Genomic DNA, 144179 nt, shown 5'->3' on the forward strand with positions numbered 1-144179 from the left:
AGCATAGCTAGGAGTCTCCTAGTGAGAAGCCACTGAGCAAACTAATCAGGACCATGATAAAGAAAGTGACTGCGAAAACAAAATAAAATTAAAACCAAAACATGGAAGAACTAAGAGATGAATCTCATCCAGAAAGTAACATTATCAAAAATGCGTAGTGATGGCCCAGGAACTCAGATAGTTATGACCCTTCATTCTTCACCGTGTCTTATCTCAAACATATTTCAAGAATAAGTTTGTCAATGACGTGGATAAACCTAGAATGACCATGCTGAGTGTAAGAAACCAAACAAAAGAGAACACGTGTCCAAAATGATGCAAACCAATCTAATGTGACAGAAAACAACTCACTGGTTGACTGTGGGTGGGGCCAGAGGTGGTAGAACAAGGAGAGCTGTGAAAGGGCAAAGCATCGTTTTTATGACAAGGTCTCTCTGTGTAGCCCTGGCTGTCCTGGAACTCACTCTGTAGAACAGGCTTGCCTCGAATTCACGCGAGACCTGCCTGCCTCTGAGCAGTGGGCATGTTGATCTTCTCGATTGTAGGAATGATTTCACCATATGCAAATATCAAATTTTATCATATTGTACTGCTTATTATTACATAGCCAGTATGTCTTTATACCTCATAAAGCTTTTTAAATGGCAAAAAAGTATATTGTTCATTGAGCCTGAGCAGATAGTAGAAGTTCTCAGCCTCAATGCTATTGACATTTCGGCATTGGAGGCTGGGGATGGTGCACTGTAAGGTATCTGTCCTCTACCTGCTATTGCCAATAACATCACCAGTGACAACCAAAGATGATGCCAGACACTATGAAAAATCCCAGCTGAGAACTGTCTCTGTACGGAGAGGGACATAGCCTGTGCTCTAGGAGGGGGGAGTTAAGCAAGATGCATGGAGAAAGGCAAGAAATGTTCATTTATCTACTGATTTCCTAGAGGATATTCATCATATTATCTCAACAGCAGGACTTTCCCAAGCCTATGTGAGGTGAGGTGGCTCCTTGCTGTTCAGGTGTAGAAACCAAGACCTAAGAGAGTATTTTGTTACTGCAGACTTAGGCCTTTGCACACATGACTTGAGCTGTGAGTCCCACAGTGATGTTCCCCTGCCCAGCCACAACTTCCATGGAAAAGCTCTGGAGGCCCAGAAGGGAATGTTCTTCATTTCTAGTAGCAATCTAACAAGAAAGGGGCTGTAACCTGTGAGGACCTGACAGCGTTTGGCTTGAGGAGTCATTCTGGGACGAGTCTAAACAGACAAAGAATGCATGAGATGAGGAAGAGGTGTTGAAGACTATTCTTTTCTGCCACTTAAAAACGGGAGGACTTTTCCTCTCTGAAATGACTTGATGTCACTTATACTGGGCAGGAAGATAAACCAGAGGCCCAAGTCTAGCCCTGGGACTCCTTTCAGTATGAAAGAGAGAGGCTTCAGAGAGCTGGGCGACCATCTGAACCTCAGCCTATTAAAGAAGCAAGGTTCCCGTGAAACAGCCTCCCTTCTCTCCACCTCTCTCCTCCTAGAGACCAAAGCCCTTCTTTAGAAAGGCATTGCTGTTGACATAGTGTGAAGGTCACAAGCCTGGACTTGAACAATGGGGAGAGAGAAACTTGGCAAAAGGGCCTTTATGACCCACATATATGATGGCACATGGTCTAGCCCCCTCCCAGCCCTAAGAAATCTAGATTAGTCCTCCATGAAGGCTGACTGCCCAAAAGCATTTTCATGAGAGACTTGAATCACAGCATTCTGATTGGAACCTTAGTTATCAGAATGTTATGGCCATCTGTGTGTGTGTGTGTGAGAGAGAGAGAGAGAGGGTCTGTGTGTGTGTGTGTGTGTGTGTGTGTGTGTGTGTGTGTGTGTGTGTGAGAGAGAGAGAGAGAGAGAGAGAGAGAGAGAGAGAGAGAGAGGGTCTGTGTGTGTGTGTGTGAGAGAGAGAGAGAGAGAGAGAGAGAGAGAGAGAGAGAGGGTCTGTGTGTGTGTGTGTGTCTGTGTGTGTGTGTGTGTGTGTGAGAGAGAGAGAGAGAGAGAGAGAGAGAGAGAGAGAGAGAGAGAGGGTCTGTGTGTGTGTGTGTGTGTGTGTGTGTGTGAGAGAGAGAGAGAGAGAGAGAGAGAGAGGGTCTCTGTGTGTGTGTGTCTGTGTGTGTGTGTGTGTGTGTGTGAGAGAGAGAGAGAGAGAGAGAGAGAGAGAGAGAGAGAGAGAGAGGGTCTGTGTGTGTGTGTCTGTGTGTGTGTGTGTGTGTGTGTGAGAGAGAGAGAGAGAGAGAGAGAGAGAGAGAGAGAGGGTCTGTGTGTGTGTGTGTGTGTGTGTGTGTGTGAGAGAGAGAGGGAGAGAGAGAGAGAGAGAGAGAGAGAGAGAGAGAGAGAGGGTCTGTGTGTGTGTGTGTGTGTGTGTGTGTGTGAGAGAGAGAGAGAGAGAGAGAGAGAGGGTCTCTGTGTGTGTGTGTCTGTGTGTGTGTGTGTGTGTGAGAGAGAGAGAGAGAGAGAGAGAGGGTCTGTGTGTGTGTGTCTGTGTGTGTGTGTGTGTGTGAGAGAGAGAGAGAGAGAGAGAGAGAGAGAGGGTCTGTGTGTGTGTGTGTGTGTGTGTGTGAGAGAGAGAGAGAGAGAGAGAGAGGGTCTCTGTGTGTGTGTGTCTGTGTGTGTGTGTGTGTGTGAGAGAGAGAGAGAGAGAGAGAGAGAGAGAGAGAGAGGGTCTGTGTGTGTGTGTCTGTGTGTGTGTGTGTGTGTGTGTGAGAGAGAGAGAGAGAGAGAGAGAGAGAGAGAGAGAGAGAGAGAGAGAGAGGGTCTGTGTGTGTGTGTGTGTGTGTGTGAGAGAGAGAGAGAGAGAGAGAGAGAGAGAGAGAGAGAGAGAGGGTCTGTGTGTGTGTGAGAGAGAGAGAGAGAGAGAGAGGGTCTCTGTGTGTGTGTGTCTGTGTGTGTGTGTGTGTGTGTGAGAGAGAGAGAGGGAGAGAGAGAGAGAGAGAGAGAGAGAGAGAGAGAGAGAGAGAGAGAGAGAGAGAGAGTGAATATGTCTGCATGGCTTACGGCTTACATGGCAATAATAATATTTTAATGACCAAGGCTTGAATTTTTGAAATACCTTTCTCCTTTAGATCTCAAGAAATGTTCTTTCTGTATTGGTCTTTAAACTTGTGATTCTGTATTTTCATAAATTTATAATGAACAATAAACAGAATCAACAAAAGGGGGGAAAAAAGTCCCTTCCCATAAAACCTAAACCAGTGTCAGGACACCATGTTCTCTCCTTTCTTTTATATCATGCACATAGAAATTTTTCATAACTGCTATTAATATCCCCACACTACCTTAAAGTTTTATTTTACTTAACATTACACAACCTACATGTGAGTCATATCCTAGCTCATTTGCATATCTTAAGGTGATAGGATATTCAAATTGTTAACAGATCAGATTATTCAACGAAAAAAACTGCCACGGGGTTTGGGCATTCTCAATACCCATTACAGGAAAATCAGTTACCTTCTAACATGCTGTTGGCTTGTTTGCTTGCTTGTTTGCTTTTGAGACAAGGTCTCACCATGTCATTCTGTGGGCCTGTAACTCACTATGCAAACCAGGGGGGATTTGAACTCACAGTGGTCCACCTGGTCCTTGCTCTAGAGTGCAGGAATTAAAGGTGTGTGCCACCACACAGGGCTCTGCTTCATTTATTTGTTTACTCACTACTCAAGGTGGATCAAGAGGATGGCAGCATCCAGAATACCATTGCTATCACACTGGACATGAATTGCCTGCCTCCTGGACGCTGTGTATGTAAGCCAAAACAGTGAAAGTCCTGCCACCACACTCCTGGACCACCTTGTGTCTCTGAGGGAGTGAACCCCTGCTTACTGCACCAGGTCTCTTAGGGGATTCAGTCCCTGCTTCTGAACTCGCATCTCCCTGATCTGCACCCTCAGTCTCTCTCAGTGCCCCTTTCCACCTGCTAATGGCATTCTTAGATCTGAGGACAGCATGTGGAAAAGCAGACAGGCCAGCTTTCAGGGGGCACATAATTCCTCCAGGCTAGGTTTGCTCAAGGACTCCTGCCAGCCTGTTGAACTTTCTTCAGACTGCACCGTGGCCTAGGAGATTTCCCCCAGTATTCCTGCCATCTGTCCTTCACTCTCAATCTGAAGGCACCACTTCTGGCTCCCTTTCCATCTTTCCCTAACAAAGTCCTGTATCTATTTGATACCCTTTTGGCACATGTTCCCTGAAGGACCTGGAGTAATACACCCTGCAGGCGAAATAGTCCTAACAATGTGGCAGTTGCTACCATAGAAATACAACCTGAATAGCCCTAGAAAGGGGGAAAAGATAAGATCTACTGGGTAAACTGGGATGGGGGAGAGAATGGGGGATGAGAACATGGCAGAACAGGATGGTTGAGTTAGGGAAGAGACGAAGGAGAGCAATGAAAGAGACATCTTGATAGAGGAGCCATTATGGAGTTAGGAAGAAGCCTGGTGATAGCGAAATTCCCAGAAAACCACAAGGATGACCCCAGCTAAGACTCCTAGCAATGGTGAAGAGGATGCCTGAATCTGCCTTCTACTGTAATCAGGTTGGTGATATCCTAATTGTCATCATAGAACCTTTATCCAGTAACTGATGGAAGTAGATGCAGAGATCCAGAGCCAACCACCAGGCTGAGTTCCAGGAGTCCAGGTGAAGAGAGGGAGGAGGGAGTATATGAGCAAGCGGGGTCAGGATCATGACAGGGAAACCCATGTGGGAGCTCATAGACTCTGGACTTATTGACAGCTGGGGACCTGCATGGGACTGAAGTGGTTCTCTGAACATGGGCAACAGTTGTGTGGCTTGGTCTATTTGTGGGACCACTGGCAGTGGGATTTATCCCTGGTGCAAGAACTGGCTTTTTGGAGCCTATTCCCTATGGTGGGATACCTTGCTCAGCCTTGAGGCAGTGGGGGAGGGACTTGGTCCTCTGTCAACTCAATATGCCAGACTTAGTTGACTCCCCATGCGGGAGGCCTTACCCTCTCTGAGGAGTGGATGGGGGTTGGGAACAGAAGTGGGGGGAGCAGGAGGAGGGAAGGGAGGGGGACCTGTGGTTGGTACGTAAAATGAATAAAAAAGAAATAAAGGAATACAATCTGAAAGGCCAACAGAAAAGAATGCTAATAAGCATTGAGCTAATTTGACTAGAGGGCTAAAAAGTCTTAGTACTTTACTAAAGGTGGAGAAAGCACTAGTCTCTACTAGTTGAAGTCTGTATAGATCAAATATTTTCTCTAGAAAACCTCCAACTCTGGAATCCCTTGGCTGAAGGATGAATGCATTGCTCCTAACTCTCAGTGGAAATTACTGCGCTGCTGCTTTCCAAAAGACTTCGGGTCATTTTACACGCACTGGTAAATGGCTTTGCAATTATTTCCCCGCCCTTGGGTTTCCCTCCCATGACTCTTCTCCTGCCTAGCTTAGGAGTAAAGTCATATGTAAAGTGTTCTTTAACTTTCACGTCTTTCATTCATAATGGAATGAACTTGCCCTTGGGTTTTGTCTACTGTTGTTCCTGAAGTGGTTGCTCTCCTTCTAGCTCTCTGGCTGCTGTCTTCAGTCTGTTTCCCTTCTCCGTGGCCTCCTCATGCCACGCTAATGAAGTATTTTGTAGAAGATGACATCTTCCCACCCCCTCCAAAAGTCACCTGAGACATTTAGGGTGTACATTTCCTAAATGGATGCCAAATGTACAGGCACAGATTCCCCACAGTGGGTACACCCAACTCAAGAATACAAGGAACTTCTCCCCAGTAATTGTTAAAAGGCTTGTGAAGACCACAGAGGAAGTCTCGGGTTCCTTGCTGATGAGGACCACGGATGAAGTCGCAGGCTCCTTGCTGATGAGGACCATGGATGGAGTCTCAGGTTCCTTGCTGATAAGGACCACGGATGAAGTCGCAGGCTCCTTGCTGATGAGGACCACGGATGAAGTCGCAGGCTCCTTGCTGATGAGGACCACGGATAAAGTCGCAGGCTCCTTGCTGATGAGGACCACGGATGAAGTCGCAGGCTCCTTGCTGATGAGGACCACGGATGAAGTCGCAGGCTCCTTGCTGATGAGGACCACGGATGAAGTCTCAGGCTCCTTACTGATGAGGACCACGGATGGATTCTCAAGTTTCTTCCCCTCATTTCAGTCTTTCTTCTGCTTTAATCAGTGCAGTGCATATGCTGCCTCCTGTTCTCTTCCCAGGCACAAGACACCGTAGCTCTGCATACCCACACAGCATCCCTGTTCAATTCTGTTCTTTAGGATCCTCTCAGCCCTGCTGCCACTGGAGTCCCTTTGGCTGAATCAGTCATCCATAGCACAGTACCATGTACTATTCTCAAGTCACTGAAGGGTCTCCCTTTTGATAAAAAGCCTTGCAAACCCTGGGAAACAGGCGGCTTCTTTGTCTACACCACAAGATGCCCAGAAAATATAACTCAAAGTGATCAGTTTTAGCAACAGCAGGCAGAGAGCTGGTACATCTCTGATAGCGCTAGCATGGAGCAAGATCCCCTAAGAGGATAAGAAGAGGGTGGGAGAAAAGGAGTGCCACATCCTGCTAAACAGCTGGAAGAAACAGAGTTTTTATCCATTCCCCTAAGATTTGTTCTGAATGCTGCTGAGCATGCTATAAGTAGAACCTTCTGATGCTTTGGTAATGACATGATGCCTGTACTAAAGATAGCTCATTTGCCCCAGGACCAGCTCCAGTGGCCTCCTCCAAAAGTAGATCGTTCACATGAAAATGTTATTGGCTCCAATTGCTTCCGCTCTAAGGTGTATTTTCCTTTTTCAAAAAGGAGCTTGGAAAGGGTGAGCTGAAATGTTCCATAATGAAAGGATGTGTCCACCTTGAGGAATGGGGGACTCGAGTGTGACTCTTCGGTGCTTTGTCAGCCAAGTGCCAAGCCAGTAGAGCATTGTTTGCCCTATACAAGGGGTTTGAAAAAAACATTGTCTCAGTGTGTCCTCAAGTCATTTCTTCTAGGCCCTCACAGTACCATCATCCCCTGTGCATATGCTCAAGTGGTTTTAGATTTCCAAAACCAAGAAATCTCACAGTACCTTATTTAACTTTTTAAACTAAAATTTCTCAAGTTTCTCGAGTTTGGGTAACTTTTCCCTAAATACTGCAATTAGCAAGCAAAAAAAAATATATCCTGGGGTCCACACTTTGATTCTATATCAATTTTCTAAAAATCAAATCCTCGATTCTCTGTTGCCTTCAATTGGCATTTCGAGTTTTCTTCTTTCCTTTTGAGTTTATCTAATATTTGGCTCAAAGCTTCTAAATCAAGGTCACTGTTTTGCTAGAAAGCCTTATCTGAAAATAAAAAAAATGTTTAGTGAATTGTTTAAAAAAAAATCAGCCTCCCTAAAACGGATGACACAGGCCTCGCACTCCCTGTTCATTCACTTACTCATTTACCCATTCATTCATTCACCCGCTCGGCTTCCCAGAGGCTTCACTAGAAATACTGCCAACACAATGAGGACAGTTCACTGGGGTTGAGTCCTATCAGCCTTGCTGTGGGCATTTGAGGTAGCAGGTGACAGGGAGTCAACCCCAACTAGCAAAATACACAAAACAGTGAATGTATTAGCTTATTACCTGGGAAAGCCAAGAAAGAAGACAGAGTGTGGTGTGACCGGATTAATAAAGAATGTTCGCCTCCTCTGTTGTTCTCTACAGAATATAATCTTTTTCCCCCCTTGGTGTCCAATCCATTCACATGCCGGTCATACGACCAAAAGGAAGTCTCCCTTCCCAGCCTCCTGTCCATCAATTTCAGAGAAGGCTTCTCATGTCCTTGACAAGACTTCACATCCCAATATTGAACCCACCCAAGGACCAGGGCCCAGGCACCTGTGGAATGCAGCTACTGGCTCTCTCCTGTCCACAAGAACTGCAGGTGGGCCCTGCAGGTGGAACAACTGGTCACATCTCTGGTTGCACAGAGTGACATCAAGATGAAAGTTCCAACTTTTAGGGGTCACCTTTCTATTCTGCCTGGTTTGATCGGATTTTTCTCCAGCTCGGGGGTAACTGTCACTGTCACTCCTTGACTTCCCTCTCTTGTTTCTGACCCACACTTTCCTTTTCTCCCAAGGGAAAAGTAAAGCCATTGCTCTTAATACAGAAGAGATATTAGTCTCAGTGCTAACTGAGTATGTTCTCAAGAATCAGAACATTTTTCCTGTGCTGGTTTCTGTTTCTTTAAGTTACTATAGCTTTGTAAGTGTCTCTAATTCTAAAGTCTATCACCAAAAGCTACCATTTTGATTGAGGAGGCATAAAGAAAACAGATTCTGTGACCCTATGACATTCAAAAAAAAAAAAAACTAAAGAAACAACCTCACCAATACAACATGCTACATAAATTTAAACATTTAAGCACATACACTACTGTCTGTATGTGTTCATTATACATACCAGGTTCACCAACATATCAAGTCCTTAGGTTTCATTCAACATCCTTAATAATGCTTTATTTTACTGTATCCCAGACTGACTTTGAATTCTCAGTGGTCCTCCTGCCTCAGTTTTCCAGGTATAATATCACAGACATACATCAGCCATGCTATCCAGCTATTAATAGGATTTTTGAGCTTCCCATGACAAATTCAGTTCCAGATCTTTAATTTTAGTGTTTTCCAAATTTTGAGAATTCTCCCGCAATATGTATCAAGTTGTGTGGGCAGCTTGTCAAAGTGTAGATTTCCGGCCTTTGTTTTACTTCTGTTGAATTGGAATCTCTTGGGGGGAAATCTTGGAAATCTTTTGTTTTTAAGCTTCATAAATGACAGTTCCACAACCTAAAATGTGAGACTTTCTGTTCAGAAACTTTGGGGAGTTTTACTGGAATTTTTTTAACCACATTATTTTGTCAGTAAAATGTAACTAGCCATCCTATGCACCATGCTGTTTTAACTTTTTGTGATAAAAGTCTCTACACAGCTAGTTATAGAAGGCAGAAGCCCCTCACATCTAAAACTACCCACTCCAAAGAGGTCACATATTAATGAATAGGAAAGGCAAATTTCACTGTAGCAAATTTTTGTGACTGTAACCCACAACTCAATGTAATTTCATTATCATGGATACAACTATAACAAGAATATACAAATACAGCAAGAATCAACTGTGATAAGATCCAACTAAAATCAATCATGGACAGAAAATATATTGTGAAACTTTCTTGCATGTAAACAGCATCATAAAAGCAGTATTTGCCAAAAAAATCGGGGTACAGACCTAAACAGAGAACTCTCAACAGAGGAATTTAAAATGGCTGAAAGATACTAAAGGAAATGTTCAACATCCTCAGCCATCAGAGAAATGCAAATCAAAACAACTCTGAGATTCCATCTTGCACCAGTAAGAATGGCCAAGACCAAAAACACGGATGACAACTTATGCTGGAGAGATGTGATGTAACAAGAATACTCTTTCACTGCTGGTGGGAGTGTTACAGCCACTTTGGATATCAGATTTCTTAGAAAATTATGAAACAACCTGCCTCAAGACCTAACAATACAACTTTGGGGTATATACCCAAAGGATACTCAATCATATCACAAGGACATGTGCTCAACTATGTTTCTAGCAGCATTGTTTGTTATAGCCAGAACCTGGAAACAACCTAAATGCCCCATGCCTAAAGAACGGATAAAGAAAATGTGGTACATTTACACAATGAAGTATACACAGCAGAAAAAAAAATAATGACATCTTGAAATTTGCAGGAAAATGAATGGATCTAGAAAGCATCATTTTGAGTGAGGTAACCCAGAGCCAGAAAGACAAATACCATGTGTACTCACTCATAAGTGGCTTTCAGACATAAAGCAAAAAAAAAAAAAAAAGCCTATAGTTCACAATCCCAGAGAACCCAGACAACAATGAGGACCCTAAGAGAGACATACATGGATCTAATGTACATGGGAAGTAGAAAAAGACAAGATCTCCTGAGTAAATTGGGAGACAATGGGAGAGGGTAGAAGGGGAGGGGAGAGGAAGGGATGAGAGTGGAGAAAAATATATAGCTCAATAAAAACAATAAAAAAACAGAATTTGATTTCCTCAACCAACTATCAGGTTATATATACAGCAACTCTATGGGAACCCCTCTCAAAGTCCATGCATTTTGGGAAAGGAAGACCCTTTGAACAAAAATAGCTCTTTCTCCTACAGAGGAAGAAACTAATGAGCAAGTGAGAGAGCAGAAGAACCTCACGATGTCTTCATCTCCCAGTACTTCTGCTGCTGGAGCACACGGTGACATAGCTCTTCCTGGAATAGCCACTGCTCTCAGTCAGCGGTTGGTTGCAAACAATATACATCAAGGACTGGAAACAGATATGTGCTCTAGGAACACACACACACATACACACTCACATGTCCCAAGATATAGATATACTATAAAATAAAAATAAAGGCCACACATAAAACATGAGTCTTGCAATTAACGCCACTCAGTCATATATAGCTCAACTGTGCTCTCTTACCACCAAGGCTACGTGGTAGAAATGTTGGGAAGCCCAGTGCTATTTCACCAGCGCTACTAAAATCTGACAAAGCTAAAGATGGAGTCCAGCATGATCCCAAGATAAATACGGGGACACTGAGAATAGATGCAGTTCCGCTGTGAGGCTCTTGTCGCAGGACCCACCGAGTATCAGCTACAGGCCTGAGCTTGGGTTTAATGTCCATTTTCTTGTTCAGCAGTATGTACGGAGCACCAGCTTCAAACGAGAATGCAGTACTAACTAAGATCTACTGACAGGAGAAAGCAAAATCACATCCTTAACTGCAGTTTTAACTACAGGTGCTAGTAAGCTACGCTGAGTCACGTAAGGCTCGCAGGAACCGGGCAGGAGTCTGTCTTGAAACACAACCAGGAGTTTAGCTAACGGAAAAACAGAAAAGGAAGAGGGGATCATGCAAGCTTTGGGAAGCGTGCACAAAACCATGAAAACGTAAGTGAGAGATCACAGGTGGGCAAATCCAGGAGATTTAAGAATCCTAGTGATAGAGACTATAACCTGGTGACTGAGGAAACGGCCCTTGAGAAGTGTCCTCAAGAGAGATCTGTCCTTCTGGTTCCCACCCTGCACGCTTTAGAGGTCTGCTCAGCTCTCACAGCCTACCTCTTCCAGAAAAACATTTCTAGAGTTCAGAATTAATCCTTGGAAGGAACATAGCAGAGGGAAAGTGGTTTATTCCCAGGGTTGCTGTAAGATCTGTTCTCGTTTCCATTGGGATTTAGAATCACAGAGCTCATAGCAGGGGTTTTACAAGGCTGAGAGACTGGTAGACATGGGTCCAAACAGGATTCGTCCATCTGTAAATAGGCTGACCAAAGAAATTGTATATCTCGTGTGGCATTGAGTTCTTGCAGTAAGTGCCCTGAGAGTTTGACGTGACACTTAGATGTGACATGAGGCAAGACATCTATAACAAAAGTTAAAGGACATTGGACACCCATGGAGTTAGGTGCTTGCACCATGCAGTCATTTCCTTCATTCACGAAACAAATCTTTATTAACTGCAGAAAGAATACACAGTGAATCCGAATTGGATTTTTCTCTCAAAGACTTCACAATACAGTGGGGAGACAGAGGACAGACCCAAATTGCTATGCTAAAAACAGTTACATTCATGAGAAGTAGAACGAGTCACCTGGGAAGGGGGAGAGAGAAAAGATACTTAGGATTAAGTATGAGGAGCTGAGTGAAACACAGCCCAGCAGGCGCTTCCGCTCTTCTGATGGATAGAAGCAAGACACGTTTCAGAAGTGCCACAAATCACCCCCACTTCACGCCCGTGGCAGGGAGGGGTTCAGAACCCCTACTTCTCACTCGAAGCACTTACCACATGCCACTCTACTTTCTAACCTTTGGCTCATTTGCTGGTTTAGTGTAGGGGACGGGTCGTTGGGAAGCAGCGATGGGGTAGCTGGCCACTGTCCCAGGTCAAGGAGAGCAGGGACTCGCCAGAGGCAGGGTGAGAGGGGAGGGCTGGAGCAGGCGTGGGCCGGCAGCTGGGAAGGCAGGCCGAGGGGCGGGCAGAGGTGATGGTCAGCCCCCGGGCGGTCCAGGATATTGGCCCAGTCAGGAGCTCACACTCGGCTGGCGGGCCATGGGGCAATGCGCCCCAGCGCTGAGACTGCTGCAGGCACTGGCGATTCTGATGCTAAAGCCTTCACCGCTGCAGCCCCGGCAGCTGCCAGGGTCGCGCTGCCCCGAGCCTTGCGACTGCGCCCCTGACGGTGCCCTGCGCTGCCCCGGCCCTCGCGACGGCCTCACCAGATTGTGAGTACATGGTGCCCCAGGTCCCTGCCTTTTGCTACTTAATGTTGAGCCCCTTTGCTGGGAAGCAGGATATAGCATTTCTCACCCTTGCCAGTGATAAGGACCAGTGACAGAGTTTTTCTGTCTTTGTCTGTGCAGCCCAGACCTCTACTTTCATCATGGGGAAACTGAGGCAGGTAACTTAAAACTGCTGTGAACCCACGGGAGGTCTCTCTTTGTCGCTGCCTGAAGGCCTGATGAATCCAGTGGCCCACCTTCGCCAGTGTTCTCTGCCTGAGCAGTCTGAGTGGTTCCGACCCTTGGGCAGCCGGGTTTAGGTAGGCTGCTGTGGGCTCCGCACCTGCCATGGGTAGTCTAGAAGCAAAGGGCTCAGACCCTAGGGCCAAGGGTAACCTGATCTTTCAGCAGCGACGATGACTGCCTGGCCTCCAGTCGCCAGGTCGCCAATAAGTGTCTGTGGCACTGTGCTTGCCACTCAGCCGGGTTAGCTATGCCTGTGCTGGAAGAAAAGCCTGTTTTCTGACTTCTGGTGTGCCACCCACAGACGCGAGTGAGGGACTGCAAACGCCAGCAAGTAGAGGAAGGCCACCCTTCCTGGAGCCTTGGGTTAAAGACAGGAGGGTGCCATTAGCGCTAAGATGCCAAATGTCCTTCCATTTAGGAAAGGGTTCCTCACATTGCATGATCCTCTTAATGTGGAAATGAACAGACGGACTGGTAGGTTAGTAGTTCCCAGGGTCTGGGGATGGGTGTCTGCTAATGGCTGTAAGGTTAGGGGTGATGAGATTTTTCTAAGCTTAGTTTGTGGTAATGGCTTCCCATAAAAATACTAAAGCCATCATTTGAAATGGGTGGATTTTACATTACATGACTTTCATCCCAATAAAAGCGCCAAATAAAGTAGGAGGTAGCACAAATGAACGGGGGGGTGGTCTTCCCCGTGCTCCTTAGCCACATGCTCTGATGGGGGAGGGATGAAACCCTAGCATGCACCCTGCGGAGGCATCCTTGCCAGCTTCTTGGAGGAACTGACACATCCTGAGCATGGTCTGCTCCCTGTGGACAAGTTAATGTCCTTCTAGGGATAGTCATGGCTGTGAGAACAGTTACAGGCTGAGGGGTTCTCTTAACTACTTTCCATTAACTATCTTGTCAGTCTATTCCCTGAAGGTGATGGCCATGCTAATAGAATTTGTTTCAATCAATCGACAAATCCATGGAATCTGCCTCCCAAGTTCTGGCCTCGTCCTTCTGTGACAAGCCTCCTGTATTGCTCTTACAAGTGGGACTGTCACTAACAGCCCTTCCTGCACACCTGGCTTGTACACGTTAGCCGGCTCTGAGATCTAACAAGAAGGAATCCCTTGTTCCAGGTCCCTCGGTGGCAAAGAAAGACCTTATTAATTACCTTTCTGCAGTTGTTTGTCTTTCTAAGAAAATTGCTTTTCCTTTAATTAAAAAACTGCTTCCAGCTTCTCCAGCTTTGGTACTGGGTGGAAACTGCCTCTAGCTAAAGATGGAGAAGAGACAGATAAGTCAAGTCCTAAGCTCTTTGATGCTAAGCTGTTCACTTGTTGCCTCCAGAGGGGACCACTGATAAAGCCGCAGTGACACTCCTTCACTGCCCTGCAGCACTGTTTAAACAAGCCTTCAGAGTAGTTGCCCTGCCTACTATGGCTAAGTGGCAGGAACAATAAAATTACAGTGAGCAACTCTGATTCTCTAGAAGGAGTTGGTTCTGGAAGCTTAGGAGAGATCCTAGAGAATTCTCAGCATCCTCCATAGGCCCTCCCTTAACATCCACCATCCAGAGCATCCTCCTGTAGACATTTAGAAAACCCTGCACCAAGCATGGCAACTCCTACAAAGGTCGTGCTTCCTGAAAACCAGGTGAATGAGAAATAACCTTGTCCTTTGCGGGCGAGAGCTCTGTGAAGGTAGTGCCATTGTAGGAATAACACTGAGAACCCAACATCCATGTAAAAACAAATGTTTACTTAAAAAAAAAAAGAAAGGTTGCCACTTCAAAGCAATGTTTCTCCAAGTGTGAACTTGAGGCCTCAAAGGAACATCTCAAGGATAGACGTGGATTTCAGGCCTATCGTACTGAATCAGAAACTCTGGGAACTCCCCAGAGAACACTCTGAAGCCTTGCTCTTCATAGTGGTATAAACTTCCTCCAGCTATAAGTGTCCTCGCTCCATCACCCCCTCTGTGCATATGCCTATTCAATGGAAGAAGAAAGCATAAATTTAAAAGCTCAAAGTCAGAGACAGATGGAAACCAACCAGAACAATGGAAGGTTTAGTTTGGTTTTCTTCAAAGAAGAATACAAGAAAAATTCCATATGAAAGGGAAGGCAGAGGACACCAGACATGAGGAAAGGATGCATTTGTTAGAGTGAACTACTCAGTTGGAGTAGGAGGGAAGCAACAGTCTAAGAACTTAAGGGAAAGGTTACTCTTAGGACAAGGGTCATCTGTGTGCTGAAGAAAGGTGTGTGGACAAAGGTATAACTCAATGTTGAAGTAAAGAAGAGGGCCACAGACTGTTGAGCCCATCGTAAATATATCATTTATGTTGAGAAATGAATGAAGCCACAAAAAATCATCACAAGACAGAAACATACTCTGGATAATGAATTATCTGAAGTGAACACACAAGAAAGAACTGAGGTTTTGAACCAAGGCTTCCAGAAGAGAGCTGTGCCATGGCTAGCCTTTGCAGAGGGGAAGGGGGCACCCAAGCTGTGGAAGGGAAAGGAGGGTAAATACCTCACAGTGCCTCAGAATGCAACCGTGTCCCTCAGTAGATACATCTGTGCTTCAATCGGTCCAGATGCTGAAGACTCTGCCTCCTAAGATCTTTGAGGTTTGCTCTTTGGTTTGAAAAGAAGAACAAAGGGTGCATGAGTGATAATTGCTAATCACTGACAACATGCTGCTGGCAATTTTTCAAAATGCCATTGTTCAAACTATTCATAGTTTCCGCCCCTTGCATTTCTCACTAGAGACATAAGCATTTAAAACCTGAGCTATGACACAAGAAGCAACCTCCTACGTTTTCATTTTTCTAATAGGGGGAGGGAGTAAATGGAAAAAATAATTTAAAAATTTCCCTTTCCTTTCTTCTTATTAGCTCTAGGCAACTGGTGGGAGGGAGGGGGGAACTCTCACCTTGCACATAGTTATATAAAGATTTTTGTCTCTATGACAACAGAAAGGTTGATCTTCTTGCTATTGAAACAGTTTCTGAAAACTTGTAAGTAAATGCTAATAATAATCGTGGCAATTTATTGTTTGCATTCTATGCCTTCTAAACATAAATCAAGTTTCTAGCTGTTTGCGTGTGGCACAACCCAGAGACTGTTGCTAAGGAGAAACATGAGTTTCTCCAGTCCAGTGTGCCGGGACGATGAGCATCGTGACACTTGCCTGAGTACCTTTCTACCCTCCAGGGGGATCGGGGTCTAATCAGCTCTCAGTGCAGTGAAACGGGCACACTGGGAAGTGTGACTCTGTTCCATGAGGGGAACTCACCCAGGAGACCAGGGTAGGAGGAGAAAGAGGACATAGGCTCTGAGAAACGCAGGGAGCCACTGAATCACGAGGGGCCGAGTACTCCAGAGGAAGACCTGGGGACCCAGGAGAAGAAAGGGGACCTTGGAACAGAGAAGGAGGAAACAAAACATGTGCAAGAAGCACAGGTTCCACCAGAAGGCATGGCTAGAAAGAAAAGAACACAGCCGAGTGACTTCTTCCTCTTCCTCTCCACCAGAAGGCATAGCTAGAAAGAAAAGAACACAGCCGAGTGACTTCTTCCTCTTCCTCTCCCAGATCTTTTGGAGAAAAAGAAATGCAAATTTTAAAGGAAGATGAAAAGTCATCAGAAATCTTTGATTCATCCAAAAAGAGAGAAAATAGCCTGTTGACTAATGCAAGTCATTGTTTGATGCTTGCATGCAAAGAGATCGAGCACAAACTCTGAGTAGGAATCTCTTCCCCACAAGTCTTCATCATACTTGCTACACACAGCACACACACATGCACACCTCCACTCACAGACATCTTTCTTCCCTATTTTATCAAGACAGGTGTCTGAACCTCAGAACCTAAACATTTGAGGGCAGAGGTAGTTTATTGTGGAGGACTGGTGGGCCAGCGTCCCTGATCCCTGACCACTAGATACCAGTAGTACTGTTCTTCCAAGTTACAACAAGCCAAACTGAGACACTTCATGGGGGCAAATCTTCCCTCAGCTGTTAATTTTCAATCAATGTGCCAGACTGAGAGCCCTTTGAAGAAGTCAGATTTAACTCAGGATTCCCAGAATTCCAGAGGCATTATGATTAAACTGTTTATCAGGCCTCATGAGATTGGATTGAGGGGACAGGTTGGGTGTGGCAGTGCGTGACTGTAATCCCAGCACTCAGGAGGCTAAGGCAAGAAGGTTGTTCTATTTCCAGGAATTTAAGGTCAGCCCTGTTTACATTGGGAGCGCAAAGTCAGCCTCGAAAACCTGAGGACATACATAGCTGAACAGAACAAACCAATGCAAGAAGTTGAATGTGTGTGCTAACATGCGCCACATCTAAACATCACAGACCTCTCTATTCTAAACCGGTAGTGGGGAGGGTTCTATGGGTAGTCAAGGGAGTTCTTTGTATCTTCGTGCTATGTCAGCATCCAGACCCTGCAATCTACTGGCACTCTGTCTGTCCTTTAAAAGGCAAATAGCAGCTGCAGCTCCAGAGAACCAAGACCTGGCTGGCAATGTAAGTCAGTAATAGCACTTGCCTGGTAGACATGAGAACCCAGGTTCATCCCCAGTACTGCATCTGCAACCTGTCAATCAACTAGTCAATAAGACAAGAGGTGGGGACTACAACTTATTCACATAACTATACTTATATAGACTGGTTTAATCATGGGTCCACATCCAGGGAGCCATTAAAACAACAACAGTAATAACAACCAAGGCAAGTGCATTAGAACATACAGGTTCCCAGAGCAGGGAACACCAGCTAACAAATCACATGAAAGTGTCTACAAAACAGAAGAGAAAGCCTTCCAAACTCCTGCAAGTACTTGGGACTTCCTGGAGAAGTCTGAACTTCCATTTAGACACAGTTTTTTCAGTCATGCTTGGAAGGCAATTCTTACATTGGTTTAGCTGATAAAGAGTCTCCTTGTACAAAGCTATAGGAAGACCAGATTTTGGTTTTGAAAATCATCCTTTAGGAGAAAATAAATAATGCCCATAGCAGAACACTAAACACAAACGGCCCCTAAAATCTCAATGCAAAGGCATAGAAACCAATTGGATAACACACGGATCTCTTTGGCTTTGGAAGTAGATCCTCATTTTGAAAACAAGTTCCTTGGGCTGTCTGGGGTTGTGATTGTTTAACTCAAAAATCTGTGAATTTAAGGCTCATTTCTGTTTGTTTACCAACCATTCTCTGCCTATCAAGCCCATTCATTTCTTTTTCATTTGTTATATTGATTTAGTTGGGGCTGAAGAGAAGACTCAGTAGTTACAAACACATACGCTCTTGCAGAGGGCCCAAGTTTGGTTCCCAGTATCCATACCAGGCAGTTCACAACTGCCTGTAACACCAGTTTCAGGAATTCTGACCCCCTCCAGCCTCTGTTGGCATTTGCAAGCACATGGTGTACAAAAACTGAGGCAGATGCAACACCTACATACATGCACACACGTACACACACACACAATGTTTTGAAAAGAAAACTTAATTTTTATGCTGTATGTATGGGTATTTTCCTGCATGTATGTGTATGCACTACCTGGAACTCTGGTGCCCAGTGAAGTCAGAAGAAAGTATCAGATCCTTGAAACAACAAATGTTTGGTTGTCAGCATCATGAGAGTGCTAGAAATAAAACTAGGTCCCCTGCAAGAGCAGTAAGTGATCTCAACCAACGCTCTTTCCAGCTTCAGCCTCCATTTCTCGAAGTAAGGTAACAAAAAACTCTTGCCAAAATACTATCTCTCAGAGCAGCCCTAACCATGTGCAACCCCGGCTGTTCAGAAGGCTTAGCAGTTGAGTCAGGACCATAGAGAGAAGCCTTGCTGTTCACTTCAAACCAAAGAGAGCTGGCTCCTTAGAACAGATGTTCTCTGTGCCTGCACCTCCTCTTGGTTAAAGAAAAATATAGGTTTTAATGAAAATTTCCTGCCAGATCTTTTGTTTTGGTTTGGTTATTGAGAAGAGAATTAAAAGAACACCACTCACCTGGCTCTGGCTTGTGGGCTGTCTCTGGGAGCTTCTCCACTGAGTCTTCCTTTATTTCCAGCTTCCTTGCTTTGGAAGATGAAACCCTACCAGGCAGCAAAGTCCTCACAGCTGCTCTGCACTTGGCCTTGAACTATAACCCTCTAATAATACCTGAACCAAATTCAGAAAAGCCTAGTTTGAAAGCCAAACTCGACTTGCTGAAGGAAGGCTTTGTCCTTTGCTGCTCCGAAAGCTGCCCTTGACTCTGATGCCTGGAAGTTACTCCTGGGTCCCTACCTCTTCATGGCCACCATCATGGGGTAGAGATGCTCTGGTGTGACAAGCATGGGCCCTAAGTGGTTTGAATTGATCAGGAGGACAATCCTAGGTAGTCTAGATTCTAACATAGGCATCTTCCCTAATTTTCTCTGCAGAGTTGTCCTAACAGTAAATCCTGTGCCTTTTACAGCAAGGGTGTGACTGCTCTAGTGTGACAACGGCTCTAGTGTGACAACGGCTCTAGTGTGAAGGCTCTAGTGTGAAGGCTCTAGTGTGACAATGGCTCTAGTGTGACAACGGCTCTAGTGTGACAACGGCTCTAGTGTGACAACGGCTCTAGTGTGAAGACTCTAGTGTGACAACGGCTCTAGTGTGAAGGCTCTAGTGTGACAACGGCTCTAGTGTGACAACGGCTCTAGTGTGACAAGGGCTCTAGTGTGACAATGGCTCTAGTGTGACAATGGCTCTAGTGTGACAACGGCTCTAGTGTGACAACGGCTCTAGTGTGACAACGGCTCTAGTGTGAAGGCTCTAGTGTGACAACGGCTCTAGTGTGACAACGGCTCTAGTGTGACAATGGCTCTAGTGTGACAACGGCTCTAGTGTGACAACGGCTCTAGTGTGACAACGGCTCTAGTGTGAAGGCTCTAGTGTGACAATGGCTCTAGTGTGACAACGGCTCTAGTGTGACAACGGCTCTAGTGTGACAATGGCTCTAGTGTGACAATGGCTCTAGTGTGACAACGGCTCTAGTGTGACAACGGCTCTAGTGTGACAACGGCTCTAGTGTGAAGGCTCTAGTGTGACAACGGCTCTAGTGTGACAACGGCTCTAGTGTGACAACGGCTCTAGTGTGACAACGGCTCTAGTGTGACAACGGCTCTAGTGTGACAACGGCTCTAGTGTGAAGGCTCTAGTGTGACAATGGCTCTAGTGTGACAACGGCTCTAGTGTGAAGGCTCTAGTGTGACAACGGCTCTAGTGTGACAATGGCTCTAGTGTGACAATGGCTCTAGTGTGACAACGGCTCTAGTGTGACAATGGCTCTAGTGTGACAACGGCTCTAGTGTGACAATGGCTCTAGTGTGACAATGGCTCTAGTGTGACAATGGCTCTAGTGTGACAACGGCTCTAGTGTGACAACGGCTCTAGTGTGAAGGCTCTAGTGTGACAACGGCTCTAGTGTGACAACGGCTCTAGTGTGAAGGCTCTAGTGTGACAACGGCTCTAGTGTGACAATGGCTCTAGTGTGACAATGGCTCTAGTGTGACAACGGCTCTAGTGTGACAATGGCTCTAGTGTGACAACGGCTCTAGTGTGACAACGGCTCTAGTGTGATCCCTCTAGTGTGACAACGGCTCTAGTGTGACAATGGCTCTAGTGTGACAATGGCTCTAGTGTGACAACGGCTCTAGTGTGAAGGCTCTAGTGTGACAACGGCTCTAGTGTGACAATGGCTCTAGTGTGACAACGGCTCTAGTGTGACAACGGCTCTAGTGTGACAACGGCTCTAGTGTGACAACGGCTCTAGTGTGATCCCTCTAGTGTGACAACGGCTCTAGTGTGACAACGGCTCTAGTGTGACAATGGCTCTAGTGTGATCCCTCTAGTGTGACAACGGCTCTAGTGTGACAACGGCTCTAGTGTGACAATGGCTCTAGTGTGATCCCTCTAGTGTGACAATGGCTCTAGTGTGACAATGGCTCTAGTGTGACAACGGCTCTAGTGTGACAATGGCTCTAGTGTGACAATGGCTCTAGTGTGACAATGGCTCTAGTGTGACAACGGCTCTAGTGTGACAATGGCTCTAGTGTGATCCCTCTAGTGTGACAATGGCTCTAGTGTGACAATGGCTCTAGTGTGACAACGGCTCTAGTGTGACAATGGCTCTAGTGTGACAACGGCTCTAGTGTGACAACGGCTCTAGTGTGACAATGGCTCTAGTGTGACAATGGCTCTAGTGTGACAATGGCTCTAGTGTGACAACGGCTCTAGTGTGACAACGGCTCTAGTGTGACAACGGCTCTAGTGTGAAGGCTCTAGTGTGACAACGGCTCTAGTGTGACAACGGCTCTAGTGTGAAGGCTCTAGTGTGACAACGGCTCTAGTGTGACAATGGCTCTAGTGTGACAATGGCTCTAGTGTGACAACGGCTCTAGTGTGACAATGGCTCTAGTGTGACAACGGCTCTAGTGTGACAATGGCTCTAGTGTGACAATGGCTCTAGTGTGACAATGGCTCTAGTGTGACAACGGCTCTAGTGTGACAATGGCTCTAGTGTGACAATGGCTCTAGTGTGACAACGGCTCTAGTGTGACAACGGCTCTAGTGTGAAGGCTCTAGTGTGACAACGGCTCTAGTGTGACAATGGCTCTAGTGTGACAATGGCTCTAGTGTGACAATGGCTCTAGTGTGATCCCTCTAGTGTGACAATGGCTCTAGTGTGACAACGGCTCTAGTGTGACAACGGCTCTAGTGTGACAATGGCTCTAGTGTGATCCCTCTAGTGTGACAATGGCTCTAGTGTGACAATGGCTCTAGTGTGATCCCTCTAGTGTGACAACGGCTCTAGTGTGATCCCTCTAGTGTGACAACGGCTCTAGTGTGACAACGGCTCTAGTGTGATCCCTCTAGTGTGACAATGGCTCTAGTGTGACAACGGCTCTAGTGTGACAATGGCTCTAGTGTGATCCCTCTAGTGTGACAATGGCTCTAGTGTGACAACGGCTCTAGTGTGCCAATGGCTCTAGTGTGACAACGGCTCTAGTGTGACAACGGCTCTAGTGTGACAACGGCTCTAGTGTGACAACGGCTCTAGTGTGACAATGGCTCTAGTGTGACAACGGCTCTAGTGTGACAACGGCTCTAGTGTGACAACGGCTCTAGTGTGACAACGGCTCTAGTGTGACAACGGCTCTAGTGTGACAATGGCTACAATGGCTCTAGTGTGACAATGGCTCTAGTGTGACAACGGCTCTAGTGTGACAACGGCTCTAGTGTGACAACGGCTCTAGTGTGACAATGGCTACAATGGCTCTAGTGTGACAATGGCTCTAGTGTGACAACGGCTCTAGTGTGACAATGGCTCTAGTGTGACAATGGCTCTAGTGTGACAACGGCTCTAGTGTGACAATGGCTCTAGTGTGACAACGGCTCTAGTGTGACAATGGCTACAATGGCTCTAGTGTGACAATGGCTCTAGTGTGACAACGGCTCTAGTGTGATGGCTCTTGCCTCAGAGTGGGGCTCTGTTTGAAGAGCATAAGCATGGCAACAGAGCCAAAGTACTAGAAAATTGAGTTTCTGCGTAATTACAAAGTATTATCGTGAACTGGCAATGCAGGAAGACTGAAAACTCCACAGCCCAGATACACCACCACACAGCAAGTGTCTGTCACCCACAGCCCAGATCTACCACCACACAACAGCATCTGCCATCCAAGGGTCTTAGAGAAAATAATCCACTGGTTCTACTCAACCTGGGAGGCAAATAAGTTAAAATCTAAAAATAATAGAGCTCATTATTGCCTGGAGTCTAATATTTTGACAACCTGTGTGAACCGCCTCTGAAATATCCCTCTCCACGACCAAGATGATTTTAGATGCAGATGCCCCATCATAGGACTGCCAGGCTCCTTTCAAGTCCTTTTCTTTCCTCATTTCCCATCCCCAGGCTTCAGGTTAGACCCTGGAAATGGTCAGGTCTGACTTGATGACCATTTAAGGTCTAGACTCTGAAATACAGCTCCAAAACCCCAAGCCTTGATGTCCAGGAACCATATAAGAGAAAAAGGGCCAGTGTTCAGGTGACTGAAGGAAATGCAGGTGTTACAAACCAGATGACGATCACAAACATGGTGGAGATCAGTGGTAGGAACCACCTATTTTAGCCAAAATAGCAAAGAAGCCTTGGTAAAGGACTAGTTGACCAAGGTGAGTTGTGTGATTGCAGGTTCCTCAGTTCCATCCTCAGATTGATTAGCAGTATTTGGTATATCAGCTGCAGCCAGTATTTACATGTTCAGTTCCAAAAAAAAAAAAGGAGAAAGTTATTTTAAAGTGTTGAGCATGAGAAACTTACAATGAATAAAGGAGCTTCCTAAAGCATATCTGTTGGGTTGCTGCCCTGACAATGTAATATTCTCTACCTCTGAGAAATATTTTTGAGAAATCATTACGGATGACACAGTCATTCCCTGGGGAGAATTCAACATGGAGTTTCATTTACCAGAGTTATTCTTGTCGTGTTATATTATTGCTGGAAGAATTCTAGTTTAGAGGGCACATTGAGTTATTTTGCTCTGTGTCTTTAGAAAACTTTAAATGGATTTTGAGTAAGAGCTTAGATATGTTTACCATTTTCCTCAGAGGCTTTATATTTTTAATTTAGTTGTTGCACAAATGACTTGGAAAAGCCATTATCCACAGGATCTTCTTAGCATCTTCGTTCACAGGGCATTTCATGGAGTCCTTGCAGGAACTTCCTGGGTGCTCTGGAAATGGTCAGAGGAGAGTCACTCAAACTGCACTTCCCACTGGGGAAGTTCCAACTGGCTGGAATGGTTTAAATCAAGGAGCAAATGTGAACTCTCAAAGTGGCTCCCTAGAGTCAAAACATTTCACGAAAAGTTATTCTCTGTCATCTCCCTAAAAGGTTACCAAGTGGGGCTTGTAAAAAGCTGAGTCTAAGAGAAAAGTACCAAGTAGGGATGGCCACCCTTGCTCACTGTCATCCTATCCCTGACCAGTGGAGAGGCAAAGTGAAGAACAAGAAACGTTTACTTTATAGACCTAAGAGTGACCCAGGACAAATAGAATTTGGAGTCCAACTCCAAATTACTGAACCTGTCGTTGCTGGTCCCTGCTGAGGAACTGGAGTTGTAAGGCACAGTCCAGACAGCCTCAGCCGTTCACAGCCAAAAGCTATGAATAGAGGCGCAGCCTGAGTGCCTGTCCTGTGCTAAGGGTTGGGTTAATACTGCGTAAGAATTTTAAGTGTGATATTTTATTAGTTATTTGAGAACTGAATACAATGTATTGATAATATTCACTCTTACTCCTCCCCCGCCTAACTCCTCTTAGATCCATCTCTTTGTACCTCTGGCCAGCGTTACAATCTCACTTAAAAATAAAGTAACCTACCAAGTCCAATTTGAACTGCCCACACACTCATAGACTGGAGAGTGATAAGCCTACTAGGGACCACACCCTTAAAACTGACTCTACATCTTGCAGAAGCCATCAACTGGCAACAGCTCTTCAGGAGTTGGGGATGATGAGCCTCCCTTGCAGCCATCACAGCTGGTTCCAGTTGATGAGTATAGCAATCTTGTCATGTTCAGAAGACACTATTTCACTCTGCTCCCCCGACCTTTGGCGCTCACAGTCTTTCTGCCCACTCTTCTGCAGTGGACTCTTAGCCTTGATGGGGGGGGGGGGTGCATATGCAGATGTCCCATTTCTGGCTGAGCACTCCACGACACTCTCACTCCTGTGGTCAGGGATGAGTTTCTGCATTAGTTACTGTCTATTAGACAAGGAAACCTCACTGTGAAGAGCTGAGAGCTATGCTAATCCATGGGCATAGAAATGGGAATTTGGAGGGCAGTTTGATACAGTGGGTTCTCAGCCAAATTCTTTTTACTGGTAAAGCATTTACTCCTGTGGAACAAGCCTTAAATACAACCAGAAAATAGTAACCAACCTAACATTTATGCCACTATTACAGTCAGGTCATATCTTGTCACACTGTCATTATTGCAAATGATCAAGTTTAGAGCTGAGTAAGACTGTTGATGACATTTTTACTATCAGCTGCCTACACAGCCCCTTCCAGACCTGTGGAACTAGCCAGTAAGGAGGAAATCAACTTGATTAGTTCCAACTTGATTTCTCCAGGTTCTGGAACCAAAATGTGTGGCCCCTTCAGAAATAGGGTCTTATCCTTGAGTTCTTGTGGACAGTGAGAATAGCCCTTAATACTTTGGGGGGTCTTCCTGAAACCCTGACCAACAACTTGAGGGAAGTGTTCCACACCTGGCACTGGATTTTGCATTTGACAACCTATAGCTTCTGGGAAAATGTTGTCTTAGTCACTGTTCTATTGCTGTAAAGAGACCCCAGACAAAGTCAACTCATAAAAAAACACATTTAATTGGGGGTTTACTTACAGTTTCGAAGGATGAGTCCTTTATCATCATTGTAGAGAGCAGGGTGGCAGGCAGGCAGGTACTGGAGCAGTAGCTGAGAGCATTACATTCTGATCTGCACGAAGAGAAACAGAGAAAAAGACTGACATGGGCTTTTGAAACCTCAAAGCCCACCCGCCAGTGACATACTTCCTCCAAAACGCCATGCTTACTCCAACATGGCTATACCTCCTAATCCTTCTAATCCTCCCAAACAGTTCCACTCCCTGGTGCCTACACCGTGGGAACCATTCTTATTCACACCACCACAGATGTTATCTCTGTAGTTATATCTATAGGATAACTCCAGCTGAACTCTTATATGGATACATATATATTTAGGAGGCTTATAAAATAGTAGGTCTGCAGAAGGCATTTCCAAACATTCCTAGTGGTAGTTATCTCTTCCCCTACCCTCTCTCTGTCTTGGTGTCTTCAAGTTTAGCATCAAAACTCTAGCTTTTACAGATGACCTGCAGTCTACTGATCTGAAATGAAGCCATGATGTGAAGCTGAGTGCTGTGGTTTCAGCATGCATGTTCTGTGCTCCTCACACTGCTCCAGAGAGAAAGCACACACGGTTACATATGGGAGCTACACTCCTTCCAGGGCATGGTCTGAGAGGGACCTGTAAGTAAGGGGAGAATCTGGTCAGTGGAGCAGGGTGAAGATGTGCAGATGGCAGAAACAATGGGAATGATATCATGGACGTGTGAGGCTAGTTCAAGAAGCCCAAGTAATTAGATCTGTCTAGAAAGATGCTATCCAGAGGTAAGATGTGAGCCGTGAGCATAATTTAAAATTTTCTAATAGCCACATTTAAGAAGTTTTCTAAAGTTGAAATGAATTTTAATAAACTATTTAGTCTAGTATATATAAAATATCACCTCAATTAGCAAGCAATACAAAACGTATTGTGCCATACGACATTTTTCTTACCAAGGTTTCAAAGCGTAGTATGTTTTTGAGACTTGCAAGTCATCGCAATTCAGACACATTTGCTGTTGATTGGGAACCAACCACATGTGGGCTAGTGGCTGTCTAGTGTAGGAAACAGGGGTAGAAAGGACAAAGATTAAGATGTGAGTACACTCTAAGTCTTTTGTTGCCTGTGAATGAGGCTAAGGGACAACAGAGAAGGTCATGAGCACCAGAGTGGCGTAGGGGAATTGTCAGTAACAGTAATAGACAGGGTTGAAGAAGTCCAGGCGGAATGGAGAAAAATCTTTTAGGAGACCCCAAAATGTTCAAGGTAGAGTAGAGAATGACCAAGAATGAGGGCTAGTGACAAACAAAGGGACCAGAAGAAGAAACTGCGTGGAAACAGAAGCCCCAGAAACCAGATAATCAATGGCAGAAGAGGGGACATGGTCGCATAAACACCTGGAAATCCCCAAACCGCAGGCAGTGCTAAAAGTAGTGAGGTCATTAGGCCCAGAATTGGACAGAGGAAGGAGAGAAAATCCACTTTGGGGGCCTTTAAAGCCTCAACGAAAATAGGACTGTAGCGGCATCTTCAAGTTAAAGACTGAGAGTGTGCCCTCCAAACACCAAGGGCTCCATTGAGAAGGTGAGACTTTTCACAGGAAAGCACAAGATTGTAGGGTTGGGCCCCTTGACACTTGGCAAAGACAACAGTGGACCACAATGTGGTGACCAAGACAGGGATCTGTTCCTGAATTATCCCATGCTTCAGGAAGTCAATGCGCTTCTCCTAGCCTGAGTCTGCCTCTGTGCAGCGAGGAACTGAGACAGAGAACCTGTAGGTGCCTCCTGCTCCAGTTCCAGCTCATGGGTTTAACACAGGAAGTGTGTCCGGCAAATCATGGTGCTATTCACCTGACTGTCATTTCCAGGGGCACCCCAAGATTTCTTGATGTAAGTAGTTATCTGCTCCACATACCTCAGGTTGAGTTAGCATGGAAGCCTTAGATCTCTCAAGGCAAATCTGAAGCATAGAGGCCAGGATAAAGCTATCCCCAGCGAGAAGTAAAACCATTTCCATTTCATTCTAAATGAAAGCAAACTTTATTGCAATTGCTGAGAAGGTCAAAAAGATCAGGAAAATCTTGTGTCTGTTAAATGTAGAACAGACTGTATGTAATAAACACAAAAGCATTAGCATTCTCTGAAATTAAAGAGACAGCCCACTTTTCAATAATTTTATGTACAAAAAGGTTTTGTTTTGCTTTTTTAAATCAAACGCCTTGACCTCTGAGTTCTCTTTTTCCCCCTCTATTTTAAAATTCAGGGTGTAGCTCTAGCAATGAGCTAATGGATTGTGAAAAATGTATGTATGTTTGTACCTTTCTTGAATGGATAATGGGGAGGACTCTCTTAAAGAGTTAGAAGTTAATAAAATTACTTCACTCCTGTCCCAAAGTAGGCAGAAAGAAAAAGAAGAGCTTCCACAAAATGACCAAAGACTTTACCCAGGTTTGGGGAACTCAGATGAATGCCGGATTTCTCCTCTGGCCCTCCACTCCCTTGGGCAGAGCTCTGCCTCCGTGTCTCAGGTGGGGCTGCTCGGGAAGTAATTGCACTCTGAGAAATCTCAGAGGTGAAAGCCCCGCAGCTGTCATTTGCTTTGTGCAGTCAGAACCTATCTTTTTAAAAAAGTGTCACTTGGAGTCTATTTTTTTCATTCACCTAGAGAGTTTGCTATTTCAAGGAACCCTGCAGTGAATCCTTCTGTAGAACAAAGACCTTTTGATAATTCAAATGTATCTCAATTGATAGGTTTTCTTAACCAAGGACTTCTGAATCCATCTGCTTCCTTAGGGGTGGGGCCCCTGGAGCCCTCCTGCAGAACAAGGCCTGTCCAAACTAACCTTACTTTGAGAGCTGGTTGACCAGCCAGTGAACTGGACAAACTGGCTCCTTCCAGAGTTCTCTGTGCTACTAAACTCAAGCCCCATCCCTAAGGACCTAGGAGACATTAGAAATGACTAAGAAACGCATAATAAACTGACCTTTTTTTTTCTTCATGGAAATTGGATTTATCTAAATTACATGAATTTTCAGCTGCTTAATTCTGGCACGAATTAAGCTTGGCCATTGCGGCTGGGCAGAAACGGGATACAGTTAATGGCTCAGGCTTTAAAATGTTTTTGGAAGATAGGGTGGTCCTTCCTGGGATGAACACCCTGAGAAGGAGTGGTGCCTCCTCCACAGCTCCTGGGAGAAGAATGGGGCAGAGTCTTAAGATGAGGGTAACGCATCTGCAAGCACCAGTCCATGGAGGTGACGTAGAGGACGCACCTATGAACTGAAGCTCACCAGAGAGTTTACTGAAACACAGCCCAGTACAGAGTCCCTATCTGTGCCTGAAGGCTTAGTTTGACGGGCCGCCAGAATTCAGCAGCATGAGCTACTGAGTTAATCCTACACAGATAGCCAGGAACTGTGCTCAGGCAGTGTTTCCCCCTCAGGTATGGGGATCTGGTGCTGGGGATGACAGGGAGGTAGGACTAGACAGCATCTGGGGTTACCTACTAGATAAGGAAATTGGGTAAAACAAGCACCAAAATGGCTTGGAAGTGGGCACTAGGGGCATCCCTGCTCCCCAAAGAGGATTCCGTCCCATTTAAAATATGCCCACGACTTTAGAAGAACCACAATGTTCTAGTTTCATTCTGGCAAAAAGAAACTAGAAGGGGTAAGTTTTCTTTCAGCTTACACTTGCAGGTAACATTCCCTCACTGAAGGAAGTAAGGGCAGAACATGGAGCAGAAAGCATGGAGGACAGCTAACTGCCACCTCCCTGTCTGGCTCTCTTAGACCTTCCAAGGCATGGTGTAGGCCACAGTAGACTGGCCTCTCCTGCATCAATCATTCATCAAGATAGTCTCACAGACATGACCATAGGCCCGCTGACACAGGAAGTTCTTCAGCTGAGGCTTCCTCTTCCTGGAAGACTCAGTTGACAGTAAAACTAACCAGGACATGTAGCCATTTGCAGGATCATTGGATTATTAGTGGCTTTGTTCCAACTCTAAGGAATAGAGACCAGTTCTGAAGTTTTAGCCACATGTGGCTTGGAACCCACAAACTCAATGAGTAGAGACCATCCCAAAACTGGTAAAGCAGAGGCAGCCTTTGTTATCCCAGCTAACTACTTGTCATAACCTCAATGTCACAGGCAAGTTGGGTTTGCCATAATCCAGGTGTCACCTGTACTGCACCATTGATATGTCAAAGTCTCAAATGGTGAGACTAAAAGGTGAAATCGGCACAGCGTCCATGGTGCCATGGCTGTCCACTCAGAGAGCAGCCCATGCTGCAAGTTGGACTCTGCTGGGCCCTGGTTCTTCCCACTCATCCTAGACTCCTTGCTTCTCTATCCTGGCAACTGCCTGGTGGCTCCAGAGGCCGACTAAGAATGAGGCCCCTTCTGTTGCCTCTTTTTCTTGTTTTCAATCACCAGGTTGTTGTGAAATATTACTTTTAGGTGTGTTACACTCATTTATGTTGTAGAATATTTGTTTAATGATGCAAAGATGTGTTGCGTTCTTTTATGTTGCATTTGTTTAACTCTGTCTAAAGCACCTGATTTGTCTAATAAAGAGCTGAATGGCCAATAGCAAGGCAGCAGAGAGAAAGTGGTGGGGCTAGCGGGCAGAGAAAATAAATAGGAGGAAAAATATATGGAAGAGGGAGGAATGAGAAAGGGAGGAGAGGAGGAGGCTAAGGGCCAGCCACCCAGTCACACAGTCACACAGCCAGTCACAGAGTAAGAAGGAAAGATATATAGAATAAAGACAAAAGGCACAGAGGCAAAGTGTGGTTAGAGAAACGGCATAATTTAAGTTAGAAAAGTTGGCTAGAAGCAAGTCAAGCTAAGGCCAGGCATTCATAAGTAAAACTGCGTTTCCACGTATTTATTTGGAAATTTGGAAGCTGGGGTGGTAGGCCCCCACAGAGAAAACAACTACACCAGGTCCCCTAGGGAGAGATGTATAGTTAGTTAGAAGTGTCACCCACCTGCTTTAGTTGGAACAGGGAGAGGCCTTCCTTTGCCTTCTCTGCTCTGCGCACAGCACCTGTTCTTTTCTGGGGACTAGCCTGAAGAGCTGCTGTCATGGCCTCCCTCTCTCCTCTGCCCTCTGTAACCCTTCTCCCGACTTCTGCTCTATAACAACTTTTCCACAGGGGTTTCTGACAGTCACATTTTTTTTTTAATGAAAATATGTCTAACTTCAGAAGTAAATGAAAAGGAAAAGACGGTCAGTCAAAATACAAAATCTTCTTCTCCTTTTGCTTCTCGGATACAGGGACTTAACTGAGCATATGTCTTTATTTGGGGTAATGTAACATGAGGGGGCCTGCATGTTGGGGTTTCATTGGCCACTTGAGTCTCTGATTTTAGTTAATTTTTGAATCCCCTTTCTGACTTCTGCTCTTCTTTCCTCAGCATTGGTAACATTCTGAAACTATGAAAACACTCATGTGTTTTATTTGTCGGTGTCTAGTGTTCATGGGAATAGGATTGTGGGCTTATCTAGGTCATTGTTCCTGCCACCATGGAAAGAATAATTGAGGCATCCATCAGGAAGGGAGCACCCTGGACAGCAGGGCAGCCAAACGGGTCTTTACAAACCACAGCTGGGAAGGAGGCTGAACTCCGTCATCCTACAGCATAGTAAGTTAACTGTGGCAACAATTAAATGACTATGTCAATGTTTTGACAAGCAGAGAGGATTTTGAAGGTTTTCCAGTTTCCAGCACACACACACACACACACAAATGCAGCAGGTCTGAGCTGGTGGACGTACCAATTACTCATCTGCCCAACATGTGTCATATACCTGAGTGAAAATGTCAGTGCCCCGCATAACTATGTGTGAATATTTAATATAAAAAATGTGGGCCACATCATGAATGAATGAATGCTTTCAAAGATGAAAAACAGGCACTTGACTGCACAGAAACTGTTGTCAATTGAAAGCAAATCAGAGATGAATACATGATATCGTGGAATAAAAATATGAGCTAATGGTAAACCAGTTGGGATCTGTCTTGGAACCATGGGACCATGATCTCCAGCTGCTTTGTGGGAAGAGGTCAGTGACTTACCAGGCACCTCCTCACTCTGCTTCTCTCCTTCTGGCCTTTCTCTAGACCTAGCTACACTCACAAAGCCGCCCTCCTTCTGAGTGGTCCTGTTGATGGTGGGGACTTTATTCTCATCTCAGCTCCCTCTCTGCTCAGCAGAGTCCACATCAACTGCAGAATTCCATCTTGTACTGGGGACAGCCACTCTCTCTTCTGTCCAACCTTTGCTCCTCATCCCTCAGTCCTACATCAGTCAACAGCTCAAGCAGCCTCCCTGGTCAAATCTAAAGCAAACTGCTCCTGTGGGAACCACAGCATACACCCATTTGGAAGGGGAGGCTGTCTGCCCAGAGGCTTCAGCTGTGAGCGCCATTTGCATGAATAAACAGCTCTGAAGGGTTCAGCTGAAGCTTTTATGTAAACACTCTCCAAAATATGTTCTGTGCTGCATTATCCCCAGCAATAAAGTTTCTGGCACCGGAATTTGGCTGTCAGTTTTATTGATGTTGCATGGTGTACAGTAGAATACAGCTTTCTCTTTCCGACATTTATTGGCATGGCAGTGTGGAGAGCAATAAAACTGTGTTTTTAATCAGTAAGCCAAGCGGACAGAATTCCAGGAGAAATATAGGAAACAAAGATGCCATGGCAAAGAGGTTTCTCCCTCCACTGCCCCTGCTGCTCTGAAAGCTCTGGTTAAAGAATATTGGGGGATTCCACAGGACAGGGACCCTGAATGCTCTTTGGACTGGAGAGGGAGAGGGAGAGGAGTGGGGGGAGAGGGAGAAGGGTGGGAGGAGGGGGAGGGAAATGGGAGGCTGGGAGGAGGGGGAAACTTTTTTTTTTCCTTTTTCTCAATAAAAAAAAGTCAAAAAAAAAGAATATTGGGGGAGGGGTGTCCTCAAGAACAGAACCAGAGAACCTTGTTTGCATTATTCCTCTGTCTCTAAGAAACTGTTGAGTGAAAGCATTTTCCAGAAATGAAGTTTCTGAAATTCCTCTGCATTATCCAAGGGAGGAATTGCTGGTGACTGGATTTGTGAGAAAAACAGAGAGGGTAGAACACTCTAGAACAGTCTTCCATGAGAAACAAGGTATATTGCTTTGCTTCCCAACAGAGAAAAGATTAGGACTCAAATGTGCAATATTCAGTGCAAAAAAGGAAAGGCATTCTGAGGCGGTCTGCTTGGTTGTTCCTTGGTCCATTGACTCAATCTCTTCACGACCGAATTTCTCCTGTTAAAGGAAGTACCTGTTTCACCCCACTGTCCTACTGTCCTGTGGATTAAATGAAGTTATAGGTGGGTGGACAACACTCACACGGAAGCTTCTGAAGGCAGCAAGTCCTCTCTGTCACCCGTTGACACCGTTGAAGCTTGCTATCAGAGAAGAAGTGAGCTTTCCTAGTGGCTAAGTGAGCTCCTGGGCGACCATGAGCGACCAGGCTGTTCTCACACGTGTACTGTCACCGGATATGTCCTGATCTACTTCCTTCATAGCCTTGGGCCCAAATGTCTTGAGCCACTGCAAACACTCAACCAATAGTTGAATAATTGTCCTTGCCTTGGAACTGCATCTCCTAAATTCTCCTTCTGTCAGGGTCCTTAGACATTCCCAGGTCCCTCAGCACTGGCTTTGCTGTAGTTAACCGTCATGCTTTTCTCGGTACTTACATCCTGTGCAGCTTTGGGGACAACTGTAAGAATTCTTAGGTGGTCCCTGTGGCTTTGAGTGTCCGAAGGAAACCCTCCCTCAGATGCCACGAGATGCCCAGGATCTAACGAGAGGCAGAAAGTGAACCGATTCAGAGACTGGAAAAAGGGTCCTGCAATAGGTCATGAGGTTGAGACAGAAACATATCCCAGTGGATCTTTCCTGTTCCCACTCACAGGGCTTCTGATTGTCATTTCTCCGCTTGTTTCCTCAGACCCCAAATAGCTTCTTGTCCACCCTTCAAAACCAAGCAGAACGCTTCAGAACTGGCGACTATTTACTCAGTGTAGCTCTGTTTGGGGCTATCCTGATGAAACCTCTCAAAATTTCTTCAAGACAGGAATTGTTACTGAAGCAGAATGCTTACATGGCCTGCTCAGGGCTGTCTGACGGGTAGAGGGAGTGTGAGGATTCATGGCCTTCTCGGGGCTCTATGACCAGGAAGAGGAAGTGTAGAGATTCGATTCCAACATTCGTCATCTTCACCAGCCAGTGACGCATTCTGATAAGGACCAGGAATGACTCCTTAGATGATTCAACCGGAATCCAGTTAAATCCAGTTGTTAACCTTACAGTGGCAAGTTCACACACATGTACACATGTGCGCGCTTGCACACACACATACACACCCCACACACACAACACACTGTTCATGAACTTGAAGTCCCAACCCTTAAGCTTTTACCTTTTCTTTTTTCTTTTCCAGATCACTTACCTATCTCCCTGTCAAAGTGATCCCATCTCAGGCTTTCAAGGGACTTAATGAGGTTGTAAAAATGTAAGTAAGATACTACACATCAAAAGACAATTATAATTAAAATAAAGAATTTTTTTTCTAAGAGAAAAACACAGTTGAAAGGGGATAATTTTTTCTAGGAGAGAAACTGTGTTTAGGAAACCCAACTATTTTTATCTTTATAATACAAATAATATCTAGCAGCCTTTGAAGAAATGGTATGATTTTTGAGAGTCATTAAAATCCAGATAATTAACCTTGCTTCAAAGAACTGAATACATTTTGATAAGCGATAATATTCTTTTTAAGTGGAAAAGAGATAGATTCCAATCATAAAAGTTCCCCTTCTGCCTCAACAGCTATTCCCTAATGTCACCTTTTTTTTGATAACTCCCACATTGATGAAAATATGTTAGAAGTTTATTGTGCATCATAAGATAATCATTGTATCTAAAATATAACAAGTGCCTGACAAAAGCCCAGGATTTATAACTGTGCTGATGAAAAGCGTGCAGGGAAAGCACGAAGCAGCCCAGGATGCCGTATGATCTCGTGTTCCTCGGGGAGACTTCAGGCTCTTGGTCCTGAGTTTCAGCTTCAAGAGCCGAAGACCTCATCCACAGGACAAAAACTCTCTAGGAAAGAGAGCTTTGTGTGTCCTCAATAACACCAGCCTGAGCCAAGCTAGCTCAGTGGTCATTTCCTCCCTCACAGGCCACCTCTAAAAATTCAGGTGACTGCCCAAGTAAATTTGCGTAAGCACACAAGACAGCACTGACCAACTTAGCCCCACAGGGAACCTCTGCGATTCTTTGTTATTAGCAAGCAATGATAACATTAAAAATACGATCATATGAAGAGGACTTCCTGCTCTTGCTAAGGACTGGAGCTTGGTTCCTAGCATCCATGTTGTGTGACTCGTAATTGCCTGTAACTCCAGTTCCGGGAGGATCAATGCTGTCTTCTGGCCTCTGAGGGTGACTTCACGTGCATTTAGATACACACAGAGAGGCAAACACACAACACATAAAACAATGATGATACATTCACATGCATTTACATGCACACAGAGAGACATACACACAATACATAAAACAATGATGATACATTCACATGCATTTAGATACACACAGAGAGGCAGACACACAACACATAAAACAATGATGATACATTCACATGCATTTAGATACACACAGAGAGACATACACACAACACATAAAACAATGATGATACATTCACATGCATTTAGATACACACAGAGAGGCAGACACACAACACATAAAACAATGATGATACATTCACATGCATTTACATGCACACAGAGAGACATGCACACAGAGAGACATACACACAACACATAAAACAAATGTTAAAAACTCTAAGTCCTCAATATCAGTGTGCATTACGGGAGACTCTGCAAGCTGCATATGTGGGTTTGCCAGCCTGGCCAGGCTCTTCTGCTTGTTTAGATGTTGAGTTTCTGTAACTTTCAAGGCATTGAGACTTCCTACTGAGAAAAGTGGACACAGTTAAGTAAATAAACCATCAGACAGGGATGAGATGAAAGAGCCCAGGGGCCATCCATTACAATGTTGTTGCCTTAGGCTCTGCCTCTCCATGAGCCAAGCTCTCCTGGAGTCTGAAGCCTTTAGTGAGCATTAACCTTAGAAACGCACAAACCCATCTGTAAGCAACTTTCCTAAGATGACACAGGTCCAGGATTTGACTAAATTGTCTATATTACTGACTCTAAGCTGGTCCTTTGCTCTTATGATCCTTCAAAGTATAATTGCTCCATAGATGAACAAATACACAAACTCTACTTGTAAATGGAGACTTTTTTTCTCAGCTGGTAGCAAGGGTAAGCTTTTGTGGGGGTTGTGACATTACCACCATGCTGGGAATTGATGGATGACAAACCTGATGCATTTACTTTGTATCTTTCTAAAGAAATACATTAAGTCAGTGGTCCATTTGCTCCCATACTCCTTCAATCTCTAGCCATGTACCAGGCAAAATGAAGCCACCAGGGACTCAGAAAGAAAGTATTCCTTGTCTTGATTTGCTCACAGAGAGAGACACTGAAGGAAGAGAATAATTAGAATCATGAGTGATCTAATGACGTCATGTGTAGGAGGTAAACCTTGAAGGAATCTCAGAAAAGGCTTTTTGAAAAACCCAGAGTTAAAAGTCATGAAACAACTAATTCAATACAAATTCAAGCCTGACTGGAGTGGTGGAACCAGTACCTCAGAGATCTCAGAAGCCCTGAATCGTCAAGTAAACTCTGTCCAGAGCTGTCCAGCGAGGAACCCAGACCAGAGTTGTTTTCAGGGCCTGTGCCCTTCCAACGTGTATGACGACTCAGAGTGGGAAAACACGAGAAAGACTTCTGTATAAATGGGATGACTGAAACTCACAGTTCAGTTGGGCTCGAGTTGTAGACACCTATTGGTGCCCCTAAGGGAAATGTTAGCCCTTAGTGATACAGGGACAACTTGTACACTCATGTTCCTTCTCAGAGGGCACAGTGGAGCAACTAGGTCATTATCACAAAGGCATGGTTATTTCTCTCATGTTTCTTCTTTCTTTTTTTTTCTCCCCTAGTGAAATCTCTCAAAGTGATTCCCTGGAAAGGATAGAAGCTAACGCCTTTGAAAACCTCCCCAATTTGTCTGAAATGTAAGCATCAGCTAACAGATAGTTTATTGCTGTCCACTATTACCCTGGCTGGTGGGAGCTCACTTGGTATTTGTGCTCAAGCATCCAATGCGAGGAATCCGAGAGGAAAAGACTGCAACAATTACTAGGTCTGGGCAGGCACTAATTTCTCTCGCTGCAGTGGCCTGAAGGTTGCCATGGCAACAACTGCTTCTCCCTAGGAACTGTGTAAACTCTGAAACATCACAACACAATGTTGGAAATTAAAATTGACATTGTGAAGTCCTGCCAAGTAGCTCTTTCCTCATGGGGGTTGAGGCTGGGTTATGGGACACTTGGAGTGGGTGGGAAGTCGGAGAGGAGTTTACGGATCATGAGTTGGTTCATCAGGGGCTGTTGAGATGCATTCATTCTTTCAAGTTTAAGTGCTTCCTTAATAACAACAAGGCAAGCCTTGTGTTAAGCCTGTGAATGTTGAAGTCATTGGGTTGTACTGGTGTTGTTATTGCTAGATTTATCCTTAAAATTAAGTGTTTCTGTAAAGGATACCCATGCTACAATCCATAGCCCCGGAGAGGCTAGGTAGCAAGGAGGACCCAAGAGGGGACACATGGATCACCCTGGGAAGGGGAAACAGAAGAGAGCTCCTGGGCAGACTGCAAATAGGAGGGACTTAAAGGACCAGGTTGGGGAGTGGGTAGAAGGGGAAAGAACTGAAAGAGATGACTAGAAAGGGGGGCACATTTTGGGGGGTCAAGAAGAAACTTGATACAAGGGATACTCTTAGGAATCTACAAGGATGACCCCAGCTAAGACTCCTAGTGACAGTGGAGATAGGGGATATGTAGCCTGAACAGGTCATCTCCTGTGATCAGAGTGGTGACTACCCCAGTTACTGTTAGAGAGCCTTCATCCAGTAACTGATGGAAACAGATGCAGAGACCCATAGTCAAACATTCGGCCAAGCTTGATGAATCCTGCTAAAGAGAGGGAGGAAGGATTATAGGAGCCAGAGGGGTCAAGGAAATCACAAGAAAACTCACAGAAACAACTAACCTGGCTCAGAGAGTCTACACCAACAACCAGGGAGCCTACAGGGGACTGATCTAGGCCCTCCACATATACGTGACAGTTGTGTAGCTTGGTCTACTTGCCAGACTCCTAGCGATGGGAGCAGACACTTTCCCTAGAGTTTGGCTGGCTCTTGGGAACCTACTCCTCATACTAGGTTGCTTTGCCCAGCCTTAATACACGGGGAGTGGATTAGTCTTCCTGCAATGTGATTTGCCATGTTTTGTTGATATCCACAGGAGGCCTGCTCTTTTCTGAACAGAAACAGAGAAGTGGAGTGAAGGGAAAGACAAAGGGTAGATAGGAGAAGGGAACAGGAGAAGGGGAGGGAGGGGAAACTACAGTCAGAATTGAAAATAAATTAAATGTTTTTAAAAAGTAATTGCTTCCCAATGACCATAAGGCCCGAGTCAAATGGATGGGATATGAGTGATGAGCCTGTGGCTGGTCCACAAACCATTAACTCACTGGCCTGACATCTGACAGCAGGTTAGTACCAAACTGAACTAGGCACCAGGACACATGACTTACAAACCAGGCTTTTATTTTTCTTTCATTTCCAGAAAATGTTATTTTTAATTTATTCTTTTGTACTTTCATACATACATAGATATTCATCTCCATTATCCTCTCTTAACTTGGGAGACCTTCCTCTTCCCAGCAGGTCAAACCAGACTTTTTGTGTCACCACTGGGGGCTCTGCTCCCTCCTGGGCTTCTTGCAGCACCCTCCAATTCCCCTGCAAGCAGGTCAAAAGGAAGGGGTGTGCTTTAAGTACTTGTGAGTTACTATGCTTGACATTTCCTCTAGGTTGTATCATTGCTCTTATAGCTACCAGCATAGTCAGACACTTGCCATTCTGTTCAGAGAACGAAATGGAAGCTGGGAGAGTGGGTGGACTTCAGACACTAGCTGGTCTGGGACTGAACTTCAACCCATCTTTCTCCAAAGCTCATGTATTTTTCATTATAGCAGAAAGTCTTCATCAGTGGTCCAGTGAGTACCTATCTATGTAGATTAATTAATTGATAAGTATCTGAGTACCTGCTGCTGTGTGCTTGTCTTGGTCCAGGAGCTTCTGGGACACAGAGGAGTCAAAATACAGTTATCTACTAGGACATGATAGTTACAGCCAGAGAAGTGAGAGTAATTTGCTGAACAATTACAGGAAAAGCCAAACAATAGGTGTTTAAATTCCAAAGTTATAATATGGACTTATTGTGAATGGTACCTAGGGTTCATTACTTTGTAGATGACTGTGCAGTCCCAGATCTGAAACTCTGCAGCAGTCACAGGCTTCAGGGAATGCTGAAGCACCTTCAGGACAGCAAGTGATACACAAAGCAAGACATCAACTGAAAAAAAAGTAAAGCACTCTGCAGGGGATGTCTGCGGATTCCTAAAGAAGGGCCTGAGACCTGCATGCTCTGTGCTCTGCCCACGGTGGTACCTTGCGTAGCTAGGGCAGCGCTCAATCACACAGACACTCAAAGATGTTGATAGAATGAGTGACTGTGTGAGTAGATATTCTATGGTTAGACCTCAAAGGGTCTTTATGAGGAAACAGTCCCCACCTCACCCATGTCTGACTGATGGTTGTTTGATTCAGTGTTAGAATAGCTACCACAGAATACCACTCACAACTACAGAATCCAAACCTTATACCCATCTTCCAAGTAGCAATAGTTACAGTATAATAGAATGGGCATCAGAGTGGGAATCAGAAAACTAGATCCCATTCAAGTCCTGTTACTCTTCAAATATAAATCATTCAGCTTTCACCATCAACACTGGCAGAGACTTTAGCGTAAAACAGACGGTCACATTTACTTCCCAGAACCCATGCAAATGATGATTACATGGAAAAGAAAAACAGAAAGGGGGCACTAACTGGGGCAAAGAACCAGATGGGGGGAGGGATAAGAACAATGGGGGAGGGTATTATCATTATTATTTATATAAAGAACTCCAGCTCAGGAAACTAGGAGGATGGGAATCCTACATAGCAAATTTCTATAGAATGGGCAGAAGAGTCTAGAAATCTGAATCTCAAGGCTTCTGTCCTGTGCTATTCTGAACGAATGCCCATCTGGATAAATTTTCAGGGCACTTACCAACTCAATAAGAACAGAAACTAGTTTGCCTCCGAGGAGCAATGTTTATTTGTTCCTTCTCCTGAGAGCAGTACCTCCCATCGCTCCCACTGTGCAGGTTCCAAGCTCTACTTGGCCAGGACCTCGAACACTCTGGACCTTGGTGTTATGTGGTAGGAAGGGGCAGGAGTAGAGATACGCATAGATAAACTCCCAGCTAAGCTGCTACACCTGCCTCTTCGGTAGGGTGGGGAAAGTTCCTTGGGAATAGCTGGCAGGGCCCTCAGGACACCCAGAGCTCCGGAAGCTTGTCTTAGGCATATAACAGTAGTTGATCTCATCGGTGGGATTTTACTCAGGAATGCCTGGGGATGAGTGCCATGCATTCCACCATCTATTAAACCACTGCCCATTCCCCTTCTCTCTCTACAGACTGATCCAGAACACCAAAAACCTCGTATACATTGAACCCGGTGCTTTTACAAATCTCCCTCGGTTAAAATACCTGTGAGAAATTTTCCTTTCTAAGCCTTTGTAGAGGGGAAGATGGGTGTCTGGTAAAATGGAAAGTAATCAAAATGCTGAAGGTTTTTAATTTTGTTTCATTTTTTTTGAGTGTATGGGAGGAGGTCTGAGTGTGGGTTTGCACATGAGTGAAATGTCCACAGAGGCTCGAAGAGAACATTGAATCCCCTGGAGCCTGAGTTACAGGAGGTTGTGCACTGCCTGACTTGGGTGCTGGGAACTGAACTCTGGTCCTCTGGGAGAGCAGCAAGCACTCTTAATCACGGAGCCATCTCTGCAGTCATTTGACGAAGCATTGTGTTTGTATGCCCCTCCTTGTTAGCCTTCTGTTTTAAGTTTAATCAGTATGTCTTGTCTGTTACTATGCTGGGAGTTTTCACACATGGAAGTGGCTCCCCATGTTCCCTGTGCCCAGCACACTGAGGAGAACATCACACCTTTGCTGGGATGCTCAAAGCTGGACAGGGGAATGGGGACTCACAACACTTTGTAGAGCACAAATCTGAGTTTCTAAGGTGACTGACCACAAATAAAACTTGGAGGAGTTGCTCCAGTTTGGTTTCTCCCGATTCATGGTGAGAATTTCCTCTCTCGTTTCCTCATTTGTTCATTCAGTCATCAAAGGAAAACTGGCTAAGTATTTCCTGAGGCAGGCACTGTACCACATCAGTTCAACCATTTCTATTTCCCACTAAATCCAAGCACGTCTGAGGGTTAGCATGACAAACTGAGTCCCACTATAGCCCAAACAGCAACTGGCCCTACCAGCAATGTGAGATTCCTAAAACTTCCCAAAGTCGATGAATCTCCTCACACAGCATGTCATCCCTACCACACAGAAACGTTACCACCACCACTCAAATAAAAATGAAAAAAAGAAAGCAGAGGATATGGGAAGGGACCTCTCTGCCCTACACCATTAGCCTTATTCCCGAGTGCAGTGCAGAAGCTGTAACCGGCCGAGTGTAGTCCCTTTGTCCCCGTGGATTACTGGAAACCCAAGTGCTGTGTGTTTCCCAACCTCCAGAGTAGCTTGGGCACATAAGTGTCAAGCACTTTAGAAGGCCTTAAGGATATCGAGGCCCAACTATGACCAGCATAACCTCTGATTAGCTCATTGTCTTTATTAGTTTTTCATACCAAAATGTGGAGTTCCCCAATCCAAGTCTACACTGTAGTCTGAGCCTCCTGCTAACCTCAGTGCAGACAAGGAATGGGTTCACTGTGAACACTTTTATCCCGTTTGTACATCCATTCAAAAGAACTAACAGTTACATGGAGACGAAGAGCGTAAAGAGGACCAGCTGTGCTGTATTGCCAACCGAGTGCCAGGCAGCCCTGTCAGTGTCCAGAGCCCGTGTCTGCTTGATGAGTTTACAACTCCACTGGGGAAGTCTAGTTCCTGCATGCCTCTGAAGGAGCCTTTTAATAAATGGAAGTGAAGAAAAAAAGATAAACATAATACGCATAAAGTGTGGTACGCTATGCAATTCCAGGCTTCTATGTAGGGTCTCGGGATACACCCAGTGCGTAATGGCGATTACTCCACTGGTTTTCCTTAGCTGGCACTCGCTCTCATGCACAGACTTGCCACTATTCCTCCAGCTTGTATCTCATCACCAGCCTTTTGCTCTACTCACATTGTCTAGGTTCATCCAAGAGGAGCTTAATTTTTATAATGAAATATTCATCCATTTCAAGTAATTCCTCTCTTCTTTAGAGGTTAAATAGAAGGCAGGAGCCTTAACTGTCTCAAACACAAAAGCAACGTTCAGTGGTTTCAAGGAAGAACCTCCTGAACCACAAAGTAGCTAAAAACAGTTTCTAATAATGAAAGGTACAGGTTTCTAGTAAGATGAATCTTCCTGCACCAGGCAGTGATGGTGCACGCCTTTTATCCCAGCACTCAGCAGGCAGAGGCAGGCAGACCTCTGAGTTCAAGACCAGCCTGGTCTCAGAGTGAGTTCCAGGACAGCCAGGGCTACACAGAGAAACCCTGTCTTGAAAAACAAAACAAAAAATTTAACTTCCTGCAAGTTTTGAGTTTAAAACAAGGTTTAAAACCCCACTCCAAAGAAGGCTCCTTTCTGAAACCAGCAACAGCTCGGACTAAAGCAGTTATCAGGAGGAAACAACATGTAATCCACCAGGAAAATGCCATGACTTAAAAGGAAACACAAAGGCAAAACACCTGCAAGTTTGGTATCAGCCCCTAAACCTCAAAACAGGAACCATGATGGCAACTTCACCTGGCAATGAAACCTTTGAAATTCTGACCATCTTCATCAGCTAAAGTGTAACCCAAAATTTTAAGATTTAACATGAAAATAGTGCTTGCAAAGCGCTTTCTATTTATGACCTAATGCTATCACTTGTCCTCTCCGCCCACGTCACCACCATGCCGGACCACAGGAGCATCTGTAACACCGGCATCCGAACCCTCCCGGATGTTACGAAGATCTCCTCCTCCGAATTTAATTTCATTCTGTAAGTATCAGGCTGATTGCTTTGCACAACTTTCCTATTCACAGCTAAGATTGGTAGAGTAAATATTTGTCATTTCTTTCCTCAAGGGAGATCTGCGATAACTTACACATAACCACCATACCGGGGAACGCTTTCCAAGGGATGAGTAATGAGTCCATCACACTGTGAGTAACGTTCTGAACTCTGCCGCACAGCCTGCTCTGTGACTTTCGCGTCTAGTTTGAGGTTAGCGATCTGCTCTGTTTCTCCACTTTCTTCACTCTCTGGTGACAAAGTCTTCTTAGCCTAGACTGCCAACAGTGGCATGGGTTGTATAGGGTAGTCGCAGGGTCATGTGCTCATACAACAATGAAACCAGGAGTTCAGTTTATCTTTGAGCAGATGGGTCCTGAGGATTGGTGGTATTGACTTCCAGTTGGTGAAGTCCTTCCCTGCACAAGGGACAATTCTTTGAGGCTTGGCCTTTATTCCAAGATCAAAATATAAAACTGTCACTGATTTTGACCTAAACTGAAGCAGGAACCAAGAGTTACTCCTCATAGGTATATGCTTATGATGGGAATAGCGCCAAACAGGAGCGAAAAGTAGAGCCCTTCAGCATGTGCTGGGACAATCCCTGGGGAACTGAGTTCCCATCGAGCTTTTCCCATGCAGCATGATTCTGCATGAATGCAAAAGAGCTGCATGGTATCACGGAGCTATTAACTCAGGTTGCTTGTGGTTGGAAGAGGAACAGTGTACAGCAGTAGGGTGTGATTGTCACACCTCTGAGGTTAATGGGGACCTCGGGACTTACTCCTCCCCCAGTGCCTATGGTGGACCCCTTGTGCTCCACCCCCTTCCCTTTCTTGACCCTTCATCCCCAAGGGCTGTGATTAGTCATCTGCTTGGCTCTTGTTCTCCACTGAATGGGCCCTTGTGTGAGTAAAGGGTCCTGTGGAGCCCTGCCGGATAAAGGCTATCATGCTTGCTGAGCAAAGTCTCATTTTCCCAGCTGTAAAGTCCAACTCCTTAATTAGAAAATAAAGAAAGCAAGCCTTCTCTTTTCATTACTAGCAGGATTTGTGATTTTGTTCTTGGTGGAACTGGTCTGGCCCTTCCCCTACCCCAAATCTTTACCAACTGTGAGCTCATTTGATGAAAACAAAACACTCCATGTAGTACAGGAAAAGCTCTGGGAAGCAAAGTCTAAAACTATGCACTGTACTTGGAAGTTCCTTTATAGCCACTGAGGCCTTTCATGACTCTCCTCTAGAGGCCACCTTGACATATTCCACCACCTCACCCACACTCAGCTGGACCGGCAGCAGAATATTCTGGATGGTGATGGGCCCAGCCAGTCTCACAAAACAAACAATGTTGATTTCCACTTGAACTCTACAAGTTAGGGGAAAGTCATGGCAGTTCCTTTCCCTAATACCCTTCAGAGCCGAAGGATCTTGCAAAGGGAGCCAGGATATTTTGGCTGCACCTATGACAAGCCACAATACAAAGGCAAGTGGGTGTGGAGCCTCAATGTTAGCCCCAGCTCCAAGTGTAGGCAGCTAAGCAGCCTCAGTCAGTTTGGGCCTGGGAAGCCAGGCTGATCTCTATTCAGTGGGATTATTAATGCCTCCTTGTGCAGATCCAATCACACTGTGTCCACTATACAGTCACCGCAAGTGCCACAATTAACCAGAGTTAGCAGCTAGAAACTAACAACCCAGAGCACGTCGGTCATTAGTGGCCGTCTCCAATAGTCCACCGTGTTTGAAAGGTTTGGATTTTGTTGATGTTGCGCTAGTTTCGTCCTCTGTTGCTGTGATAAAATGCTCTGGCCAAAGGCTATTTGGAGGGGTAAGGGTTTATTTTGTCTTACACTTCCAGGACTCAGTCCATTATTAAGGGAGTCAGAGCAGGAACCTGGAAGAGGAACCATGGAGGAGTACTGCTTGCCAGCTTCTCCAGCTCATTCCCATGCCTATGCTCCACTGGTTTCACACATAGCCCAGGCCAACCCGTCTAGGGATGGTCCGGCCCAAGGGGGCTTACTCTGTTATCAGTTAAGACCACAAACATGCCCACAGACTGATCTCATCTAGGCAGTTTCTCGGTTGAGCTTTTCCCTTCCCAGGTTCTCTCCTTTGCTTTCTATTGCTGTGATAAACACCTTAAGTAACTTGGGAAGAAAGGAGCTCATTTGGCTTGCACATCGCAATCACAGTCAATCTACGAGGGAAGTTGAGGCAAGAACTGAAGCAGGAGCAGAGGCAGGAAGCAGGTAGGCAGAGCTTAGAATCTAGTTTCTGTCCTCACCTGTTATGCCTCCTCTGCTCCCTGAGCTATTCCTGGGCTGTCTTCTCTTCTGTTAGGTTCTGGATCTTTCAAGGAAATCGGGTCTGACAGCATTGCTGTGACCAAATCCAGCCCAAACATTGCCACTGCAGCACCGCAGAGGCCGCGCTGTGTCTCCTTGCCACATCAAACCAGAAAGCATTTCATGTCACACTGTCTTACCACTTGGCCACTAGCTTAAGGTGTGATCTACCAAATATACTTGCCCTTTGTTCCTTCCAAGTCACCTGTGCTGGGACTCTGAGTTGTGACACGCCATTGGCCAAACCTTTCGGTAACTGCCGCTTCTTTAGAATTACAAAGAGAATTACCCGAGGATTATTGGTACATTCTAGCACTCTTCTGCGTTTATACCCCGCATTTCTACCCTTCGCTGTTATTTCTCCTGCATGCTCTCTCGTGCTCTCTGTCTGCCCGTTTTTAAGTATTACTTGGAATGTGGATTTCTCAAAACTGTAGCTGCCTCATTAGAATCCATTACAGTCATCTTCCTTTCTGAAACCGTCCATCCTCTTTAATGCAGCATATGGTGAAGTCATGGAAACTGACAAGTGCTTGACTGAGGTGGTGGGGAGCATGAAAACAGTTCAGCGCAGTTGAAAGGCAGGAGACTCAGGCAGCTCAGAGACCAGGAGATCCACAGAAATGGAGGACCCTGGACATTCAGCCCAGGTTCATAGCAGCACATACGTGTCAGAGAGCAGCAGCCATCACACAGCCCTGGCAGGACACACACTGGGATACGGGCTTTGTCCACGACTTACTTCGATGATAAAAAAGAAACAAACAAAAACCCTCTAGTTACACAGGGGACAAAGCATGAATGTGGGGGTCCCTCTTCTTTAAGATGTGCTTCCCATGGTCATTGGTTTAATAGGAAGAAAAATAGCAGGGAGGGAAGAAGGGAGGGAGGGAAGAAAAAGAAAAAAGTTGCTTACATGCATTCCCACCAACAGGCAGAGTCCTCAACTGCCATGCATTGTCTTTCCACAGTGGGGCCGTTCTTTGAGATCCTCAGGATCTGCAAACATAATCTCTCTCCTTTGAAATCAACCAAAAGCTAGGCGGCCACATGATCAAGAGAATGTCTAGCATTTTTAATATGAACCCACAAGCACTGTGTGGCACCCTGGGATTATTCAAAGGGGAAGGCAGCATTCAGAAGTACAGTATTGTCTGTGATTAATTTCTAACTCCCGAATCTTTCTTAGATTAAAAAACACCATTCTTTCTGTTTGATTCACAATTACTGATATCTGAATAGAGAACCCAGACAATGCCTGCCAGGGTGGGGCTGCTACTGCCACAGAGAAGCAAGGGGGACCTTCGTTTCATCTCTGTGCCAAGGATGCCCCCCTTTCATTCTGACACCATGAGATTTGGGAAAAAGCAAGTGACTCTCCAGATGTTTTCGAAGGCGTTGAAGGCGGCGTGCGAGCCCGACAGCACGAGGCCTCTCCCACTCACATTCTCAAATTCTCCAAACCAAGGCAGCTGCTCTTTAATTAACTCAAACCTGCATCCTCCATTGTGCACTGCTGGTGGGAACAGAGAGGGATTGCCACTGAAAGGGAAGCAGGGAGCCACAGTCCAGGAAATTGCAACAAGCAAACCCAGACTATTCAAAACTAAGAACAAGACATGAAAAAGTTCATGGCAGTAACCCAGACAGAGGGAGTATGGGGGACAGCCTAGGCCAGTGACCCAGCCTGCTCTGCAGAAGCAGAAAGGAGGGAAGTAGCAATGTATGCAAACATGGACCTACAGCTCAGAGAAATCCTGTCCAAATCTTGTACTGGAAGAACTCTTTACTCCAATTGCAATCTGAGGGTTTGAAGCCACAGCTTTGGTTGTGTTCCAGAACCTACTTATAAGTGACTGACACATGTTTAGATACAACAGTTTTGCAGGGTTGATACTACTGTTATCATCCCAATTTTTGGATGAAGAAATTGAGGCATGAGTTGTTAAGTAAGTTACCCAAAGTAATTCAGCTTGTAAAAAGCAGAGTACAAATGAAGCCCAGACAGTTGGGTCCAATACCTACAGACTTAACCACAAAGCCACATATATAGCACTGGCCTGTGAGCCCAGCAAAAGTGACAAGATCCTAACAAATATCAAAATTGAAATTGCAGGATGCAGAGATGGCTCGGCAGTTAAGGCTGTTCTTCCAGAAGACCAGGGTTCATTTCCCAGCACTCACAAGGTGGCTCACAACTCTGTAACTCCCATTTCAGAGGATCTGATCCCCTCTCTGGACTCTGTGGGCACCAGGCATACAACATGGTGCTCAGACATACATGCAGATAAAATAACAATATACACAAAATAATAGTATAAAAAATTTTAAGCTAAAATAAAGGTAGCAAACCACAGCAAAGGGGAAGAGGCTTCTAGGCAACTACAAGTAGCTTTGCTTTACTAAAATCCCGGAAAGGAATGCTTTGTCTGGGCCCATCAGAGACACAACTCTATCACTCTGAGTAGAGCAAATGGTAGCCTGTGGACTCAGTGCTGAGCAAAAGCCTGCAGGATTGGCACCGTGGAAAAGACCCATCATACTGTGATCTACCCTAGGGCAGTGGTTTTCCAGTCTGAAGCAGTGGGACTGGGCTGCACATGCAGGGATACCGAGTCTCCATGTAAACAGTGGCATATGCTTCGACAAATACTGGTTTTGATTCTGAAAACTTAGATTTCAGAGTTACTCAGAGGAAACAGAGGTGTGACCCTTTCATTGAACAGAATTATCTACAAAAGAACCCCTTCCATAACAAGAGATGGACAAAGAACAATATTCTAAGTCTTACACTCTTTTAAAGGTCCTGTGAGATTCAGCTGCCAAGAAGGCGAGAAAGCTGTATGTAATTACCCAAAATGACGGGTCTGAAAGAACCTATCCCCTTATATTTTACACTAGAAAATGGTAGGAAAAACTATTGGAAAACGGCATCCAGCAATCTAATATAGGTCACAGGAGCTCCTGTGTGCATCTGTATGCAGAAGAGAAACCCAGAAGTTAGGGAGGGCTTTTTTTTTTTTTTTACCATGGATGCCAAAGTTGGTGGCATCTGTTAGGACCTTGGAGCAGTCAAGGCTCCAAGTTTGGCGCATGGGGGCTAACTACTGTATACGTATTGTACAGGTTATGGACCATGATGCAATGTTTCAATAATGCACACAACATATACCAACCAGACCAGGATGGTTGGCATTTTTATTTCTTCATTGTTTCTCTGTGTTTGGAGTCTCTGCGCTCCTTCGTCCTGGTTCTTCATGAAACGTGTAGCAGGGATTTTGATAGAGTGATCCTCTGAGCTCTCTGAACTCAATCTAATGAGGGGGCCACAGCGTTATTTTGTGATCACTACATTTCCTGAATTTCATAGTTGAAATATCATACTTCAGCATGAACGGCACCTGTGTTTATCTGATGTGTTATCAAAGGTTTGCTGTGGTTGTTGGAAAGAAATGACACATCCACACACTACATATATGAACATACAGCAGGAGGTGGCTGTCCATGTTGGCCTGAATTTGCTAAGCTTAGAGGAACCTTAAAGATATCAGCTCTCTGTGGCGGAAGCAAGTGTCTGTACTTTTCCAAGTCATCCTCTCATATATCCGCCAGCACTAGAAAGGAAGCCAAAGTCTTGCAGACAAGACAAGCTCAATCACATCACAGCATGGTCCCTTCTCACTCAGGTGTCATTTCATGGCCTACAAAGAGCTTATACCGATATTGATACACCGATGTAGGATGGAGGCTCTCAAATGTGTCGGTTGTGACTCAGAGCAAGACATCCTCCATAGACCCATTCAAATGTTCATCACACTTCCTGTGATGCTCTGAATCGCAACAATTGCTCAGGATACAGGAGAGTCTACAGTGAATGGGATGGTTTGAAATCCTTGTTGTCATGGCATTATGCGCTGCAAATGAGTAAAGCATTTTGGGTTACATGGTGATAAAAATATATATCAGGGTGGAATAGAAATTGGCTGGGAATGAGGAGTTGGAATTGTAAACAGGAAGACCACATTGAGGCTTATGTGGCATTGAACCCAGGTGTTAGGAGAAAAGCAAGTAAGTCTTAAGGATATGGAAACTGGGGGGGGGGGGTCAACAAAACTGATGTTCTGAAAGTAGCCTCAAGCAGAGTGTGCTCTGGTGCCGTCCTTGTCGCCTGCCTATGAGCCCTTTTCCTTCCTTGTAGGGAGCCTTTTTAGACTCATTTCTGTCTCTGGCACTTCCTAGCATGGCTGGAAACTAGAGCCTCTTTATTTCTCAATCTGGGCGTGTGTGTGTGTGTGTGTGTGTGTGTGTGTGTGTGTGTGTGTGTGTGTCTGTGTGTGTGTGTGGTGTGTGCATCCATGCATGCGTGTTGCACATATGGGGTGGTTGTTTTATAGATACCATATATAATGGTGGAACAGAATTTGGTAAGCATTCGTACCCTAACTGCTGGCAATATACTCCAACATTTTCCCTTGCTCAACTCCATTTCCCTCTTTTTAATACTGGTTGCACTCAATTACATTGCTTTCACTACCCACCAATGAGGCTTAAAGAACTGCAGACATTTAGATCTTTGAGGGTTATGGGACCTGTTTTGGCAAAAAAAAAAAAAAAAAAAAAAAAAAAAAGAGCACACACACAAAGAAATAAAGAGCAGTTGAATCAGTACTGGAGATTTTCTTGGCAGCCCACAAAGCCCACAACACCCAGGGAACCAGAGAGGCTTTCTGAGCCAGCCTGGTATCTGAGCCTTGAATCCCAGCTCTGTCCCTGCTCCCAGTAACTACAAGCCCAATCACACCAATGTCTTTCTTATCACTATAATGGAAGCAAGAGTCATGAGAAGTAAATCAGAAGATGGGCATGCCAGGGCTAGTCAAGTACCAGGCACCTAGCAAATGTATGATAAATTGGTGGTGGTGATGGAGGAAGTAGAAGAAAACCTGAGCAGAGAGAACAGCTTTGCCCCATGTGCCTCCAGAGCCCAGAATGTTGGAGAGACAGCTAGCTGTTCTGAATGCCAGTGGTTATCTTCGCAGTAAATGTCACAGAGGCAGAGCGTCTGCTTCCAAACTGTGCTTCTGTCAGCTCCTTCCCATCCCTAAGCCCTCTCTCCTCCCTCCTCCAGCAAACTGTATGGAAATGGATTTGAAGAAGTACAAAGCCATGCATTCAATGGGACGACGCTAATCTCGCTGTAAGTATATGCTTATTTCCCTAGCTCATGAATAAAAATGAAGTATTACTCTGGCTACCAGATCACATTCAATCTTCAGGAACTAACTCAGGGCAAAAATAAACTTTCAAGTGGCTAGTCCTCCGAGTTGCAGGAGTGTTACTAGGCAACCAGCTAGCTGGAAACCCCAGAGCACCCTGGTTTCAAAGACAGAAGCAGCTGCCATGCATTGAAGTTGACAGCTGGCTGAAACGTTCCACACCCTACTTTGTGCCTCCTCGATCTCGCAGCTCCCCTCTTTAGCCCCGTTGTATAGGCTGATGGTGTGTTAAAGGAAAACTATCTCAGAAGGAGACTCTTCCAGGGCCCCCACTGCTGGGAAATGAGGTGACATCATCTGTCAGCCTAGTCACCCACAGCAGCTTCACTTGCCCGCCTCCCTCCTGCTCTCCAGGGGAGAGGGAGCTCTGGTTCTTCCCCACTTCGATCCAGCCCCCACCCGCCCCTTTGACTGGGGACTCATCCTAAGGATGGCTCCCTTCATTGCTCTCCACCTCCTCTCTGCATGGCCATCCTCAGGAAAAGTGGTAAATTGACATGCTTATGGGAATGTGTGACCCCTCACAATAAACAGTGAGGCTCTGCCCACTCAGCAGTCGTGAATAGCAAACCATAAGAGCACCTGAAATGCTACACTGAAGATAAATGAAATCAGAGAGCCAGGCTTTTAAAATAAATGATGAGTTAGTAGCCAGTGAGGTGAAGAGTGTAAAGAGGCTGGCCTACCTGATAGAGGGAGAGAACTGACTCCCAAAAGCTGACCTCTGATCACACACACACCAGGGCATGGACATATTTTCTCCCACGCATAAATGATAGATAGGTAGGTAGGTAGGTACGTATGTACGTACATACATACATACACACAGATACATAGCTACATACATATGTGATAGAAATATACATACACAGATACACAGATATAGATAGATACACACATACACAGATACATTGAAATACAGATAAATGAATCAATAAATATAGCAAAAAATTTAATAAAATTGTGTGAAGCATGAACCGCACCAATAATTCACAAACATTAAGGCATGTAAGAATCACCTTGGGATTGTTAGGGCAGACACCTGGAGCCCCACCTGAACGGGCTTTATGGGGGAACCTCAAAAGCACTGAGAATTTGCACTTTTAACAGTTCCCCAAAACCCTGACCTGTCAAGGTCTGGGGCTAAGTAGCTCGGGTCTATATAATATGCTAATCGTTTTTGAATACGAATCTGAAACCAAGGAGCCTGCTACGCTGATATCACGCTGGATAGTGTCACAATTTAGGCAAGGCCCAAGTCACTCTAGCTGGAACTCCAACCCACTATTTATCAACTTGCATCACCTTGACCAAGCCAATCTGCCTCAGCCACAGTGTCCTCATTCGTAAAGCAAAGCTGCCAGCAGACTGAGTTTAAGGATTGGCCCAACAAAATGAAGAGGTCTACTCTGTCTCTTTAGTGCTTGGTACAATGCCTCATTCTCAGTAAGTGTTTATTGATTAAGTTTATTCCACAATTCATGTCAATGAGCAAATAAAGATTTGGACGCACTCAGCCTAGCGTCTAGATCCTACCCAGGGCTGAAAAAACGGGAGTTGTACAAGCATTGTCCTCAAGGAAGGGACTTGCACATTGCCTTGTTGACAGTTTCATAGAGAGTTCATTAATAAGAACCCCAAGATTCAGGTAGAAGATCACAGCCTCTCTGGTCCACCCTCAGATGCCTCATTCCCTTATTTCCTCAACAAAGCACAGCTCTACTGAAGGGGATGCTCTACCTTCCAGAGGAGATGCAAACTAGTAAGCTGGGAACTGAAGGGTTTACCCTCAGGCAGTCACAGCACAGGAAAAGGCAGCTCTGAAAGGTATGTCCCTCAAACAGAAAGACAGTGTTGTATGCCTGCCCCCAGTACAAGCAAGTCCTCCAGGACCTCGGAGGCGGGGGAAGGTGTTACAGAGCATGGGCAGTGTGGGGTGCAGGCTCTGAGCCAGGCTCAGGTGAACAGGCAAAAGCAGGAGGACAATGTGTCCCAGGCAGAAGCCAGCAAGATGAATGGTGTACAGCCACGCTGAGTTCAGAGCAGCAAACGTCAGAACTCTTGGATTGTGAGGTCAAAGCAAGAAGGTTCCTCTGTTAGCAGAAAGGACCAAGGCTGGAGGAGCAGTACGGCCTCAGGTAGAGATACTGGGATTTTCCCAAGGAAAATGGGGCTGGAAGTCCTTTGTGACTTTGGTCACCTAGATATGGGCTGTGATGACTCCTGGGACACACCCACTGATAACGTACATCTCAATGGAACCAGAGGACATTAGGAAAAGAAATCTTGGAAGCAGCTTTACTCTTGTTTGGTATGTGGCTTTTGACAAATTCTGAGGCCTCCAAGGCCACAGCAATTCAGAGAATGATAAGGCACAGGCCGCACTTTAACCCAGTAGCCTTGGACTTGCTGAGGAGGAGCGTTTTAAAATCTTCCCCAGCTGCCTGGCAGGAAGTTCTTACAAATCCAACAAGAGGGGCTGAATCCATTAAGTCACAGGACAAAGGATTCCACCAAGTGAGAGCAAAGGACAAACAATAGGTGAAGCCAGACACATAAAGTAGCAATGACACAGTTTCACCAAGGTTGCTCATCTTTCTTTCAGTTTGTCTACCCCTCCCTTTTCCCCTCTGCCCCAGCACGGTGCACACAGCCTACTGTGAGCATGTGTATACATACACGGCTATGGAGGTGGATATGAAACTGTCTTTCCACGCAGGGAACTGAAAGAAAACATACATCTGGAGAAGATGCACAGCGGAGCCTTCCAGGGAGCCACAGGGCCCAGCATCCTGTGAGTACCCGGGTGCAGCCTCCTCTCCCACACAGTGCAGGCTAACAGCCCTGCCTAGTGGCCAGTCACATTGCCGCAGGCTGCCAGCGTCTATAGCTGAAAGGGACCAGAGATGTCAGTGTTGTACTGACACGACAAATGTCCTGTGCCTATGACAAAGCCCCACATTGATGGGGTACCAGCAGGCTTGCTGCCCCCGAGGGAAGACTGCTCTCAACCTTCTCATCTGCTTAGGGTCCCTCTGGATGGGCAGCATAAGCCCAGTCTCCGTGTGTTATTGCTATTGTTGCATGTGTTTGAGTGTCTATCTTCTCTATTAATTTCATTTCCCCCATTTTATTAGAACATAGACATGCTGGATTATGGTTTACCATCATGGCCTTCTTTGTCTTGGAAAAAAAAATGCCTGTGTCCACATAAGATATTCTGAGCTCCTAGCAGAAAAAGACTTCCACATGTAAATTCACATGAGGGCCCATAACTCAATCAGTAATGCCAAACAGGGTGTGGCCTCCTGTGTTAGTGAAGGGTGGTTCACCGCCTGGAACCCACCAAGAGAATCCATTCTGACCCAGTCCACCCTCAGCCCTTGGCTAGCTATGGTTGAGATGCTACAGACTAGTCTTCCTACAATAGTTCAAGGACATGTTCTATGTCCTTTAACCGTACATGAACGGGAGTTCCCTGCAAGGGCTTGTTCAAAGAAAAGCTTCTCCAAGCAAAGCTGAGAGACCCTCAGGATTAAAAGCAGTTTAATAATGTGGCCATTTAGAAAAATCACAATTGTAGGTTCCATTCTAAGGCTGATGGCTTCCACAGCCATGCAACCACCGTGTCTGAGAAGAGGCTGGACCTGATCACTAACTCTCCACATAAGACTCTACAGCAGGACAGAGCCTGATTTCCTAAACCAGCAAGGATGCAGAAGCAGGAGGGAGACTCCTGCCTCCCCCATTCCTCCAGGAACCTGTACCCTTGTACCTGTCGCGCTCACACCCACCTTTTCCACTATTGGTCCCTCCTTGTGCTGGGCCCTGAGCCTCACATGGGGCAGACTGTGGAAGAGGATGTGTTCCTTGGAAAGGTTTAGGCATAAGCCACTTAAAATACGAGCAGGATTTTAACACAAAAACTGCCACCAACTCCCTATTCCTGACATTTGGAGATTTTCTTAGATTTCTTTGCCTCGAGTCTACTAAAGTCAAGCAGCATTGTTTAAAGGTCCTTCTGCACAGCTGTGCTAGCTTGACATGATGTTTGCTTGCTGCAGATGGACACATCCAACTGGTTATGAGAGCGCATGTGCTCTGTTTCCTGGGTAGATGATGGCTAATGCCACACGCAGCTCTGAAGAGGGTGGTCCACCTGCAGTTGATGAAAACCTCCCCTGCAGAGCTTCATCAATCCAAGATTGAAGCATCAAAGCTCTGATATTCCCCCCAGGGCAGAACACAAAAGTTGACGTCACCTGTGTGTCTGCTATCTTAGAAAGCAAGCAGTTGGCTTTTATAAAATACAGAGAGGACAGGAGGGATGTGAGGTGGAGGATAGGCAGAAGGAGGGAGGGATCGAGGGTAAGCAGAAGGAGGGAGAGGTAGAGGGTGGGCAGAAGAAGGGAGGGGTAAAGGGCAGACAGAAGGAGAGAGGGGTGGGGAAGGGCATCAGAGATAGAGAGAGATCAGGAGAGAGCAGAGAAAAATACTAGTGGCCATTCAGAAGGTATAGGAGTCACCCCAACCTTGAATACAATAGGGGGTGCCCACAAGAGGGAAATCCCAGAGCAGCTCTTTGGAAAGCAGATCATGGGGAGAGCAGCTGAAATGAAGAATTAAAGGAAAAACTAAATGGAGGACAGATTTCTCAGCCCCTCAAGGAGGACTGCTGAAGAAAATGTGTAAAATCAGTCAATAAAAGGCCTTTCTCCCCTTCGTGGTTCAGGGATATTTCTTCCACCAAATTACAGGCCCTGCCTAGCGACGGGCTGGAATCCATTCAGACCCTCATCGCCAAGACATCCTACTCCCTGAGAACTCTGCCCCCCAGAGAGAAGTTCACCAGCCTGCTGGTGGCCACTCTGACTTACCCCAGCCACTGCTGCGCTTTCAGGAACTGGCCAAAGAAAGAGTAAGTGAGAAGCAAAGGCATACAAGCTGCTGTGGAGAAACTGGGATCTGGACCTAGCCCGTGGTGTACAGTGCCCTGTCCTTTCCTGGCTACTTTCCCGGCCAACTCTGCAGTCGTGGAGTTGCTTTCAGATAGAAAAAAAAATGAGCTTCTCCTCATCCTGAGGAACTGCCAAATAGCTGGAGCATCTCTCTAGACATTGCAAAACCAGTGTCAAAAAAAATCCACAAAACCAACTTGTTCTAATTCTTAGCAGAAACATGATTTACCCAATTCATCCAGGATTTGAAATTGTCAGAGTAACATGGTTTTGTTTGGGGTTTGGTTTTGTTTCTTAACTATTTGTCTCCCGAGGAAAACAACGTCCATTTCTGAAGGGAAACCTAGCTCCTACAGATTGGCTAGGGAGCAGTCAGAAAGGGCAGGAACTGCGGGCTGCTCTGTGTCCAGCAGAGGGCGTCTGACTGCGGGCTGTTGGTGGGGATGGGGTAGGGGTGAGAGGGGTAAAGGGCCAGAATTTCATTTCTTACAACATCATTTTTCCCAGAGTTCTCTAGCCAAGAGACACCATTCCACATCATGACCCAGTAAGTGTCACATGTATAAATGGAAGAGAAAACAAGGACAAATTTCAAATGTGTGTTGTGGGCATGTGGCACTTCCTGCTCCCTCACTCTGTCCCAGGCTTGTCTGTTTTCACAGTAAGCCTTGTTGTCGTCTATTGTTTTCATAACCCTCTCCTGGGTCATAACTCCCCGTGGGAAAAAGCAGGGCTTCAAAGAGTCATTACTGCAGCCTGCAGAGATGCGCTCAATCAATTAATTAGGTATGGCACTATAGAAGCGACACCAGGCTGCTTCGGGCTTTGTTTGGAATTAACCTATTATAGCTGATCAACTAGCCTGTATTTTTTGTGCCTGGAGTGAGTAGATTCAGTTCTACCTAAAGATTTGAAGCAGCTGAGAAGATGGAAATACTTGTTGTGTTTAAAGATCTACACCATTTGGGGAGGGGTGTGTGGTGGTGATGATCTCACTATGTAGTTCTAGCTGTCTTGGAATTCACTATATAGACCAGATGGGCCTTGAACTCACAAAGATCTGCTTGCCTCCTCCTCCTGTGTGCTGGGATTAAAGGCATGAGCCACCGTGCAGGGCTCAAGCTCTACCCCCTTAACTGGGCTTCAAAGAACTTAAATTGAGCACTAGCCATGTTCCAGTGTATCAGATTTGGAGATAAAAAGATAAGGCATCATCTCAGCCCTCACAGATGACAGGCAGCATCAAAGAGCGAGAACACCTTTGTCAGAGAATGTCAGGACAGAACAGAGAATGGGGCAAAATGTTCCGGGGCCGAAGAGTAGTGTCTAGGGCTCGTGGGCGACTTCCTAAGGGAGGTGACTTTTGCAGAGAAACCTTGGGGAAAGCATGCCAAGATGAGGTGACTCGTGTGAGGCGTGGGGCAAGAGACACCAGAAGATGAATGCTATTCAAGATCAAGCACAGCAAGATGTGGGCACAGAGGAAGATGAGTCAGGAGAAGCACCCCAGGAGTATCAGCCCTAGGTAGCAGGTGGTTGAGATGCTTCTAAGTGAGAATATGCAAATCTGCTTTCATGAAATCTCAGTAGGGCAGCAGGATGAAGCAGGCTGAGGTGGCAAAGCTGACAAAGAGTCACTAGAAAGGGATGCTGTTGGGATAAGGCTGGTTCTGGTCACCTACTTACACTTCTATGGCAAAGAGGTCACACTCCTCAAATTACTGACATGTGAATATTCAGTTCAAGACCTTTTGCTCCCGAAAACGTAAAAGCCTACCTCTAGGTAGAAAGGGGTTATGGAATTAGGACTCTTTGAGCTTGGTATGAATGTCATCACTCACAGGCTGTCCTGGGGGATCTTGGGAACTTCCACTAACTCACAGGTACTTCTGTGACTATAAAGCCCTAAGTCTCAGAGGCCAATGAAGCTGGAGAGCTGAACTTGGCTCTGTGGGAGTTTGGTGCAAACTGAGGCTCCCCGCAGACAATGCACTCGGCTGCCTGGGCAGAACTCTCTATGCAATCTTGGCTAACTGTGAAGATAGAACGGTTAGCATGCGGTATTATCATTTGAAGACCAAGTTCCTGTTAACTGTGGACTTTTCTGCATTCCTAATACAGTATCTCTGTAAAATACCAAGCCAGAACAACTCCCACTACACACTTTCACGGGGCTAGAGGGACTCAGTCCAAGTTTATAAACGTATATTAATACCTAGATGACAAAATGATTCATTTTTGAGATGCCATTGGGTCAAATCATTCTGACACGATGCCCCATTTTTCTACATTTGTACAAAATCATTCCTTGTTTTCTTGATGCTGAATAATAATAGCCCAGAGAAATGTCCATATTGGGCCACTTCACCTCTCCACCCTCCTCAAGGAAGACTGGAGCTGTTCACAACAGCTCCCATTCCTCCTTTGTGAACCTCCCTTAGGCTCTGTCCCTATGCACCAGCTTTCTTCTATCCTCTTTTCCTAAGCCAGACTTCCCAGAGGGAAGACAGAAGAGAAGGGAACATCAAGACAGGTCTTGCACAAAAGCTGAAGACCCAAGATACACACCCAGCCCCACAGAATCCTCACAGAAAGACTTCCAATCACACTTCAAAGTCATGAATGCCAACTAGTTAATCAAGGTCAACAGAAAGGAGAAGAGTTGACGAGGAGCAAACTTGAATATACCACAAAAGGGAGCTTTTAATAAGCACTGAAAACCCCATGATCAATACCACAAATTTACCTGGGTTTTCTCCCCCCTCTCCCAAACCCACACAAAGCACTCGGCATTCAAAAGCATTTTCTCTAAGCTGGAGACAGGCTAAGGACAATGCAGGGGGCTTTGCTCTCTCCTCAGGAAGTGTTTCAGTCAGGACAATGGTGCGGAACACACTGAGGGAGTGATAGGCTAAGAATGTGGATGAGTAAGGCATAAATAGAAATGATCAGGTTAAAGAATCAAAAGCTCAATGGTTTGTTTTTCTTTTCTTTTTCCTACCTCGTCTCTTCCAGACAGAATTTTTCATTTTCCATTTTTGAAAACTTTTCCAAACAATGTGAAAGCGCAGCGAGGAAACCAAATAATGAAACGCTGTAAGTATTCTCATGCAGGCGCTTGTCTTCTTCCGCGGGCACCTCATTGTTATTTGCTGTGACGATTTGCTTTTGATAAAAGTCTTGGTGAGTGGATGTTTGCAAGGTGTTTTTCTATAGTTTAAAATGGGAACCTTTTTTCTTTGTAAGTGGCAGCGAGTTGTACATGTTATCTTAGCTGTTTTTTTTTTTAAAAATCAAAAGAAAATGAAAAGGTTTCTTTTAAGAATATAACACAGTTGTTACTATATGTATTAATGTATATAAAACTGCCGTTTCATTTTCAGACATTTGGGTAACACTAAGGGCAACACTAAATGAGGGCTTCATCTGAAGGAACCATCTCTAGGCACATTCCATAAAGACAAGCTGATTGTAGACACAGCTTCTAAAGGCAGGTTCTTCCCTTCAAAGACTTTGTGGTTAGCTCAACCACTGAGCTCCTGATTATGGGATCATTCTTCCATGTGTGTTCCTGTATGTGTGGATGCACACACATGTGCTTACATGGGAGGCCAGACTGCACCTTGGGTATCATTTCTCAGAAGCTGCCCATTCTATGTTTTTGAGACCGGGTCTCTCCCTGAGACCTAGAGCTCACCAGTTAGGCTAAGCTGACAGGCCCATGAGCTGGAGGAACCCTCTCGTCTCCAGTTTCCCAATACTGGGGTTTTCACGAGAGTTCTAGGGACCCAACTCAGGTCCTCATGCTTGCACAGTGAACATTTCCCAATGGCGCCATCTCCCCGGCCCCTTCACATTAATCTTAATGTCATCATTACCATACACTAGATGGCAGCCACATGTCTATTCTACTGACTGATTCTAACATTTTTCCTGCTTTAAACGCTCTCTGCTCTGGCATTTCCCTTACCTTCAACTGTAAAAGAGCATGCCTTGGAAGACAAGCCCCCATGTCCCTAAGCCACGTTTATTACCATTCCTCCCATGCACCCTGGAGGACTACAAAACCAGACATCCTTCTCAGACACTCTGCAAATCTCTTCTATTTCCTCTTATCCTCTTCCTACCAATCTCAGAGTGTGGTGGAGGCAATGTGTGCTGTGATGCAGAGACCTTGGACCACAGGTTATCTCAAAGTTGGATGTGACCCTTGATGGCAATGTTCCTGCAGCTCAGAGTTTAACATGTACCTTTTGGGGGGACAGTAGTTCTGGACCACATTTATGCTTTCTGAGACATCTTTTTCTCTCAATAGGGAGCAATAGAAATGAGACTTGACTTTCAGAACCAGAGTGAAGGATGCTATCACAGCGTCACCCAGGACGGATGCCAGACTGTCTCCTCTCCCTTTTTTCCTTAGAGTCACCACTGTCCAGCCTATAATATTCCTTTTCTCATACCTCCCTCTTTGTGTCTCAGTCTCTGTTCATAGGACTCATTTGAAGCCATGAGCTTTATACTTAGAAACAGAAAATTGTAGTCACAGACCACTTGTTTGTTTCCCAGCTGCTCAGACTCCAAATAACCACACAGAAACTGTATTAATTAAATCATTGCTTGGTCTATTAACTCTAGTTTCTTATTTGTTGACAGAGGTTTTTGTCCTGCCTGGTCCATAGCAGTTCAGTCCCAAAGAACCATACAGAAGACTACATTAATTATAAACTGGCTGGCCTATTAGCTCAGGCTTCTTATTAATTAAATTTTACATCTTAACCCATAATTCTTGTCTGTGTTAGCCACATGGCTTGGTACCTTTTTTATCAGTGAGGCATTCTCACCTTGCTTCCTCTGCAACTGGGTAACGACTGCAGACTGAGCCTTTCCTCTTCCCAGAATTCTCCTGTTCTGGTTTCCCTGCCTATACTTCCTGCCTGGTTACTAGCCAATCAGCATTTTACTAAACCACTACAAGTGACAAACCTGTACAGTATACAAGAGCATTGTCCCACAGTACTCCCTTCTTTTATTCTTTTCAAAACAAGAACTCTGAACCTAATCTCCTTTGTTTAGCTTTTCCCCTGATCATTATCCATTGCAACTTGTAGCCAAAACTCTAAACAAAGACAAATATCTATAATCCATTTGGGGGGGGGTAATATGGGCTTTCTAGGCTACTTCCTGCTGATTGGGGGCACTGATAATCTTATGGGACCTAAAGAAAATTTGGAATTATGATCAAGTCCTGACTGGAATATTCTGTGAGGCTTGACTATCTTAGCCAACAGTCTTGAGGCTGTTTTGAATGTAGAACTCAGAGGAAACTCCAACAGCGTCCTCTGAAATGTTGGATCATCTGGGTCATCCACTCCTATTGGAGATTTTTTTCAGGGGGTCTTCCTTGATCAAAACTGATTTTTTTTTAACCAAAAAGAACCTGCAACCTCTCATTTCCTGTAGAAACAAAAGCGAAACCTCTTCTTCAAAGTAACATATATTTTACTTAAATTTTGAAGTCAAAGCATTTTCAAAATATATATGTTGTATTAATCCAGCAGCATTTATAATCAGATGTCTTTTAGCAGCTGCTGCTCCTTCTTTGGCTGTCAAACAATTCAAAGTCAGCACAATAGCATACAGTATCCAGACTCTCTGTGTATTTTCCACCTTTATGTGACTTTATTTTAAACTCTATTTCTTTTATTTTTAACTTTTAATTTTTTGAGACAGGGTTTCTCTGGGTATCTTTAGCTATCCTAGAATTCACTCTATAGACCAGACTGTCCTTGAACTCAGGGAGACCCACCTGCCTCTGCCTCCCAAGTGCTGGGATTGAACGTATGTGCCACCACACCCAACTACTCTCTTTCTTTTTCTTTTTTTTTTAAGGACTTTATCTCTTTTCTTTTCTCTCCCACATTTTTAAGCACACTGTAAACTGTTTAGAGTTTTTTTTCTCTGAATGTATCTTTACTTTATATTTCTCTTTTTCTTACCACATGAGTCTTTAAATTGCTAAACATTGTGGCTAGGATTAAAGCTGTGTGTAGGGATAAGTCCCGACCCTAAGGGGGGGTGTTCACCTCGGGCTAATGTTTGCCTATAAATTTGGCGAGCGTGCTCCCAGCCGCTGCTTCTGCTTTCCTGGTCTCCGTGGGAACGGTGGTTCTGTAAGTCTATTTCTACATTAAAGATATATATAGATATATATAGATATATATATATATAGATACATTACAATCTGTCTGCATTCGTTTACGCTGTTACATTTTGGCGCCCAACGTGGGGCTCGAACCCACGACCCTGGGATTAAGAGCCCACGCAAACTCTGACTCTTTTACGCAGGCGGTTCGTGCGGTTTGCAAGCACAGGCTGCTGAAGCTCACTTGCTGGCAGGGACCTTGAAATGCCATAGAGTTGTGGCAGTAAACATGGCTACAGCCAGTACCTCAGCCATGAGGCTGGAAAGCTAAGGAATGGGCTGGATCCAGCCATCAAAGCCACGGCTTTAGTCCTACTGAGATTGCTTGGTAAATTAAAGACTCATGTGGTCAGAAAAACAGAGAGAGATACAGTAAAGAGAGTGTCAAAGACAAAGAAAATTTTTAAATGATTTACAGCGTGTTAAAAATATATGCAGACTAAAAGTTAAAATTCTTAAAGTAAAAAAAACAAAAAAAAGGAATAAAGTTGTTGTGTGTGGTAGTACACACCTTTAATCCCAACACTTGAAAGGCAGAGGGAGATAGACCTCTGTGACTTCAAGGTGTGGTAGCACACACCTTTAATCCCAGTGCCTAGAAGGCAGAGACAAACAGTTCTCTGTGAGTTCAAGGTGTCGTAGTGTACACCTTTAATCCCAATGCCTGGGAAGCAGAGACAGGCAGATCTCTGAGAGTTTAAGGACAGCCTGGTCTACACAGTTACTTCAGGTCAAAGATACAGAGAACCTGTCTCAAAAAGCAAAGAGTTAAAAGTAAAAATAAACAAAATAGAGGTTAAAACAAAGCTGCACAAAGATGGAAAATACACAGAGAATTTTGATACTGTATGCTATTATGCTGTCTTTAAATTATTTAAATGCTGAGGAAGGAGCAATAGATGCTAAAAGATATTTATTTATAAATGCTGCTGAACTAATCCAACATAGATATTTTGATGCCTTGACTTTGAAATTTGGATCTAAGGACATGATGCTTTGGAAAGGAGTTTCTTATTTTGTGTTCACAGAGGATGAGACCCTGTTCATTTCTTCTATTCCGATTTGGTATGATGGACCACGCCCTCCTGAAGGGTTGTTGTGAACATCTTCGGAAAATTGCTTCGCTCAACTGCCAACTGAGATGAAACTAGCACACAAGTTATACCATGAAAGACCTAATTAACGACGCCCCCATTCAGCAGGAAGCAGTTTGGAGAGAAATAACTGTGCCCATGTTCCCAAAAAATGTTTATAAATGTTCTTTTACATTTAAAGGGGGATATGATATAGGTATGAATAATTTGCATTAGTATAGATTTTGCTTTATTGATAGAGATTTACGGTCAATTTTGTTATATGTATATGTATTTCTGATATTGATTAAGGTATTGTGATTGTGTAGTTCATTATTAAAATGTAATGTATAATTAGGAAATATAGGTTGTTGATGGATAATCATAAATAATAGTCAAGTTTGTAGTCATGTTAGTTAATATTTTCTAGATGTGCGTAGATATATTTTAGATAGGCATTCTTCATATTTTTCAAAGATTATAGAATATGGCATTTTAAATGTTTTAATAACTTAGGACTTTTCATGACAATGAGACACTCTGCTCCTGGCAGCACCAATCTACTTCAAGAGGAAGATGGTCATTGAAGAGGCTCCTTATGGAGTTTGATAGCCATTTGGGCAAGAAACTGCTCTTGCCTGGACTATTGCATAAACTGGACACAGAGAACCCACAGAGAGAGGACTACTGAACTTGCCTAAGATGAGATGATCTTTCGGGGTTCCTGATTCATGAAAGAGTCTGCGAGACATTCTGCAGGACACAACAGATAGTGACTGAACTGACTTTGAATTTTCCTGCTTTATGGAAATGTCTGCTGGATACCATGGGCCTGTAGGCTGAAGATGGATGCCCCAACGGTACAGAGGAACTTTGGCTGACTGTCCAGGCAGCGAGATGTCTCTGTCATTTCTAGAGTTTTAAAAGTTGCTTTTTTCTTGTTTGCTTAGGTAGTATTGTATCTTTCTGGAGTCTTTGATGGAGTTAAGAATAGTTAGTTATAGTTATAGTTTTCCTTAGTTATGATAAAGATTATTGTAACTTTTACTTGATAGCTGTTTTGTTATATGTAATTTTGCTATGTTAAAGTTAAAGCCTTTTTGTTGTTGTTGTTTAAACCGAAAAAGGGGAAATGATGGAGGAAGGTCATTGGTTAAATAAAAAGAAACTGCTTGGCCCTCATTGGTTAGAAGATAGGTGGGAGGAGTAAACAGAACAGAACACTGGGAGGAAGAGGAAGTGAGCTCAGATTCCACAGCTCTCCTCTCGGGAGCAGACGCCTCAGGGAGACGCCATGCTCCCAGCTCCCAGGCAGACGCACGCAATGAAGCTCCAACCCAGGATGGACATAGGCTAGAATCTTCCCGGTAAGCGCACCTAGGGGCGCTACACAGATGATTAGAAATTAATATGTGAGAATTAGCCTAGAAGAGGCTAGATAGAAATGGGCCAAGCAGTGATTAAATGAATACAGTTTGTGTGTTGTTATTTCGAGAATAAGCTAGCCAGGCAGCCAGGGTGCTGGGAACGCAGCCCCGCCGCTCTTATTACTACAGCTGTGACTTTGATGACTGGATCCACCCCATTTCTTAGCTTTCTGTGAATCTAACTTCATAGTGGAGGTATCCATGTTTATTGTCACAACTCTATGGCATTCCAAGGTCCCTGCCACCACCATGAATTATGCTGTTGGCGATTCATAAGCACCATTTAAGTGAATTGTGGCTGGGCCTCTTAAGAGAGCTGCAAGGTTTTTCAGCTAAAGCTGAGTCAGGAAGCCTCTCTTAAATAAGACATGCTTGCCTTTAGCAAACAGAGCCACTGAGAAAATGATGCTACCAAGAAACCATGCTTAACTCTGTTCTTTTGTGTTTAGAATTACTTCCCAAGCTCTTTCAGGTTTTATGTTGATATTGTTGTCCACTTTATATCTTACATTAACACATAATTCTTGTCATGTGGCTTGGTACTTTTATCAGTGAGGCATTGTCATCTTGCTTCCTCTGTGTTTGGGTGACAACTGCAGACTGAGCCTTTCCTCTTCCCAGAGTTCTCCTATTCTGGCCAACTATACTTTCTGTCTGGCTACTGGCCAATCAGTGTATTATTAAACCAATACAAGTAACAAATATTTACAGGATTCAAAACCATTGTCTCACAGCACGTACTGGCTAGCTTTTACATCTTAAATTAACCCATTTCCATTATTTTATATTTTACCACAAGGATCATGGTTTACCGGCAAGGTTCCAGCACATCTGTCTCCTGTGGTGGCTACATAGTGGCTCACTGACTCCACCTACTCTCTCCCAGCATTCAGTTAATTTTCCTGCCTAGTTATATTCTACCCTATCACATGCCAAAGCAGCTTCTTTATTCATTAACCAATAAAAGTGACACATGTACAAAAAAACTTCCAATACTAAAAAAAAAAAAACATTTCCAAGTACATTCAGTTGTGGTGCCAAGGGTGGTCATGCAGAGAGACTTAATCCACCCTCAGCAACTGCCATCGGCCCTGCCCAGTCTTTCCAAATGAGCATCACCTTTGGGTTTCCTACGGTAATGCTGCTTTAAGACAAGGCTCCAATGTGTAGCTCACACCCTCCAAATTACCTTAAATTAATACACAATCTAAGTTGCATTGCTCCCCATGGAAACATTTATTTTTTAAACATAGCCTATGTTGGCCTCAAACTATGTAGTCAAAATTACCTTGAACCCTCTGATTTCCTAGGTCCTCTGGGATTCTAGGCATGCACTCTTATATCTAGTCTATTTGGTGCTAAGTAGTAAATCCAGGGCCCCATGCATACTAGGTAAGCACTTACCAGTTGAGCTATGTTGCTTGCCCCTGAAAACACATTTTTAAAATAAAGGTAAAGCTCCACCAGATACTCATTCTGAAGCCATCCCCGGAGCCTTAGCTGTTCCTCCCAAGAAAATCTAGTATTCTCATCACTGTGACTGACACCACCAACCTCCTAAAAAAAAAAGAAACCATATTTCCTCTTTCCCTCTCAGTTGTCACTGGAGCAGTCACTGCCTCTGCCTCCTAAGCCAGTATTCCTAAACCCCTGAGTCTATTCACACTCCCTAACATAGCCAGCAGAACCTGCCTTTGTCAGTATGCATGACACTGTCCTTGCAGGCTAGCCCAGGAGAAAAATCTGCCTGACATATGCCTGGTAGGACTAAAACATCAAGGAGGGGGATGAGGAGGCAGAACATGTGGGACCCCTTACTTATATGTGTTCAGAAATCATGGCAGAATTCCTAGAAGTTTAAATCAGTACCTCAAACAGTTGTGATGATTTGATGAGGGGAAGAGTAAAAGAAATAAAGACAACAATGGTTGGTATATTTTTATCCAGTTTTGTGCTACTGTTTTGTATGAGGCATCTACAAAACCTGCTTGAAGTGTAGATTCCTGGGCTCCATGCCTTTAGATTTTGATCTGCACTTTAAACAAGCACCCTGATGGTTCAGACAGACATTGATCCACCCAACCACACTTTGGAAACCACTGACTGAAAAATGATAAAGATCTCTGAGCTCAGGATGTAGAGGCCAAATCCTGACACTGTCCCCACAAAGGATCATAGGCCTATCCCCATCTTCTTTAATTATGGTTTCCTTTCTAACAATATGAGGAACTCAATAAAATGATCTCTAAGCACCAGTATTAAGAAGGATTCGTTTCCTTAATAATTCTTTATAACCGTCTTCTCTTGGAAAACTAATAGTATGTAATTATATTGATATCTATGATATAAAAAGTAAGTGTATTGTTTAAGTTATTTAATAATAACACAGATAAGGTTCCTATACTGTGCCTTGTGTGGCCACAGTCCTTTCCCTTATTGGGCATTTTCGCATCTTTTTTTAAAAACAAAAACAAAAAAAAACCTACGTATTCCCTTCGGTACTGAATGCCTTAGATATATTCTCATCAGTTTAGTGAATTAGGTAGAACTTCCAAGTACATATGAAAGGTTTTAAGAGTAGGGAAAAATACTTTAAAAAATATTTTTAATTAATTGTTTGGGAATTTCATATAATGTGTTTTGATCATATCCACACCTACTCCTTCCCCCAAATCTCCCTATGTCTGTCTCCCATCTCCTCTAATTTTATGCCTTTTTAAAATAACTTACTGAATCTAGTGTGTGTTGGCTACACATTCATAGATGTGGGGCTATTCACTGGAGGCATGACTGATGTACCAGGATCCAGATTCTTACAGAAAAGTGGTGTTCCCTTTCCCAGAAGCCATTAACTGTCCAAAGATCCCCAGGAGTCTGGGCTTATGAGCCACTCACCACTCCATACAGTGCTGGACCTTGTAAAGATATTATGCAGCTCTCCGTACAGGACTGTTAACTTCTGCAGATCTTAAGCAAGAAGCCACAGCTGCTGTGAGTTCATGAGGTCAGTTGTCCTGCAATATCCAGAAGATACTGCCCATTCTGTTCCTCTCCAAACTCTGGCTACTAAAATCTTTCCATCCACTCTTCCATGATGGTTTCTGAGTCTTCGGTGTGGGCATGGTGTCTCTTTTATGGCTAAACACCCTACTGACACTTACTCTCTGACTTTTGACCATTGTAAGTTTCTGCATTAATTGACATTCGTGGCACAAAGCAACTTCTTTGATAAAGTCTGAGATCTGAATCAATATATGGGTGTAAAGATTGATTTAAAGAGCAGTTTGATGCTGTGTCCACTTAGAAAAATAACAATAATAAATAAAAATAATAGTGGTAGGTTCATCCCCATGGCCTCTAAACTCCACATCCATAAATTCCTAGCCAGATTTACAGTACCTGGCATGCATTTCCTCTTGTAGAGTACACCTTAAATTCAAACAGAGGTTGATTACCCCTCTAACTGTTGAACCACTATTGCACTCATGAAATTATTATTCTTCACAGGGGTCACAGATGAGTCACACTATTGATGACTTCTTTTTCCCTACAAAGCACCTTCTAGAACTATAAAAGCTGGCCAGTTTGGAGGAAACTAGCCCCATCCTCCTGGTGAACAAAAAAATACTTTTAATGACAAAAACTCTAAGGTAAAAATTACAGAAAATTATACTCATTTCTCCAACTCCCAAAACTAGCAGATTATGAACAAAGTCAAAACTCACTGAGCCCACAATCATCAAATACATGCTCAAGGTTCTCATGCCTTATTAATTCCTTCCAGAACCATGGTTTCTTTTTTAAAAAAAATATTTATTTATTTGTTATGTATACAATAGTCTATCTGTATGTATGCCTGCAGGCCAGAAGAGGGCACCAGACCCCATTACAGATGGTTGTGAGCCACCATGTGGTTGCTGGAAATTGAACTCAGGACCTTTGGAAGAGCAGGCAATGCTCTTAACCACTGAGCCATCTCTCCAGCCCCCAGAACCATGGTTTCTTAGTGTAGAGTTGTTCAATCCAAAAAAAAAAATGTATTTAACATAACCAAAACTCTGCTAAAGACTGTGACTTCAGAAGTAAGATATTGATCCTGGTAAAGTTTTTGTCTTGCAAGCATGAATACCTGAGCTTGATTCCCAGAAGCCACATTTTAAAATAGAAAGAATGTGGTCCCATAAGCTTGCAGTCCCATTGCTGAAGAGTGAGACAGGCCAGCCAGCCTGTCTTACTTGGTAAGTTCTAGACCAATGAAAGTCCCCATCTCAAAAAACAAAGGTGGATGGTTGCATCCATGATTCTCCTCTATTACACACACACACACACACACACACACACACACACACACACACACACCAAAATTAAGAGATAGCCAAGAATGATAATGCATACCTATAATCCAACACTTGAGAGTTAAGATCAAGAGTTTAAGGCCAACCTTAGCTATGTAGCAAGTTTAAGACTAGCCTGGGCTAAATAAGATCCTGTCTAAAATACTAAAAGAATATTAAATGAGATAAACATACATCATTACTTATTGGCAGTATGTTTTGATAACTAAATGCAACTCTAGCAGAAAAAAAGAATAATGAACTCTTTGGAGAATGAGAGCAAGAATGGTTGTTTTGAGGATTTGTCTTTCAGGATGAGGGAGAATTTTCTCCTTAGGATTAGAACGAAAAGAAAGAACATTTCCAGAAGTAGGTGAAACCCAGGCCAAGCAAAGCCTTGAGGCTCATCAAAAGGAAAAAGTGTGACTTTTATCCCACAAATGATAGGACATGGAGAAGGGCTGAACTGCCAAAGTAAAGTTGAGATTTCTGTTTTATTTTTTTAATTTATTTATTTATTAAGGATTTCTGCCTCCTCCCTGCCACCGCCTCCCATTTCCCTCCCCCTCCCCCGATCAAGTCCCCCTCCCTCATCTGCTCGAAGAGCAATCAGGGTTCCCTGACCTGTGGGAAGCCCAAGGACCGCCCACCTCTATCCAGGTCTAGTAAGGTGAGCATCCAAACTGCCTAGGCTCCCCCAAAGCCAGTACGTGCAGTAGGATCAAAAACCCACTGCGATTGTTCTTGAGTTCTCAGTAGTCCTCATTGTCCGCTATGTTCAGCTAGTCCGGATTTATCCCATGCTTTTTCAGACCCAGCGAGGGGTGCACCCACACACTGAGACAATGGGGATGTTCTATCGAGATTTCTGTTTTAAAAAGGCCATTCCAGGAGACTGTATTGGAGAGAACTAAAACCAGATAAGGGCTGTCAAGAAAAGAAATCAGTAACAGTGCCCCAAGAGAGAGTGTGGATGTAAGCCCAGGAATCTCAGTGGGTTGGGATGCTCCACCAGCCACAGACTCATACCCTAAGGAGTGATGGATTTCATCCTTCTTACTGTTGTCCTTGCTTTTCTTCCTCTACTCCTAAATTTGTAGTAACCTGCCATTGTTTTCTGGTTCCCATTTGGAATACTACAGTGAGCAGGGACTTCATTGGAAACCCCAATAGCTGATGGATGGTTTTTAATGCTGCCAGCCTTGCAGCCCCACTGTGTGCTGCTACAAACAGCTTGGTAGCAATTTGCATAGCAACTAAATGAGATGAATAGATAAGAAAATGCTAAGAAAGGATTCTTTTAAATTTAGCATGTATATTTTATGTCTCTAAACTTGTTTTCCAAAGAAAATCATCCCTCGTAAACAGCTTCATTAAGTCTTTGCATCAGCATGCTAAATAGATATATATTATACCATCTAGAGGCTTTTAATTTTCTTTTGAAAGAATTCCACCAAATGAGGTAATTTAACAAGTAAATTTAAGTCTAGGCCATGATGACTGTTTTCTTTTGTTTCTTAGGCTCTAAAAGCCCACTAAGGATGATTCTTGAATTTATTTTAATACTCAGAAATATAGGACACCTCTTACATTTCCCTCAAGTCAATGTTTGTCTTGCAGCTATTACGCCATTTTTGAGGAGAGTGAATTGAATGGCTGGGATTACGATTATGGCTTCTGCTCACCCAAGACGCTCCAATGTGCTCCAGAACCAGATGCTTTTAATCCCTGTGAAGATATCATGGGCTATGCCTTCCTTCGGGTCCTGATTTGGCTGATTAATATCCTAGCCATCGTTGGCAACTTGACAGTCCTCTTTGTTCTCCTGACCAGCCGCTACAAACTGACGGTGCCCCGTTTTCTCATGTGTAATCTCTCCTTTGCAGACTTCTGCATGGGGCTCTATCTGCTGCTCATTGCTTCAGTGGACTCCCAGACCAAAGGCCAGTACTATAACCACGCCATAGACTGGCAGACCGGCAGCGGCTGCAGTGCAGCTGGCTTCTTCACTGTGTTTGCCAGCGAGCTCTCGGTCTACACACTCACAGTCATCACTCTAGAGCGGTGGCACACCATCACCTATGCTGTGCAGCTGGACCAAAAGCTGCGGCTGAGACATGCCATCCCAATCATGCTGGGAGGCTGGCTCTTTTCTAGTCTGATTGCCATGTTGCCCCTTGTGGGTGTCAGCAATTACATGAAGGTCAGCATCTGCCTCCCCATGGATGTGGAATCCACTCTCTCACAAGTCTACATATTATCCATCTTGATCCTCAATGTGGTGGCCTTCCTCATTATCTGTGCTTGCTACATTCAGATTTACTTTGCAGTTCAAAATCCAGAGCTGGTGGCTACTAACAAGGATACTAAGATTGCTAAGAAGATGGCCATTCTCATCTTCACAGACTTCACGTGTGTGGCACCAATCTCTTTCTTTGCCATCTCAGCAGCCTTCAAAGTGCCTCTTATCACTGTCACCAACTCCAAAGTTTTACTGGTCCTTTTTTATCCTGTCAATTCTTGTGCCAATCCATTTCTTTATGCAATTTTCACAAAGGCATTTCAAAGAGATTTCTTTCTGCTGCTGAGCAAATTTGGCTGCTGTAGACACCGGGCTGAACTTTACAGAAGAAAGGAATTCTCTGCCTATACCTCCAACTGCAAAAACGGCTTCCCAGGATCAAGTAAGCCTTTCGAGGCTGCTCTGAAGTTGTCCAGAGTGCACTGTCAACATCCTGCTGTCCTAGACAAGACTTGCCACCAAGAATGCTAATGTGGTAACTTCATTACTGAATTGTACTTAGATATGGGGAAGAGAAAAGTCTACCTGAGCTAGTCACTTTCATATAATGCATTTTAGAAAAATATTTATTCTTAAGCACTTTAGGAGAATTGTACTTGGTTCAGAAAGTGGCCCGTGACAGGTGGTCAATGGAACTGGGCAGTCAGAACTGCCCTCTGGAACTCGATGACATTAATTTCAGGAGTGTTTAGGAACTTTTGTAAAAATTTAGAGAAGAGTAATTTTGTTTGTTGAATCTAATATTAAGAAAAACTAAGGTGTCATTTTTGCATGTCTCTGGTCTTTTTCACTTCAGTCTTGTTATTTTTGCTGTAGTCTCCAAAAGTATTAGTTCATAACAGATTGAAAATTTTACGTGGTCTTTGTCATGAAACAGTTTGATAAACGCATTCAAGAGACGCACTGTGCAGTGTGGTAGCCATTAGCCTTACATGGCAAATAGAAGTTTCTTAGCCGTATTCCAAGTGCTTCCCATATCTGACTAGTAATGGACGGTACAAATGCCAACCGTTTTGTCTGTCGTGTGGGGAGTTCTGTTAGGCAGCTCTGTTCTAGAGACTTCTGTCTCCTGTCTACTTTCCACTTTCCATCTGAAGGCGTGTTTCTGCATACTTGTCTAGCTTGCAGATCATGGAAACCTAGTAGGTAGGAGCGCACCTCAGCCCATTTTGCTTCCTCATCTCCTGCCTCAGGATCTTGGAAATGATGCACAATAAACATGCCCAGTTGAATTGATTAAATCGACAAGGAAAAGTTTTTATTTCTTGAACTTTGCAATTTTAAGCCAAACAAACTACTTAAATATTGAAAATGATTAACTTACATTATTTCCATCCCTTGCAGTATATTGAAAAAATATATCTAATATTTATTAGAAGCATTTTTACTTCTATAGTTGAGTTTTAAAGAACAACCAAACTATATGTCTAATTGCAGCACTTCTGACTTTTTTCAAAGGTTCCTTATACACCCAACATCTTGGTTTTTATTTTTTTCTATTTTTTTATTATGTAATTTCACCAACTGAATCTTTATAAAAACCCTATGGAGCAGATGCCATTAATCTTTTATGAGAGAAAAACTGATTATCATTTTTGAAAGTGCTGAAAACTAGTAAAAGATTCATAAAATGATTCAATCTCAAAACTCTCCCAAATCCTAGTCTCTTAATGATTGGTAATCAATCATTAAATATTTTTTGTATTGGTAATCATGGTTTTCCAAGAGTTACTTTGCTTGAAATATACCAAAAAACAAGATACATTCATGTATAGACAAATAAAAAATTGGATAGATAGGTTTTGTTACCTATGAGTTTATACACATTCAAAGTTCTTTAAATTTTCCCCATTATTATAGTATGAACATTTTCAAATGTATGGAAATGTTAAAGGAGCTATGTAGTGAACACCCATATGTCACCACCATTTAGAGTCAACACTATTTACTCCAATAACTTTCATACATTACTATGCAATTACCTGTTATGTAACTGTACATTGGTGTGTCTTATATTTTGATATTTTAAAGTAATTTGTAGGCATCAGCCTTACACAAAAGGCTATATCATACAATCCCATGCATATGAACTTTAGCGCTCTTATACACCAAAGTGTAATTTCATGTTTATTTACATCTCAGGTATAGTTTATGTGCAGAGAAATGGACATACCTTCAGTGTGCCACTTGAATTTTGGGAATTTCATGCACCTGTGCAACTCAAGCTTCTGTCAAGATTCAGTACACTGTTACCATTAGAGGGTTGCTCAGCCCTGTCACAGAGGTGCTGATCGCCAGATCAAACAATAACGGATTAGTATTTCCTGTCCTATATGGCATATAATTGTAGGTATATAACACATACACTTTGTCACAACATCTCTGGGACAGTATAATGGTTTTACTATTTATCCATTTAATTGCTTGAATACGTTCATTCCTTTTCATTGCTGGCTAAAATTCTACCATAGCAATCTTAAACAATCCATTCATTCCTTTTCATTGCTGGCTAAAATTCCACCATAGCAATCTTAAACAATCCATTCATTCCTTTTCATTGCTGGCTAAAATTCTACCACAGCAATCTTAAACAATCCATTCATTCCTTTTCATTGCTGGCTAATATTCTACCATAGCAATCTTAAACAATCCATTCATTCCTTTTCATTGCTGGCTAAAATTCCACCATAGCAATCTTAAACAATCCATTCATTCCTTTTCATTGCTGGCTAAAATTCTACCATAGCAATCTTAAACATCGCTTCTCCTGCTGGTGGATATCTTAGCTATTGTCAGTTTTCAACTCCCTGTGAGCGTTTATTAAATACATGTCTAGCCACAACTAGATCCCACACATTCAGTTTGCCCTCAGTTCTTAAGTCATTATGGTAAATGATTCAGAGAAGATTGTAAGCTTTTTAAAAAATATATCCTGTATTTTTTACACGTATGACTTTTCTGCTCCATGAAAAATGACTTGGTTCAGGTGGAACTCTCCTGATCATTCTGGAGCCTGTTTCAACAGTACAACATTATACAAACTCATCATGCTACTGTGTAACTACTTGATGTTCTTTCTGATTTGTAAATCCCAGGAACAAAACAACTTAGTAAGAAAAAACCAGTAAAACAAGATTCAAACTTATCCTTGTAAATAAGCTTTTAAGCCAGCACACACTCAAATAGTTTGAGCTTAAAGAACTCATAGTATGTCTGAAAGCAATTCATGACCTCTCACACAGATAATGATCTTTATTTTCCACATTGTAATTTTAGGTTTAATAAATGAAGTCACAGTTTTCTGTCTTCCTCCTTCTCATATCCTCCCACCCATAAGATCTATGTTTGAATTATCCTCCAACCTGGTCTTTAATTTCTATCCCCAGTGCCTTGCATATATCTCAGGACCTCCCCTGTCCTTCCTCCTGGACTATGCCACAGTTACCCATTTGTACTCATACCCAGTCTCTCCCAAGTCTTCACGTCATACATACCAGCGATGAGCCTTACCAAAATCCTATTTCCTCTCATCGCATACCTGCACAGAATTCCCAAGCAACTCATCAACACCTGGAAAATTGAAGCACACACTACTAGGCCAACACTCGGAGAATATAAACCATGTCCTCAGACCTGCACATCCTTTATTCTGCTATTTTCTTCATAAAATGACCTGAACCAGTTACTCTTCCCTAAGCCTTTCCCTTCCATCTTCATGTTAGAGCCTATGTCATTCTTACATCAGAGTAATATATCTCTTGTCCTTGTTTCTACTTCCTTTGGAGTCCAAACTGCAGGGTTTTGCTCTTTGATCTGTTCCTTCCCTAGTGAATTATAGTTAAGACACTGTCTCTGTGTAAAATAAAGGACATACTAAGTATGTAACGCACAGTAGTCTCTCTCTACAGACTTCTTTGGTCTGCATGCCACATGTGCACTACATGCATATCTGGATCCTCTGGAACTGCGCCATGTAGGTGCTGGGAATCAAACCTAATCCTCTGAAACAACAGCCAGTCCTCTCAACCTCTGAGTCATTTCTCCATCACCTATAGACGTCTTGAGCATTCTTCTATATCACCTTTTTCCTTTCCCCCACACTGGAGTGTTAATCCCCTACACAAGTCCATCTTTACCTCACCTGGACTAGAAAGACAAATTACTTTCTCGTAACATCCCCAATTTTCAAACTGGTTCATTTTCATAACTAAAATATAAAACTGCCTTTGTTACTTATTTCATGTATGACATGTATAAAATGTGTGCTACAATCTGTATAATCTCTCATGGCAAAATCATAAACAGTCATTCACTCTATGATTTTATATCTCTCATACTTTTTTTACTGTTAGATATTGTTATAAGCGGACTGCAAAATGACTTAAAAGGATTAATCAATCTGGAATAAATCATCTATACTTATAAAAATAACTTTAGAAGACATTGGTATTTTGTTCGCAACTTGTTACACTTGTTATAAAGGACATCACTGAATTTTTCTTAACATATTAATTCTAAATATAAATTCAGAACATCCCTCACAAAGTATTTCAATAAATAAGTTCATATAGAAAATAATAATTTCTGGGCTAAGCAGACAGCTCTGTTGATAAAATACTTGCTGCAGAATGTGTCAAATGTGGAGAACACAAGTCAAATAATTCCAAGATAACTTCGAATCGAGTATACTAAGGTTTTCCTTTATTAAAAAAGGAAACTCACAGAACAGGAATGGGGGTCTATCTTCCATGTGGAGTGCAGCAAGTGGGTAAGACCACAGCTTTTTGGTATCCAAAAGACACGCCTCAACTTGGTCCAGCCTCTCAAAGGCTATTGGCTGAAGGAGGTTTATCATCACCTACCCCTTTTGTTTAAATAAGAGAGTTCCAAATCAAATACAAAACTATATACAACAAGAACAGATATCAAGTATAAAAATTAGAATTAGAACCAGCATAAAGTAAGGAACATATGCTAAATGTTTCAATAATCAATCTATCCTAAGGAGTCTAAGCCTTGTATTAGAAAGGGCTTGGTTAAAGCATAAGAGAAAAGTAACTGCGTCTACCTAATCTTCAACCCAATTGAAAGCCCGAGAAGGGAGATAATATTACTTGAGTAGGCAGGAAGTACAATCTAGCAGCTTCCAAAATGTGCAGAAGATGACAGAGAAAACTGGCTACTTGGGCAAAGTCTCTTTTGTAATGTTGAAGCAACCAACTTTGGCTAAGGCCTAGAGTGGCTTACAGACCATTTTCAGTGGCAGGAAAATTTTTCAAAACTGTTTTACCCTGTCTTTGCAAGGTTTGGTAGTCTTTTTTCTTGTATACTTCTTGTCCAGTCTGAATGCCATGCATTTTATCAGTGGTGGAGGCATGGACAGTTCCTTGCCCAAAGGCCAGTTTTGCCAAGAAGAAAACAAGCTCCAAGCAGAGTGTCTTCAGTGCTCAATATTCTCTTGGGAATAGATTGGTGCTGCCAGGAGCAGTCATGTCTCATCTCAACAGAACCCTAACTTATTTAAATGCCATGTTTTACAGTTCCACTGGTATCTCCTAGTAGGCTGAGAGTTATTATAAGTAGGCACTATGAAGGCAAATTTTTCTGTTCTTTTCTTGTAAAGGTATAGTAAAGAAACAAACTTTTAAATCAATAACTATAAGAGGCCATCGTTTTGTTAATAGAGAAGGCAGAGAAATTACAGATTGTAGAGGGAACATGGGTTGAAAAACCTTGCTGGTGGCTCTTAGAGACCTGTCACTAATCTCATTTTCCAGATTTTTTCTTTATTTTTCTTTCTTTCTTTCTTTCTCTTTTTTTTTTTTTTGATTTTTTTTGATTTTCGAGACAGGGTTTCTCCTTAGCTTTTGGTTCCTGTCCTGGAACTAGCTCTTGTAGAGCAGGCTGGCCTCGAACTCACCAAAATCCACCTGCCTCTGCCTCCCGAGTGCTGGGATTAAAGGCGTGCACCACCACTGCCTGGCTCCAGATTTCTTCTTAACAAGAAATACAGGAGGATTTCAAGGGCTGGTTGATTCTTCAATATGGTGAACATCTAGTTGCTCCTGTATCAGCTGTTCTAAAGCCTGTAGTTTGTCTTCTGTTAATGGTCATTGTTTAACCCATATTGGTTTCTCAGTTAACCATTTTAAAGGCAGGAATATTAGTACCTCTGAAGGTTTTCCATTTGCTTTATGTTCTTGTACAGCCTGAATGGCCGATGACCTTTGTGTATAATACCTTATAATGTCCTTTCCAGAAACCTGAGTTTTGGGGACTATAGGAATGTTAATCTGGGTATTCCATTGCTTCAACAGGCCACCACCCATAAACTCACTGCAATATTAGCTACATATGGCCTCAGTCTTCCTCTCTTCTTCTGGCCCTATGCATTCAACCCATCTTGTGCTTTGTTTCACTTGAGATTGGGTTCCAATTCCTAGGAATTTAACATCTGCCTCGTGAAGAGGCCAATTTGGATGCCAAGATTCTGGAGTAACAATACTCATGTCTGCATCTGTGTCTAGTAATCCCTCAGTTACAATGTTATTTATACACACTCTTAGCTTTGGTCAGCTTTGGTCTTTGATAATTTATAAAAGTCTTCCAAGATATACATTTCCTATTGGAGTTTTGATTCACCCTCCATGTCTATTCCATCATCCAGAATAGTATGGTCTTTTACAGTAGGCACCAGATTTTTTAATTTTCTTGGTAAGACATGTCCTCCATAGTGACTGGGAATAACTAGACCACGTTTGACATGGGGCCTGCAAAAGGTTCCCCATGGAGTGTCCCAATGGTATTGGGTGGCCTTGTCTGCCCTTTTTCAATCTACATTCATTGGTCCAATGCTGGCCTTTGCCACATCTCCTACATATTCCAGAAGGCTGAGACCACCCATTCTTGCCATTCCCAGAGGAGACATTATTCATGGGAATTCCTTGTCTACAATCTCTTTTCAGATGTCTTATTCTACTGCAATTAAAACATTTGGCGTTTTGGTTTCTCCTCATACCATTGGAAATCGCTTCTCCTACCCAAGTCTCAGTGTTTTAACATTCATTTTATGCAAGATCCATTCATCTATTGGTGCTGATCTGACCTTTAATGGCCCAAGGATGTCTTTTCATTCTAAGTTGGCAATTTCAAAATCCAGAGATTCAATAAATTTACATCTAGGTCCGGGTCTGTAACTACTACTTGTACAGCTTTAGTCAATCTTCATAAAAAATTGACTAAAGGGTTCTCTCTGGCCCTTTTTAATCATAATATATGATTCAATTCTCTTTCCTAGTTCCTGAATCCTGACCCAAGTATTTAAAACTGATGTGCTACATAGAACAAGGTGTGTTCATCATAGAGAGCCTGATCCTGGGAATCTGAGTAATGACACTCACCAAGAATTTGATCTTGGGGTGACTCAAATCCTTTTGCTTTTCCCTGTTGTTCTAAAATTGTTGCCTCTTCTTGCCAATAGCATTTCCATAGCAGTTGGGGTCCATTTTCTAGAACTGTTGAGATTAATTGAAGACAATTGTGTGGGGTAGCCTTATTGCTGGAAGCCCACGTTTTCACCATTTCCCTAACACATGGTGAATGCAGATCATAAGATACTATTGCTTGCTTAATTTCCTTTAGATTGCTCATACCTATAGGTTGCCATATATATTCTTTGACTACTTTAGAGTATTTTGTGCCAGATGACTTCTCAGAGGATATTACCAGATAGGCAGCTAAAAATCTGGGTATGTCATTCCAGACTCTGTCATATACTGGCCATGTACAAGCGAAATCCAGTCTTTGTCCCTTATCTCCTTGCTCATCAATTTTGATAATTTCCTCAATCTTTTCAAATATTTTTACCACTGCCTTTTGTAAAGTCCAAATCTCCTTTCCAGTGTTGCATTTCAATGCCCTCATTGATGATTCCAAGGCACGAAATTTGTCGAGAAAAGATAACGTCTTATCCTTGGACATAATTTTGATGGTGTGCATAGTGCCTTCATGGAGAGATACCTCATCCAATTAACTTATCATAACTTTTCAACAGATTCTGATTGTTAAATTCAACAGCATGAATTCTTTCAAACAATGTCTCAGCCCCTTTGACAGTGATTGGATTTTGTCAGTCAAATTAATTTTTTCAACTCCCTGTTCATTATTTGTCTGTAAATACTGTATCATTTCTAAAAGTGCCTCATTCTTTGGTCTGTTATCAAACCATTTTCTTAATGATATAATATGAAAAAAAACTAATTCCCAAAATCAAATAAATGGATATATATGGGAAATCACATAAGCCTTGCAGGATACCATCCATAGCATAAGAAATTAATTCCTGAATGGTAATATTGTCAGTAATCATGTAATTTTTAAATCTTACCTGTCGTAGGCAATTACAGTGAATTGGAGTAGGTGTAATAACCTTTATTGGCCAGCAGGTGTTGTGGTTGCAGCCATGTAGCAGAGGGACATGGAGGAGAAGCTCCCCCTCGCTTTTCTGGGATCATTCACTTTGGTTCCACACATCGTCATCAACTTAGATGCTGATAAATACGCTTTGTTTAACAAATTAAGAACAGTCATTAAGGACAATCAAAGCAATTCCTAGAGTTTGTGGTCAGAATAAGAAGGAAGCTTTCCTTCAGTCATGAGCCACAAACAATGCATGGTGTGAAAGAAACACTGCAGGGATCACCAGCTGGAGAGGCAGCAGGCAGGAAATGTCAGGTTCCTAAGCAATGTCAGATGGGCCACAAGCAGGAGAGAAAATTGCCCATGCTGGTGAACCAGGAGGTTCCCGGTAAGCATGGACTTGGCCCAATGTTGGGTGCCAGATGGAACGGGGCACATGAAATGAGGATAATGTGAGTCAAAGAATCCCAAGATAACTCTGAATAGAGTATACTAATGGTTTTTTTTTTATTTTAAAAAAAGGAAACTCATGGAACAGGAATGGGGGTCTAACATCCAGGTGTGAAGCGTGGGAAGAGAGGGGTGAATGGTTGGGACGGTGACTTTCTGGTACCCCAAAGACATGTCTCAACCTGGTCCAGCCTCTCAAAGGCCATTGGATGAAGGGGGTTCCCTATCAAATACTTGCCATACAAGCATGAGGACCTGAGTTAAGAACCCCAGCACCCACATTAAAATAGGGAGCAGTCATGTATATCTATAATCCAGCATTGTTTGGTGGACACAGAATTCTGGAACTCATCTGTTAGCCAGACTAGCAGAATTGGTGAGCTCAAGGTTCAGTGAAAGACCTTGTCTCAAAATTTAAGATGAGAGTGAACAACAAAAATACCCTATGCTGACCTCTGACATCTGTACATGCATACCCACACATATTCTTATATACAAAAATAATTTTCCCTTCAAAGATAGGTGATCAATTAGTCACAATCAACCAGCCTGAAAATATTAGATGGAAAACTCCAGAAATAAGCATTTGACACATTTCTGATTGGTTACTTCATTGCATGGTACTATAAATCTCATACCATCACACTCAATCACACGAGGACTGGATCATGATTTTGTCTAGCATATTCACACTGTGCTGTGAGTCATTTAGCAGCCACTTTGGTTAACAATTTCTCTGTCACAATATCACATTTAAATAACCTTTGTTTTACTTAATGACAGGACAACCTGTGACAATGGTGCTGCAAAGAAGGCTCTAATACATAACAACAAATTAACTCTCATGCTATGCAGCATGAAGCACATATAGACAAAGGCATGGTACATGTAGGGTTTGGTACTGAGATTTCAAGCTTGCCCTGGAGTCTTGAGATAAAGTCCCCTGCTTTTTTTACCATAACTAGCTGTTGCTATTTGCTCCAAACTTAATAGTTCCCCCATAGAATGTAAATAACACCAAGATGTCAGTTAATATTTAAAAAAACAAACATTGCTCTGTGAAGTCTGTGCTGTGCTAGAGATTGTTTGCACATATCCAGCACCTGTTGGGGTGCCCTGTACATTGAATAAAGCAAGCAAAAGAAGAGGACCAGGAAAGGTCAGACACTTGGTCCCTAAGATACTAATTCTGTGCAATTTCAATAAGATCTTGGCTTGCAGGAAATAGGAAGAACAATTAAAAGCACTATCAGAATTGAGTAGGAAGAAGGTTTGTGAAGTCCTCAAAGGATTCTGGCACAGAATTGGGACACATACTCTCACAGATAGCTAACACAGTGAATTCTAGCCCCACAAGAGACATTTTCTCCATCAATAAAATGGCACATGACATTTATTAAGAGATTGTCTACAGACTTAAAAAATTATACCATGGTGCCTTGCTACAACAGGCAGTAAGAAATACTTACCTTGGATATGAGATATAAAGAGTTAAAGGGAAATAGTGGAATGGAGAGGATTAAAGTTGAGAATGGAGGGCAGGAAAAATGGGGGAATACCTGAAGGGATAAACAACACTACCTACCTTTTGAAAAAGTCATATGGAAGGTTACTACAATAAAAGCTTCCTAAAATATATACATACACATATATACAGTCTAAATGCAGCTATTCTATAATAGGGTAACATTTGCTTCTACTGGAAATCACTCACAAATAAATAAAAAGCCCAGTGTCAGGAACGGATTACCTCCTTTGGAGTCATTGGCCTGTAAGTGTCCTTAGACCCCCAAGCTCTACAGACTATTGTCAAAATCCTCGGTTACCCTCAAGAACATGAAACTAATACCCTATTACTAAAGACACTTGAGAAATAGAACATTCTTATCAAGCTGATACTCACCTGGAAGTTTCAACTACTGCCTAGCTTTTGGTGATGGAAGGTGTTATTCTCGCTATTAGAGGAGAAAGTAATCATCACTCTTACCCAGATGTGAAACCTGAGAACTACAACAACACTCAACCTGGCAAAACATGCTCACTGGCACTACAGCAGCATAAGCATCATGGGAGGAACAAACTATTTTCAAACTATTAGATTGAAACCCGTGGCTGGAACCATTACTAGGGCCAAGAACCAATAAGTAGACAGGTGATAGTTTGAGGGAAGAATTTACTACTATTATTTTTGCTAAATGAACATAGTACTAAATGATCTAACTTATCATTGTGCTCCCAGATTAACCCATTTCTCAACCCTCATAAGAGAAGCTTCTTCTTGCAATAGGCAGCAACTAACACAGAGACTCGGAGACTGCAGAGTGCTTAGCCATAAACGGGACACCTAGATGAGGCAGGAGTGATGCTGGCACGGCACAGCAGAGCACGTGTGAACACACACGGCGGATGTGAAAGCATGCACAAGACCTTTGCAGGCCTGAGCCAGACGACATTCCAGCATGGCGAGGGAAGGTGAGCTTGAAGCCCTACACAGTCAAGGAACCAGAGGCAACTGACAGCATTTGAGGCAGGGAGAGTCGGTTTTCTCAGAGTTTGACCCCTAGTTAGGTCACCATGCCCCAGTGGGAGGCTATTTATATCCAAGAATATACAAGAAGTACAAAGTGGACTCAGTAGGCCTAGAAATAAAAAGAGGACACAAAGTCGGGTGGTCAGGGAAGAGGGGTAGGAGGATTGGAGGAGGGGTGAATATGATCAAACATACTCAAAGAATAAAAATAAGAAGTAAATAGCAAGTGTGGTAGTTTGAATTATTTGGCCCCCATAATCTCATAGGGAGTGGCACAAAATCAGGTATAGGTTCCATCTTATGGAGTATGCCTTAAATCCATTCTTAGAAGTGGTTGGTTACTATCCTAACATTTGTGCCACTATTGCACCAGTGGCCATACCCTGTAGGCAGGTTGTTATTACAGCTAACAGGTTTGGTAGCTGGGTGAGACTTGTCCACTCTTGGGAACATACCCAAAGGGCTCCACATCTGTAGGCCCATATTTCTACTTGGTGTGACAGCCAAGTTCTCAGGCCATAGTTGGTATCCAGAGCAGTCACAGTACCCTGCCAGACAGGCTGTCACCACCCTAACAAAAGCTCAGGATATGTTGCTCCTTTTCTTTTGTAATTATGTAGATCGCCTGAAAAGAGGTGTAAATTCCAAGCTAGTGACTGAGCTGCAGATGTGACTGTAGTCCTGCTGCCCTGGAAGCACAATGTTAATGAACTTCCACCTTAGTTTGCCTTGGGGGATAAAAGGTGTTGGATAATAAATGCGGGTGATCTTCAGGATTTGAATGAAGCTTGAGACTCCCTTCCCATATTGCTGAGTGAACTGTGTCTCAGTTACTCTTGCACCTCCACGACAATCCAGAGAGGGACAAGTAGTTTATGTTAGGGCATGGGACCCTGACACACATAACAAAAGTTACTTGCTCATCTGTATTCATTCATACTAGTCAGATGTGAAATAAATGAGATGTTTATCAACTGATGAGAGGATAATGAAAACTGTGGTACATTTACCCAATGGGATATTATCCAACTGTTAAGAATATAATGTGTGTATACATATATACATGGTATAAAACTTTTTAATAACCACATATAAGAGAAAACATATAATGTTTGTTTTTCTGGGTCTGGGTTACCTCACTCAGGACAACTGTTTCAGTTCCACCCATTTACCTGCAAATTTCGTAATTTAATTCTTACAATAAAGTTTTAATAATTTATTAAAAAGTTGACTTGAATCTAGAATAGTGGTAACCAAAGATTGGGTAGGGCATTGGGGAAGGGTAGAAAAAGGAAGGTTGTATTTTACTGATGCATGCTAGAAATGTGTATAAAAATATCCCACCAAACCCTGTTAGCATTATTAATGAATGGAATGTTAGTTAAAAATGATATGGCAAAGAAAAATCACGAATAATCTTGCTGAGAAATGGATCCTCATAGGATACCACGTCCATATTAAATTAAACAATAAAGTTGTGGATATCATTGTGCTAACTAGCTTTCGTGTCAACTTGATACATTACAGAGTCATATGAGAGGAGGCCACCTCAACTGAGAAAATACCTCCGTAAGATTGGGCTATAGGCATGCAAGTCTATAGAGTCGTTTCTTAGTAACTGATGGGGGAGGGCCCAGCCCATTATAGGTGGGAAACCCCTTGGGCTTATGGTTCTGGGTTCTATAAGAAGGCAGGCTGAGCCAGCCAAGAGGAACAACCCAGTAAGCATCACTCCTCCATCTTCATTAGCTCTTGACTCCAGTTTCCTGTCCTGCCTTCATAACTAACTGTGATGTGAAAATATATGCAAAATAAACTCTTTCCTACACAGCTGCTTTTGATCATAATATTTTAACACAGCAATAGAAACCCTAACTAAGACAATCAGCATAATTTTTTTTTTAAAAAAATGTTAATCCAAGCTGAAAAGATAGCCCAGCAGTTAAACGTACTGCCTGTTCTTTGGGAGGACCCAGAATCAATTCCCAGCACCCAGATAACAGATAATAACTGTGCATAACTCCAGATTCAGAGGATCTAAGGCTGTCTTCTGGCCTCCATGGGTTCTACATGAGTTTGATACACAGACATACATTCAGGCAAAACATCCATATACATAAAATTAAAAATAAATAAACCTTAATTTTTTTAAAAAAAAGTATAAACTATTACAAATGAAATCAAGTTTGTGAGCCAAAACTATCTAGGTTGTTATTTTTGTTATTTATTTCAACAGCACAGAGTCAATCAGATAATGCAGAAGGCCTCCATGCCAAAGGGAGGTGTAACTTCTGACATCTTTACTGCACTTCTGTCATGCGTGTCCATGTGCACTCAAATAGAGGCTTCACATTCTAAGTGTGTTCTATCGTGTGGATCCTGGCCAAAACCTTGGGAATCACTGACTCAGATAACTCCACAAGACCTGGGTTTCTAAACAGCATCAGCTGAGGCTGGCGAGTGAGTACCTGACTTCTCTATGTGGCTACCTCCAACTTACCAAAAGTTAGATCAGTGCATGAAGAGAATGGTTATTTCCCTTCATCTTATAGCTTACTTTTGGATAGATTTTGTCTGCATTTTTAAAAGACAGGGGTATGAGGGAACGTAGGTGGGCTATGGTGACTTTTCTAATCACTAAATGTGACATCTCATGTGCTGTAACAACCAGTGCAATTATGCTTGACAATGATAGAGACCATAAGGGGAGACCAGCCAAGCCTGAAAACAAAGGAAATGTAAGGTTGTAGATTTGCATCTGCATTTGAACTATAATTTTATTTTATTCAATATGGTGAACAAAAAAGTTAATCAACTCTTTGATGGACTACATATAAAATTGTGGTTCACAACATACAATATATTAGTCCCTCAGGTTAGCAGAGCTGATGCACCAAGCTTCTAGTGTTTACCACTCGGCCTCACCAATGGCTTTTGCAAACACATAGTCTCTCCCTCCAAAGCACATGACACCATCTTTCAAGTAGAATTTCCATCTGTTCTTGCTTCGGTGAATCTGGAGAGAGAAAAGTAATTCAGACTACGTTTGTAAACTAAGGGATCACTTGCTATTCTTTAAAATAGCAAGTGGGATTATTCTGGCCCTAAATATAAGACCTTCTCAAGATACTTTATTCATTCTTTAGCAAACATTTGAGTTCCTATAAGCAAAATACTAGCTCAAGTACTGGAGATATATTAAGTCATTCATACATAATGAGAACCATCACTCCTTATCAAAATAACAATAATTGACTCCATAGACCCAAGTCTGTGGATTGCTCAGATCCCTTATATAAATGACCTTATATATTTCATACAAGCAATACACATCCTCCTGGAAGATTTATATACAATCTCTAGGCTATTTGTAGCACCTAATGTAGCACTTTTAAATGACAGTAATACTGAATTGTTCAGGAAATAGTGACCAAAAATAAGTCTGTAAATGTTCAGTAAACATGTAATTTTGCAAAGGGTTTTGATCCCCTTGGTTGACTCTGCAGAGGAAACTTCAGGTATAGAGGGATGAGTATAGACCTTAAGATTTATAAGTAGAAAAAATCCTGTCTTTGAAGAGTTTGCATTTTAATGGAGAGGGAGACCAAACCTGATAAATTACCAGTTTCTATACAAAATAGTAGAAGTAATAAGGAGTTTTTGTAGAGTAAGAGTTAACTTTTATAGCAATTAAAAGCATTATCCTCTGTCTCCTTTAAGTATATAAAATTATGACTTAAAATACTACATTAATATCCACTTCATATTCACCAGGAAGGCACAGATCTAAATATCACATGATGAGTAGTAGCAAGGATGTGGGCATCCCAAACAAAGCTGCTAAGATTGTCCTATGCACATTATCTATCTGCTTCATATCATGCTATGCTGCATGCCTGCCTTCCAGCACATACATCTCCAAGGGACAAGTCAGGCAAGCCCCATTTCAAAGGGGGGCTTTGAAATCGCCCATGAGGGTTTGCAGAGAATTCCAACAATAAAGGGTTCTTGTATTTCCTTGCTCTCTACCACATAGCTTAAGGTTTGGTTCATGTGTCACCAGCTCTGTCATCTTATCGTGTGTGATTTGTTTTTAATCCTGTAGGAAATGCTGTGTTTGAATAAGATCGTCACATCCTTAAGACAGAGATTATCATTTAGGGCAGGGATGCAGCCTAATGGCTTAGTGCAGAGCCCTTGCCTCACAAGTGGTACGTTCTAGGCTCAGTTCACCAGGAGGAAAACAATGATTATCACTTTCGGGTGCTACTATCCCACACAGCACAATAGTAGACCCAAAACACACCCTCACCTTTACAGAAGTGGGCTGCAGAGATCACTCAAAAGGTGACCGGACAAACATAAGGACCTGAGCTTGAGACCCAGCTCCACATGAAAAGGAGCTGGGCATAGCAGTGCACACTTGGAATCCCAGCGCTGGAGAGGCAAGTGGGCAGATCAATGGGACTTGTTGAGCAGCCAGTCTAGCCTACGTGGTTAGCACCAGGCTAATGAAAAGCCCTGTCTCTAAAAACAAGGTAGAAAGCACCTAAGGAACAACAGCAGAAGTTATCCTCTGGCCTCCGTGCACATACACATCCATACATACATGGCACCCACACAAATGTGCACGCAATGAACATGCACACACATACAGAATTAAACAGCTGCTCTATGAGTCACTTGCCTGAGAACTGGAACTCGTCATCATATATCGCACTATTTTATATGCTTCCCAATATAAGTTCAATTAATAAGCTCCACGTACAAAGGTGAGCACAGTACCTTATCATACTGACAGACAATTACATTTTCTGTGTCAAACAGGTCTGGCACGTCCTGCTCACTGACGTCATCTCCGGAATTTAGAGGATCCTAAAGATGAAAGATGATCACATTAAGCGATTTCACGTTACTTCAAATTTTTTTAAAGATCGAAGAACATAGACATAAAGGGGCCTGAAGAGACAGAATAGTGCTTTTTGCTTTAAAGTCAAATCACCTAGATTTGAATTCCAGTTTGACCACTTAATAATTACATCGACCTTGGGCAAATTATCAAAATTCCCTGTATCTAAGTTTTCTCATCCATGAAATGACAAGTTCAATGAGACCCAGATGATAGCAGGACTGTTGAAGATAGGAACTCAGATAAGACAACACCATAGGCAGATATATGAAGGCAGCCACAGTGAGAGTCAAAAGTCCTTACCAACTGAACTACCACATCCTACTCAAACTTCATCACATGTATTAGAAAAGTACAAAAACTCTATCTCCGAAGCCTCCTACTATGTCTGATTAAAAGCAGCGAATAAAAAACCAATTTCTAACCATGTAGTGGCAGTTAAATTACAGCTAAAGTGGGAACGCTAAGGCCCTACATACAGATGATTCTGATTTTAAGACTAAAGGTGAGGTTGATCTTAACTAGAACTGCATTTGGTTCTGAAGCACACAAAAGCATGACTCTCGTTAGTTAGGGAAACAAGTCTCGGCTCAGGTGAGCTCGTCACCTCTTCTATGGTGTCTATTTGATGGTCCTCGTTGTCACTGCTGTTTGCAGTTGAATCTTCATTTGATACACTGTCAGCTTCTTCCTCAAGCACTGTGAGGTCACCTGCATCCGTGATCCCTGGGAATTCATTCTCATCTACGTCTCTTATACTTCCTACATCTTCAGTAGATGAGTTATCGCCAGTTCCATCTATTTGAATGATTTCATTGATGTCATCATCGATTACCTGAATATTCAGGTCCCTTTCAGATGTAGCATTCTGCAAAAAGAAGAGGCACTGTTGAGTTCTCCAGGTCACGTGGGGTATTAGAACACTGAATATGAATGTTAAATGACTGGCAAATACTACATAAGTAGCCATTTAAACATATATCTGTCTTCTAAGATCAGTCTTTAAACTTGGAATTCTGGGATGTCTTTAGCATTTCTAACAAGAAAGGTTGTTCAGTTACAAGTGAAGTAAACACACAATCATACACTAGCACCTAATGAGCTCCCTGCTTTCCCATACTATTTGCTAGCTTTTATATACATTTCTACTGAATTTTAACATGATTAAAATGGCAACTGAATGATGTAGGAAAGACAGTGACTTTAGGAATGAACGCAACTGCCAAAGGATGACATAGGTCAAAGCAGTCAATACAGAACAGCAATGTTATTTCACTTAGCCCGAGGAGCCTATTGTAGAAATGTTTTTGGGGACAGAAGTAAAGCGAAGACTACCAAGATGTGGGAGGAAGAAAGGCATGAGGGGCAGATACTATTTCAGTTAGGGTTTCTATTGCTGTGAAGAGACACCATGACCACAACAAGCTTTATAAGAAAACATTTAATTAAAACTGGCTTATAGTTCAGAGATTTAACCATTATCATCATGGTGCGAAGCATGGCAGCTCACAGGCAGACATGGGCTGGAGAGGCACTTTGAGAGTTCTCTATCTACAGGCAGCAGGAAGAGAGTGAGTCACTGGGCCTGGCTTGAGAATCTGAGACCTCAAAGCCCATCCCCAGTGGCACACTTCCTCCAACAATGCTGTACCTACTCCAACGAGGCCACAGCTCCTAATAGTACCACTCCCTATAGGCCTATGGGAGCCGTTTTCATTCAAACCATTGCAGGTACCATTCTTTAAGATGATGGAAACCTGGAAATGGATAGTGATGGTGGAAGTAAATTTAATTATTAAACTGGCTATATAGATAACCATTACTTTTATCATGCTCTCTCTCAAAAAGAGTTTACAAATATTTTATATGCATTTTCTAATTTAAATCTAAGTACAACATACCGAGATGAGGCACTATGGCTTACAAGACCACAAAGGCAGCAAAGAGTGAAATGGAATTAAAGCCCAAGCTTGTTTACAGAGGGTGCCCCTCCAGTGCACCCTATTAACTCTCACTAATCTGTCACAGGTAGGCTAGTGCTCCCCCAAACTTCAAGTCTGTCACAGGTGGGCTAGTGCTCCCCCAAACTTCAAGTCTGTCACAGGTGGGCTAGTGCTCCCCCAAACTTCAAGTCTGTCACAGGTGGGCTAGTGCTCCCCCAAACTTCAAGTCTGTCACAGGTAGGCTAGCGCTCCCCCAAACTTTAAGTCTGTCACAGGTGGGCTAGAGCTCCCCCAAAGCTCCAAGCTTCTTAACAAAAAGAGGTACTTTATGTAACCATAAATACTACAGAACTTACAGCAAAATGCTTATCTTTTTAAACAAAATCATCCCTTTAAGAAACCAAAATATAAACATATATATGTAATAAAAGGGAATATGCACTATAAGCATGGTTTGAAAGGTATTTCAAAAACCTGTATTTGTACTGGAGAGATTAAGCAAAACTTCAGATTAATGCACTGCCCAAGGTATTTAAATGTATGACATGTTTCTAAGAGACTTATGCCCAATATGAACATAGTTGTACATGAGAAGTGATTTTCAAAACTCCTCTCTTTTGTAAAGATGATTAACAGAAACATTTATTTTTTTCTCATTAAAATGACTTTATGTGGTTTTAATCATTTATTTTAATGACTAAAAGGAAATGAGAATAATTTGAACACTAATGGAAGTCCAGATCTGGCCCTGCATGCCTCTATTACCGGCACTCTGGAGGCTAAGGCAAGAGGATTACGTGAGTTCAAGGCCACTGTCTCAGAAACAAAGACTTAGTGATGAGCTCCAGGTGCCATCAGGCAGCACAAGGGCATGGCAGCTGCTTGGGAAGCATGTGGGCATGGGGACACATGGTATCTAATAGTAGATCACATTGGCTCTCAGGACAAGGCAAACAAGTACAGACCAAGGGCACAGAAAGGTTAGCTATCAGACCTCATAGAAGCCTAAGGAACTATTGGATTCTTCAAGGTCATTGAAGCTAGCAAGACTTCCAAGCAGGCTCAAGAAGCTTTATTGTACTTTGAACAAATAGACTCTCTTTGCACTCCTGTACTGTGATGATACAGGCAACACAATTATACACCTTAATGCATCACCTCAAGGTACTGCTTTAACATAGGAAATACTCAGCTTTTTTATGAGTGGATGGCTAAGCTTCTGGGATGCATATCCATATAAATATTCTCTACAATGAATCCTCATAAAGCACTCTTAAAAATAACCTTACAGATATTTAACATTAATACACAGATAAGTAATTAGTTTACATGCAATTAACTTTTATAACATTGGAAACAATGCATTCACAGACAAATGAAGGTGCATCATTTATGCAGAAGTGAATGGCTATGGTGTGACTGAAATATAAATAAGTCTAAATTATAGAAACAAAGCCGGGCAGTGGTGGCGCACGCCTTTAATCCCAGCACTTGGGAGGCAGAGGCAGGCGGATCTTTGTGAGTTCGAGACCAGCCTAGTCTACAAGAGCTTGTTCCAGGACAGGCTCTAAAACCACAGAGAAACCCTGTCTCGAAAAACCAAAAAAAAAAATATAGAAACAAGATAACGTTTATTCATGTACAAAAAATGGCCACTGTCACGATAAAAATGCTAAAAAGAATACCACTGCCACACTACCAAAGAGCAGAAGCCAAACAAACGGTCACATCACAACTTTGCTTGACTTTATTTTTAAAAAAATCTCTCTGGGGTACTGGACACTGAAGGACAAAAAGCCCGTGGTTGTGTGGAACATATAAGTACATCTCTCCATGAGAATGATGGCTATCTCCAAGTGTATCTACTATAAACCAGAGTCTCTCCTTTTCTATACAAGATGTCTGACCATCAATCAAAATAAAAAATAACAAGGAACTAAAAAAGCAAGAAAGGCCAGCTACAGGCAGGAAAGCCAACCAAAAGGATCAGACTCCGATGTCAGAATCAGACTATGATGTCAGAATCAGACTGTGATGTCAGAATCCGACTGTGATGTCAAAATCAGACTCTAATGTCAGAATCAGACTGTGATTGATGGTAGGCAAGCCAGTGAGAAACATGGGCAGCATGAATAAGCATGGCCCTAGCATGGGAATTTCCTTGGGCATAGGGAAAGTATAAGTCAAATGGAAATTCTAAAAATAAAAATTATCAGAGTAAAAATTCTATCTGAAGGAGTCATTAGTACAATCAATACAGACAAAGAAAGAATCAAAAGTATGCAGAAAAAAAGAGAAGAACACAGAACCAACCAACAAGCAGTTTAGTAAATATACAGGTATAAATGGTCTGAACACACCAATTACAAAGCCATAAGAATGGACCAAATTAGCAAGACACGATAATATCCTGTGTATAAGAAAGCACTTTAAATATAACACAGATCCGTTAAAAGTATCTAAGGTGAGGGCTGAAGAACTGACACAGCACTAATTCTCAGCACCCACCAGCATCAGGCAGCTCACAACTGCCTCTGCCTCTCAGATGCCAGAGTTAAAGGCTTGCATCTTCCCCCATTCTCTTTCCTAGGCCGCTCTCAGCAATCCTTTACCGAAGGAAACTTTGCCCACCTGTGAAGGCATCTACAAAAGCCCACAGCCAGCACAGCACTTGCTAACAAGACTCGACATTATTCCCTTCGGACCAAGAGTGAAATGCTGGCTCTCTCTCACTCTAATTATGGACTAGAAGTCTTAGAGAAATGAGAAAAAAAAGAAAGAAAAAGATGTTGGCAAGGAATCAATTAAGTTGGTTCTGTTCACAATGATTACAACTGCATAACACATTTCTAAGGACTATACAAAATTCCCTGGTTTTAACAGGTGACAGAATATAAGATCAGCTTACAAAACTTGTATGTCTACACCTAACAATAAATAATTGAAATTGTAAATCAATACATTTGAATCAGGAAGAGAAAAGCAATTAACATTAGTTAAGTTAACATTAAGTTAACATTCGTTAACTCTTTGCCAGATTTCTAGCATAGTACCCAAAAGCAGAATGCAGGGGGACAATATAAAGTGCTTAAAATAAAGAAGGTGTTGAATACAGTCCCAACAAACACTGTTGTAGTGGTTTGTCCTGCTGTAGCCACGCCTCCCTCCCCCCTTCCATCTTAAACAAGAGGGGAAAATTAAACCATTCCCAGATAAAAGGTAAAGGCATCCATCACCACTGGTTTTCCTAGGAGTCCTTTGGGATGAAATCAAAGGATACTAACTGGGAAACAACAGGAAGATATTTTCCAAAAGGGGAGTTGACACCAGCAAACACAGATTCCCACATTACTATAATTTTACTGCAATGGTCTTTTTATTCTTCTTTAAGGTTTAAGAGACAAAAGCATAAATCTATGAATCTAAATATGTAAATACAACCTGTGACAATAAGGAAAAGCAGAGAATGGCTGAAGTATGAAGAAAGCTTTTGTTGTTGTCAGAATCAAAGGGGTTATTACCATGTGAAGTCAATATATTTAACCCCCATAATAACCAAAATGAAAATAGCTAGAGAATATCACACAGTGGGAATGTTAAGGAAATCAAAAATGTACCAATACAAGAATGCCAACTAAACAGAAAAGAAAACAGCAAAGAAGAAATCAAAGAACATAATCCCAAGGCACATATAAAACAAGTAACAAAATGATATGAGTTACCCCTTCCCTATCAATAATTGCCTAAAACATACATAAATCAAATCATTTCTATCAATCCATTTTGTGTTGTTCTTACAAATTACCTGAGCCTGAGAAATCTATAAAGAAAAGAGGTTGGTGTAGGAGGTCTTTCTGTTTATGTGTTGCTTTCATTGGTTAATGAATAAAGAAACTGCCTTGGCCTTTTGATAGGACAGAACTTAGGTAAGCATGGAAAACAGAACTGAATGCTGGGAGGAAGAAAGCAGAGTCAGGGGGATGCCATGGATCCTCTGCCTGAGATGGACTCTGGTTAAAATCTTTCCCGGTAAGCCACTGCCAAATGGCAATACACAGATTAATAGAAATGGGTTAATTTAAGATGTAAGAGTTAGCCAATAAGAGGCTAGAGATAATGGCCAGGCAGTGATTTAATTAATACAATTTCTATATGGTTATTTCAGGGCTAAGCTAGCCAGGTGGCCGGGACAAACAAGCAGGCCCTCTCCTTACAACAGTTGTTCATATTCTGGGACTTCAGAAGGAGTCAGTACCTGCTTGAGTCTGATGGAGATTCACAAGCATGGGTAATCACAATGGAGGGACCATATGGAGAAGAGTGGAACACTAGAACCTAGGGAGGAGCCAAGCCAATTTCTTTTTACACCTCAAGTTCATGGGGATACTCTTTGAGCCATCCCATTCTAGGAGCTCAGCATGAATCTATCCTGATGGTGGACGTAGGATATGACTGAGTTCATCTTCCTTTTCAAATGCTCCTACATCAGCTCCACCTTTCTGGAGACTAAACCAGCAGGAGACATACTATGTCCAAATCATTTCCCAAACAAAACACATAGACTGCAGGCAGACTGGATTGGAAAGGATAGAATCCAACCATCTGCTGTCTACATGACCCTAACTGAAAATCTAAGAACATGGATAGGTTGAAAAATAAAAGGACAGAAAATTAAAAGGCACATAATAGTAGCAAAAAGATCAGTAGAAGATGTATCATTTGGAGAGAGAGAGAGAGAGAGACAGAGAGAGAGAGAGAGAGAGAGAGAGAGAGAGAGAGAGAGAGAGAGAGAGAGAGAGAGAGAAGGAAGGAAGGAAGGAAGGAAGGAAGGAAGGAAGGAAAGAAAGAAGGAAAGAAAGAAAGAAAGAAGGAAGGGAGAGAAAATAGAAAGAAAAAACAGACTTTAGGTGAAAAAACTGTTATAAATATGAGGAAGTAAAGAAGAGAGGGAGGAAAGAGAAACACAGAATCCTAAGAGATTATCTCATCAACAAGATTATAATTATAAATATGTCACCAAATATCAGGTCACATATGTAACAAACACTGAAAGAATGGAAGGCAGCGACAATGCTAGGACAGCCTCACTTCTGGTGGTATACAGATAGAAATTCAATGATCAAATGATGAACTTAACAATATAATCAGTAGGACATAGAATAGACATCTCTTCTGGTTCATTTTCTGTCAGTGTTATCAACACCATGACCAAAACAAAGTCATAGCCCATCACTGCAGGAAGATCAGGGCAGGAGCCCAAACAGGAGCAGAAATGGAAACATGGAGGAATGCTGCCTTCTGGCTTATTTTCCCTGGTTTGCTCAGCTGCCTTCTTATACTGCCCAGGCCTACCTGCCTAGGCATGGCACCACCCACAGTGGGCTGGCCCGCCCACATCAACTAGCAATAAGAAACTGCCCTATACACATTTCAACAGGCCAATGGAGACAATTCCTCAACTGTGGATCTGTCTTCCAAGATAACTCTAACTTGTGTCAAGTGGATAATAACTGACTGGGACGGGATACAAAGGAACTCTCCATTCATCAAAAGCAAACTTTCACTAAGTTTGCTTAATAATCACTAAGATTGACTATCTTAGGATGAAAGGCAAATTCAGAAAGAAAAAAATCATATTAGGCATCTTTTATGATCATAATACTAGAAATAATTGTGAATAAAGTTACAAAAATAAAAAAATTGGAATAAATATTAGAAATTCACAACAAGAAATAGCATGAGGAAAACTACAAAATCTAAAAATATGTATCAATTAAACAACATATATTCAAACTCAGTGGGTTAAAAAAGAAATTACAAAATCTTAAGATCTTAAATGAAACAACAGTTCAGTATGGAGCACATACTTGTAAGCCTAGCACTCAACAGACTGAGGCAGGAGGACTGTCAGTTCAAGACCAGCATGGGCTCTCAATAAATAATAAAATTTAAAATGAAGGACACATAACACACATTCCAAAGTTTACAGGTCCTAGAAGGGAAATTTAAAGTTGTATATACTAAAATTTGAAAGACCAATCTCAGATTAACAACCTAACATGACAGAATGGTGATGTAGGGGGTGGGGTGGGATTCAAGGTTATCAGAAGTACTAACGAACAGAAATAAAACAAAAAAAAATGGAGAAAGAGAAAAGGAAAGTAATAAAATCAAAAGTCAGTTCTTCAGAGTGATGAAATAGATGCCTCTTTGTTTAGAAAAAGAAGATTCATACACCCCAAATCCTAAGTAAAACAAGGAACATCACTACTGACCTTACAGACACGCCTTGAGAGAATGCTAAGAACGCTTCTCCACCAACACAACAAGAAGTCTAGGAGAGCTAGACAGGGGACTCAGCAGTTAAAAGCATATGCTGCTCTTCTAAGTTCCCAGAACCCATGCTGAGCAGCTCACAGACACCAGTAACTCCAGCTCCAAAAGACCTCACACCTTCTTCTGGCCTCCATGGATACCTGCAGTCATGTACACAGGCACACACATTCATATACATAATATTAAAAACAAGTCTTTAAAGAAAACAGAAAGGTAGATGGAATAGATATGTCCCTGGAAACCTAGCCCTCCCGGGACTGAAAAAAATAAACATTCTGAACAAACTGTGCTTGTCAGTCAATTCTCTCTTGGTATATCTATAGAGTTGACACAGCCCAAAAGAAATCCCAGCTGGGTTTCAGGTTTTTGTTGTTTTGTTTTGTTTTCAGTTAACAAGCTGATTGTCACATTTCTATGGAAATATAGAAGAATTAGAACAACCAAAATGATTTTGAAAAAGAAAAAATTTGAAGGACTCTTTCTCTGATGCCCAGCTTACTTTAAAACCCCTATAATAAAGCAAATAGTCATGGGTCAAGTAGAAGAAAGAATGCCCAGAAATAAATCAGTACAGGCAATTAAAATTGAAGCTGAGCTATCACAGAGAACCAACATGCTTTTCACAGGGCTTCTCAGATGTTTATGTGTGGCCCCTTTATAACAGAGAAATATTTATCTAACCCCAGCTATACCATAGAGGTCCAAAAATGTAACCCTATTCCACCTTACCTAAAGGTCAGGGAGTCTGAGTTTATTTTGCTCACTTAAAGTTGTTGACACCAAGTGTGGGTACACAACCTGACCTAGGGTGTGGTTACTTGATGCTTTAGACATTAAGATGACTCATACAGGTAGATCCACTCCACCCTGACCAAAGGTCAGAGAAGCATACTTCTGCTCCTTCTTTTGAAATAGGAGGTTTGACCTAGAAAGTGACTACCTTTAGGATTCTTGGTCTAGGGTGGGTTCACTGTCTAAACAAAAAGGATTAAGTATTGAACCAAGAAATTGTTCTAGTTGTCCTTTGTATCATGTTAAAGCAGTCTTTTGCCTTCTTCTCCCCTTTTGTATTGGGGTACAAAAGCGTATGGAAAATTAACATGGGCAAACTCAGAAATCAGAATTCAGCAGTCAGAATTCACTGAGTTGCCCTCCCATTGCTATGCTGTGTCTCTGTGGTTCTTCTTATCTCTGTTCCTCCTACATAACTTTTCTAATCTTCATGCCCCTACCTTGGAATGTACAAACCAGCCATGGCTAGGACAGCAACAAAAGTCATTCCAAAAAGTTGGCTCACAACGCTATACAAATTCCAAAGCTAGAAAACAACCCAAATGCCCTCCTGGTAAACTCGGGTACATTTATAAATGGATATGCTGCTGCATGCAACAGCATAGAGTAATCTCAAACACCACTAAAGCTACACACTGCACAACTCCAGTTGACTGTCATTCTGGAAAAGGCAGCTCCATGCTGAAAGAAAGCAGACCCAGTGAAGGACTTCAGGGACTGGGGACAGAGGAAAGGCACTGACTACAAACACACCAAGGCATTCCTGGGAGTAATGCAAAGGTTCTCGAGCACAGTTGTGCTTGCTTTGTAGAACTGCCTGTTTGCCCAAGTTCACACTGTACACCAAAAGAGGTGAATTTTATTGTATTTAGATTCTACCTCAATGAATCTGACTTTTTAAAAGGAAGTAGCTGAGTCAGTCCTAGTCCTGAATCAATGCCAAATGTGGCTTTTCATTTTAACAGCAAAAAGGAAACCTTAAATTACAAATATCTTTTGTAGAAAATGAACTGTAGCCCCTACAGGACTTTGTTCAGTGAGTTACCAGCTTACTAAGTGGTATGACAAATCCCAGGACTGGGCTGGGAAATTGGCTTGGTGGAAAGAGTGGTGGTAAGAGTACTTGCTGCTACTAAGTTCATATCCTCAGCACCCTTCAGAAAGTAGTTGTGGCTACTCAAGCCAGTAACCCCAAGCTGAGTGGAGGCAGCAGTTCACTGGCTTAGCCAGCTAGCTGAAAAACCAGAAGCTCCCAGTTTAGTGAGCCCCTGTTTGAAGCAGACAAGGCATAGAAAGATAGAGAAGGACACCAAACATCCTCTTCTGATCTTTCCCTGGCTGTGTGCAATGTTCGTATCACCCTCTTCTCCCCTCCCCAGACCCCTTTTCCCCAGTCTCTTCACTTCTTTCACCCTCCCTTTCTCACTTCCTTTCCCCTCCTCCCTGTTCCTCTCTTCAGGACTCTGAACTGAATTAAAATAAGACCCTATTTTTTTTAAACTAGGGAACTTTTTTTACTCAGAGAGAAAAGGAATATTACAAACTCAAATTTCTTATCAATGACTTCAACAGTTTTGTTTTTTCATTTCTAACTTCTGTCTTCAGAAGCAAACACTGGAAAGTTCACATAGCTGCTGGCTATGATGTCTTCCTGACTGCACAACCAAAAGAGCCAATAATGTTCCACAGTATTCACAATGAATCCTGAAGGACGGTGCACAGAAAGACTCTAGGATTTCACATAGCCAACCACACGCCAACAAATCCTCCAGAAGAAATGTTAGGAAGGGGTTGTCCTTCCCTCCCCAAAGAGCAGGGGCTTCAGCACTTTTCTTTTGAAAGATGGAAAAATCCTGCAGAAAGGAGAATATAATACTTTGTCTACATTTTTGATACATGCATTGGAAAAAAACAATAATCCAAAACTGACTGAAACGTCTTCAAGTCAGCAGACATGACTTCAGGAATGCTTTGGCCTCGCAGTAATACAGGCTACCTGCTGGAACCCACAGCATAAGCCATCTACTGCAGCAGAGAAACCCTGCTTGTGAAGGAAGGATCCGCAGATGCTGCCCTGGTTTGCAGGATCTCAAGCCCTGCCAAGTATAAGACATTCACCATTACAAAGAAGTGGTCTCCAGCTAGAAAAGGAAAAAGGCTCACAGCATAGGAATTGTCTAGTGACGTCAGTGTGCTGATGGGAACTAGAATCAGAGGCCAGCTGCCCTCAGAAGCACATGGCAATTTTACCCTTTTGAATGTTAGAGGAATGTCAGTGCCGGTTCCTTCGTGAATCCTGTGTGAATGTCGAAAATGTCAGCAGTTTAGCTGCAAGAAGATGCAATGAAGTGGGGTGGCTGCTTCAGCCTCCCTTCTGTAGAGCAAACCAGCAGCTCAATGACCAAGATCTTCCACTTTGCAAAGGTGACTAAAGTGTGTGTGGGTTTTGTGGCTATGTCATAAAATAAACAAATAAGACGGGATTCCTTAAGATAAAGCTTTGCCAAGTCCAACTTCCAACCATTACAATTCAGAAATAACTACACTATTCCAGTGGCTGGTAGGATAGAACGTCAAAATACAGGGCAATAAACACAAAACATAAGAATTAGGTATCCCCGCCATCTTCAGCTTTAATTCTGTACAATCCAGTTGCTCACAGGGGCAGGACAAAGCATCTCTTATTCTTTTGTTGTTATCATTGTTTTTCAAGACAGGTATTCACTGTAGCTTTAAAGCCTGTCCTGGAACTAGCTCTTGTAGACCAGGCTGGCCTCGAACTCACAGAGATCCGCCTGCCTCTGTTTCTCAAGTGCTGGGATTAAAGACATGTACCACCACCACCCAGCTGTGTCTCTTATTCTTAACAAAAACTTAGTCTTGATCAATCATGATATGGTGACAGTGGCTACGTGTTAGCTGGCTATGACAATAACACCCTGGGCCACCCTACTCCTGTGTGCCATATGTGTTTCTGAGACTCCTTGTTGCTGTGACAAATATCTGAGAGAAACAATTTAGAGCCATTTGTTTTGCTTCATGGTTTCAGATTCTGAGTTCATTGGTTTTGGCCTCAAATGAAGGAGACCATCACGACAACAGGGTATGCTTTGGATGAGGTTGCTCAAATGAAGGAGACCATCATGGGCTTTGGATGAAATTGGCACCAGGAAGCCGAGAAAGTGTACTCCTGTTTCTGGGCTTCCTTCTTCCTCTTTTTTTCCATCTGGTTCCCTGGCCTATTAGATAATTCCAGCCACATGCAGAGAACATCTTTTTCCTTGGAAACACTCTCATAGACACACCCAGAAACATACTTCAACAGTCTCCTAAATGTTTCCTAATCTAAGCATGTTGACCATGGAAACAACATAACTAATTATGTCAAAACTAACACACACAGCACAGAAGACTTTAGTATGGCTGAGGAATATGAAAAAAATGTCTAAACGGTTTTCCTTAGTAGACGGGGTTCCTGAAGAGATTCAGAAACTGTCCAGGGTCTGTGAGATGGCTTGGCAGGGAAGAACCCTTGCTGTTGCAAGCCGAATGGCCTGAGTTAGATCCCCAGAACCCACATCAAAAGTCAGAGGCAGTGGTGTGCATCTCTAATCCCAGTACTCCTATGGCCACATGAGAGGTGAAGACAGCATTATATTCCAGAAGCTTGTGGGCCAGCTACCCTGTTATACACAGCCCTGCCACAGAAACATGAGAGACCCTGCTTCAAAAAAACTGGGAGAACTGACTCCTTAAAGTTGTCCTCTGACCTGCACTTAAACACTATGGTTTGCATAACTCCACACAGCAGGAGTGATGCAGGTGGGTCTTCTTTCTATTTGTTGCTTTCATTGGTTAATTAATAAAGAAACTGCTTGGCCTGATAGGTAAGAACATAGGTGGGTGAAGTAGACAGAACAGAATGCTGGGAAGAAGAAAAGTGAGTCAGACGCCATAGCTCTCCTCTCCAAGATGGATGCAGGTTAGAACCTTCCCAGTAAGCCACCACCTCGTGGTGCTACACAGATTACTAGATATGGGTTAAAGCAAGATATGAGAGTTAGCCAAGAAGAGGCTAGATATAATTGGCCAGGCAGTGTTTAAAAGAATACAATTTGTGTGTTATTATTTAAGGTGTAAAGCTAACCATGCAGGAGCCAGGTGGGATGAAAAGCAGACCTGCTCACCTTGTCACTACACAGGAGGAATAAATAAATGTAATTTTTTAAGAAAAAGACGTATAAAATTAAAAGAATTAGTGATCTTTGGTATCGGCAATAAAATATTAGGCATGAGAGGAAGAATAAATAAGAAATTGGCAGGGGCTGGAGAGATGGCTCAGTAGTTAAGAGCATTGTCTGTTCTTCCAAAGGTCCTGAGTTCAATTCCCGGCAACCACATGGTGGCTCACAACCATCTGTAAAGAGGTCTGGTGCCCTCTTCTGATGGAGGCATTACTTTCATTGGTTAATAAAGAAACTGCCTTGGCCCATTTGATAGGCCAGCCCTTAGGTGGGTGGAGTAGACAGAACAGAATGCTGGGAGGAAGTGAGGGAATCACCATGCCTCTCCTCTCTGGGTCAGATGTGATGAAACCAGCCGCCAGGTCAGACATGCTGAATCTTTCCCAGTAAGCCACCACCTCGTGGTGCTACACAGATTATTAGAAATGGGTTAAGCAAGATATGAGAATTAGCCAAAAAGAGGCTGAAACTAATGGGCCAGGCAGTATTTGAATGAATACAATTTGTGTGTTGTTATTTCAGGGCATAAGCTAGCCGGTGGCTGTGAGCTGGGAGGCGAAAAGCAGGCCCGCAGCTCCTTCTACATTCTTCTGGCATGCAGACATGCACACAGATAGAATATTGCATACATAATAAATAAATATTTTTAAAAAAGAAATTGGCAGAGAAGCAAAGGTCCATTATATACAGGAAGACGCTGTAGCTTGTCTTTCAAGGTGATGGATGGACAAATGGTGATGTGTTGAGCAATAGAAGAATAGGCTGGGCTTCTCTTTACACAGGTCTTTAGAAGTCAGAAGATGACACAGCAACAGCTAATGCACCCACCGTTCATTTGTCCACTCCAGGTAGCATGCTGCTGAGCAGTCCAGCTCTGCTGACTAAGCCACCACCAGGACCCTGCATAATACAGTCCAACCAGAAAGCTGAGTCTGCCCATGCCTTCTCTGATTTATGTGGCTGTATTACACCCAGGTTACAAACCATCCCTGAATTCAGAAAGAAACGTTCCACTGCTTGCTTATAAGTAGTCAAGCTGGAATTTTAACCTATTATGCTTCCAAGAGACCCATAAATTGTCCTTGGTTAATATTCCTGAATGAAGCTACTTTCTCCAAGCAGAAAAATACGTGACAACAGCTAATAAAATAGATTAAATTCTTGATCATCACACCTCAAATCTGCAAAGATTATTCATAATCCAGGATTAAAATGTCCCCAAAATTACTAAAGGAAGAAAGCACAGTTCATACTTAGCTACGTCTACCTCAAAACCAAATATCAGATTCTTTCTGAGTTTTGCCTGTATTTAGTTACTAAATTGTATGTATTATGTGGAAAAAATAAGAAAACTACCAAAAATTCACATTTTAATGTTAATTATTTATACCAAAATTAAAAGCAAACTTTCTAAAAGACCTTGAATAAGTGTTATAAACGATCTGATATGTTCAAAAAGCAGAACAAGTTGTCCCCCACAGTCATCACTGTAAACTCTCAAAATAGTTTAAAATACTTTGACTGCAGTCACTGTACCCATCCTCCTCCACACTGTACCCATCCTCCTCCACACTTTACCCATATTCGTCCACACTGTACCCATCCTCCACACTTTACCCATAATCGTCCACACTGTACCCATCCTCCTCCACACTTTACCCATCATCGTCCACACTGTACCCATCCTCCTCCACACTGTACCCATCATCATCATCCTCCACACTGTACCCATCCTCCTCCACACAGTACCCATCATCCTCCTCCACACTGTACCCATCATCATCCTCCTCCACACTGTACCCATCATCCTCCTCCACACTGTACCCATCATCATCCTCCTCCACACTGTACCCATCATCCTCCTCCACACTGTACCCATCCTCCTCCACACTGTACCCATCATCATCATCCTCCACACTGTACCCATCCTCCTCCACACTGTACCCATCATCCTCCTCCACACTGTACCCATCATCATCCTCCACACTGTACCCATCCTCCTCCACACTGTACCCATCATCCTCCTCCACACTGTACCCATCCTCCTCCACACTTTACCCATCATCCTCCACACTGTACCCATCATCATCATCTTCACTGTAACCATCATCATCCTCCACACTGTACCCATCATCATCCTCCTCCACACTGTACCCATCATCCTCCTCCACACTTTACCCATCATCCTCCTCCACACTGTACCCATCATCCTCCTCCACACTGTACCCATCGTCATCATCCTCCACACTGTACCCATCATCATCCTCCACACTGTACCCATCCTCCTCCACACTTTACCCATCATCGTCCACACTGTACCCATCCTCCTCCACACTGTACCCATCCTCCTCCTCCACACTGTACCCATCATCATCCTCCTCACTGTACCCATCATCATCCTCCACACTGTACCCATCATCATCATCCTCACTGTACCCATCATCATCCTCCACACTGTACCCATCATCATCCTCCACACTGTACCCATCATCATCCTCCTCCACACTGTACCCATCATCATCATCTTCACTGTACCCATCATCATCCTCCTCCACACTGTACCCATCATCATCCTCCACACTGTACCCATCATCATCCTCCTCCACACTGTACCCATCATCCTCCTCCTCACTGTACCCATCATCATCCTCCACACTGTACCCATCATCATCCTCCACACTGTACCCATCATCATCCTCCACACTGTACCCATCATCCTCCTCCACACTGTACCCATCATCATCCTCCACACTGTACCCATCATCCTCCTCCACACTGTACCCATCATCATCATCCTCCACACTGTACCCATCATCATCCTCCACACTGTACCCATCATCCTCCTCCACACTGTACCCATCATCATCATCCTCCACACTGTACCCATCATCATCCTCCACACTGTACCCATCATCATCCTCCACACTGTACCCATCATCATCATCCTCCACACTGTACCCATCATCATCATCTTCACTGTACCCATCATCATCCTCCACACTGTACCCATCATCATCCTCCTCCACACTGTACCCATCATCCTCCTCCACACTGTACCCATCATCCTCCTCCACACTGTACCCATCATCCTCCTCCTCCACACTGTACCCATCATCATCCTCCACACTGTACCCATCATCATCATCATCTTCACTGTACCCATCATCATCCTCCACACTGTACCCATCATCTTCCTCCACACTGTACCCATCATCATCCTCCACACTGTACCCATCATCATCCTCCACACTGTACCCATCCTCCTCCTCCTCCACACTGTACCCATCATCATCATCCTCCACACTGTACCCATCATCATCCTCCACACTGTACCCATCGTCATCATCCTCCACACTGTACCCATCCTCCTCCACACTGTACCCATCATCATCCTCCACACTGTACCCATCATCATCCTACTCCACACTGTACCCATCATCATCATCCTCCACACTGTACCCATCATCATCATCCTCCACACTGTACCCATCATCATCATCCTCCACACTGTACCCATCATCATCCTCCACACTGTACCCATCATCCTCCTCCACACTGTACCCATCATCATCCTCCTCCACACTGTACCCATCATCATCCTCCTCCACACTGTACCCATCATCATCCTCCTCCACACTGTACCCATCATCATCATCCTCCACACTGTACCCATCATCATCATCCTCCACACTGTACCCATCATCATCATCCTCCACACTGTACCCATCATCATCATCCTCCACACTGTACCCATCATCCTCCACACTGTACCCATCATCATCCTCCTCCACACTTTACCCATCATCATCTGCCACACTGTACCCATCATCATCATCCTCCTCCACACTGTACCCATCATCATCCTCCTCCACACTTTACCCATCATCATCCTCCACACTGTACCCATCATCCTCCTCCATACTGTACCTTTCCTCCTCCTCACTGTACCCCATCTTTCTCCTAGCTGGAATAGTTGGAGGAGGAGCATGCAGTTCAATGCTTGCCTGGCATCTGCCAGGCCCCTGCTGAGATCCCAGTAATGTAAGAGGCAGAGAGAGAAGAGAGGAAAAGGAATGAGGGGGAAGGGGAAGAAGTCAAGAAAGGAAGGAGAGAGAAAGGAAAATGGAGGAAAGGAAGAAGCAAGAAGAAAAGGCATGGAAAATAAAGGAAAAAGAAATTTTAATATTCTGAACATAAAATGTCAGATAGTTCTCAACTGTCCACTCTACTGACTATGAGTGGACTAGGGATGAGTTCTATCTGAGCACGAGGTTTCATTTTCTATAAAACACTAAACTGGATAAATGGAATTACCTGTAAGAGTTTATGTTTGTAAAGAGAAAATGAAATTGTCTTTGATTTTAATGTAATACTTTATTAATTCTTTAAGAATTTCATACAATATTTTTATCATACTCACCTCGTCTCTCTTCCCCAAGTCAAACCGACATGTGAAACTCAACATGATACCACAAAAAAAGAAACAATTTTCTATGGAAAAAATAACCATACATTATTCTGATTCATCTTTTACCTCAAAAGAAAAGCCTAGAAAATCTAACCACAGGCCACCACCTATTTCCTCTATCAAGAAGATGAACACAGAACTCTACCTTCTCTGATGCAGGGGGACTGCTGGGCTCCTCGGTGCTCCTCAGTTGCTTTCTGGAGTCACTTCCATGCATCCTGTCTTTAAGGCCGGGAAGCTGCCCGTCAAGCATGTGCTGATGGAGAGGGCCCTGGAGACCCTGGAGGAAAGGACCACCATGCAGATTCTGAGTCATGTTTGCTGAGACACCGAGGACGGGCTCCAAGCTAGACTCTGCTAGACTGACGTGAGGCGCAAACCCCACACCGGGAAGGCCGAGGTACTGAGAGCTTTCCTGTGGCCTCAGCAAAGCTTCCGGCATGGTCCTATGCTCATTTCCAGGGACCCCACGCCTATCTGTGGTAGCATTTTCCAAGTGTTTCCTATCTACCGGAGCGGAATGCAGAATGGTGGGCTGTAGCAGCACAGGGTCCAGTCTGTGCGACTTTTCGGGAGCCGCTGGAAGAGAGCACGGGTGCAATGGTGGAATGCTGCTCGGTATTATTGAAGGCTGCCCGAGTTGTTGCAGGACTTGCTGGAATGGGTGCTGGAGAATATCTGTTCTTCCAGAAGTCTGTGTCACCATAACAGGTACATTAACTTTGTAAAGGTGACCTTAAAAAGGAGAAAACAAAATGGTAAGTATAATGTGTTTCTCTTCGTTTTGTGGGCAGTGTGTGTGTGCTCACAGACCCCAGAGAAGGACATCGGTGTCCCAAGTTATCACTCTCTCTGCCTCATTCCTTGAGGCAGGAGCTAGGCTGGCAACCAGAAAGTCCTATGATCCTCCTGTCTTTGTTCTGCACAGCACTGGCTTTTTCATAAGTGATAGGGATTCGAACTCAGGTCCTCAGGCTTGCTTTCCATGGCTTGCTCTACCCACCTTCCTACAGAACAAGGAACCACCATCCCAGGGATAGAACCACCAACCATGGACCTCCCCCACTGATCACTAAATGAGAAAAATGCCTTACAGGTGAATCTCAAGGAGGGATTTCCTCAGTTGAGGCTCTTTCCTCTGATACTCTAGCCTGTGTCAAGTTGGCACAAAACAGTACACACGCTTTCACTTTATATTTGCTAAAACTGAGGTGCACAGGACAGCAAGCTGCCTCAGAGTGGCATTCCATCATTGCATCTGTGCTCTCTTCAAGCGGCTCCTGAGGAGGAACCCTCCCGGACTCATGAGGTGGAAGGAAAGAACCAACAGACACAAGGTGTCCTCTGACGTCCCTACACACGTATCCCCACTCCCACAGATACACACACAAGGTGTCCTCTGACCTCCCTACACACATATCCTCACCCCCACAAATACACAAATAAAGAAAACCTAGTTTTGCATTTTGTTATTTTTTTAAGGTTCACTTTTGCACATGAGTGTGTGTATTCTACAGCACAGATGTATGTGCACATGTGCATGCAGCACTCATGTGCGTCAGAAGAGGGCAGCAGAGCCCCTGGTCCTGGAGTTAGGGATGGCTGTGAACTACCGGGTGGATGCTGGAAACTGGACCCAGATCTGCTGGAGGAATAAGCACTCTTAACCACTGAGCCATCTCTCCAGCCCCTAATTTTATATTTTTAATTAAAAAGAATTAAATTAAACTAGTTAACTTGAATTGAATTTGAATTTATACTAAGTCTCTAATTCTTAGGAAAAAGAACTGGGAATGGCAGACCCAGCTTAGTTTATTCTGTGGTGACTGCTTTCCTAACAATCACAACTGCTATTTAATTTTTTCTACTTTAAACATTTTATTAGAGGTTCCTATCCCCTCTAGCGTACAGTTTACTAAAACTCACAAAACCTTTCAGGAAGTATGGGGTGGTTAAAGGTTGACACAATCAAAATACATGAGAAATTCTCAAGAGCAAATACTTTTTAAAAGCTCACATAACTTAATGTCCATGCTGAAATGAGTATCTTTAGAATAGCTCTCACCAGACGCAGTCTGCAGGGTCACGCCTGCTGGAACATGGATTGGATAGCCAGGAAAGGCCAAATTTGCTCCACAGCTGGGGGTGTTCTAGACACAACAGATGTTTGTTAGAACGTTAAAAAAGGACCAGAATTATGTCTTTTGCCACACTATCACAGAAAGTCAAAAATATGATTCTCTAGACCATAGTTTGACTACACTTAATATTTAAGGCTGGGCAGGAGAGATGACTCAGTGGTTAAGAGCACTGGCTGCTCTTCCAGAGGACCCAGGTTCAATTCTCAGCACCCACATGGCACCTCATAAGTGTCTGTAATTCCAGTTGCAGAGAATCCGATACCCTCACACAGACAAATGTACCCTTAAAATAAAAGATAAATAAACATTTAAGGCTAAGTAATGGGTTCTCTAACTGAGCAGCGTGTTAACATTTGGTTCATATCGTTCCAGCAAGAGGAGTTCCACTGCAATAGTTAGCCATGAGGCCAGTAAATCGTAATGACTAAAATGGACATCCTCCCATAACACTGGTCCAGGGCACAGCTATGCCTGGACCACTGGTTCTCAGAGGCCAAGTGTAAAAGTCATAGTTTGCAAGGATCTTCCAGATTCTAAATTGGTCTTTAGCTGCATTTAAGTATATATAATAGTTCATTTATACTATATAATTTTATATAATTAAATCTAGGATTTCTAAAACCCACTAAATTGAGACAAAGAAACATTTTTGTCTATCAGAGCTGCAAAAACGTAAGAGATACGTGTGAACTAAAGTTCCTGAAATGGCAAATCACTTTCAAAGATTATGCAAACTGATTGGCTATCTAGAACTTCGTTATTATAGAGAGTTGTAATGGAGCAGATTGAGAGCCAAAATTATTCTGGAATTTGTTTAGTCCCCGTAAAAACCATGTATCAGTCACCTATGTGTCTGATCTAACATCTTCTAACTGGCATTTTGAGTCTTTGGAATCTATAAAAAGGTCCCTAGCTTTCCCAACCCAGAAGCCAGGACTGTCTTCAAATACCTCTAAAACCTAGGATGGAGATGTCACTTCTTTGCTGTGGCCTGCGAGCCTGATGTCCATCGTGTATTTACTAAGCACATGTGTGGTTTTGTTTGTGATTATCAAAGCTCACATAAACATTTCTGTGATAGACACATCATTCACAGCAGCCTGAACCCATGTTCTGAGGCTGTGGTCACTCTTCCCCCCTTAAACAAGAGCTATGCTCTACTTTGGCATAAGCAACATGCAGTGTTGCTGAGGGTGTGGTAAAAACTGCTTTTCTCAGATACTATTTATATAGAATGCACACTGACTAGGACAACTCTCTGGAAGGACAAGTTTGCAAATGTCAAAATGAAAAACATGCATGCTTGTGTCTCAAAAATTCAACCTCTAGGAATTTATCTGATTATCTCATAAAGAGACATGTGCAAATATAACAAATAAAATTCTATATTAGAAGGCGGAAAACAGAAAATTAGAAAAATGTCCACCAATGAACTATTGCTTAGCTACTACAGCGGATCTTACTTTACCAGCAAAGAGAGCTCTTCTTAGTCAAGGAGAGGACCATGAGAAGAAAGCAGAAAGAGGAAGGAGAAAGGAAGAGAAGAAGGGAGGGGAGGAAAAGGAGAAGAAGAGAAGATTACAGGAACAGCCAAGAGAGCAATTTTACTGTTTACACATTCAGGAAATAAGTGATTCCATTCTAAACAACTACAATGATTATCTTCGGGGAATAGGCTCTTTCAGGATTTGCTTTATAAATGTGTTTTCACTTTTGACAGAATAGTATTCTGCAATCAAGGAAAAGGAGGATGTCTCCATAAATTTCAAACACTGAGACATCCCATTGGTCTCCTATCAAAACAGAGTCATTCTCAAGAAAACCCTCACAGGGTGTTATCTTAATGAGTAAAGGTGAATGGCTGCCTGCAAGGCCTCACACCGTGGAAAGGAAGTCCGTGGACCTAAAGATGGCGTGAAATAGATCGTGGATTCTTACCATCAGTGCCATGGAAGAGAAGGAAATGTGGAAAAGTGTGCCTATCTAAAAGCTCCTCGATTTTCCATAAATACTATAAAAAACATATAATTTTATTACCTGCCTCCAAGTCCTTGAGAAGGTGAAACAGCTTTTACTTTTATCAAAGTAAAAACAAGCAAAAACACTTAAACACAATGAAAAGTATCAGATGACTCTACTATTGAAGAAAAGAAAACCAGGGAAAAGCTTTCCCCTTCAGAGGCACCAGGTATGAAGGTACACCGCACATTAAATCCCCACACTCTGTAGTTACCCCGTGAGGCTAATGGCTGTAGGAGACCAGGGTACGTGGAGACCCATTTGCTACAGGGCTCCTCAGGTGTTCCAAGCCTAGAAACTACTGCTGACCCTTCTGGTTTTCCACATCTCCACTCAAGCCGAGGGCTGAGAACTACACCTGACCTCAACCTTCTGCCACCCTTCAATGAAGAGACAAGCTACATACCAGGTCTTCTGGTGTGAAACTTGGGAGATGTCTACCAGCAGGGATAAGCAGCGATGCTACATGGAAAATAAGATGGGACACGGCCATTAGAACTTACCTCTTTACATGGCCACATATAGATTATTTTATTTCTAATATAATAGTATTGGATTAATTTTTTTCTTGTACTATACTCTGACCACAGTCAGTTGTAAATTACTTTTTAAACATATTCTCAATTAGTCATTCTAGGCCAAGCCAAATTCTAAACTTATGGTTCCCTCCGAAGGGGAAAGCACTGAACTGTATTTTTCCAGACAACGTTAAAGACTTTACAACAAAATTACTTGAAGTTATCAAAGCCAAATATCTCATTAAAATACAGCAGACTGTACATCATAATGAAACATCCAGATTGTCTTCAGTAGTCAGAGAGGCTCTAAGTCTCCACGATAACTTTTCCCAGGGAAAGAATAATATTAGAACATTTATAAGAGATGATACTATTGATAAAAAGCATGCAAGCAGAGACAAACACCAACAATGAATAAAGAAAATGTGGTAAGTAGGTGGGAAAATGGTTCAATGGTTAAGTGCACGTGCTATTCTTCCCAGAGACTGAGTTCGAGTCCTACTAGGCCCTATCAGGTGGCTCGCCTGTAACTCCAGGTCCAGAGGGAGTTGGCATCTCTGAACTCTCTGGGACCCACACTCATGTGCATATCCATATTCACATACAGACACAGGCACATACTAATAAATTTTTGAAGGAAAATGTGCTACATGTGCCCAAAGGAATTTTAAAAGAAAAATGAAATCATGACATTTGCAAGGAAATGTTCAGAGCTGCAAGTCCTTACGTGACACATCCTTACATGACACACAAAGCCACTCAGAATGACAGATAGCTCATGATCTCTAGCCTGTGAAACCTGCATTTAAAACTGTGAGAATGTGTATCCATGGCATGAGATGTATCTCTGTGTGAGGACACTAGACGGGGGACCAGGCCTGAGGAACAGGAGAGCTTCCTGGGGAAGGGGGAAGAGAGGCTAATAGATATGACATGACAAGGGAAGGAAGGTCTATGGTGAGGGGAAGGGAGCCAGCAGAGGAGAGGCCAGGGAGGAGAGAACTACAACAAAGATGATGACACACTCACCCGTGAAAGTGCCAGAATATGGCTTGCTACTTTGAATGCTAATTTAAAAATAATTTATAAAAACCATGCCATTTCACTTTTAATAAAAGGAGAAGATTTTAGTGTGCTTATGCAGCCATGTGTGTACTGAGGGTGATGATATTAATTCTGACTCTTTTCCACATACTGCACTAAGGAAAATCGCCCCAAGGTGTGTTTTTGATGCTAGGATGGCTCCATCACACACAACAAATAGCTCAATAGAGCACTTTTCCCCAAGCCAGCCATCCTCCCCACACTAACAGAAGTGGGGCTATGACTGATGGCTAATGAAGCTCACGATTATTTTTATCCTCTACTCATCTAAGGCTTTGCTTATTAGCAGGCATTCTCTTAGAAAAGCCAAATGAAAGAGAACTGGAGTGGCAGGAACTCAATGGTATTAGTCATAATTAGCTGGAGAGAGCAAAGCTGATGCTGCCCTAGCTTAAGCCCCGCTCTTGAGAATAGAAAACGGTTCTTCAGCATCTGAAGCCCAAGAAAAGCCAGCAGTGACCTTTTTCTCGCAAGCCCCTTGTAATAAATCCTAAAGGACAATTCTCCATGTTTAAAAGAATCAACAAAGCTGAGAACTGCTAACACTTTTCCATAGACATCAGAATGAAAGCAGACCTTAACTTTAATATAGGTTCACAAGCTCTATCTCTATCATTAAACTTGGCCTGAAAATTTAAAATACTCAAACTCATTTCATAACCAAGTAACTTTTCATTAACTATGTATCTTAAATGAAGTATTATAATTTAAGATTTCATAGATGTGTTCTAGGAACATTAAATTCAAAATAATAGATTTTATAATAATAGCAAGAATTCAATTCTACAAGTATAATATAAAGCTGACATAAACTAGCCAGCACAGCACATAATTAAAAAATTCAGTATGTGGCCATTTTCTTCTTAAAAACATGGGTATTTCCTGACAATGTAACTGAAACAGTCCCCAAAGTCACCAGAAGGGCCAGGGTAGACATTCCTCTTGATCTCAGTTCAGGCAGAGTTTACATTTAAACATCCTATAGTTTAGGAGTTCTAATCTCAAAGAAACATCCCATCACTTACTTGATGTTCCGTGATTAGCACACACTAGATACAGGTGTTGTGTATGTGCATGGGGCACAGTGTGATTCTTGAGCCACTACATTTTAATCAATAGTTTTCAAATGCAGTAAGTTAAGATACTACCCTCCAATTCAACTACTACAATCCTGTCTCATAAAACAAAAGAAAAAAAAAGGAAGGAAGGAAGGGAAGAAAGGAGGGAGGGAGGGAGGGAGGGAGGGAGGGAGGGAGGAAGAAGGAAAAGATGGAAGGAAAGAAGGAAGGAAGGAAATGTGCTTGACAAAGCCTTCTTTTTAACAGTGTGTGTGTGTGTGTGTGTGTGTGTGTGCGCGCGCGTGCACACATGCATACCATACAATACATGTGGCGGTCAGAAGACCACTTGTAAAAGTCAGTCATCTCATTCTACCACATGGATTCTAGGGATTGAACTCAGTTCAAAAGGTTTGGTGGCAAACACCATGACCTGTTAGGCCATCTGGTTGACCCTCTGTATCCTTTCTTGATTAAAGCAAACAAAGGAGCCAGCCAGCTAGCTCAGCAGGAACAGGCACTTAGGGCACAACCCTGACTACCTGAGTTTGATCTGTGGAACCCACCCAAAAAAAGCTAGATGTGATAGCATAATCTGTAATCATAAAACTCTTGTAGCAAATGAGAGGTGGAGACATGAATAACAACAACAACAATAATAATCCACAAGCTTAGAAGCAAGCTAGCATGTCAAAAACAAGAACGTCCCTGCCACAGGTGGATAAAGAAAAACAACCTGAAACTCCTAAAATTTGTCTTCTGACCTACACACACTTCAAAAAACACACACGCACACTCATACATGTATACATTGTGCACACACAGATACATTAATAAGTAAATTTTTTAAACTCAACAACTTATAGACAAAAAACATCTTCTCAAGATAATAAAGACTATGGGGACTGGAGAAATGGCCCAACACTAAGAGTGCTTGCTGCTCTTCCCGAGGACCTGAGTTTAGTCCCCATCACCCATACCAGATGACTCCCTACAGCCTTTACCCCTAGCTCCCCAGGACAGACGCCCTCTGCAGGCACCTGCACTCACATGCTTATTCCCATAGAGACATACAAGCAATGAAAAATAAACAATAAGTTGCTTAATGACCATGACAACCTACAGCTGACATCATAACAGGGGGATGGAAAAGCTTTCCCTCCAAGATCTTCCATACGATAAGGGGCCAACTCTTGCCATTACTGCTCAATAGTGAAGCAGGCATTCTAGAAATATTATAGAAGAAAAAGACATAAAAAGCATACGAACCAGAAATGTGAGGGCAAAAAATTATCTCAATTTGCAAATGGTATGAAACTATACACAGAAAACAACAGAGTCCACAAAAGAACTAATAAGTGAGCTCAGTAAAGTTTTAGATTCAAACCAATCTTTAAAAGTCAGTTGTATTTCTGAATAAAAACAACCTATCTGGAAAAGAAATCAAAATGTGACAGTGTCTAAAAAAAACAAAATACTTATGAATAAATTTAACCAAGATGGTAAAAGATTTGTATCTCTAATAAAAAAAAGCTTTTTAAAATGAAATCAGAGAAGATAAGACACACAGTGAGTCTGTCAAAGAAGGGAGGGGAGGAATGGGAGTTAGAAGGGAGGAAGAAAAGAAGGAAAAGGAGGGAGGCCAAGGGAGAGGGACAGATTATTGATTTAAGCAGACAGAAATAAAAGACACTTCTATCCATGGACTGATTAAAGTAACTGATATTGTTAAAATGTCCATACTACCCAAAGCGACATCTAAATGTTATGCAATCTCTATCAAGATTCCAATGATACCATTTAAGAAATAGAAAAAAAAATCTAAAATTTTCAAGCAGGCCATAAATAAACCTCAATAACCAAGGCAATCCAGGGAAAACAAAGCCAAGGCTGGGTTGATGGTTCAGCGGGTAAAAAGAAAACATGAGGACTTGGGCTTGGAGCCTGAGCACTCACCTGAAAGCCAGACATGACAAATGTGCATGCAGGCCCAAAGCCACTGTGGTGAAACAGGAGGCAGGGGCAGGAGAGTCCCCTGAAGGTCATGTGCCAGCTAGCCTGGCATACACAGTAGCAATGAAGTCCTCTGTCATACAAGGTTGAAGATCAAGACCAACACCTGAGGTTACCCTCTGACATCCATGCCTCCATGATGACCTGCTCATGAATGTGCACACACACACACAAGACTAAAACAGAATCGGGGCCTCACATTTCCTACTGTAAGATTGTACTATAAAGCCAGGCACAGTCCATGTGAAACAAAGAAGATTGCTTAAAACCAGGAGGAAAAAGAAATTCAAGAACAGCCTGCGCCCTGGCTTAAAAAAGTATTTTTAAAATATTTTAAAAGTATTTTTACTTTTAAAAAAATACTATTGCAAATCTATAGGAACTGAAACAGCATGCTGATGACATAAAAACTTATAAGCTAAGGACTGAGGAGATAACCGTGTAAAAGCCAGGAGGTCTGTAGTAATAAGGGCGGCGGGGCTGCGTCCCCAACACCCCAGCCGCCTGCCCGGCTAGCTCAGTCGGTAGAGCATGAGACTCTTAATCTCAGGGTGGTGGGTTCGAGCCCCACGTTGGGTACCATTTGTAGTAATAAGGGTGGCGGGGCTGCGTCCCCAACACCCCAGCAGCCTGCTCGGCTAGCTTATGTCCCGAAATAATTACACAGACACTGTATTCATTTAATCACTGCTTGGCTCATTTCTACCTAGCCTCTTCTAGGCTAACTCTTGCACCTGGACTAGCCCATTTCTTATCATCTGTATACTTTTAATCCCAGTGCTGGATAGGGCAGAGAAGGGGGATCCTTAGAGCTTGCCGGCCAATGACTGTAACACACACACACACACACAGGGAGAGAGACTAGATCATTGGGGGAAGTTTATAGAGATGTAAAATAAATTCAAACATGTTTGATCAACTAATTTCCAACCAAGACACTTAAGAGACAGGGTAAAGAACCATCTCTTCAAAAACTGGTGTTGGATTTCTCAAAATATTGATTCGCTACATAAATTTTGAAAACTATTTCCTTTTGTGCCCTGATTATTACACCTCACATGCTTTTCTTCTGAGACACACTCCTCCTCTCACAGGGAACCTGGCAGTATATGGATATAATTAATTGGAACAGACAGCGTATTTCCCAGACATTAGAGGCCATTATTTCAGTGTTGAATACCGGATATATCTCTTGTATGTTGTAGGAAATACTTAAGTTTTATCTAAGCTTCCAGGATGATTTGGCATTTTATAAGATTCCCTTTATTCATCTTTAGTGTCACGAGATTAGAGATCTATAGGAATCCTCTTATCCTGATTGATATTCTCTCCCATGACCACCCAAGCATTGATGCAGCAATGAATGGGGATAACAGTATTTCACAGTTCACACCAGGACTTAAGATTGGGATACATTACCCTATGCCTTTAGTTAAAGTTTTTGGGACTGTTTCCAACTATGAACTCACTTCCTTCAATAAACATGAACCAATTCAGAAAAAAAAAGATCCTTGGAAAACTAAATCTTCACATGTAAAATAACAACACTGAACCTGTCTCTTATGCCACACACACATACAAATTAACTCGCATGCAAAATGAATAGAAGACCTAAACATTAGACCTGAGCCCTAACACTCCCAGAAGAAGACAAAAGGGGGAATACCTTGACATTAGCCTTTACGCTGCCATCACGAAAGTTTAGACTATACAAGAATAAGTGGGACTTTAGTTACTTAGACTTTATCACTAGGACAAATATGGAGAAGAAACAAGATGGACTGATGTGGTTCACCATTTCAATCCACTGTGTTAAGACTGAAGTGAGGCTAGCAGCGATGGCAGAGAGGACATGATGGAACAGATCTCCTCCCTCATTTGCAACCAGGACACAAAGGGTAAGCCTGCGTGAGAGCTACCTCCTCCTGACTCTTCAACCCTCCTTGGGGCTCTGGCCTCTGGGTGGGATGCTGTGCACACCCAGGATGGACATTAAGCGTTTCTGAGGATGCCCAAGCTGATACAGCCAGAGCGGGTTCCAGTCATCCCCAAGCATTCTCTCTCTGTGCAGTCAAGCTGACACAGAAGATTAACTGTGACAGGACTACAACAAAAGAATTCTGCACAGCAAGAGGATCTGTCAACAAAACGGCAACATGCAGCTGAAAAAACATCTCCGAGCCACCTATCTGATAAATATGGAAAGAAGTCAGGAGTAGAAAAACAAGTCAGTTTTAAAATGAGCAAAATATCTGGACAGATGGTTTCCAGGAGAACATAAAAATGGTCATTAGATATTTAAAGAGGCACTTGCCACTGCTGCTCATGGGAAAAAAACAAATGAAAGGGCTGAAAGGTGGGGTGTAGGGCACTGGGGGTGGTCTGACTACCACACACAAGGTCTAGATTTTATTACCAGCACGGAACGTTTTAGAACGTTTTAGAAGATACACGTGACCCCTGTAAGGTGTAAGGTGTAAGGGGTGATGACGATGATACAGAGAAAAGGTCACTTAGATGGTCTCAGACTCGCGTCTTTGCCCTTCTGCTGGGATGACACTGTGATACCCCACCTAGCTCCTAGGCTTTCTAGCTTTATAAAAATGAAAAAACAAGCAACATAAGCAGTCTATAAGCCTATGTGGACTGTTTCTCAGATTCTAACAGTGAGATTCTGTACACCACACTACAACATGGATGAACCTAGATGACTCCACACTAAATGAAATATGCCAGACACCAGAAAAATTCTTGGTATTCTCATGTATGTTTAGACTCTAAAAAAGGAAAAAGGATCCAGGGAGATGGCTCAGTAAGCAACTTGTCACGGAGACGGACAACTGAGTTTGGTCCTTTGAAACATGGCGGAAGGAAAGAACTGACTCCTAAGGCATGTCCCTTGACTCCTACATGTGTACACTAGCATATATGTGCCTGTACACACACACATGCACGCACACACACACATATACACACATGTTACGTCAAGATTTTTTATATTAAAAGAAAACCTGCTGTGATCAAGAATAAAATGGGGGTTGCCAGATGCAGGGGAGCAAGACCTGAGGCTTGGTCAGTGTGTCTGGCATCTACAGGGGAAACATGCAACACATTACTCTTCAATATTTGAGGGTTTGTTGGCAGTGTAGGTTTGAGATTTTTGCCACACTTTTTTTTAATGACTAACTCAAAGATGATAGACACTCTAATTTACATAACCTACAGCAACACTATGTATATCATAACATTATGCTGCCCAGTTTAAAAAAATAGAATAAAGTTTAAGTCAAAAATAGGTATGGGGGGTGCTAGAGAGATGGCTCAGAGGTTAAGAGCATTGCCTGCTCTTACAAAGGTCCTGAGTTCAATTCCCAGCAACCACATGTATACATAATAAATAAATAAATAAATAAATAAATAAATATTAAAAAAAATAGGTATGGGGTCCAGGGAGGGGGCTCAAAAGACAAAGGTGCTTACTGCACAAGTCTGAAAACCGAATTCAATAACCAGAACCTATGTGAGGGTCGATAGAAAGAACGGAGTGCACAAAGTTGTTCTCAGACCTCCATATACTCAAGTGTGCATGCACACACATGCACACACCAAGAATAACAACAACAACAGTAATAACAAGACCAAATGTTAAGTAGTTACCACACTGGCCAGGCTTCTTCTGTGGATTTTAAAATTGGCCCCACCCTTGCAGAGCAGGTGCCTATCTACTGAGCCACCTCCCAAACAAAATCCATATTTTAAAGAGCTCTTTGGGGTGCTCAGTTACTAAGAGTGTAAAGAAACCCCGTGATTTAAAAAAAGTGTTGAAAACTGATAACACAGGCTGTTCCTAAGAAGTGAATAATACAGCCAAAAAATATATAACAAAGGAAAAACGGGCTTTAAAAACAGAGTTGTCGGAGGGAAATGACTTACTCAATTATGGATTTTGTTTGAGCTCGTTATCAAAAGAGATAAAAAAGATTGCAGCAGTTTAAGTTATTTTAATCAGGCTTTTTAAAGCATACCATGAGAAGACACAATTAAGAAGTACTTCAATTTTATGAGGCTATTTATTTGGAAGGGTAACCAGAAATGAAGACAGACAAGGACGGGGTCTGTAGCACGCCTTTCTTCTTCAGCCTCTGCATTGTAAATTTTCAAGGAAGAGAATAAGAAAAACTATCTTATTTTAAATGTAATTATTCCTATTATTCTAACTTCCGAGACAGAATAAAAAAAAAAAATGAGGTGCCAAGGGAAAACTAGCTAGAGTCAGGCTTTGTCGGGCTAGCTGTGGTTTACATCACTGGTAATATTGCCATCTTCTGGGCAAAATCGAGTATTGCAATTCTAAATGACAAGAAAAATGAGAAGTTTTTGGTAAGAGACACTGAAATATTTCTCCCTCCTTACGCATCACACCCACTAGCCAACCTCAGGTAAAAACCTTCAGGGCTATGTGACCGGGAAACGGAGACGCCTTAGCCTTGCATGGCCCGGTCTCAGAAGCTGGGGCAGAGGGTAACGTAGGTCCAGGCCAGCCTGGGCAATAACAGTGAGCTCAAGCACAGGTTCCTGCCCGCCACAATAAATAAATAAATAAATAAATAAATAAATAAATAAATAAATAAATAAATAAATAAAAATGTGTGTGTGTGTGCATGTGTGTGTATGTGTGTGTGTTGAGACTTGCAAAAGTAGAGTGTGAAATAAAAGCACAGCTAAAAAAACAATCACTGATAAAATAATGTTTCCACATGTCAGCTTCACACTGAAACTCCTGTGCATGTGTGATATACATGGTGTGTGCACAAGTGCATGTGGTATGTGTGCTGGATATGCAGGTGTGTATGGTCTATACATACTGTATGACAGTGCATGTGTGTATGCAATGTATATGTATATGCGGCACTGTGCATGTGTATGGTGGGTGTGTGGTACATGCATGTGTGGTGTATGTGTGTGATAATGTATATGTGGTATATGCGTGTCTGGTTGGTGTTTGTGTGTGGTAGCTGCATATACATGTATGTGGATCATATGCATTATATGCACATGTGCGTATACTTGCACAGGCTACTCTCTGCCTCATACCTTTTGAGTCAGAGTCTCTCCCTCAATGTGCAGCAAAATTGGAGACCAGCAAGCTACAACAGTCCTCTGTCTACCCCTCACAGCTCTGGGGTTAACAGATGCCTGCAAGGTCACAGGCAGGTCTTTGCATGGGTGTAGGATCAAATTTCAGGTCTCAAGCTTGAATGGCAAGTGCCCTGACCACTAAACCATCTCCTCGGTCCTCCTATGACTGACCCTCACAGAGCAATATCATATTTTACGGTTTAGTAAGATAAACTCTGTGCTTGATAACTCAACATTTGCTAATTTATTTCTTTTTCTTTTTCTTTCCTTTTGGTATTTCGAGACAGGATTTCTCTGTGTAGTCTTGGCTGTCCCGGAACTCAATCTGTAGACCAGGCTGTCCTCGAACTCACAGAACTCCACCTGCCTCTGCCTCTGCCTCTGGAATTAAAGGCATGTGCCATCACCACCCGGCCCAATTTATTTCATTTTTATAGTTGCCATCATACTTCAACTATTCTTAAATGGAAGAGGTGAGGCAAGAGAAGAAGACACCAGAAGGGAAAAGATGCCTCATCCCAGAGTTCAGTTGAAACCTCTTGCCAGCTGAGAATCAAGAAACGCAGCAAAGGAGCTGGAGAGATGGCTCAGAGCCTAAAAGGCCTGGCTGCTCTTCCAGAGAACCCAGGTTCCATTCCCAACATCCACGTGGCAGCACACGACCATCTGGAACTCCAGTCCAGGAGACATGATGCCCTCTTTTGAGCGGTATGTAGGCATGAATGCAGGCAAAACACCCATGCTCATAAAATAAAAATAAATAAGTAGAAAAACACTATGGCTCAGGAACTGGGTCTGGGAAGAGGGCTGCAGGCACCATGCAGATGGTGGCCAGAAGTTCCTGAAAGAGCCATGCAGTAGGCCAAGGCCATGGATGGAGAAGATAAGGCACTGGGTGTGGGGGAGGGAATGGAAGAAAAGAGAAGCCAACAGCAAAGGCAGCAGGGAAGGATGTTGGCCACAGGAGGAATCAAGAAATCTGGTTGTGCCTAGACGAGGTGACCTTGTCCACTCCTGTCCACATCTGGACACTGTGGCATCACATCTTTTTGCTACCTATTGCTAGAATGAAGTGCTGTCTTTGAGCATGCTGGACACTGTAATACATTTGGTAAAACTAAATAAGTAATAATCATAAGGTAAATCCAATCTCAGATCCTGCCAGCACCTGCTGTTCATCTTTGCTGTTCTGAATGCTGTGTCACCTTGAATTAAACTCATCTGAAAGAATATGTATGTGTGTACATATATGTATGTGTATGTATGTGCATGCACATACGTATATAAACACACACATGCACACACACGGTCTTTTAATGACCTCACTCTGCTTCAAACTGCCCCACTCTAAAACCCCTTCCTGCATGAAGCCGAGGATCCCACTCTACCTGAATTGAGGTCCCTAACAGAGGTTCTCAGCCACTGTGCGTGGTGGTGCATGGCTGAGTCCACTGTGCGTGGAGGCGCATGGCTGAGTCCACTGTGCGTAGGTGCATGGCTGAGTCCACTGTGCGTGGCGGTGCATGGCTGAGTCCACTGTGTGTGGAGGTGCATGGCTCAGTCCACTGTGTGTGGAGGTGCATGGCTCAGTCCACTGTGCGTGGCGGTGCATGGCTCAGTCCACTGTGTGTGGAGGCGCATGGCTCAGTCCACTGTGTGTGGAGGCGCATGGCTCAGTCCCACTGTGCGTGGCGGTGCATGGCTCAGTCCACTGTGCGTGGCGGTGCATGGCTCAGTCCACTGTGCGTGGCGGTGCATGGCTGAGTCCACTGTGTGGAGGTGCATGGCTCAGTCCACTGTGCGTGGCGGTGCATGGCTCAGTCCACTGTGTGTGGCGGTGCATGGCTCAGTCCACTGTGTGTGGAGGTGCATCGCTTAGTCCACTGTGTGTAAAGGAGCATCGTTCAGTCCCTGTCCCTGTTGCCACTGACTGAACCATTTTTTCTTCATCATGGCAGACATGATTATCATAAGAATTTCCCCAAACATGATACAAATCAGAAAAGAAGTCAAACTTTCATGGTTTGCTGATGATATGATAGTTTACATAAGCAACCCCAAAAATTCTACTGAGGAACTTCTACAACTCAAATACTTTGGGTAATATAGCAGGATACAAGATTAAATCAAAAAATCAGTAGCCCTCTTTTACACAGATGATAAATGAGCCGAGAAAGAAATCAGAGAAACATCACCCTTCACAATAGCCCCAAATAACATAAAATGTCTCAGAGTAACTCTAACCAAACAAGTGGAAGACTTGTATGACAAGAACTTTAAATCTTTGATGACAGAAATTGAAGAAGACACCAGAAAATGAAAAGCTCTCTCCCATACTCTTGAGTAGGCAGGATTAAGATGGTAAAAATGGTGATCTTACCAATTCCCAGCAAAATTCTTCACAGACCTCAAAAGAACAATACTCAACTTCATATGGAAAAGCAAAAAAAAAAAAAAAAAAAAACAAAAAAACAACCAAGGATAGCCAAAACAGCCCTGTTTTGGAGGCATTACCTTCCCCGACTTCAAACTCCACTACAGAACTACAGTACTGAAAACAGCCTGGTATTGCCATAAGAACAGACAAGAGGACCAATGGAACCAAATTGAAGACCTGGATATCAATCCACACACCTTCAAACACCTAATATTTGACAAAGAAGCGAAAAATATCAAATAGAAAAAAAAAGAAAGCATATTCAACAAATGGTGCTGGCATAACTGGATATCAACATGTAGAAGAATGAAAATAGACCCGTATCTATCACCATGCACAAAACTCATGTCCAAATGGATCAAAGACCTCAACATAAAACCAACCACACTGAAACTCATAGAAGAGAAAGTAAGTAGGAAGTACACTTGAATGCATTGGAACAGGAGACCACTTTCTAAATATAACCTAATAAATAGGACCTCCTTGAAACTGAGAAGCTTCCGTAAGGCAAAGGACATGGTCAACAAGACAAAATGACAGCCTACAGAATGGGAAAAGATCTTCACTAACCCCACATCAGACAGAGGGCTGATCTCCAAAATATACAAAGAACCCTTTTGGTCATCAAAAGAACAAATAATTCAATTTTTAAAATGGGGTACAGACCTAAACAGAGAACTCTCAACAGAGGATTCTAAAATGGCTAAAAGACACTTAAGAAAATGCTCAACATCCTCAGCCATCAAAGAAAGGCAAATCAAAACAACTCTGAGACTCCATCTTACACCTGTAAGAATGACCAAGATCAAAAACACTGATGACAACTTATGCTGGGGAGGATATGGGGTAAAGGGAACATTCCTGCATTGCTGGTGGGAGTGCAAGCTGGTACAGCTGCTTTTAATTTCAATATGGTGATTTCTCAGAAAATTATGAAACAATCTACCTCAAGACCCAGAAATACTACTTTTGAATATATACCCAAAGGATGCTCAATTGTACCACAAGATCATGTGCTCAACTATGTTTATAGCTGCATTGTTTGTCATAGCCAGAACCTGGAAACAACCTAAATGCCCCTCACCTGAAGAAAACATGGTACATTTACACAATAGCGTACTGCACAGCAGAAAAAAATAATTACATCTTGAAATCTGTGGGCAAATGGATGGAGCTAGGAAACATCATATTGAGTGAGGTAACCCAGACCCAGAAAGACAATTATCATATGTATTCACTCAAAGTAGTTTTTAGACATAAAGCAAAAAAAAAAAGTCTACAATTCACAATCCCAGAGAACCTAAATAACAAAGAGGACCCTGAGAGAGGCATACATGGATCTAATGTACATGTAGAAAAAGACAAGATCTCCTGAGTAAATTGGGAGCATGGAGACCATGGGAAAGGGTAGAAAGGTAGGGGAGAGGAAAAAAGGGAAGTGGATAAAAATATATAGCTCAATAAAAAACAATAAAAAATAAATAAATAATAATAAAATATAAAAATAAAACAGAATATCCCCAAACATACAAAGAATAATCTACTTATTAATGTCAATCTAGTCAAATATCACCCTTCATTCTTACAAACCCTATTCTACTCAACTTTAATTAAACTGATAAACTCTATTGTATGTTCATGCCTAGATATATGTACTCATAAACTCTATTGTGTGTACATGCCCAGACATATGTACTCAAGCAGCCTAGGGATTATAGGAATCGGAAAGAAGTGGAATAAAGAAAGGCTGGAGGGATTAGTGTCTGTTTGGTCTTTTATTAGTCTTTACCAGTTTAAATTACACACATAAATCTGGGCAAAAATTTTCCTTAAAAGCAAGATTTAGTAAATCCAAGAATAAAATAAAATAAAATCATATAGTTACTCCCTTGCTACTACTTTAATAGTGAAAACTATACGGTAGCCTGAATTATCTCCATACTGTTTTTATTCTGTTTTGTTCCAGTGCAATAATAGATTTGTTAACGTGCACAGAAGGGAGGGGAAGCGGGGAGAGGAGAGCAAGCAAACACGAGCATTCAGGCACCTACCTTTCTCCCTGTTGCCTCAGCAGTGATATCTGGAACACTCCTCACAACACGCAGTCCACTTCTCAGAAATAGTAATGGATACTGTAAACCTATCAACTACGTCATTGTTTCTCTAGAGTAAGGGGTTATGAAAACTAGCTTTAACAATGTGAGTTTTTAAAATAAGCATGGGTACTGTGTCCATCTAATCAAATCATCTAAAAGTGAGACCTTCTCTACTTTAAGAACATTAATTATCGGCCGGGCGGTGGTGGCGCACGCCTTTAATCCCAGCACTCGGGAGGCAGAGGCAGGCGGATCTCTGTGAGTTCGAGGCCAGCCTGGTCTACAAGAGCTAGTTCCAGGACAGGAACCAAAGCCACAGAGAAACCCTGTCTCGAAAAATCAAAAAAAAAAAAAAAAGAACATTAATTATCCAGACTAAAAAAAAATTAGTACCAAATAGGAATTCATTCTGAAAACATAATAATCTTTGACTAGTTCTCACCAACCTGTTGACTGCAGTGTTGGTAAAGCCTGTGGCAGCTGAAGCGTAAACACAGACGAGTGGACACTATTTCTGAAGAAGTCCTCTGTCGCTTTAGATTGTAAAACTTTGGTTTCCCAGAGCTAAGAGGAAAAAACATACTGTTTTATTTTTGTTAACAGTGTTTTAAAAGACACCAATATTATGTTGGGTTTTGCTTAAGTGTTTATGCTTTCAGTGGACAGCACAAGGAACACGTACTTACACATCTGAAAGGTGAAAAGTATCATCACGTATCAGGTTTTGAAGACAAGACAGGAAAGACATGAGCACCAACCTTCTTCAAGTCTTTTAACACCTGCTCTTCGATGCCTTCCTCAGCAAACAGGTCCCGCACACCTTCTATAACGTCTTCAATTACAGATCGGTACAGCTTCGGCTACATGAAAGCAATTGTTGGAAGTTTTGATTCTCAAATTAGAACGAACTTGCCTTTAAAAACATGCCGATGGGGGCTGGAGAGGCTCAGTTGTTGCCCTTGAGGACAGCCTGGGTTTGATTCCCAGCACCCATGTCAGTTGGGTCATAATTGCCTGTCACTCCAGCCCCAGGGGAATCTGCCACTTCTTCTTGTCTCCTGGGACTGTATGCACGCTTACATACCCCATGCAGGTTTACACAGAACTAAAGTAGATCATTAGAGCACACTTTCCAGTCCTTGGTTTGAAGAAAACGACCACAGTTACTGAGAACTCCCTGCTCCCAGTTCGGCCTTAGCTCTTTATAGATTGTATTCATCACCTTTCATCCCCTGGAGGCCCCTAGCCACAAGGCTCAATCACAAGACTACACCACACTTAGTAGGGAATCTCCCAGATGTACGAAACTTCCTGTTCCTTTCTGAAAGGGAAATTGGAGGCAGCTGGAAATAAGCTCTTGTTTCCAGTCTAGCCTTTTCTCAGTGAAGCCCCTATTAGAGAACCATATGGATGTAAATGAACTTCAAGTCTTAAAAGTGGGCCAATCAGAGCCCGCCCTGCTTCCAAAGTAGCCGTGGAGAGAAGACTGTTATGGTCAAGTAAAAACACAAGCACCCCTACGTCCAGTGAATGTCCTATGACAGACAGTAACCAATGGTGCTGAAACAAAACCAGGTAAAGTCTACCCAGAGTCACAGGTTACACCAACAGCACAAGAAGCATGTGAAATACACTCGGCCTTCCTGGTCTATATGAAATGTGTCCCGCCGAGGTCTCCTATGCAAACAATCCTGATCCAGGAGAAGGCCACAGATCGCTTATGGTAAAATAAGAGCTCCAGTTGCTTTTATTCTAGATGGCCTAACCCAACTCAAATGAAAACTGAGATATTCATGCACTGCTTTTTCATGCCTCCCTCAAAAAAAACTCTCACTCCAGGAACAGCATATTTTAAACTAATCCTTCCAAAGATCCAGGGTAAGTCTATGAATAGGCCAATCAGTACCATCTGAATGTCAGTCACAGGCATACCCATTAAGACTAAGTGCCCCCAAATGCATTGCTTCTTCTAAGACAGTCTACCCTGATAAGGGCTTCTAAACGGATGCTTAGGTTTTAATCCCAGCTAAACGATCACACTCTAAGAGCTGTAGGAAAAACCTCCTAGGGCTAAAAACATCTTTTAAGCTCTACCGTTGGAGAATAACAGCGGCAGTCGAAAAGAGGCCAGTAAAACACAATATTTCAAAAGCAAAATAAGTATTGAATGTAGCCTCCCTTGTAGGAATACCCATAAGCTTCAGATTGCTTTCTCTGCGTTATCTTTATTAAAACTGTAATAGTCTGAACCTCCATCTTATCTACGTCTCTAAAAGAAAACATATGCGCATTGACAGTCACAGTCAGGCAAGCTGGTATATGTACTTTACACTCCTTAGGGCATCAGAAGATGTACATGAGTATGTCTCTAAAATCCGAGCCTTTTGGCCCCCATAGATACACGTGGAATTTCACACACACAAACCTATCCTGGCGCTCACACTCTTTCGGGAAATGTGCATCTGTTGGTATTGTTTTGGCCTTTAATTTAGGATTTTCACTTCGATGGGAGTAGTGAACAGTGCTGTTTTGCTAGTAAACTCTCACTGTAGGAACTTTAGATACCCTTATCTAGGGTTAGTGGGTTCCACATTTATGCGTTATGATGCTAAAGAACAAGGAAAGGTGAGATGGTGGGGGCAACAACCCAAATCTCATCGCCTACTATTCCAAGGTTAGGGAGTAATATAGCCCAAACCAGCCATGTCCTAATAAAGAACGAAAATTGGGGCTGGAGTTTGCAGTGAGAGAGAATGTGGAAGGATCCAAAGTCAGAAGCCAGTCTGGGGTTACTTTTCACGACCTTATCAAAAAGGAAAAAGAAAAAAGAAAGGAAAGAAGGAAGGAAGGAAGAAAGGAAGAAAGGAGGAAGGAAAAGAAAAGGAAAGGAAAGGAAAAAGAAAAGGCAAGAGAACGTAGAGGAAAGCATCCTGATTGAAGATCCTCTGTCCCTATACAGTTTCTAGGCCCTAACCTAGGTAGTCTCTGTTGGAGCGGGAAACACAATTTTCCCAGTGGAATCAGAGCCCACGTGACTGTCTTCAGTTTCCTCTAATCCACGGGATGCCTATCAAAGTCTGTGACTTGCCATGGACGGCTAAAGGGTGCTGCCTCCTTACCACCAGGTTGACGAAAGCCATGCTGGTGGTGGCGGCTCTGCGCTTGACCGTTTGTGCCTGCCCGGCAGAGAGCGGTCTGGCCAGCTCTTGAACTGAGGCGCTCGTTGCTGCGCAACCGCGAGAACGCTGAGGGGCGGAGCTAAGTAAGGTGGGACAAGAAAAATGGTTAATGACTGAAGGGATAGAGTTTGGGCTTGGCATGGGTGTGGTAATGCGCCTAACCAGCTTTAGCAGACTAAGGGGGCCTGTGCAGTAATGGATGGGGCAACTTCATCTGTGAAGGATGTAGGAAGAAAGAAGGCTGATGAGTTATTTCTGCTTTTACCAGTTTGTCACGCCTCCCTAAACAGCTGCACTCCACGCTGTGATATAAAGTGTGACAAGAGCCGAACTTCTATAACTAGCTGTCGAAGTGTGGGCAAAAGCAGCAGCAACTTCACCTGGGAACCTGTTAAAAATGCAAATGGAAGCCATCAAGATGCTTGCTGCCAATCCTGACCTGTGTGCTAGAAGGAAAGTAGGGTCCAAGACACAACCCATGCATCCAGTCATGTAAAAGAATTAATACAAACGACTAAGGACCCATAAATGCGAACATCCCTTCTGAATCAGAGACTGGCAATCAAGGACCCGGCATACAGTGACGTCAAAATGTTCTCTGGCTGATTCTGGTGGGCATTATATTAAAATGAGACCCACTGTCCTGAGACACACTCAACATTGGGTCCACATGAAAATTGCCTGAAGAGCTTTTTCTTTTTAAAGGTTTGGTGCTTGAGTCTTCCCCAGAGTATATGATTTTAAATGCAGTGAAGATGGAGAGCTATGACTTAAATCAGGTCAGCTCAGCTCCGCAGAGCCAGCATGGCTCCTTCGCTCTTCAGGCAGAGTCTCCATCTTCATCCTGTAATTATATTCTCTCCCACCTCCCTCTTCCTTCTTCCCTTCCTCCTCTTCCCTCTCTTCCTTCCCCTAGCTCGCTCTCTGGGGCATGGAAAGATTTAACTAGCTAAAATCGAAGATGGATTTAAGCACACATAACCCCGCTAGCTCAACAAGGAAAGAGCCATCTACTTCTACCACCCTGCCTTCAAACATCCTTTTTGACCTGAAAGCAAAACTCCACCTACCAGGTGTCTATGTGATGATTTAAAAATCCCATTAAGGTTTAGAGTGGACTGTTTGCTTATTTGTGAGTGTAGGTGCAATGGTGTACGCTCCCCATTTTGAGGTGGCTCGCCTCGACCAGGTGTAAGTCTCTAGCAACTGATTCATTTGCTGTCATCTAGAAGACTTTTCCTAAATTGAAAACTACTGGGAATTTATTTTACAAAAAGCCATTAAGTATGTGTGGTGATATTTAATGGTTACGTCTCTCTACTTGTGTGGCAATTTACTACCAGGAATATTCAAAGTGACTTACTTTTCACCCAAAATAGAAAAGCTAAAAGCAAGCATTGATTCCTTCTGATATTATAAAATCCAATTAAATTATTCAAGCTGGGAAATAAGAAAGCTGAAAGGTCTCTTGTTTTCCATCTTTCTTTCAAGGTTTTAAAATTTTAATCCTAAACGCATAGAATGGGTAGCAATCTAACATTTTGTGACAGTGTGCCATTTCATTGTACTTCATTATACATAATACCTTTCTCAGAGCTGTAGCATAGACCATGTGTGCTTATAAATTTAAATGTGGATGTTGGTACCCATAAAAAGTGTGACTAACAATTGGAGTGTTACTGCCTAATATACCTGATAAACTTTTTACAGAAAATAATGCAATGTGGTTGAGCAATCTCTGGGACTGTTTGCCCCTTTGTGTATCTAAATGGTCACTGATAGATTCTGCTTTGATTTCTTCCCAGTAGCCAACAATGACCATTAAATGAAGGGTGCTTGAATCCAAGATCTAGGTTTTTATACCTTATATATGAAATGTCTAAAAAAATACAGGTGTTAACGCTTGGTACTCAAAGCAACAGTGTGCCCATGTATAGGGCTTCTAGAGGCCAATTAGGTCACTTTTGTGACAGAAATAACTGAAGTTGAAGAAGACATTTTATTTGTGAGTTCAAAGGATTCAGTCCATCGAGACAAAACAATTCAGTTTGTTGCTGGAGTTGTTACTGGCAACCCTAACACACTAGGCTCCATTGTACATCCTCAATAGGCTGATTAAAGAGACAAGTGATGGTGACAAGAACAGAAAGGTGAGTGTGACTCCAGTGTCCAGTTTAGTGTCTTGATGTGTTTTAGTTTCAGACAGAACAAAACCTATCTGTAGCTAGCCGGTTCCTGTCAATCAGCTGTGGTCCATCCATGACTGACCCATCATTGTCTCTGCCCCAATCTCCCCTGCAAGGTGGTCTGACTAACTGGCAGCATATATGAAATCTCTTTTCCGGAGACAAGTTCCCTTCTGTCACCAAAGTCCCAACCTTCCCCTTGGCCGGCATGAGGCTCCTGGGAAATTCTAATTGGGATCGAATGTCTCAATAATCTGATAGCTAAGGGAAGTGTCTAGAGATGACCTTAGCAGGCCAGGACACAGAGAAAGAGGAGAGTGACATCCCTTGTTGCTTTCCCTTTCTCCTCTCCTGTTCTGGCTGGACTCCCAGCCATGGCATGGTATTCTGAACACGACATCACCCATGTTCAGAATATCTCTTCTGCTTCAGATGACCCTCTTTTAAAAGGCTCATAGTACACGCCTGTAGGCATACTTCATTAATCTTCTAAGTTGAATGAAATAAAATAAATAAGAAGGGAAGGACATGACTGCTCCTAGGCAAGGTGGAGGAGAAGGTTTACTGCAGATAAATAAGAAAGCACAGCCATAGGCCAGGATATCTGAAAGAGTCCATAGTGGACATGCCCCTGAGCCATGTATGAAGAGGGGAAAAGGGAAGAGGGAGGGGAGAAAGCGGGAACCAGGTGCAGCAGCCAGAGGACCAAAAGAGAGTAGAGGAAAGGACCAGGTAACCAACTTGTGAGTCATAAATCCAAGTTGACACCCTGTAGCTTACAAGAATTTTTTAAATTTATAAAACGGGATAAAATTTTTAGATATACTAGCATTGCCACTGTTTGTAATTTGTACTGAAGTCCTCATTGCAGAAAAGGCAGAAGACTCACATCTTTGAGTCATAGTAAAAGTTTGGGGACCCCAAAATGATTCTGAGTTAAAAGCACCTGTGAGTTCGTCCCTTTGCAGAGTCGGGTAGCAAGGCAAACTGTCTGTCATTCTCAGCTGGACACCTAGATGCTCTAGGAAAATGAGGCCTGAGGCCTGATTTTTACTTGTGAGGAGAAGGCAGCCATAGTCTTGGGGGAGGATCTAGTATACTAGCTGCTGTTAAAGCTTTAGTAAGTCAGTCAATATCATCAGAGATCTGAGAAGAATAAGCTATAGCAGGAGGTATAATCTCATGGCCTATGTATTCATTAAAACAACAAAGGCTTGCCCACTATCTAGTTGCCTTAGGCTCCCGTGATCTCAATGGCTTTGTTGAGTGCTGTAGGACAATGGTCTTGTACTCTGTAAAGATTTGTCACTTGTACTAGTTTAATGAAATGCTGATTGGCCAGTAACTAGGCAGGAAGTATAGGTGGGGCAACCAGAACAGAAGAATTCTGGGAAGAGGAAAGGCTCAGTCTGCAGTTGTCACCCAGACACAGAGGAAGCAAGATGACAATGCCTCACTAATAAAAGGTACCAAGTCATGTGGCTAGCACAGACAAGAATTATGGGCTAATATGTAAGAGTTAGTTAATAAGAAAGCCTGAGCTAATAGGCCAACCAGTTTATAATTAATGTAGGCCTTTGTGTGTTTCTTTGGGACTGAACCGCTGCAAGACCCAGAGGGATAGAAACCTCTGTCACTATTGTGTTTTCTTTAAATTATTTGACTATAAAGGAGCTAAGTATACAGAGACATTTTTATTGTATGGGCTACTAAGATAAACCAACATAAAGGATATGAACTTCAAAATTTTGGTCTAAGGATTTGTTACTTTGGAAAAGAAGTTCTGCTTTTGTTTTCAGAGAGGATGAGAACCTGTGGAATCCTTCCAGACTAGGATAGTTTGATGTACCAAGACCCCCCCCATGTCACTTTGAACACCCCCAAAAATCACTTTGCCCAACAAAAAGCAGGAAGCAGTTTAGAGAGAATTACGCCCAAATTCCCAACTATTGTTTATAAATATTTGTTTACATTTAAAGGGGGATATGCTATAGAGATTTGCATTGACATGATCATGGTCTATTAATACAAATTTAAGGTCAATTTTGTTATATGTATATTTCTGCTTTTGATTAAGGTATTGTGTTTGTGCAGCTCATTTAAAATGTAATATTTATTTAAGAAATATAGGTTAATAGAGAGTCAGCTATAATATTCAAGTTTCTAGTCATTAGTCAGGTTTTCTAGATATATAGAGATATATGTCAGTTAGATAGATATTCTTCAAATCTTTCAGAGACCTTCAGAATATGGTATTTAAAATGTCTTAAGAATTTAGAACTTATCATGACAATGAGACACATCTGCTCCTGGCAGCACCAATCTACTTCAAGAGGAAGATGGGCCTTGAAAAGGCTCCTTATGGAGTTTTTTTAGCCATTTGGGCAAGAAACTGCTCTTGCCTGGACTGCTTGATTGTATGATGTACAAACTGGATGTAGCACCTACAGAAAAATGACAGTTGAAGTTGCCTAAAGAAGATGAGACGGTCCTTTGGGGTTCCTGCTTCATGTCTGCCATACATTCTGCTAGACACAGAAGAAAGTAACTGACAAGCTGTCAATATAGGAAAACTGTCTTTGAAATTTCCTGCTTTATGGAAAGGTCTGCCAGATACTATGGGACTGTAGGCTGAAGATGGATGCCCCACCATTACAGAAGAACTTTGGGTGACTGTCCAGGTAGAGTGATGTCTCTGTCATTTCTAGAGTTTTGAAAGTTGCTTACAATGCACTTCCTGTTTACTTAGGTAATATTATATCCTTCTGGAGTCTTTGACGGACTTGAAGAATAGATAGTAATAATTATAGTTTTCCTTAGTTATGATAAAAGATAAAGTAGATATAAATATTATAACTAATTCTTGCTTGATGACTGTTTCATTGTATGCAATTTTACTATGTTAAAGTCCAAACCTTTTTTTAAAAAATTTAAACAGAAAAGGGGAAAATGTGTGGGAAGGCATTCTGTATATGTGTTGCTTTTATTGGTTAATTACTAAAGTAGCTGCCTTGGCCTGTGGTAGGGCAGAATAGAGCTAGATGGGGAAAACTAAACTAAATGCTGGGAGAAAAAGGGTGGAGGCACAAGAAGACATGTAGCCGCCATTGGCAATAGACACACCAGAACCTCGCTGGTAAGTCGTAGTCACATGACGATACACAGACTAATAAAAATGGGTTAACCAAAGATATAAAAGCTAGCTAGAAATACACTTAAGTGATTGGCCAAGCAGTGATTTAAATAATATAGTTTCTGTGTGATTATTTCAGGTCTGAGCAGTTGGGAAAGAACAAACAGCCCTCTACCAACAGTTGAGGGTTGTGGTTGGTCTTTAGGAGCATACAGGACAGCATTTGGTCTTCAGCTGCCACACAGAGCAGCACTGACCTTCGACTGCCAAACCCAGGTCTGAGAAATTTTCCTGTGGAAAAGGAATTTGGAGAAATGATCCTACTTTGACCAGGCTGTGTTAGACAGTCACTACAAAAGTGTCCACAGTTTGGACAGAGCCCTGGCAGCAGGCAATGTATGGGGAAGCATTGCCTGGTGGTTCGAGTTATCACAATTTAGCTAGAGTCATCATGCCCCATCTGTCTTCTTTGGAGAACTTAGGATTCCCACTAATAGCATTTCTATCTATTATGAGAAGCTTTTTCACCAAACATTTTAAATGTCATATTCAGCAGAACTCTGAAGAGCTTGAGGACCATCTATTAAGTTCAGGCATATAAAATATATTAAATTGTATATCTTGATTTTCTTTTTGTTTTAAGATTTATTTATTTATTTATTTATACAACTTTGTGCCTCCATGTATACCCACGTGCCAGAGGAGGGCGCCAGATCTCATTACAGATAGTTTGGAGCCACCATGTGGTTGCTGGGAATTGAACTCAGGACCTCTGGAAGAGCAGACAGTGCTCTTAACCACTGAGCCATCTCTCCAGCCCCTATCTTGATTTTCTTTAACAGTTTAAGTTAGTAGCTTTCATAAGACTAGGATTTTACAGCTCTATCTCTGTGAAGTTTGAGCCTTAAATTTTTGAGTTGAAGATTTAATTGAAGATCCTTTACCATCAAAATAAAACTTTAAACCATAAATGTAGTCCATGACTTTTCTTTCCTGACTCTTTTTTTTTATAGGAAACATGTTTATTTTTTATGAACTCAATTAAAAAAAATACTCATTCCTTGTCATGGCTGGTCCATTATACTGTTTCTTTGGAAATAATGAAATATACATAAAATTATTAGCTATTTAACAATAATATTAAAATTTCTGTATTGTATGGAAGATAAGTATGAACAAGGGATTCAGAACCTACCTGTAAAACAAACAGGGACTAGGTACCAGCTCAGTAGTAGAGAACTTGTCTACCATATGAAGGCCTTGGTTTAACCCTCAACACTGTGAAAACAAAATAAGAATTTCCACTAGTGGGTAATAGGAGCCTATTGACAAATTCTAACAGAGCAGACTACACACTGCACAATGGTAAATTGTACAATACATCCTTATTTTGAGTATGTTCCTTGATGTTTCAAAACTCAGTTTGTGAAAGAAACCCAGAGATGTGATCATTTCTTACAGAGAATGTATCTTCTAAAAATGGGACACATAGTACCTAAATGTCCCAAAGCTCTTTTCAACTTCTTGCCCACATAATAATGTCCAAAGTCCACAAAGACATGGAGAATATTTAGTTTTGACTTCTGAGCAGGTGTAACTCCAGCTCTTCATCCTCTGCTAAGGACAGGCCTAACGTTTCCCACTTGGCCTTCTTTCCATGACGGCTTCTTGGTTGTACATCATCTACTTCAGTATTATTCCTTGCTTCTTCTTGGTATCACTCATCTCATGTTTTATATCTCCACTCTCAGATTCTTCAGAACTTCTGTGCTTGTCTGGATCTGGAAGTGTGCTTGGATCAAATCCACCATCATCTTCGTCACTCCAGTCCAGAAAGGCTTCTTCTTCATCTCTGGCCAGCAGTTTCTGCATTGTCTACCTGCAGCAGACCCATGGCATCTCTTTTTCCTGATTCTTTTATAGTGCACCATGACAGAATGTTGCAGGGATTTTTATGGCTTAGTTTATCCAAATAACTAAAGCTTGACAAAGAGAGCAAAGACAAAGAAGCTATACAAATATTATTGTGAACCTGTGGAAACCTTAGGAATTTATACACCTTATAATCAAATACACCTTAATTACCAAACACATACTGTTACCTATTTAAATCTTTTAGAAGCCTGGTATTGAACAGTTAGCAAAGACATAAGTAGTTAAGTGCAAATCTCTAAGTCAACTTTTGTCAATCTGAGTAGAACTTTATAAAGTTAAATTTATCAACACACAAAAATCCAAAGCAACCTAAAATATGTGGATACGTGCTGTTAGTCTGTCTTAAGAAGATATATAATCGTAACTGGGGAGCTCAATGGAACTAAGAGGTTTTTATAGGTGCCACGTTAGCTGGTTTGTACCGTGTGGTCATCTTAAGATGGTGAAGTCACAAGGGGTTGGTCCACCCACTGAGACAGTGTACCTGAGCTAATGGGAGCTCGCCAAATCCAGCTGGACTGGGACTGTACGAGCATGGGATCAAACTGGACCCTCTGAATATGGCTGACAATGGGTGCAGACTGAGAAGCCAATGATAATGGCACTGGGATTTGTCTCTACTGCATGTACTGAATTTTGGGATCCCATTCTATTTGGATGCACACCTTCCTAAGCCTGGATGGAGGGAGGAATGCCTTCAACTCCCCAAAAGGCAGGGTACCTTGCCCTCTCTTAGGACTGGAGGGGTAGGGGAGGAGAAAGTGAAAATTTTTATTGGTATTATTTATAAAGTAATAAAAAAGAAAGTTGTTACTAGGGAAAAAAAAGATGGTGAAGTCACATGGCATGTACTCTGTAACCTTAGTAAAGATAACTGCCAACCATGTGGTTGTTATTTAAAATATCTAATTTTTTATAGATCTATTTTTTAAACACAAGTTGAATCCAAGTTACAGATACAATATATTCTAAACAAGAGTTAAATCACATATATAGTAAGATGTAGCAAATTAATATTATCTGTGTGTAGATTTTTAATTATAAGCCTTTTGTTATGAGTTTAAGATCAAGTTTTCTTACAAATATTATAGATTTTTAAATTATACCCAATGAACTTACAAACCCTAACATAAAGATACAACAAAGTTTTAAGTATTTTTTGAGATCAGCGCACAGAGAGTAGAGATAAAAGACTGAGAACGCCAAGCAGAAACTCTGAGACTTTTGGAAGTGTGGACCAGAGCAAGTTTCTATATAGCAGAATTGGGAATCATTTGTTGGTGCTATGGGGGAACTTGTTACCATGTGAGAGAATTTGAAAATGCAATGTGCCAATCTTAGGCTATTGATCAGTGCTAAGGGCAAGCTTTTTCTAGTATACCATATGGGCTCAGACTTAGAGAAGCTGAAGAAAAAGACCCACCCAAGAGAGGAATGTTTAGGAGGGCTTAAAGAGGCAGAGAGGCAGCTCTGAGGGGTGGAGGAAATTTAGGAGTTAGCTTAGGAAGACTGCAGGTGGGGGTGAGAGATAGCGTAGGGACTGCAGGTGGGGGTGAGAGATAGTCTAGGGGACTGCAGGTGGGGACTGAGAGATAGTCTAGGGGACTGGAGGTGGACAGAGAGATAGTCTAGGGGACTGCAGGTGGGGAGTGAGAGATAGCCTGGGGACTGCAGGTGGGGGTGAGAGATAGCCTAGGGACTGCAGGTGGGGACTGAGAGATAGCCTGGGGACTGCAGGTGGAGGTGAGAGATAGTCTAGGGACTGCAGGTGGGGGTGAGAGCCTAGGAAATGCAGGTTGTTGAAATAAGAGCGGCAGGGCTGCGTCCCTGGCACCCGGCTGCCCCCATGGCTAGCTTTACCCGAAATAATTACACAGAAAGTGTATTCTTTTAAACACCGCTTGGCCCATTTCTATCTAGCCTCTTCTAGGCTAGCTCTCGCACCTGGACTAGCCCATTTCTAATAATCTGCTGTAGCCCACGAGCTGGCATACCAGGAATGATCTTAACCTGTGTCTGCCTGGAATGGGAGAATAATGGCGACTCCTTCACTCAGCTTTTTTCTCCCAGCCTTCTGTTCTGTTTACTCCTCCCACCTATGTTTTAACCTATTCAGGGCCAAAGCAGTCTTTATTGCTTAACCAATGAAATCAACAGATTGATATATGACACTCCCACATCACTTCCCTTTTTTCTGTTTAAACAAAAAAAGGAAGGTTTTAACTTTAACATAGCAAAATTACATATAGCAAAACAGTTATAAAGCAAGAATTACAGTTACAATAATTATATCTATTTTATCTTTTATCATAACTAAGGAAAACTATAACTACCTATCCATTCTTCAACTCCATCAAAGACTCCAGAAGGATATATTATTACCTAAGTAAACAAGAACTAAGAAACTTCAAACTCTAGAAATGACAGAGACAACTCACTGCCTGGACAGTCACCCAAAGTTCTTTTGTACCGTTGGGGCATCCATCTTCAGCCTTCAGGCCCATAGTATCCAGCAGACATTTTCATCAAGCAGGAAATTCCAAAGACAGTTCAGTCACTTTCTGCTGTGTCCTTCAGAATGTCTCGCAGACTCTTTCATGAGTCAGGAACCCCAAAAGACCATCTCACCTTTAGGCAAGTTCAGCAGTCCTCTCTCTGCGGGTTCTCTTTGTCCAGTTTATGCAACGGTCCAGGCAAGAACAGTTTCTTGCCCAAATGGCTATCAAACTCCATAAGGATCCTCTTCGATGCCCATCTTCCTCTCGAAGTAGATTGGTGCCGCCAGGAGCAGACATGTCTCATTGTCATGAAAAGTCCTAAGTTATTAAAATATTTTAAATGCCATATTTTGTAGCCTTTGAGAGGTATGAAGAATGCCTATCTGAAATATATCTCTATATATCTAGAAAATCTAAGTAACATGACTACAAACTTGACTATTATTTATGATTATCCATCAACAACCTATATTTCCTAATTATACATTACATTTTAAAAATGAACTACACAATCACACCTTATTCAAGATCAAAAATACATATACATATAACAAAATTGACCTTAAAATCCATACCAATGCAAATTATTCATACCTATATCATATCCCCCTTTAACTGTAAAAGAACATTTATAAACAATATTTTGGGAACATGGGCGAAGTTTTTTCTCTCCAAACTGCTTCCTGCTGAATGGGGGCATCGTTAATTAGGTCTTTCATGGTATAACCTGTGTGCTAGTTTCATCTCAGTTGGCAGTTGAGCGAAGCAATTTTCTGAAGATGTTCACAACAACCTTTCAGAAGGGTGTGGTCTATCATACCAAATTGGAATAGAAGAAATCCACAGGATCTGGTCCTCTGTGAAAACAAAAGAAGACTCTCTCCAAAGCATCATATTCTTAGACCCAAATTTTGAAATCGCAATACCCTTATATCCATTCTGGTTTAGCTTGGCAGCCCATGTAATGAAATGTCTCTCTGTACTTAGCTCCTTTACAGTCAAAAATTTTAAAGAAAGCACAATGTACATAATCCAGACTCTGGGTGAATTTTCCATTTTTACGTGGCTTATTTTTCTTTATTTCTTTTAATCTCTTAACTATCTGTACTGTCTCTTTAAAGACTTTACCTTTTTTTTAAAACCATTAACTTTATTCTCTATATTCTTTTTCTTCTCTCTCTCAAGCTTACGTATATTCATCCAATAGTGTGACTCATTTAGTGGTCTGAATATGTCCTATTGTGAATCTTCAATTTTTCACTATCCAGAAGCACTTTTGATTTGCGCCTTTAAATCACTAGGCGCTTAAGAATCTAAGCTGTGACATTCCTAGGTCAAAAACAGGTACTGCCTGCTGGCCCCACCCAGTCCAACATGGCAGAGCCGCTCGTGCCTCTGATCCTTGCACATTGCACCACTAGCATGGCGGAGCTGCTTGTGCCTCTGAGCTGCGACTGAGCCATTGGCGCGGTCTCAGAGCACTCTCCTTTCGATCCCAAGTGGGAACACAAACATCGACTCCCACAAAAGCAGTTGAAATGCTTTAAAGCCAGAGTTTGCACAGGCGGCACAGTCCCAAGAAACCGCAGTTTAAAATGACGCAGCTTTTTTTCTGCTGCTGTTACCGAATAAGGAAATCTCTCTACAACATGCCACCAACAAACAGCAAAAATCTCTGTGAAATTCTCTCTCCCTTATTTTTAAGCCTTCTCAGGTTTTTAAGTGGATTTCGGCCATCAAAGCTGGGCGCCACTCTGTTGAAATAAGACCAGCGGGGCTGCGTCCCTGGCACCCGGCGGTCCCCACGGCTAGCTTTACCCGAAACGATTACACGGAAACTGTATCCTTTTAAACACCTCTTGGCCCATTTCTATCTAGCCTCTTCTAGGCTAGCTCTCGCACCAGGACTAGCCCATTTCTAATAATCTGCTGTAGCCCACGAGCTGGATTACGAGGAATGATCTTAACCTGTGTCTGCCTGGAATGGGAGAATAATGGTGACTCCTTCACTCAGCTTCTTTCTCCCAGCCTTCTCTTCTGTTTATTCCTCCCACCTAAGTTTTAACCTATGAGGACCAAGCAGTTTCTTTATTGCTTAACCAATGAAATCAACAGATTGCTATATGACACTCCCACATCATCAGGTAGGATGAGATATATTCTAGGGGACTGCAGGTGGGGACTGAGAGATAGCCTGGGGACTGCAGGTGGGGGTGAGAACCAGTCTAGGGGACTGCAGGTGGGGACTGAGAGATAGCCTGGGGACTGCAGGTAAGGAGTGAGAGATAGACTAGGGGACTGCAGGTGGGGACTGAGAAATAGTCTAGGGGACTGCAGGTGGACTGAGAGATAGTCTAGGAAACTGCAGATGGGGGTGAGAGTAGCCTAGGGACTGCAGGTGGGGGTGAGAGATAGCTTAGGAAATGCAGGTGGGATGAGAAATAGTCTAGGTGACTGCAGGTGAGGACTGAGAGATAGTCTAGGGACTGCAGGTGTACTGAGAGATAGTCTAGGGGACTGCAGGTGGGGACTGAGAGACAGTTTACAGGACTGCAGGTGGGGACTGAGAGATAGCCTGGGGACTGCAGGTAGGGAGTGAGGGATAGATTAGGGGACTGTGGGTGGCCTGAGAGATAGTCTAGGGGACTGCAGGTGGACTGAGAGATAGCCTAGGGGACTGCAGGTGGACTGAGATACAGTCTAGGGGACTGCAGTTAGGGACTGAGAGATAGCCTGGGGACTGCAGGTAGGGAGTGAGAGATAGCTTAGGGGACTGTGGGTGGACTGAGAGATAGTCTAGGGGACTGCAGGTGTACTGAGATACAGTCTAGGGGACTGCAGTTAGGGACTGAGAGATAGTCTAGGGACTGCAGGTGTACTGAGATATAGACTGGGGACTGCAGGTGGACTGAGAGATAGCCTGGGGACTGCAGGTGGGGACTGAGAGATAGTCTAGGGGACAGCAGGTGGGGACTGAGAGATAGTCTAGGGACTGCAGGTAGACGGAGAGATAGTCTAGGAACTGCAGGTGGACTGAGAGATAGCCTATGGGACTGCAGGTGAGGGTGAGAGATAATCTAGAGGACTGCAGGTGTACTGAGAGATAGCCTAGGGACTGCAGGTGGGGGTGAGAGATAGCCTAGGGACTGCAGGTAGACGGAGAGATAGTCTAGCGTGTGGAGGTCTAGACCGGCGACGGAAGAATGACCACCACATCAGGATTCCACTCAGATCACGCGTTACTGGAGTGCCCTTGATTGATTGGGAGCAGGGAACACGAGGGCGGGATAACGAGGGACAGGGAACGGAGGGGCAGGGAACGAAGGGGAGAGGCTGCATGAAGCGAAGGGGAGGGGTGCACTTAGGCAGCCGCTTAAATAGGGAATTGGCACACGGGTCGCCCTGTGATTGGCTGCCACCAACAGCTGACACCAGACCGCATCGGGATAGGCTCAAAGATCCTCATCCACCGTGCATGCGGGAAGCGGGGACACACAGCTCTCAAAGCCATAGCCAAATATGGAGTTGTTTGTAACCAACAAGACAGGATGTCGGTGCCATCTTGTAATGGCGTTCCTGTCCGGCTCACTACAGTTCCCCCTTATTGTTTGTAAGCAATGAGGACAGGACTAACATCATCCAATCTGACCCCCCACCTCATGATGTGTTGGTCGATCGAGGATGGAAGATATTTTCCATGGACACTCCTTCCCCTGTGCAATGGGTACTCGAGGAACCCCGGGGGTGCAAATGCTGTGTCGCAGGAACCTACAACCACACACCTTCCCAAGTGCAATGGATCGACAGATCCCACGAGGTGCAAAGGCTGTGCATTAGGAACCTACATCCGCACACCTACCCAAGTGCAATGGATCAACAGATCCCATGAGGTGCAAAGGCTGTGCAGGATAGAAGCCCTAAGCGTCTCTTAGTGCTGACAACCATATCTTGGGGAAGGAGCCACACTCCAGGGTAGCTAATGCCTGAGAGATTATAACCTTATCCCAATATAGCCTTATCCCTATTGGTCTGGGCTCGAAGGCAGCAAACCAACCACAGGCACAACACACAGCCACCCAGGCAGCTTGCCAAAAAACAGGCCCACGCAACTGAAAGCACAGGGACCCTTTCTCTGTAATGTTACGTGCTTCTCCTACATTAAAAATGGTAAATCAAGGTTTCTATCAGTGGTAAAAATCTGGGGAGAACTGTGGCATCATGCCGAACAGGCATCACCTTTGGGAAGGCTGACAGGATTCCCCTTCAGTGCTCTGCCTTCCCCTGGATCCACGTCATCAAGGATGTCAGCAGGAACTTCCTCCAGAGACTCAGCCTCATTCTTAGGAACTTCCTTGATCATGCGTGTCAGCCGGCTCGGAACCCAAAGCGGAGCCTCTTGGCCCTGTGGAAAAACACATACAGCTCCCCTGGATCTTGCCACCACAAGATCCTGTAGTAATATGGAGCGGCGGCGGGGCTGCGTCCCCAACACCCCAGCCGCCTGCCCGGCTAGCTTTACCCGAAATAATTACACGGACACTGTATTCATTTAAACACTGCTTGGCTCATTTCTACCTAGCATCTTCTAGGCTAACTCTCCCACCTTGACTAGCCCATTTCTTATCATCTGTATAGCACCGGTCTTACCGGGAAGATTCTAGCCTAAGTCCATCCTGGGTCGGAGCTTCATAGCGTGCGTCTTCCCTGGAGCTGGGAGCATGGCGTCTCTGCTGAAGGTGTCTGCTCCCGAGAGGAGAGCTGTCGAGTCTGACCTCACTTCCTCTTCCTCCCAGCGTTTTGTTCTGTTTACTCCTCCCACCTATCTCCTAACCAATGAGAGCCAAGCAGTTTCTTTTAATTTAACCAATGACCTTCCTCCATCAAGATCCGGTCCATACCATTTGTTATCCAATACATCTTTCCACATCACATATACCTTTTGTTCCATAGGGCCTGCTGCATGCTTCTCAGCTGCTGCAGTACCCGACTCATTCAGGTTTAAAAAATTGAGTGTGAAGAGAGCAAGGGAGATTCTTTCCCTGGGGGAAGCGGATTCAGCTATTTCCTCTTTTTGTTTTTGTAGAATTTCTTTAATATTTCTGTTGGCTCTCTCCACAATACCTTGTCCTTGTGGATTGTATGGAAGACCCGTAATGTGGGTCACTTGGAGCTGTGCACAAAAGGCACAAAATCCATGGGAGGTATATGCCGGGCCATTGTCTGTCTTCAGGCGTAGGGGTTTTCCCCAGGCAGCCCAGGCCTCAAGACAATGTGTTTTTACATGAGTCACCTTTTCTCCCACTAGGGGCGTGGCATGAATAATGCCCGAAAAGGTATCCACTGATACATGTAAATATTTTAATTTGCCAAAATCAGGCAGATGGGTAACATCCATTTGCCACAACGTGTTAGGTTGCAGCCCTCTAGGATTGACCCCAACAATAGGGGGGTATAAAAAGGTCACACATGAAGAACAGGCTTTAACTATTTCTCTGGCTATCTCTCTGGAAATATGAATTTTTTTTCTAAGGGTATTGGCAGGCACATGCCAAGCTTATGAAAATTTCGTACTAATTCTACAGGGTCCAAGACAACCAAAGCCATGGACCGGGTAAGGCAGTCAGCCAAATCATTGGCCTCAGACATGGGTCCTGAAAGCAAAGTATGAGCCCAAATATGTCCAATGAAAAAGGGATTATTCCTTTGTAAAATGCATGCTTGAATTTGCATCAGGATCTGTTGGCAACTTTTTATGAGTTGCTTTCAAGGAGTCTTGTTATGCTCCATAATTTTTTTTATTTTTAGCCATATATGCAGTTTTTCCATTGGAAAAGCCATTTGTAAAATTTAGCATAAAATCCTTTAAGAGATTTTTTTAGCTATAACATTAGCAAAATACAGTTGTGTGAATTGTAGCAATGATCTGGAAAAAGATTATTGTTTTTGCCTTTGAATTGAGCAAACATAATTATCCAGGAATCAATCTTAAAATTATCTATTGTTTAATATAAGAAACATTGATCATAGTCAATATTTTGTCAAACCATTTTTCAGCTTTTATCCTGCCCTTTTGTACCAGACAGGCTACTGTTTTAAATTAAGAGTTTATTATCCTAACTAGCAAAACTGAGAAGGTTTAGCCATAAACAGCATTTTTTAATAAAACTGTTGTAGAATAAGTTTATACTTAATACATGCACTCGCCATAGCTGTAATATACTGTACTTATACATTATTGCATACTTTACCTGTTGATTTATATTTTACCTGCTTGAATACCTGTTAGGCAGCTCTGATAAGCTCTCTATTGGAAACTGTTTTTTATAGGAATTTTACCTAGCGGCTCAAGGTCTCCCATAAGAATATTATAACTATGGCTTTAACCATTGTATATCTAATTAAAAGTTTGTAAGCTATCCTCCTCTTAAGTTTTAAGTCTGCCTTGCAGATAGGAAAATGGAAAAATGAAGCATTTCTTAACTAATAATGCTGGCCTCATTAGACACCAACATGTAGAAGAATGAAAATAGATCTACATCCATCTCCATGTACAAAACTCAAGTTTAAATGAGCCAAAGGCCTCAGCATATAAAAATTATGTTGAATCTCACAGAGAAAAATTTTTGAAGTACACTTTGCCACATCTCAAACATAGCCTCAGTGGCATAAACATTTGGAGAAACCATAAATCTCCTGAACTGAGAAACTTTTGTATAACAAGGCTATATAGTGGGAAAAGATCTTTACTTATCATAAATCCATTCCAAAAATATATGAAGAACTCAGGAAATTAGTTATTAAAAATTTGATTTAAAAAATATTTGTTACAGACCTAAACTGAAAACTCTCAGACGAACTTAAAAATGACCGAGAGACTTAAAAAATGCTCAAACATAACAACCTTTAGTCCTCAGAGAAAAGCAAACCAAAACTCTGAGATTTTATCTTATCCTTGTAAAAATGACCAAGATTAAAAATTACTGCTAACAATTTATGCTTAAGAAAATGTGGGTAAAGAAAAAACTTTATTGCTGGAAGTGTAAACTGGCACAGTCATCTTTGGATCACACATCGTATTGAACAACCTGGATGAATCCAGACTATCCCAGCAGGAAGAGAAGAACCAAAAATCCAGGAATAGCTGCTTCAGCGACCCTGCATCAGGAACTAGCTGAAGACAAAACCAGATTGTAATCCTGATAACAATCAGTGAGTTTCCTCCTTGTGATTATCAGCTTGCTGTGTTTTAGGAACTAACCGATTACGACCTTGGGAGTGGTCCTGAGGCAGGGAGTCGTCCTGCGACCATCAGTGGATTTTTTTGGAATTTATGACCCTTTTGGACCACTGGGCTGTGGCCTCTTTTTCAAAAATTCTTTTTCCTGGTACTCGGGGTTGAACTCCTCCCCCGCCAACCAAGGCCACATGCGCGACCTCAGCAAGGATGGTCTCCTGCGAGCCATGCGGGGGCCCGCGCCATCCCAAGACCCAAGTGAGAGTTTCCCCAGCATTGGGAGTCTCCCACTATGTCTATTTATTAAAATTAGGCAAATATCTACCTCAAAACTTAGCAATACCCCTTTTGGGCTTAAATACAAAGTTGTTTAACCACAAGAACATATGCTCAGCCGCTCAGCCTTGCTTGGAGGTGTGGCTGAGCAGAGTGGCTGGGCCTGACCATTTAAGCTGGTGAGCCTTGCCACGGTCCTGCTGCGCTTCTATGCCCTGAGGCCCATGCTGGGAGTGGCCTAGCATTCTAGCCTTGTCAGTCCTCAAGGCAGGTCCTGTGTTTGCAGCTTTGCATCTTGGAGCCGCAGCTGTTCACATTTTACAAAATCTGGAGGCCTTGGTAACTCGAACCAGAAGAATATAATTCCCTTCCTTAGCATATCTTGTTTAGCGGCCAGATCTCTACCAAGCCTATCACAGGATGACACATTAAGATTGCCAGAGGCGGCTTTCTCCAGTTCTTCCTCCTCCTGAGGGTCTAACTCCTCCTCAGACCGATCCAGGCCCACAGGCCCGCAAATTCCTCGAGCACTGGATAGAGGGGACCTCCCCTCTTCTCATTAGCCTCTCTTTTAGAGAGAATTGTATCAGGATCCTTTTTCTTTTATCTTTTTTCTTTCAGGCCTATCCAAGTATTCTCCCTTTGAATCTGAATCTGAAAAACTGTTCTTGTGTTTAATGCGGGCCTTTCACCCCTCTCTCAGAACGTCCACGTTGTTCCCTGCTCTGAGGTTGTGGCTGGACTTACGGCAGTGCAACCAGAGACAGCAGGCCAGTACCAACACCACAAATGCCACAAACACGAGACC

The 144179-nt window shown here is 42.9% G+C and overlaps 2 protein-coding genes across 3 annotated transcripts; one reads left to right on the plus strand and one right to left on the minus strand.

The window, feature by feature from the left end:
• Positions 1–12170: 12170 nt before the first annotated feature.
• On the plus strand, positions 12171–71265 carry Lhcgr (luteinizing hormone/choriogonadotropin receptor). The gene is made up of 11 exons (XM_075984352.1): positions 12171–12343; positions 33521–33592; positions 36158–36232; positions 39808–39882; positions 42313–42387; positions 42474–42551; positions 49872–49940; positions 52739–52813; positions 54752–54937; positions 57993–58073; positions 69634–71265. Exons 1-11 carry the CDS (start codon positions 12171–12173, stop codon positions 70784–70786), a joined length of 2112 nt encoding a protein of 703 aa, XP_075840467.1. The 3' UTR covers positions 70787–71265.
• Positions 71266–84516: 13251 nt separating this feature from the next.
• Gtf2a1l (general transcription factor IIA subunit 1 like) lies at positions 84517–126070 on the minus strand. 2 transcript variants are annotated; one of them, XM_075982117.1, is made up of 9 exons: positions 126050–126070; positions 123689–123790; positions 123377–123494; positions 108972–109027; positions 106471–106555; positions 104551–105140; positions 87230–87490; positions 86499–86588; positions 84517–84729 (listed from the first exon to the last, which is right to left on the minus strand). In XM_075982117.1, exons 1-9 carry the CDS (start codon positions 126068–126070, stop codon positions 84622–84624), a joined length of 1431 nt encoding a protein of 476 aa, XP_075838232.1. In that variant the 3' UTR covers positions 84517–84621. The 2 variants fall into 2 exon arrangements, with proteins under 2 accessions (XP_075838232.1, XP_075838233.1); XM_075982118.1 differs by lacking the exon at positions 123689–123790.
• Positions 126071–144179: the final 18109 nt, after the last annotated feature.

This window comes from Microtus pennsylvanicus, chromosome 8 (assembly GCF_037038515.1).
Source record: "Microtus pennsylvanicus isolate mMicPen1 chromosome 8, mMicPen1.hap1, whole genome shotgun sequence".
NCBI lineage: Eukaryota > Metazoa > Chordata > Mammalia > Rodentia > Cricetidae > Microtus > Microtus pennsylvanicus.

Coding starts and splice junctions, on each gene's coding strand:
- Lhcgr (XM_075984352.1), top strand. CDS start 12,171: ATGGGGCAATGCGCCCCAGCGCTGAGACTGCTGCAGGCACTGGCGATT. Junction 12,344..33,520: donor CGCGACGGCCTCACCAGATT/GTGAGTACATGG, acceptor TTTCTTTTCCAG/ATCACTTACCTATCTCCCTG. Junction 58,074..69,633: donor AAACCAAATAATGAAACGCT/GTAAGTATTCTC, acceptor TTTGTCTTGCAG/CTATTACGCCATTTTTGAGG.
- Gtf2a1l (XM_075982117.1), bottom strand. CDS start 126,070: ATGGCTTTCGTCAACCTGGTG. Junction 87,491..104,550: donor GTCCCCCTGCATCAGAGAAG/GTAGAGTTCTGT, acceptor TTCTTTTTGCAG/AATGCTACATCTGAAAGGGA. Junction 86,589..87,229: donor AAATAGACACCATAGAAGAG/GTGACGAGCTCA, acceptor TTTCATCTTTAG/GATCCTCTAAATTCCGGAGA.